This window comes from Sminthopsis crassicaudata, chromosome 6 (genome assembly GCF_048593235.1).
Source record: "Sminthopsis crassicaudata isolate SCR6 chromosome 6, ASM4859323v1, whole genome shotgun sequence".
In the NCBI taxonomy this organism is placed as follows: domain Eukaryota; kingdom Metazoa; phylum Chordata; class Mammalia; order Dasyuromorphia; family Dasyuridae; genus Sminthopsis; species Sminthopsis crassicaudata.
Genome location: NC_133622.1, coordinates 53,453,062 through 53,557,591, shown reverse-complemented (window position 1 = coordinate 53,557,591; position 104,530 = coordinate 53,453,062). Strand labels below are relative to the sequence as shown.

General features: G+C 34.9%; 1 protein-coding gene across 2 annotated transcripts; it reads left to right on the top strand.

Moving 5' to 3' along the window:
• Positions 1-17,954: 17,954 nt before the first annotated feature.
• On the top strand, positions 17,955-93,670 carry TMPRSS11A (transmembrane serine protease 11A). Of its 2 annotated transcripts, XM_074274089.1 has the most exons (10): positions 17,955-18,074; positions 36,604-36,725; positions 39,355-39,473; positions 52,332-52,399; positions 56,102-56,262; positions 64,240-64,278; positions 68,441-68,612; positions 82,804-83,063; positions 87,701-87,843; positions 90,432-93,670. In XM_074274089.1, exons 1-10 carry the CDS (start codon positions 18,067-18,069, stop codon positions 90,591-90,593), a joined length of 1,254 nt encoding a protein of 417 aa, XP_074130190.1. In that variant the 5' UTR covers positions 17,955-18,066; the 3' UTR covers positions 90,594-93,670. The 2 variants fall into 2 exon arrangements, with proteins under 2 accessions (XP_074130190.1, XP_074130191.1); XM_074274090.1 differs by lacking the exon at positions 64,240-64,278 and having other exon boundaries at positions 17,956-18,074; positions 90,432-93,669.
• The last annotated feature ends 10,860 nt before the right edge of the window (positions 93,671-104,530 follow it).

Genomic DNA, 104,530 nt, shown 5'->3' with positions numbered 1-104,530 from the left:
AAAGAAAGTATTGTCTTTGAAAAAGAAGTTTTATTTAGAATAGTAGCAGATTTCAAGGTTTTGAGGATGACTGCTTGTAATTAAGTAGAAACAATGACTAAAGATAGAAAAGACAATAACGTAGAGAAATGGCAAATTTCATGTATGGAAGGACTAGGTTTGTTCTTAATGGGGAGAAAGAACAGCTAATGGAGAAGAAAATTAATGAAGAGATAATTCATGTGATAAGATTTTGGAAGAGGTTTTAGATGGAATCAAGAGCATAGGTATAAAGAAAGGGAAAGTTATCTCTTTTTCTTATACATTGTGAAAAATAAAAGCATATGAGTTAAGCTAGAAATATTAAAATGGAAAGACTGAAAATATAGAGAGCACATCTGTCTTCTTGACTCTTAAAATCTCCTAACCTCTGGCACAATCCTGAAAGAATAGGGAAGGATTCTGTCTTGTCACCTATCTTGTGAAATAGTACTTTTATTGCACTGTTTTTAAAAAAGATGAACTAACAGTGAAAGGAAATTTAGAAACACAAACCTCAAAGTTTATATTAGCTTTGCTTTGAAAAGACTAGATACAGACTGTTTTGGAGGGTAAAAGAGGCTGCTACTCTCATTAGAGTTACTGGAAAGAATTACTGCTTTCCTATTCTGAACACCAATTGCTCAGTCTTCTCTACCTTGAATCTATTCTTCCTTCACACTCATTTTCTTTTTTCTGGGAAAAGAGATTGCTGTTTATCTTATATATAACTAAAGGAACCCAATTCCACTCATTCTTCCTTCCTATACTTCTATTAAAAGATTTTTATTGATAATGACTACACCAATTACTGTCTCTGCTCTCTTCATGCCTTCAGGGTTCTACTAATAAAGAAAAAAAGTTATCTGTATTGCCTTTTATTCCACAGGTTTCCTAAGTTTCCAAAAGTTTGGATTGAAAAATTTTGGCTTCTCAGTCTTATAAACAAGAGTGCCATGACTATCCTTTTTAGAGCCTTTGATCAATCTCTCTTCTTGATTTGGTTTTAGGTTTCATAGAATCACAGATTTTCAGAGTTGAAAGGGATTTGAGCAGTTATGACTAATCTAGCCATGAAAAAGGATCATCTCTGCAACATGCATAAGAAGTAGTTATCCATTCTGTCTTTACTTAAATATCCTGAGAGAGGTGAATATATACATCTTCCAAGGAGGACCATTCCACTAAGTACAATTCTTAATTCACACCTGGATCTATCTTGGTGCTAGAGTAACTAATCTCTTTTCCACATGGGAGTCCTAAAACAACAACAACAACTTGATAACAGCAATCCTCTCGGAGCTGTGTTGTCTTCTCCAGTTTAAATATCGCCAGTTCCTCTGACTAATTCTCAAGAAGCTTTTATGATGAGGTATGAAGTTAAGTTCACATCATTATCTGCGAGATAAGGAGAGTAGCAGTAATGATTAACAAAAATAAGGGGTTCAGGGATGAGTTGGACTTGGGAAAGAAGTTATTGAGATCTGCATGGAACAATATATTTTGATCTGCCACAGAATATACAGTACTATATAGTACAAAATGCACTAGAAGTAGAATCAGAGAACATGAGTTTGAATTCTATTTTTATTTGATTTCAAAACCAAATTTCCCTTTTTTTCAAGATTCTGATATTCTAATACCTTTATTTTGTCATCATGTGTGAGATTCTATGGCATATTTGCACATGTCATTAGATGTTTCCAATGCACTTTTACATATAACTTTAATTATTCTGAGATCTTTGTGGTCCATTATTTATAGTCATATGGTGTCACAAAGAAAATACCTGTGTTTAGAAGATGGCCTGATCTTCTGATATGTCAGTGAGATCACTGAAAGTACCATGAAGTTCCTTATTCACAGCCCTTCTCCTTTCAAATTCTTGGCTCTAATAACTATACATCTACAATAGCTGACAAAAATATAGACAATGAAAGAAGAAATCAACAATATAACAACTTTGTTCATACTCTAGATAACCAGCACTCTAAATATTTGTTTGGTTTTTTTCTCCTGTGTGGCTTATTAAGTTAATCTCTTTTGATTGATTTTTGTTCTTGCTAAGGAAGCACTATACTATTCTAAAGTTTGATAATCAGTCACTGGAACTGTGCAATCCAAATTGCAATTTATAATGCCAAGATAACATCCAAAGAGAGACATGACAGATATAAAAGGTTACATCGTTAAAAAAAATTCAATCAAGGAAGTACATATCTTTTGACTAGATGGATAGGAAAAGAATTTATGACCAAAACAAAAAATAGAAATAGTCAGCAAAGGAAAAAAAAATGACAATTTGATTTTTGATTTGATTTGATGTTTGATAAAATTGAAAACAAGTTTTGCAAAATAAAAGCAGTGCACTTAAATGTAGAAGGGAAGTAGATGATTGAGGGAGAAATCTTTGTAGCAAGTTTTTTTTTGTTTTTTTTTTTAATGGCTCATTTGCAAGACATAGAAGGAACTGAAGTGGGAAAGCACCTCAGATGGGACCATAAGAAACATAATCTTGAAACTCTGTAGTTAGAAGTTTTTTACTAGCTCTTCATGCCCTAATGTAAATGGTGTTTTTACATCCCCAAATGTTCTGCCCTAAAAAACCTAAGACCTTGACAACTTGATAAACATAAAGAAATACTGTCTCCTTGCTGTCTGAAAATGGCACCCGTAGTGTGATAACCTTTGCCTTCTGTCTAGAATAGAAAGTCTTTTTATTAAGACAAATGTATCAAGAAACATTTTGATGTCTCTCTTCTTTCTATAAATATGTGGTCCTGAGACCACTCATTTGCTGACTCCTCTGTTCTGGTGGGATTCAGTCGCTAGCTAGCAATAAACGCTCTTAAATTTTCATTATTTTGGTTGTCCTGTATTACTCTCACATGGGCACTTCAGAATTGACTTGAATTTATAAGAATAAGAGCCATTCCTCAATATATAAATAATCAAAAGACATAAATTGGCAGTTTTCAAAGAAGGATAATTAATAATTATATGAAAATCAGGTACAAATCATGAAAAATTTAATAAATATAAATTTAATAATTACATTTGTGCCATCATATTAAAAAAAGATAAAAAAGGAAAATGGCACTTGCTTAAGGAGTTCCAGAAGAAAAGGCACAATGATATGCTATTAATTGAGTGGTATATTAGTCCAGGAACTTTGGGAAATAATATAACATTTTGCACCAAAAGGCAATGCATTGTATATTCTCTTTGATCCAAAGATGTCAATATTCACGTCAGAAAGTACCCAGAAAGAGAAAAGGGATACTTATTTCCAAAAAAATATACTTGTATCAGCTCTTTTTGTTGCAGTAAAGAATGGAACTTAAGGTAAACTCATCAACTATTTGAGCAAATTATTGTAAAAAACATAATGGAATATTATTGTAAGAAATTATGAAAGTTAACCACTTAAGTGAAACCTATAAAAGCTGAAACTCTATGAAATGATACAGACTGAAGTGAGCAGAACCAAAACAAAACTCATACAAGAACTGTAACATCATAAAGACAAAGCAACTTGAAAAAAATTCAAGAATTTATATCAATACAATGTACAGCCATAATTCAAACAAACAAACAAACAAACAAAAAACAATGCTACTATCTCCTGAATGGAAGGTATACCACATTTAGTCTATTTCTAAAAATGATTAAGTAAAAATAAAAAGAACCTAATTTTTTTCTTTTATTTTTTTCTTTTTTCTTTCTTTCTTTCTTTTTTTTTTCCCCCTGAGGCTGGGGTTAAGTGACTTGCCCAGGGTCACACAGCTAGGAAGTGTTAAATGTCTGAGACCACATTTGAACTCGGGTCCTCCTGAATTCAGGGCTGCTGCTCTATCCACTGTGCCACCTAGCTGCCCCAAGAACCTAAATTTTAAAATGTCCATAGCAGCTCTGTCAGTGGTGGACTACTGTGCCATAAGAAATTATGAACTCAATGATCTTAGAAAATCATGGAAAGACTTGAACAAAATAATGAGTGAAATGAACCAAGGGAAGATTGTGTACAATAACAGTAATATTGTTCTAAGAATGACTTTGAATCAATAAATTATTTTGAGTGCTTCAAATACTCAAATTAACTGGAGAAAATGATATCTGGATCTTGAGAAAGAAGTGATAAATAGAATAAATAATTGTGTGTGTGTGTGTGTGTGTGTGCACGTGTGCATGTGTGTGTTTCTAATGGTAGCCATCTCCAGGATGGAAGGAGAAGGGAGGAAAAAATAAATTTACATGATGACTTTGTCATATGTTTAAAAGGAAATAGCAAGTATTACATGATAGAGTAACAGTTTCATTGCAATCATTTCTGACAGAAAGGTGATAAACACCTATATAAACATACATTTTTACATGAGGCTAATGGGGCATTTGTTCTTTTGTAATAGATATATCTGTTGCCAGATTTTCTTTTTTTTTTTTTTTTTTTAACCAGATGCTGAATTTGAAATAATTAAGACCTGAGTTTGAATTCTGTCTCAGAGATTTACTATCTATATAAACCTGGGTAGCTATATAAATCTTAAGCAAATTCAATTTTCTCATTGCCATGAAATGGAGATAACATCTATTTCTCAGGGTTGATATGAGAATCAAATAAAATTACATAAGTAAAATGCTTTGTAAGACTTGAGATGATATGTAAATGCTATTTGTCATTATCATCATCATTATCTTTTAGATTATGCTTGAAAGTAGGAGTGAAGATATAGAGCTGTCCCTTCCAAAAAGAAAAGAAACTAATCTAAGTATTTTTAATACATAGAAGAGAATAGAAATAAGACTAGAAAAAATTAACAGTAGGAGGACATCTTTCCAATTTGCACATATAAAGAGAAAAGCAAGTTGTACATGATAGAGATATATAGATTGCTGTACAAGCCCCTTTTCTGTTTTATAACCTATATGGAAGAGTTTGTTTAATTGGTGTTTATTCAGTGTTTTTTTTTTTTAAGATAGAGAGCAATTGGATGTTACAATTAAAAAAAAAAAAAAACCTTAAATAAAGTATCCACACCCTTTGGCCCAGAGATTCCCCTGTTTGGCTTTGACCCCAAAGAAGTCAAAAGCAGAAAGATACATGAAGGTAATGGAATATTATTGCACCATAAGAAATGATGAATATGAACACTCAGAGAAGCATGGGAAAATATGAACTGATACAGAGAACAGTAAACGGAACCAGGAAAACAATATATGCAGTGACTACAAAAAGGTAAACAAAAAGAACAAAAGAACGAAACTGAGCCCCATGTTATTATAATGACCAAGCTCTTCCTCTGGGAGAAGTTGAAAATATGCACCACCCTTCCTTTATTGAAGAGGTAGGGGACTATGCAAGTAAAACATTGCATATACAGTCAGATGTGGTCTGTGTGTGTTAGTTTAGTCATCTCCACCTCCTGCCTTCTTGGGCTTCCTCTGCAAGAGTGCCTCCCCTCCCTTTTCCTTCCTTCTCTCTGAGATGTATGGATGCAGTTATTTGCAAATTTCCCCTATGAAAATAAAAGTTCTGTGAAGATAGGAACAGTGGTTTTTTTTGTGTGTTGCTTTTATTTTGTTTTGTTTTGTTTTTATGTCTCCAATGCTTAGCACAATGACCGGTACATATTAGACACTTAATAAATGCTTGTTAATGTGACTGTAGTTTTTAAAAATATATTTTTATATGGGAAGACTTACTAGGCATGTGAGGGAAAAATCAGAAATAAATATTATGTGGGAAGGATACATTAATTAAAAAAACATTTTTAAAACAAATAGGAATTATCACTCACAAATGGACACATCTATAGAACCACATTTAATTTTCAGGTATGTGGCTGTGATTTAAAGCTCAATTTGCACTGGCCCATGAATGTAAAGGGCTGTTCCAATTGCCTCTGTCCTATAGCTAGGGAAATAATATAAGTTCAAGCAGCTGCATTGCCACTGTGGCTAAGGATGCTGGTGGAGCTCTGCAGTTACTTGTCTATGGTGATTTTATTGTTTTGTCAGAAGTCAGTCAAGTTCCTGTAGTTGCTCATTGATCCTCTTGTTATTGTCTTTGTTGTTTGTTCTTCATTTTCAAAAAGGAATAATGGTTTTATAGGGTTATTGGTGTCTTGATTCATGTGTGAATTGCAGCCATCAGCCTCGCTCTCTTCCAGAGTTATTGAAGTCCAGCCATGATAACTGGCCATAGCCCAAGCTTCAGTGGATGACCTTGCATCTTCCATGTTTGACTAACTCCTAACCACCCCCACAGAGCCTGCTTCAGCCTCCTTCCCTAATGTTGCAATAAATTGTTCTCACAACCCATTTTACTGGGGGAAAATCTCCACATGCTTTGGGCAGACACCTCCTTAACTCACCAATGAGTGTGTAGCCTGTCAGTTGCCCCAAATCCTCCTTGACCAATCTGCCAAAAAGGTTTACTGGGGTATTGCTGCTACATGTGCTACATCTTCTTGACACCCCAGGTGAAAGCTGGGTGACAAGTGGACAACAAAGGTGGATGAACAACCCTCAGAAGGGCTCAGCAAGCCCTCACATACTCCTCTAAAGTTATAAGAGAAAAAGAGGTAGTTTTTATTCTACTGAAGTGTTGATGTTGGGGTCTTATAACCTCTGACTATAAGTGTCCCATGCCCTCCCAGCACAAAAATCTTAGAGGGAATAAGAAAGATCTTTTCTTTTTTTAAAAATTTAAAAATTAATTTTATAATTATATATATTTTTGACAGTACATATGCACGGGTAATTTTTTTACAACATTATCCCTTATACACACATCTATTCCGAATTTTCCCTCCTTCCTTACACTCCTTCCCCTAGATGGCAGGCAGTCCCATACATGTTAAATGTGTTTTAGTATATCCTAGGTACAATAATTGTGTGCAGAACCGAATTTCTTATTGCACAGGAAGAATTGGATTCAGAAGATAAAAATAACCTGGTAAGAAAAACAAAAATGCAAACAGTTTACACTCATTTCCCAGTGTTCTTTCTCTGGGTGTAGCTGATTGATCAATTGGAACTGAATTAGATCTTCTCCTTGTCGAAGATATCCACTTCCATCAGAATACATCTTCATACAGTATCATTGTTGAAGTGTATAATGATCTTCTGGTTCTGCTCATTTCACTCAGCATCAGTTGATGTAAGTCTCTCCAAGCCTCTCTGTGTTCCTCCTGCTGGTCATTTCTTACAGAATAATAATATTCCATAACATTCATATACCATAATTTACCCAACCATTCTCCAATTGATGGACATCCATTCATTTTCCAGTTTCTAGCCACTAGAAAAAGAGCTGCCACAAACATTTTGGCACATATAGGTCCCTTTCCGCTCTTTAGTATTTCTTTAGGATATAAGCCCAGTAGTAGCACTATAACAGATCTTTTCAAGGTCTTGACTATTACAGAAGATCCTTGAGGATGAACATTTTTAATAAAAAAAATATGACTTAAGGCCTCCTATAACTTAGAGTTGGGGAGTTTGCTAAAGTCAGCTGGAACTAGTGTTATAGCCTAGAATGTGAGATTCTTTTTAGAGGTTTACTATATATCTATATCTACATCTATCTATCTATCTATCTATCTATCTATCTATCTATCTATCTATCTATCTATCTCCTATATAGACATATATACTATGTAAAGGTATACAAATTGAACACACAGGAAAAGACAAGAATTTCCCAACAATAATCATTCACAAATTCAGAATGAAGCAAAGTAGAATTTTTAAAAAATAGATTTCTAAGTAAAAAATAAATCCTACTAATAGAAACATTACCATAGGAATATTTGATGTTCTTGTAAGCAGTCTTCATTATTTATTCTCTTTATGTAATTTCTCTTTTTTTTTTTTTAAATTTATTTTTATTTTATTTTATAATTATAACATTTTTTGACAATACATATGCATGGGTAATTTTTTTATAACATTATCCCTTGCACTTACTTCTATTCAGATTTTTTCCCTTCCTCCCCCAAACCCCTTCCCCAGATGGCAAGCAGTCTTATATATGTTAAATATATTACAGTATAATTTAGATACAATATATGTGTGTAGAACCGATTTTTTTGTTGCACAGGAAGAATTGGATTCAGAAGGTAAAAATAACAGTTTACATTCATTTCCCATTGTTCCTTTTCTGGATGTAGCTGGTTCTTTCCATCATTAATCAATTGGAATTGGATTAGCTCTTCTCTATGTTGAAGAAATCCACTTCCATCAGCATACATCCTCGTACAGTATCATTGTTGAAGTGTATAATGATCTTCTGGTTCTGCTCGTTTCACTCAGCATCAGTTGATGTAAGTCTCTCCAAGCCTCTCTATATTTCTCCTGTTGGTCATTTCTTATAGAACAATAATATTCCATAACATTCATATACCATAGTTTACCCAACCATTCTCCAATTGATGGACATCCATTCATCTTCCAGCTTCTAGCCACTATGAAAAGGGCTGCCACAAACATTTTGGCACATACAGGACCCTTTCCCTTCTCTAGTAGTTCCTTGGGGTATAAGCCCAGTAGTAGTATGGCTGGGTCAAAGGGTATGCACATTTTGATAACTTTTTGGGCATAATTCCAGATTGCTCTCCAGAATGGTTGGATTCTTTCACAACTCCACCAACAATGCATCAGTGTCCCAGTTTTCCCACAGCCCCTCCAACATTCATCGTTATTTGTTCCTGTCATCTTAGCCAATCTGACAGGTGTGTAATGATACCTCAGAGTTGTCTTAATTTGCATTTCTCTGATCAATAGTGATTTGGAACACTCTTTCATATGAGTGGAAATAGTTTTAATTTCATCATCTGAAAATTGTCTGTTCATATCCTTTGACCATTTATCAATTGGAGAATGGCTTGATTTCTTATAGATTAAAGTCAATTCTCTGTATATTTTGGAGATGAGGCCTTTATCAGAACCTTTAACTGTAAAAATTTTTTCCCAATTTGTTACTTCCCTTCTAATCTTGTTTGCATTAGTTTTGTTTGTGCAGAAACTTTTTAATTTGGTGTAATCAAAATGTTCTATTTTGTGATCAATAATGGTCTCTAGTTCTCCCTTGGACACAAACTCCTTCCTCCTCCACAAGTCTGAGAGGTGAACCATCCCATGTTCCTCCAATTTATTTATGATTTCGTTCTTTATGCCTAAATCTTGGACCCATTTTGATCTAATCTTAGTATGTGGTGTTAAATGTGGGTCCATGCCTAGTTTCTGCCATACTAATTTCCAGTTTTCCCAGCAGTTTTTGTCAAATAATGAATTTTTATCCCAAAATTTGGGATCTTTGGGTTTGTCAAAGATTAGATTGCTATTTTTATTCACTATCTTGTCCTGTGAACCTAACCTATGCCACTGATCAACTAGTCTATTTCTTAGCCAATACCAAATGGTTTTGGTGACTGTTGCTTTATAATATAGCTTTAAATCAGGTACACTTAGACCACCTTCCTCTGACTTTTTTTTCATTAGTTCCCTTGCAATTCTCGACCTTTTATTCTTCCATATGAATTTTGTTGTTATTTTTTCTAGGTCATTAAAATAGTTTCTTGGGAGTCTGATTGGTATAGCACTAAATAAATAGATTAGTTTGGGGAGTATTGTCATCTTTATTATATTCGCTCGGCCTATCCAAGAACATTGAATGTCTTTCCAATTATTTAAATCTGACTTTATTTTTGTGGCAAGTGTTTTGTAATTTTGCTCATATAATTCCTGACTCTCCTTTGGTAGATATATTCCCAAATATTTGATACTATCGACTGTTATTTTGAATGGAATTTCTCTTTGTATCTCTTGCTGTTGGATTGTGTTGGTAATGTATAAAAATCCTGAGGATTTATGTGGATTTATTTTGTATCCTGCGACTTTGCTAAAATTCTGAATTATTTCTAATAGCTTTTTAGCAGAGTCTTTGGGGTTCTCTAAGTATACCATCATGTCATCTGCGAAAAGTGACAATTTGATTTCTTCATTTCCTACTCTAATTCCTTGGATCTCTTTCTCGGCTCTTATTGCCAAGGCTAGAGTTTCTAGTACTATATTGAATAGTAATGGTGATAGTGGGCAACCTTGTTTCACTCCTGATCTAACAGGGAAAGGTTCTAGTTTATCACCATTACATATGATGTTTACTGAAGGTTTTAAATATATGCTCCTTATTATTTTAAGGAATAGTCCATTTATTCCTATACTCTCAAGCGTTTTTAGTAGGAATGGATGTTGGATTTTATCAAATGCCTTTTCTGCATCTATTGAGATGATCATATGGTTTTTATTAATTTGATTATTAATATGGTCAATTATACTAATAGTTTTCCTAATATTAAACCAGCCCTGCATTCCTGGTATAAATCCCACTTGGTCATAGTGTATTATTCTGGGGATGATTTTCTGAAGTCTATTTGCTAATATCTTATTTAAGATTTTAGCATCAATATTCATTAAGGAAATTGGTCTATAGTTTTCTTTCTCAGTTTTCGATCTACCTGGTTTAAGTATCAGTACCATGTCTGTGTCATAGAAGGAATTTGGTAGGACTCCTTCAATCCCTATTTTTTCAAATAGTTTACATAGCATTGGAGTTAGTTGTTCTTTAAATGTTTGGTAGAATTCACCTGTAAATCCATCTGGTCCTGGGGACTTTTTCTTAGGAAGTTGGTTAATAGCTTGGTCTATTTCTTTTTCTGAGATGGGACTATTTAGACTACTTACTTCTTCCTCTGTTAATCTGGGCAAGCTATATTTTTGAAGGTATTCTTCCATTTCATTTAAGTTATCAAATTTATCGGCATAAAGTTGAGCAAAGTAGCTCCTAACTATTGTTCTAATTTCCTCTTCATTAGTGGTGAGTTCACCCTTTTCATTTTCAAGACTATCAATTTGCTTTTTCTCTTTCCTTTTTTTAATCAGGTTTACTAAGGGTTTGTCTATTTTGTTGGTTTTTTCATAAAACCAACTCTTAGTTTTATTAATTAATTCAATAGTTTTTTTACTTTCAATTTTATTAATCTCACCTTTTATTTTTTGAATTTCAAGTTTTGTGTTTGTCTGGGGGTTTTTAATTTGTTCCTTTTCTAGCAATTTTAGTTGTAAACCCAATTCGTTGGCCCTCTCTTTCTCTATTTTATGCAAGTAGGCCTGTAGAGATATAAAACTTCCCCTAATTACTGCTTTGGCTGTATCCCACACATTTTGGTATGATGTCTCATTATTGTCATTTTCTTGGGTGAAGTTATTAATTATGTCTATGATTTGCTGTTTTACCCAATCATTCTTTAGTATAAGATTATTTAGTTTCCAATTATTTTTTGGTCTGTTTTCCCCTGGCTTTTTATTAAATGTTATTTTGATTGCATTATGGTCTGAAAAGGATGCATTTACTATTTCTGCCTTACTGCATTTGATTTTGAGGTTTTTATGCCCTAGTATATGATCAATTTTTGTATAGGTTCCATGAACTGCTGAGAAGAAAGTATATTCCTTTCTGTCTCCATTTAGCTTTCGCCAAAGATCTATCATATCAAACTTTTCTAGTATTCTATTTACCTCTTTGACTTCTTTCTTATTTATTTTGTGGTTTGATTTATCTAATTCTGATAGTGCAAGGTTGAGATCTCCCGCTATTATAGTTTTGCTATCTATTTCCTCTTGCAGCTCTCTTAATTTCTCTTTTAAGAATTTAGATGCTGCACCACTTGGTGCATACATGTTTAATATTGATACGGCTTCACTATTGATGCTTCCCTTTAGCAGGATATAATGCCCTTCCTTATCTCTTTTAATTAGATCAATTTTTGTTTTTGCTTGATCTGAGATGAGGATGGCTACTCCTGCTTTTTTGGTTTTGCCTGAAGCATAATAGATTCTGCTCCACCCTTTTACTTTTAGTTTGAATGTCTCATCCTGTTTCAGGTGTGTTTCCTGTAAACAACATATAGTAGGATTCTGACTTTTAATCCAGTCTGCTAACTGCTTCCTCTTTATGAGGCAGTTTGCCCCATTCACATTTATGGTTAGAAGGACTAATTCTATATTGCTTGCCATCCTATTAACCCCTGCTTATGCTTTTCCCCTTTCCTTCCCTTTTACCCTCCTATCCAGTATTAAACTGGTAAACACCACTTGCTTTTCACAGCCCTCCCTTTTTAGGATCCCTCCCCCACCTTAAAGATCCTCCCCTTATTTTATCCCTTTTCCTCGAAATTACTGTATTCCCTTCCCCTTAGCTTACTCCTTCCCTTTCACTTTTCAATGAAGTGGAAGAAGTTTCACCATAAATCGAATATGTCTATTGATACACGCTATGTTCATCTCCCTCCTTTCTTTCTCTCAGATATAATAGGTTACCTTTGCCTCTTCATGAGATGTAGTACCACCACTTTATACTTTTTTATGATATAATCTCCTTTCCACCTCTAGTTTCTAAGACAAATTGTACATATGTTCTTTACATATTTTTTTGACAGAAGTATAGTTCTCAAGATTTCTTTTTACCTTTTTTAGAAGTCTCTTGAGTTCTGTATTTGAAGATCAAACCTTTTATGTAGGTCTGGCTTTTTCATCAAAAATAGATGGAATTCATTTATTTCGTTAAATGTCCATCTTCTTCCCTGGAAAATGATGCTCATTCTTGCTGGGTAAGTCACTCTTGGCTGCATACCAAGTTCCTTAGCCTTTCGGAATATCATGTTCCAGGCCCTGCGTTCTTTTAATGTGGACGCTGCTAGATCCTGTGTTATCCTTATTGTGGATCCTCCATATCTGAATTGTTTTTTTCTAGCAGCTTCCAATATCTTTTCCTTTGTCTGATGGTTCTTGAACTTGGCCACTATATTTCTTGGCGTTTTGATTTTAGGGTCCCTTTCAGTAGGTGATCGATGAATTTTCTCAATGTCTATTTTACCCTCTGTTTCCAAAACGTCTGGGCAGTTCTCTTTGATAATTTCCTCGAAAATGGTGTCCAAGCTCTTTTTTTCCTCCCATTTTTCAGGGAGTCCGATTATTCTCAAATTGTCTCTCCTGGATCTGTTTTCCAGGTCTGTTGTCTTTCTGGTAAGGTACTTGACAGTCTTTTCAATTGTCTCATTTCTCTGGTTTTGCTTGACTCCCTCTTGGTTTCTCCTTGAGTCATTCATTTCTACTTGTTCCAGTCTAATTTTCAATGATGTATTTTCTTCACTCACTTTTTTTATATCTCTTTGTAATTGTCCAATTGAGTTTTTATCTTCTATGGAATTTTTTTCCATTGTATTTTTTAGAGAGCTGATTTCTTTTTCCAGCTCTCTAATCCTGTTTTCCTTGGAGTTGTTTACCTTTTCCAGCTCACTAATCTTGTTTCTCAATGATTTGATTTCTTTGTCCATTCTGTCTTTGAATGCATGGGATGACTTCTCCAGGCTCTCTTGCCAAGCTTCCCTTTCCTTTTCCCATTTCTCTTCCAGCTCTCTTGTGAGAGCCTTTTTGATTTCCTCTATGAGGTTCTTTTGTATTGAGGAGCAGCTTATATCCCTCCCAGGGGATACATCTGGGGACATTCTGTTCCTAGTCTCTTCAGCATTTGAAGTCTGCTCCCTCTCCACACAGAAGCTGTCAATGGTTAGAGCCCTTTTGAATTTTTTGTTCATTTTGTCAGAGTAGGAATCAAAGAAAACAAACTGACAAGAGAAACAATTGGTCTGTTTTGCGGGGGATAGGGCTGGATGGTATTAATGGGCTTCCTCTACAGACTGGGGGTAGGGCAGCAGAGAGCCACTAACAGAACAGCAATGACTGTACTGAGTCTGCGCTCTGAGGCTCCGAGAACGCACCGAGTCAGTCCAGGTGGGGGTTGGGGGTGGCCGGGCTCTGAGAGACGCTGGCTTTCTGGGGTTTTAATCTTCACCTCCAGTGTTTACACCCTCTCCACCGCTCCTGGCTTGCTGCCAAGACGAAGCATCCACACTGGGGCAAAAGCCCTTTCACAAAAACGACAGAGATCACACCCCTCCCCCTCCGGTCTGAGCTGTGTGTGCTGCCTGTCTTGCTCTGGCTGTCTGCCCTCAGTCTGCGCCCAGTCTGATTGACCCTCCCCCGAACAAACACAGACCTTTTCTGGCGACTTTCAAGGATGTCTTCTCTTGGTGATAATTTGTGGATTTCTTTCTGGGTCAAGCATTAAGTCAGAGGCTTGTCATGAAGTAAGTTCTGAGAGAAAACGAGGAGCTCAAGCAGCTGTCTGCCTCCACGCCGCCATCTTGGCCGGAAGTCATGTAATTTCTCTTTAACAAATAAGAGTGTGATATAGCCATTAGCAAACACATTCACACACACAAAATCTCATGTAAAGCACAGATAATGTCTACCTCCCTCAGAGAAATTTGTTACTATTGCCTTCCAGGATACCCTTACACAATATAATCCTTTTTGTTGATGAGTTGTTGTTTCTGAGTTGTTTCAATCCTGTCCAGCTCTTCATGACTGCGTTTGGGAGTCTTGCCAAAGATACTTGAATAGTTTATCATTTCCTTCTCCTGTTCATTTTACAGATGAAGAATTGAGGCAAACAGGACTGTTATTTACCCAGGTTACACATCTAGTAAGTGACTGAGGCTAGATTCCTGGTTAGGTACTTTATCTTCTATGCAACCTACCTGCTCTTCCCACCCAACCCTAACCTTAAACCCCTTTAATTTTAAAAAATGAAATAATATTAAAACTGTAGGATAAGAATTTAAATTAAGCTCACAAATTGTTTATTATATTTAAGGTGTATAACAGGTTTCTAAGTTAAGGTCACAAGTTCAGACATGAGCAAAATCCAAAGTATTAATGCTAGAAAATATGCTTGGATTATGCACAAATATATACATCAGGTACTGAGGGGACAATATGATGTAGTATCAGAGTGCTTAATTTTTATTCAGGAAATCAAAGTTTGCATCTTGGCTCCATAGAGCTCTCTGAACTTTAGTCTACACACCTGTCTAATGAGAAGAGTAGTTCTTATGGTACCCACCTGACAGTTTCCCAGTGGTTTATAAATCTTAAAGTACTTGCTACAGAGGACATACATTATTTATTATTCAATTGTTTCAATTACGCTTGACTCTTCATGATACCATTTGGGGTTTGTCAGTGGTTTGCCATTTCCTTCTCCACCTCCTTTAATAGATGAAGAAATTGAGGCAAACAGGATTAAGTGACTTGGCCAGGGACATACAGCTAATAAGTATTTGAGGTCAGTTTGAACTTAGATTTTCCTGACTTCAGATCCTGACATTCTACCCACCTAGATGTTCCAGGATAAATTATTACTATGCCAGAAATGATCTGAGGGATGTCCAAAGTATAATTATTGGAAATTCAAATGGCTTTTATTCTTTTTTTAATGGATGTGTGATTTTATCAGAACGCACTGTTGTGAGTGAAGCATTGCCTCTACCAATTCAGAGCAGTATCTGTTCTATAACTTCTAGACTTAAAAATTTACCTGGGGCATGAGAAATTAAAATGAATTCTTTGAGGATCCCAGAACCAGTACAAGTCAGATATGAGATTTCAATTAGTTTATCTTGAATCTAAAGACATCTCTTTTTTTCACTGTTTCTCTTTTATTCTTTAGACCAGTAATTCTCAAAATATGGTCTATACAACCTTGGACAATCCCAAGACTCAGGTGGTCTATGAGGTCAAAACAAAACTTTTGGAGGTCTTCAATTTTTGAAATTACAAATGGATTCTAAGAACAAAAAGTGGAGAATCATTGCTTTACATCAAGAAGAATTCAGTTGTAGTATCTGTATATAAAATATGATTACTAAACACAGCAGTCTTAGTTGAATCTCCTAATGAAAGTAGCCCCTCACATTTTACTTTCTACAGATTCATAATTTCTCTGATTTGAGACAGTTCTCTTTCTCTACTGCCATTTCTAGGAACAGGGCAACTAAAAATTAGAAGATAATAGTTGCAAGAGAAGATCAAGACTTGAAGGTGGATATTAAAGGTTCTTTAAAATGCATTTGGTTGATCTTCTTGGTGGGATGGCTTCCAGTAAATTGAGTCATTTTGAAAAGGAAAGTAAAATCAAAACAGAATAAAACACAATCATATATATTGCATATTTAGTCAAGTTAAATATTTTCTTCTTTAATTCTGTTAGTCAAGTTGTAATGCATCCTGCAGATTGCCTGGAAAAGGGAAGCAGATTCTGTAAAAGTTATTCTTTTAACTTGTTACATTATTTACTATACTAACAGTTATTCAGTGTAGGCGTATACTCCAAAAGAGTCAAAGGCAGAAAGGTCCATAAACATCAAAATATGTATCAAAATGCACAGCAAATTTTGTGACAGTAATAAGGTCAGTATCCAATGACTGGAAAAAGGCGAAATGAATGATGGTTCATGAGAATAATGGAATATTTTTGCACTATAAGGTACCTAGTGCAGTGTCTAGCACACTGTAAAGTGCTTAATAAATAATTTACTGATGAAATGATTGAAAAGAAATTATAAACATGATCCAGAGAAGCATGGGAAAACTGGTGCAAAGTGAATTCAGAGAACCAGAAAAGGAAAATACATAATGTAAGTGGAAATAACAAAAAAAAAAAAAACCCCACAAAACAAAACTGATCAATCAGTAATTATAATTATAATTGAAAAAGAGATGAGAAAATAGACCTCTTTCTTTGTAGAGGTGAGGAACCATGAATGTTGAATTAAGCATATTGTTAGTATTAGCTGATTTTTCTAAACTTCTTCAAAATCTTATTTACAATGGAAGATTTATTAGGCAATAGGGTATTTATTGGGTATAGAAGATTACACTCAAAAGTTAATATGCTGAAAGAACATAATTTATCAATAACATTTTTAAATGGAAACCATTCAGATTGATATTATGGATAGTTTCAAAGTACTTTATATAGTTGTTGCTGTGAGCCCAACTCCTTGTAACTCTATTTGGGGTTCTCTTGGCAAGATACTGAAGTGTTTTGCCATTTCCTTCTCCAGATCATTTTTCTGATGAGGACTTGAAGTAAACAAGATTAAATGACTTGTCCAGGGTCATACAATTTGCAAGTCTCTAACAGGATTTGAACTCATGAAGAGTCTTTCAGACTCCGAGTGCTCTATCTACTGTGCTACTTAGTTGCCCTACTTTATTTACATGTTATATATATATATAATATATATATATACATACATACATATATATGCATATATATGTGTATATATACATATATATAAAATCTCACTTGTTCCTTACTGCAGTCTTGTGGAGAGTAAAAAATATCATTCCCATTTTACAGATGAGAAAAGCTAGACTCAGAAAGAATGACAGAATTAGGCCAAAATCCTGGTCTTTTGATTCTAAGCATAGTTAACTCTTTACACTATTGAAGACTTTCATTTAATGTAAAATTCTCACCAACTCTGGGAGCAAGGTAAGAAACTTCTACATAAAAGTCTTTAATAACAATTCAAAAATGATTATTTTTTTCAGAAATGCTAATCAGCTATCCATGCAACAAAATAGATTATTCTATTAGCAATTTTTATTCTAAGAAGTCTAAGTATATATTTATATACACACATATACATATATATTCATATATATATAGATGCATATACACGTATACATATATATGTATATATATATATACATATATATATATATAGTGCATATGTACATAGGTAAACCAGTATTTTTTTTTCAGATTCTTAATCCTAGTGCATTCCTATGACATTTCTCATAAAAAGCCTTACAACCAGGTTTTTCTCCTTTATTTAATTGGACAAAACAAAGAAATTCTTACTGGAACTCTAATAGGTCTTTTGACTTTTCTTTAAGCTATACTGGTTAAGGCTGCTCTGTCCAGACTCGTTTGACTAGTTTTATCTCAACTTACTTGTAATAAGTTTCTTCATTTCTTCCAGGACACAGATCTCTAATAGATTCCAAGATGTCACACATTTGATTGGAAATTCTTAATCGGTGTGCAGTCCTAAAGGATCTCCTCAGGGGACAATGTATCGGTAAGTTCAAGTTGTATCTTTGGTAATTGGGCTTTTAAGTAAGTGTTGGGAAGCCTAACAATGATTTCATTAATTCATTTAATTGAAGTTTGAATTGAACTATTTTTTAAAAGACACTTATCACAGGAACGCTGGATTAAGAGACAAAACTATGATTTCAAACTAAAATGATAATTTATGGTCAATGCTTTGCTCTACTACTTTCTAACTGAAGAACTAAGTAACAGGCTGAATTTGATAGGAAGTTACTAAGTGGTGCTTTTTGTCATTTCTGTTGTGGATTGATTTGTGTATGTTTTTAAGCCAAGTCCTTCAAATATCCAAATAAGTTTGGCTACCCTTTACTCTTCCATTATATCTTTCTCTTAGCTATTTCCTCTCATACACTAGAGTTGATGTAGGGAGTCAAGTGCAGAGATCAGGACAGATCTGGAGGTACCACTGTCAGGTCTCAAGACACTTGTAATCTTTCTTTGGAAGAAAAAGAGGAGGAGGAAGAAGATTGAGAACACAGAGGAAAATAAAATTATTCTGCAGCATTCTTTTTCTTTTTCTTACTTGGGAAAGAGAAAAAATATTAATTATAACTTAGTGTTCTATTTAAATGACATCACAACAGTGCATGAAAAAATTTAAATTGATCAAGATTTTGAGATATATATAGGAATAGGACTTTAGAGCCTTCAAAAGGCTCTAAATGTGTCATCATGTGTCATCTTTTGAGCTCTTTATCCCAACCCTGGAGGAAGATTGGCAACTCAGATATGATTAGGCTTCTTTTACAGGTATGGAAAAAGTTACAAAGACATCTTTTAGTGACTTATCTTTATAGTGACTTGTCCAAGACTATATATAGCTAGTCAGGAATAACAATGAAAATAGATCCTAGATGTAATTAGCTCCATTTTAGTATACTTTCTTTCATGCCCATTCGCTTTCTAAGTGGTTAGAATATCAGGTTTCAAGTGACAAGAGATTGGAATTTACTTCCAACAATACTCCTAATACACAGAATCTCTCTAAATTCTTATTTCTTTACCAGTGAAAGACAGAATAAAAAATCAGCTGCATAATCTAGGAATTTAAGAATTTTTTTTTTCAATTTTGTCTATCTCTTCATGATTCTATTTTTTTTTTTTTTTTTTGCAAAAATGTTGGAGTGATTTAGTATTTTCTTCTCTAGCTCATTTTAAAGATGGGGAAACTGGGTCAAACAAGGTTAAGTGATTTTCCTTGGGTTACAAAGCTATTAAATGTCAGAAGCCAGATTTGAAATAAAGAAGATGAGTCTTCCTGATTTCATACCCAGTACTCTATCCATTGTATCACTTCACTGCCCCAGTAATAATATGGAAATAGGGATTCTTTTTGAGATAATGACTACAATTTATAAATTTGAGTTCTCCAAAGAAAAGCGATAACTCATTTAGCTCAGTGCTTCCCATACAGAAGGTACTCAGAAATGTTTCTTAAATAAATGAACACATTAATAAATTTATTAGTTTGAATTTAATAAGTAAAACTTTTTTGAGGCGGACGGGAGGAATTCCAATTCTTTGAGTATGGGTAATGATGTTTGGGGCATTATCTTGTTATTCCTATGACTTTCATGATTTAAAAAAAATCAGCTCAAGTTACAGCCTCTTATTTCTACCACACCTAACTTTTCAATCCCTGGCTGCTTCTGGTGCAATCAATGACCTTTGTCTTTGGATAGGAGGATCTTTTTTTTAACCTGCTCTACTGATTCCCTCTTTACCTCAACAGCAACCCCTTTTAGTTGCCTTTATTGCTCATTTTCCCCTTTCTCATTTCTCTGTGGCACTGCCTTTCCCCTTTACTCTTTCCTCTAAATTTAATTCCTGGTGAGTCATCCACTTTAATATAGTAGCTAACACCCAATTGACTTCTTCACCTTAGATTTTTACCCTATTCCCAGAAATCTCACCTTTCTTTCCAGATGGCTCACTAATTTGTTTAACTTCATTTATGCAGAACTTTATCTTTCCTTTCTATTATTCCTCTTGGGAACCAGTCTACTCCAATGTTTCAGTGACTCTACTTAACATTGGTAACTTTGGTTTCTTTTAAGTCAATTAATTTATTACCAATCTCTCCAAGTTTATTCTCTCATATGTATTAAAATCATTATTTGTTCTATAATTTCAAAATAAAGCAGACTTCAGCTTAGTGAAATAAAACATTTATATTTAAGTATATATTATAAGACATATGCTAACAAATATAAACACTACTAATTGTTTTAGGCATCCTAAAATTTAACCAAGCAAATAAATATATTGACTATGAAATATGATGAGTAGATGAAAAGGAATATTAAATTAATTAATTAAACTAATTTGAGGTCACAAAATATTATTAGGTATGAAAAAGGTAGAGTACATTATTAGTTTCATCCTGAGAAGGATTATCTTGGAAGGCAAGGTAGCACAAAATACATTGTGCCCTACAGATACACAAATAAATTTAGTTGAAATAAAGATGAGTAAAATAGTTAATTCTTAGAAGTTATTTGTAAAAGAATGCATTTAATAACACTGTGTGTGATGCTTTAAACTATGTAAACATATAAATTCACAAGTAACAAAAAAAAATTTGGTCCCTTACATTTCAGAGTCTTCTAACTAAAAGGGGACTCAATGGAAAAGTGGGAGAGAGATTTGGTAGGAGGACATGGTGGAGAAGCCAAAGAAATCTATAAATAAGTGCAGCTATGGGAAATAGAGAGATATGTGTCCTGTATCCTCTTCATAAAATGAAGGTTGAGGAGTTTGAGGCTCTAAACTCCAATCCGAGGGGGAAGGGGGTGTGAAAAAAGAGGGTTAAGTGAATAACCAGATTGGATAGAATCTTGCAGGATGAGGGGGTTTTCTAATAATGAAGTTCCTAAGTCTTGTTGAAGTAAAAAAAAAAAATCCAAAATTAGTGCAGTCAAGTGGGAAAAAGCAAATAATCTTTAGCATTTATACAACTCTTTAAGATCTGCAAAGCACTTTGGAAATATCTCATTTTATCCTCACAACAATCCTAGGAAGTAGGTGCTACTATTATCCCCATTTTACAGATGAAAAAACTGAGACACATAATTATTAAATGATTTGCCCAATGTCACACAACTAATAATTATCTAAGCCAAGATTTGAATTTAGTTCTTTTTTTTTTTAACTTAATTGATGAGAACAGTTAACCCAGAAACAGGGGGAAATCACACTTAATTGATACAAGCATTTGAGAAATATGTACATGACTAAATAAGGTTAGAAATCAAGGTTTTCTATATTTCAGTAGGCATACGGGTAAATAACAACAACAACAACATCAATAATAATAATAATAATAACAATCCACATTCATTGTACATTTTATAATTTACAAAGCTTTTAGCATAACAATCCAATGAAATAAATACTACAAATTATTATTATTATCATCTCATTTCCAAGACCCTGAAAGGGATGTGATTTGCTCCTGATCACATAGCTAGTAAGTAGCTAACATTTTGTGATGACAGTATTCTACCCACTGTCACCATTCTTTCCAAGATGGAGTTTAAATTGTGACGTTATAGGTCCCTATAGAAGAAGCCAGAAGCAAATGGTTCCTAAAGCTATTTTTTTGCATGACTTTTTGCTGCAACACTCAAGGGATTAAGGTTGAAGAAGGAACATCCCCAAAATATATGTTCTAGGATTTATACCCATTCACAGCTATTCTCCTCTTCCATGTCTACTCCATAAGTTCTAGGTAGCATATCTCCTAGATATTATGTTAGGAAGATCTAAATTCAAGTGGGGGTTCAGAACAACTATGTTATTCTGTTAAAGTCATTATACCTATTTCTCAAGTTCTTCATTAGTAAAATGGGGATAATATAACACTTTTCTCTTGGAGTTGTTGTAAAGAAAAATAGAGATTATATTTATAAAAGATTTTGCATTAAATCCCTATTACTGTGGAAGGCTATAGATATTTTCACCTTAGTAGAAGAAATTTCATGGCGCAATCTATATATAGATGGGGTGAATAATTGTCTCTATAATGTCAAGCAACAAAAATTTATTAAGTGGTTATTATGTGCCAGGAACTGTGCTAAGCACTGAGGATACTAAAAAAAAAGGCCAAAAAAAGAGTACTTGTCAAGGAGCTTGCAATCTAATAGCTTTCTGTAAAAAAAAAAAAAATAGAATTTTAATTGGGAATTAAGGAAGTCAAGAAGTCATTAGTTGAAATGGAGAAGGAGAGTGTTTCAGGAATGTCTCTGTCCAAGAAGTGGGTCCTTTCTATTCATTCTTCTCAAGTTGAAATTGATCTCAACAACTCTTCTTTTAAAATACAAATAATCAATTCATGTATTTTATAAATCAAGGTTTATCACATATTAGATTTGTTTAAAGCATATTTATATGGCTTAGAATCTGAAGCAACTAGTAATTATTACTAAATGGTTTTCTCCACCTCAAAAATCAAAAGCTTGTAAGAAAAGAGGTTAGTTATTAATCAAAATTAAATGAACTTCATTTGCAAGTTTCATGAGTGATTCAGAATGTAATATCTGCTAGGGTCCCAAAGTTTACCAAATAAAAGGCTTTAAGGTTAATTATTGTAGATAAGAATACTCTATAATGAAAATGTATCAAAAATGTTTCTACATAAAAGGATGCTTCTGAAATATTTAAAGAACTTTTTTTTATCTTAGAGATTTTACTATTCCTATTTTATACAGCAGTAATTTATTGAGAGTAGTCTTTTCATAGTTCAAATATGAACAACCTTTTCCTGCCCAAATGAATCAATTTCAAATTAATGAGTAAAGTTCTAGCTATGAATATTTTGCCATAGTTTTCTAATCTGATTTCTCAATTTCAGGCTCAATTCCGGGTCTTAAATTAATTGCTACATTTTCAATTCATTTCAACCAACATTGCATAGTGTTAGGCAAATAGATAATAAATGTTGATTGAAATGAATTTTTAAAGAATGATGAAGTAAAACAAAAAGAAAATTATTAAAACTATGAAATAAAATGTGTTGCACAGCTTAAAACAAGATTGGAATAGGTTAAAAATGTTGATATAAGGTATGGGGTCCAAAATTAGCCAATCTGAAAGAAAAATCAATGGGATAGAGTTCTGAGTCATTAACCATTTATTAAAGACATTGGGTATCCTTCAGTGAATAAGATCTCAGATTTTCCTCATGACTTGACAAGTCCCCTTCCTCCAGGCTTTTAGTTTTACAGTGCTAGATCCCCAGACAATCCAGATGAAGCAAACTAAAAATACAATATCTCATTGGTTGATAGACCTTGCCTTAAACCCTCCATGAAGGCTACAGAAAATATAGATTCCCATTTATTGACAAATGAGATGATGAGCTGACCTTCACAGATCTGTATTGACCTTTCAAGAGGTCCTACCTAGCCAATGAGCAGACTTATGGGTTGGATTGATAATCAGATGTCAAAACAGCTACATAAGCCAATGGGCCATTGGAAAGACAGTCTACAGGTTGGCCAAATGCTCGTGGCCATTTTTCCCCATGTAGGGTAATAGAGAGACAAAAAGGGATGGAAGGGTAACAAAATCAGATGGGGGACTTTCAATATCATTGAGTCACCCCTGACATTCTGAGTTTACACATCATAACAAGGCAAAAACAAGGATGGAAGTCCTCGGAGAAGGTTCCTAAGATTAAGTAAATGGACTCATAATCTGCAGTTCATAGCTCTGGGGCTTAATATATAGAATTTATAATCACTATCCCCATGGAATCATATCAAACTGATTAATACCAATTATAGTAAAATAGGTTAATCATCTATCACAAAGAAAATCAATTTGTATAGTAAAAAAGTATTAAAAATGGTTCCTTCCCCTCTGCATATAAATACATTAAGATATGCCTAATCAAAATACCTTTCTCTTCCATTACTCTATCTTTCCCATCCCTTCCTCCAATTCACTTCCAAACTTCTTGGGAAAAAATAGTTCACACTTGATATCTTGCCTAGTTATGTCTCAGCCCTTACAATATAATTTAGTAGAAAGAGCACTTATTCCTAAAATTAAGAAGTGGGTCTAAGTGTTGACTACTATAGATCTGAGCATATTTATTTTAACTGTCTGTAACAATTTTCTCATGTGTAAAACATATCTATTTTTCAGGGTCACTGGGGGAAAAGTGTAACTATATAAGTATTTATAAAATGATGAGGTTGAAGTAGGTCACAGGGACAAACATTTAGAGTGGCAAGAACCTTCCAGGGCCATCTACCCTGATGGCCTTTTTCACAGCACAGCCCAAAGGCCAACTTTATCATGCATTACTTTTTCCCCACATAACTGAAGTCCCATCCGAATTAGATTTTTTGCCATTCTCAGCACAAATCCTGCTCTGTCTTATTTGTGTCTTTGCCTTTACTTGCTTTTCTCTTTTTCGAAATCCTACCAGTCTTTAAGATTTGGTTCATTTTGAAAATAAAAAGCTTTAATAAAAAAAAAAAGATTTGATTCAAAAATTCAAAGGTGAAATGACTCCCCTAAAGTCACACAGGTGATACAATAACCCAGAGGTTTTAATTTGAGCCTATCTTCTCTGACTCTAGAGCTACTTGATCTTGAGTCCCTTTCAACATTAAAGCTTATGATCCTAAAATTATTGCATGATATCTCTACTTGGATGTCTCACTAGCATTTAAATTCAATATGTTAATCTTTGTATCAGAATTTGTCTCTACACAAAAATCTGCTCTCCCTTCTGATGTTTTCTATTTCCTTCAGTGGTACCAAGATTCACTTTTTATCCATGATAAAAAAAAAAAAAAGGTTACCTTTGATTCTTTGTAGCACTTCCATCCCATATCTAATCATTTTTTTTTACAAATTCTACCTCCTCAATATTTCTGGTGACAGTTCATTCCTTTCTGTTTTCACTGTCGCCAACTTACCTTTTATATGGACTACCAAACTGCTCTTTCTATTTCTAATCTCTTCCCCTTAATACTGATACTTTATTCATTGGGTGGCTGTTGTTCTTCCTTCTCAAAGGGATCAAAACGGTATTACTATGCTATAGTGTGTCCGACTGTGGCTGATCACAGCCGTATGAGTTGGGGATGCTCTGCCACAGTACACACAGGTGGATAGTTCCTATGAATATTTGGGATGGCTTCTCTAACTTTGCACATTTCTCATTTCTTCTGAGCTAATTCAGTTCCACTTTGCTCATAGAGCCCAGCCCTACTCTGATGAGGGCACTCCATGCTGGGCAGTCCTGTGGTAGTGTCTCCCATGTCATATACTCAATTCTAAAGTTCTTGAGAAAGGCTTCAGAGTGTCCCTGTATCACTTTTTCTGACCACCTTGTGACCACCTTGCCATGTGTGAGTTCTCCATAAAATAATCTTTTTGGCAAGAGTTAAATAATGTGACAGGAGAGTTGGAATGCTTGGCAGTTTAGTTCAAAAAGGGACCTCAGGGTCTGGTATCTTATTTTGACAGGTTATCTTCAGAATCTTTCTGAGATAAATTTCGGTGAGACCTCCATCCTTCTTACGTTTTTTGGTCATTATTCCTTATACACAGATGTGATAAGGTCACATTTCTGCTCAAAAACCCTTCAGCGACTCCCTTTTGAAAACAACATAAAGTGCAAACTCTTTTTCTTGGTCAAAAAAGCCTTTTTTCCAACTTTATCATGTATTGTTTTTTTCCCCACAAAATTGAAGTCCTATCAAAAATAGATTTTTTTTTTGCCATTCTCAGCACAAATCCTGCCCTCTCTCATTTTTTGTGTCTTTGCCTTTCCTCGCTTTTCTCCCTTTTGAAATCCTATCAGTCTTTAAAATTCAGTTCAAATGTAACCTGTTCCATGAAGCCTTCTTGGTTCCTTTTAAATAGAAATAATCTCTTTTCTTGAGTGTCAGTAATACTTTGTATTCATGTACTAATGCCATTTTGTATAATAGTTACAGTTGTCTCCCTATTAAGTTGCAAATTTCATGGCATTAGAGACTTTATCTTGTTTCTATCTGTATTTTCTCCTTAGCACACACATGCCCATATGTACTATGTGCAATTGAAGTGCCCAAGAAATGTTTATTGAATCTATTAAGGAGAGATTAGATGGGGTTGATGTTTCATGTGGTTTTCAGCCCAGTCAAATTGATTCTGGCTTCTACAAGATTAAGTGCCAGTATAATAGACCGCAAATATTCAAGCACGGACACATCCCATTCCTGATTATTCATAATGAAATCCATTCTTCTGTATTTTTCAGGGTGTGTAAGTTTCTCTTTGTGATTTGTAAACTCATTGGAAAAAAAAAATAACCACTATGTTCTCCCTTAACTAGCATGACCCTAACCTGATTTTACACACCCTTCAAAATGTTAGAAAATCAAATTTAATGAAATTATGACTATTATAAATTATTTTTCAAATTGATGGTGGTCTGAACTGAGAAAATCTAGCATAATAGATAAATGACTTAACCTGAAGTCAGAAAAACCTAAGTTGAAATTCCATTTCTGTCATTTAATACCTGCATAACCATGGACAAATTATTTAACATCTCTGACTTGTAGTTTACTCATATGCAAAATGAACACATTAGGAGAGATAATCTTTAAGGTTCCTTTCAGCTCTAAGTCTTATAATTTATCAGTTTGGTTTTTACCTTTGTGTGTTTCAATATCACAACCAGGGGTTAGAATAATAATAGAATCTGACATTGGTTACTCTTTTATGTCTTTATTTTTTCCTCCTATCTATCATTCCCTCAATATTTATAGAAATCTGCTGCATGACTTTTGAAATCTCTAACTGCCTTGATTCTCAGTATTATCATTCTTTGTTGAATTTATTTCTTTTCAAAATATGTAATTTTAACACTTTTCTGACAATATTATGTAATTTTTTAGAGTGCGTAAATGGTAGTGTTGCTTGAATGCTACTGTACAGCTGACATGTATTTTTTCTATTCTTTATTATCTTAGTAGTTTCATGCTGTGTATATACCATAACCAACTTATTGCCTTTGAGAAACATGTAAGATAATGTATTTACAGCTGTTACAAGTTTATAATGTATTTTTCTATCTTGTTTTAGATATGTTATATAACATTAAAAAGAAATTTTTCCTGATTGAAAAAAGAATACAATATACAAAACCCATAATTTTGATAACTGAAAATTGCCAATTGTTTTGCAGTACTTTGTTATATTGAGAGTGTTGTCTTTCTTGGGCTTTTAGTTAGCTATTGAATAAATACGTTAGACACATTTGAATTTTAGTTAGGATTTTACCATAGCTTTCATTTTAATTCTTTGGTTCTTTGTTGTTTCTATTAATCCATAGCATTATCTTAATAAATGTTATAATACCAGCCTAAAAAAATAAATGTTCTGCTACATACAATAACAATAGCTTATTTACATTTATGTAGTTTATAATGACATCCCTTTACACACTGAAATTGTTTTTCATTTTCCCCCTTCTTCATGTTTATCAGGTAAAACGTTTTTAATATTAGATTTTTTCTGTTTCACCTCCATTATATGTAATTAAAAATAATACTATTAAGGGTTGACACTTTACCAAAACTATTCTTTTTTTCTTATCATTTGAATTAATTTTGTCTCTCTTTTGTCTTTCATTCTGCCCCTTCCCTTTTTTTTCTCGAAATAAAATTCATGAAGTTTTGCCATGATCAGTTTGATTCAGTAATACATCCTACTAACCTTACCAAGCATTATGTGAGACTGTGAAGATGCAAAGAGAAAAGACAAATAATCATTCTCTCCAGGAAGAAGCTAAAAGCAACTCTTAAGGATTATTTAGACCCATCCCTTCACTTCCCAGATAAAGAGATTGAGGTCCAGAAAGAATGAGGAAAGGAAGGGAACACCTGAACTAAGTCTTGAAAGAAGCTACAGATTCTAGGAAAGGAGAAGAAGTGAGAGTGAAATGAATTCTAAGGATTGGGCCAAAGAATATGCAACATGAAATCAAGGGTACATGACATGTCCTAGTAATTGCAGTCAAATAAGATTTATTGAAATACAATGTATGAAGGGGTCAAATGTAGATGGGAGCCAGATTGTAGAGGATTTTAGGTGCAAGGCTAAGGATTTTGCATTTTATTATGGAGATAACAGGGAGCTGGTAAAGAATTTTCATTAGAGAAGGGACATTCATATCTGTCTTTTTAAAATATCAGTCTGGAAGGCAAGGAGGAGAAGGAGAAGGAGAAGGCCTAGAAGCAGAGAAATCACGGGGGAGGCTATTGTTATAGTCCGGGGCAAATGTGAGGAGATATTGAACTAAAGTAGTATCTATGTGAAAGGAGAGAGGAGATACTATAATTAACTCCAGAGGCAGAAAGATAATGAAAGGTGGGGGAAAGGGAAGAATCAAGGCTGAGGTTGCTAAATTGACTGATAAATAGAAGGATTATTGTAATATTGTTAGAAATAGGATTATATAAAGAGAGATTGGCTTGAGTTTAAAAAAAACCCAAACCTATTTTAGACATATTTAATTTGATGTGTATACAAAATTTCCAACAGTCAATTAGTGATAAGGGGTTGGAATTAAGGAGAGAAATTAGCTCTCTCTATATAAATCAGGGTATCACTTGTGTAGAGATGTTAATTGAACCTAGCAGAGTTGATCACCAAGAAACAGGTGGTGGTTGTGCTTTGTTCTCCATCAGCCAGCATCATTCCATTCATACATGGAATCATTGCTTACAGAAAATGGAGAAATTTTGGATGTTATGGATAAGTTCACTTACCTCGGCAATACACTTTCCAGAAATAATGACATGGATAATGAGATTGACACGTGCATTGTGAGAGCTAGCTCAGTATTTGGGGAAAAAAATGTGGGAGGGAAGAGGTATCTATCAAATTAAAGGGCTACAGAGGTGTTATGTTGATTTTATGTACGCTTGTGAAACCTGGACAATCTACCAGCATCGTGTGAGGAAACTGAATTGATTTTATTTGAATGATCAGAGGAAGATTCTGAAAATTAATTATCAAGATAAAATAGGGGACATTGAGTTCCTTTTTTGAGTTAACCTGCCAAGCATCCAAACTCTACTGTAGAGAGCACATTTCTGATGGCCTGGCTTGGAGATGTTGTTCAGGACTAATTGAGTATGTTCGACTTAAATCTGTATGTAAAAGAGATTTCTGTGTGTATGTCTGCTTTGCATTCTGTGTTCCATGTTAAAGGTGTTAGCAAACTTGTGAGAAATAAGAATTCAGCCTCTTGCAGCTGGTTTGGAAAAGATCAGGCTGAATTGTTGGAATTACCAGAATTCAGAATAGTAATTCCTTAAGGATGGCTCAAGATAAGATCTTTAGAGGTTTTCAAACCATTCTGTTGCTCCATTAGGATCCTTGACTCAGGATCCTAAATTCCTCCCATCAAACTTGGTGTGTGCTGAAGGAAGTGGCTTTAGATCAGAGATTGCCCTAGGTTTGGGACATGTAGGAGAACAAGGGAACATAGAAGAATAGACTGCAATGTCAGATAACTTTGGGACCAGAAGCCTGCATTTTTAGAAATAATAACTAGCAGGGTCAGTATCTCTCTTGTTTCACTAGAGAAGAGGGGAATCTATTCCATGGGGGCAGTTTTGAGCTTTGAATGATTCATTTAAAATGGAAAATCTGATTGTAGAATATATGAAACTTAAGTCACTCTGGATGGGTGATTGTACTGGTTTTTGATCTTGGTAAAGTAATTTGGGAACTAATTCTAGGCTCTTTAGGGATTAGGATAGTGCAAAAATAGAGAATCTTTTTCTCTTTCCCTCTGAGTCTGGCTGACTGCAGCAGCTTTGCAAAAGAGAGAGAAAAGGAAAATATATTAATGAAGTGAAAATAGTAAACACAAGTAGAAGAAAGGAGATATATGTAAATAGAAAGGTGAGTGAGAAAATTTAAGTATGTATGAATGAGAAGAGAAGAGAATGAAAGAGGTTAGAGAGTTTGGGAACTTTTGGGAAAATGGAAAAGCAAGGCTACCACTTTAAAAACTCCTATAATTGAGGCGGTAACTTTGTTATCAGAACTCAGGCTTGTAAAATCCTGCCAAGAGGAATCTCCAGATGAAACCCATATGGAGCAGGAATGGGTACTTAACTTTTTCCTGGCTTGTAAAAAAAAGTAGTTTGTGGGAATCAGGAAAACAACTAAAAGGCAATTTGCTTGAATGGAACATCCGGTAGAATTTAAGGAATCTTACAAACTATAGTACTAGTTAATTTTAAAATTTAAAATAACCTTAAATCAGTATGTGTGTTAAAATTGGAAACTTAATTGGTTATTCTACCTAAATGGATTTAGTAATGGGTTCCTTCTGAGATTGTAGAACCCAGATTTGGTTTGTAAGCTAGTACCCTGAATGTCATTAGAGCATAAACTTCTAAAAAAAAATGAATGAAATGAAAAGTATTATTTCTATGGACCCAGAACTAGCCAATTTGAGTCTGCAGAAATAGTTAAATTACAGGACTGTTAAAAACATTTTAGCAGATTCTGAGGTATTTGAGAATAAGTTTTAAATTGCTTGGACACTATCAGCTAAATTGAGTTGGTCTTTTGTGTGTTGTAGACCAAATTTACTTGATTAAAAGCCTTTTGAGGGAAACTGCCAAAGAGAAAAAAACTAAAAGCACAAAAAACAAACTGCTTTCTCTCTGGGTTTTTCCAAGCTTTTTAGGTTTGTGGAATGTATCTTGGCTAGGGAGGAATCCCTGGCTGACCTGAATTTTTCTGGGGTTGCACTGGTGTCCCATATCTGACATGCTCCCCTAGCATTTCTGACATAGAGGGGAGATAGTCACTGGGCCACAAACCTATAGCTGGACACCTGGGTCCAAATTTCTCCTTCCCTCTTCCCCCAGGGTCCTAGAGTGCCAATTTCTTAAAGCCTTCTGATCAGACTTAAAAGGGTAGTTTTCTGCTACCTTAAGTTTTGGGGCTATGTATGTTTAAGTTGGAATTTTGATTCTGAAATTGTAATAGTATAATTACTGTTAACTAGTGAATGCTAAAGTTGTGAACATGTTTATTCTGGTATAAGATATTAGAAATGTGTGCATAGATATTGAAGTATTGTTAAATTAGATATTTAAATCTGTACTTGATTTGATTTTAAGTTAAAACATAACTTACCTAAAAAGGTATGTTTGTATCTCCTAATTAGATGAGATATATTTAAACTACTATATTGCTTGTTAAATTGTACATTGGGTAATATGTAAAAATTGTATGAGTTGTGCTTTAACATTTTGTCAGCCCATCTAGATGTCATAAATTTTGTGAAATTTGATCCAAATCTATTCAGAATATTAATCTTAAGGTGTGTCTTCCTTTCTCCCTTTAACAAAGAAGTAAAAGAAAGAAAATTTGTCATATAGTGAGGTGTATAATTACAAAACAAATACAGTGTATAACATGTCAAGATAAAGCCTGGTTCCAAAATATTTAGATTAGGTTTTAATGAAATGACACCAGTGGGGAAACTGAGATATAGGGGATGGATGGAAATTTTCCTCTTAACTCTGCTTCTTTAAGAGAGGTTACTGGAATAACATTGGAGCAAAATATACCTAAGTATGAATTGGTAGCAACTATTGATTCTGATAAAGGAACATATTTTATTTCTAAGGTTTTATAAGAAATAATAGGGAAGATTGCAAATTGAGTGACAATTCCATACACCTGGGGATCTCATCTGGGAAAGAGGAAAGAATGAATCAGATTCTTAAGAAACTGGATTATTAAATTGATGTTAGAAACCAAATTGCCTTGGACCAAATGTTTGCTCATTGCTTTGTTGAAGAATTAGAACTTTTCCCAGAAGTGACCTGGGACTTTCCTTCATATGAAATAGTTTTATTTTATTTGGGAGGAGAAAGGGAAAGACTCTCTTTTGAAACAAAGGATAAGTTTTTAAGGAACTATATACTGGCAGTGTCCTCATCCCTTTTTAGCTCTTAGGAAACAAGGATTGCTGACCCAGGCAACACTTTTGCAGTTTGCAGTTTGCAGGAGAGTGGGTGCTTACTAAGTCTTGGAAGAAGCAGAGTAGGAAGGATCTTATCAGACATTACAAATGACTGAGACTGTAGTCTGGAGACTGAGAACACCAGTGTTAAAGGACCTGTGGAGGACTGTTAAAGACAATTTATAACCTCTAAAATTGACTTTGTAATTAGGAATGTTTAAGTAGGAGGTGGGAATGCATGCTTAGAGAAATTTTAACAATATTAGTGTGGTATATATCATTTATACTTCCAAAAAAGTTTTTAGGAACTCCTCAATTGGAGGAAGTTGAATTAACTTTTTTTAGGATGAAGAAATTATTAATGTTAATTGTGATAAGATTCTTTTATGTGAAATTAGGATATGCTATCTCTGTGAGTTTTAATTGGTTGTGTTGAGTCATCTTAAAGTTGTACCCCTTATTTAAAAGGACTCTGAGAATAATAGTTTTTGCCTTTGTCCCTTTGAACGTGTTTCTGCTATAGACATGTGATTAAAAAATTTTTTATGTATTTAGTATTTTAAAAACAGAATGAGTTGTGTAATGTTGAACTGAAAACCATCTATTTAGATATGAAAGATAAGCTGTGAACTTTCTAGGATGACTCTCTTACTGTGATCAATGTAAGGTCATAGTCAATACCTATTTAGGGCATATGATCCTTGAGAGCTAAATTCACCTGAAGCTGTGATTTGTTATTGGAGATAAAATCTCTTGGCACTGTAGCTTCTATTATTTGGAGTTTTAAATTTAAGTATGATTGTCTGATGCATCAGCAAGCCAGTGATCCACCATCTGAAAGGAATATGTCATAAGCTATTCAGAAGAATGTGATCCTGAATTGTTACAGGTGGAAGTTCGTATCTGAGCAAGAGTTGTGAGAATAACTTTGGCTTCCGCCTAAGGCAGGATCCTTCTGACTCAGTTTCCCAATGATATTTTTTTGAATAAAAACCTACCTGATTATTCCCGAGTCTGATTTGACGTGAAATTGTTACTAGATGATTAATTGAAGATTGTGACAATTACATGAAATAAAACAGAATTAAGGATTCTTTGTCTTATATCATGTTTGTACTCACAGACCAAAGACTGAAGGGCAGGTTTTGATACTATTTAAATCACATCCCTGCATTTTTTTTCCTCTTATGGCAACTTTTTATAATCAAAACAAAGGTCAGTAGAAGCCATGAGCACAATTCAAGTAATCTGAAAAAATAAAATAAAATATGTGGTCATTATATACTAAAGTAGGTAAGTGAGTATTTGGTCTAGTCATCTATCTGTTACTAGATGCATATATTTATTTAGTTTAACATTCCTGTTGTTGCTGACTTTTGTGGTAGGCATCTTTATTGTGAAAGGTTACTTCCTCTATTATGGGGGAAATAACTGGTTGGGATGATAGATGGCGCTGCTACTTGAGCCCAAGAAGAGAGCTGGGGTTATAAAACTCCAATCAATAAGAAGATGTCAGAGGAAGGCTATCTTCATAGCACTTGGTAGGGTCCTTCTGTTCCCAATTTGTATTATCCAAGATGATTAGAATGAAGGGAGGAAACTGGGTGATTTCATAGGTAATATTTCCATGAGAAAAGACTATGTTTCCAGAAAAAAATACCAACTATTGTCTTGGTAAATGATATAACCAAAGACATCAGAAAATTAGTACATGTTATGATTCAAACTTGGATCTCCCCTTTTAACACTTCTTGGTGGTCTTGGTTTGGAGGAGCCTGTTGGAGACAGGTTTTTATGGTTTCTCCTAATAATCCCTAGGGGAGTTATGTCTCCCCTGTATGATGCAACTTATTACCAATATGGTTCATAAAACTGTGAAAAATCATTAAGATAGTAGGTACAGGCGTGGGATTTGCATGATTGATGGTGCTCAAGAAGAGACAAGGGTGGAAACAGTACCCTGAGAGGATAGGTTAGACCCTGAGGATGAAGTACACTAGGAAATTGGAAGGGACGCACCCTTTCTCTGCTAAACATCTCTGTGGATTTAGTCTACCAGTTAATGGCATACTCTACCTCATGGAATATTTCCTTTCTCCTAGATAATTATAAATTTCATTAGGGAATTTTTTTTCCTTTTTTTAAAACTAAATTATAAACTTTTATGTGAGAGGCTTTCAACTGATAAAAGAGAAGGGGAGAAATGAATGAAATGAACTATGAAAGCAATCCCATAAGATGGAGAGTTTTCTAAAAATTGAGTTTAGGTCACCTGGGTCTAAGCCTCTTTCACCAGAAATCCTGTGGTTTACAAAGAATGGGATCATATAGCCCTTTTGTGAGACTTTAGTCTCCCCTTGGCATTAAAAGTCCAATATAAGGTAATTTAGTAATTCTAAAGATGTGGTTGGGTTAGAAGTTTTTCCTCATTTATGACTAAGAGGTCATGTGTCCTGACTAACCAGGGCAAAGCCTATAGGGAGTGTTACCCCAGACCCATATATAATCATTCTTTGCTTCCTGTATCTTGCCTCTCCTTGTCTGACTGCTTGTTGGAAGGGAGACACCCTTTTTCGTAATAATCTTAATAAAATTCTCTTCTGCTTTTGAAGTACCACCCCAACATTTAAACTAACCTTTGCCTAACCCAGGAAGTTTAGATAACTTAAAGTATAGTGAAACCTCCAGGGCCTGAAAGGAAAACTGCTATTTCACCATATCTCTCATGGCTTAACTCACCTGTCCTCAAGGACAAGAGACAGCCTCTTCTACACAAAAAACCTCTGGTAGGTTTCTACCTCCCTCATGCACCCCTTGTGCACAATGGATAAGTACAAACTCGCATCCAGAGCCCATCCCCTTGTTGGCCCCATCACAGAAAGTTCACCCATCTCTTAGGCTTCAAGGGATTCTTTTTCAATCAGCCCCCTCCTTTGTTAACTCCCTGGAACATCTTGGGCAGCAGGAGGCCTAAGGGCATTCTGGTAATCTCCAGATTCTGTACAACTATTGCTTGTGGCAATAAGGACCTCTCCATCACAGTCTTGATCCTTATAAGCTAGACATTTCCATTAAGAGCTGCAAGGATCCCCCTTGCAGCCAGCTTGCATTTCCATAATAATTCAATAATAATAAATCCTCACATCAAATTCCTCTTGGGTTTTATCTTGCATCTGTTTTGGGCACAACATTTTTATATTGAGAAATCTCCTTGATGTATTTAAGCTGGTGGGTTTTGTCCCATACATCGGGAAACCTTACCTTACTGTATCCAATCAAAAGTTATGTCAAACCCCTGTGGTTAAATTTTCCTAATAAATCATGGACTATGCCATCTTTGCTGAATCCCTTTTGGGATTAACTACTCTGGCTTTCTGCCTCATGATGTCTTTCTCCTAAATCTTTTAGGGTGCTACATCCCTTTTAGGATTAGTCCACCAATCAAAGGTGTTATTCTGTTCCCTTGTTAACCGCTTTTGAGTGTACCAGTTAATGGCATACTCTACCTCATGGAATATTCCCTTTCTCTTGGATAATTGTAAATTCCATTAGGGAACTTCTTTTCCTTTTTTTTTTTCTTGTTAAACGATATGCTTTCTTTGCTAACGATATATTCAGTCAAATCTATTTCATATTTATCACTCTGATGTCTATTTTATCCCTTCATTTTGCCCATAACTGCTTTTTGTAAATAAATGAAATTTTTGGTTAAAAAAAATGCCATTGTGAATTTTTCACATGTGCAGAAAATAGGAATTGCTATCCCAATCTCATCTCTTGGGGTTCAACTTCATCAAAAAATAACAGACTATAGGCCATAATCCAACTTTATAAAATCCAGATGTGGAAGTGTGACTTGCCCTGAGACAATACAGTACTTTTTAAATGAATGGTGCCAGTGATATGGGATTTTATCATAGTTGTGTCTACTCTGCTGCTCTCTTCTATCTGTAACATGTCAGTGAAACTATTCTAAGCTGGATTGCAGCACAATGGGAAGCTGTCTTGCCTAGCACAGAGACAAGGTGCTACCAGTGTGTATCATGAGATATGAGGAAGAATGGGGGTACACAGTGCCCTGCACTGGGAGTCAGAAAGACTCCCCTGACACATTGATCATCTGTGTGGCCAGGCCACGTCCTGTAATCTCTCTTATTTTCCAGGTCTCTTTTTATAAAATAAAGATAATAAGCAACCACAATCTTCCCAGAGTAATTGTTAGGATCAAATGAGATAATATTTAACTGCGAAGGGTTTTGCAAACTCTAAAGAACCATCGAAATGCTAATTTTTATTGTTGTTGTTCTTTAAATACTGTGATCCATCAAGCAGATTCACATTCACTTACCAAATTAATTTAATGACTAATATAATATAATAATACACTTTTAAAAAAAATTTCCAGAGGTAACTAGAAAGTCTTTTGTTCTTTTATTGTGAGATTTATAATTTATTGATGGCTGTCTCTCCTTTCTCCCTTTAGGTCTGAAAGACTGGGCACAAAAACCCGAGGTTTGGAACCATGGATGATTGTCCTTATTGTTGTAATAGGATTACTGATTATAGGCCTAATTATTGGCCTCCTGGTTCATTTCTTGGTCTCTGGTAAGTATAACTTGGAAGGAAATTTCCTTAATTTTTTTCCCCCAAGATAACTTCACACACACACACACACACACACACACACACACACACACACACACACACACACCATACACACACACACACCATACACACACACAATTTTTTGGAAGTAATGAAAATGAGATCTTTTAGATGCTGTTTTTTAAATAATTGCTAGTTTAGTAGAGAGCTCATGGATTTGGAATTGGAGGATCTGGATTCAAATTCCAAGCTATTTACTAGCTGTATGACTTTGGGTGAAGCACTTAACTCTTTAATCTCATTTTCTTCATCTATAGAATCAGGAAGCTGGATTAATGAATTTCTAAGGTAATTCCCTGGTTCTGAATCCTATAAGGTAGGATTAATCAGGATAGCTATTGTTTCACAAACACAAAAAAGTTTTATAAATATATATATATATATATGTATGTATATATACATATATGTATATATGTGTATATATACAAACATGCATATGTGTGTGCATGTGTGTATGCATATATAAACATGATGTATTATGCAAAATATGTGTAATATATTACTATGATATATAACAAAAGTTATATATGTAGTTGTCTATAATTATATATGTATATATATATATACATACACATATATATATAATATTATGCATGGAGTATATGTAATTAATATTCCTTAACTAATTAAAAAATAAAATAATTTAAAAAAAACAGACATGAGGCACTTGTTATAAGTTATTCCATATTTATTCATTTCCAAGGATTACAGAACTACAGATTTAGACTGAAAGGAATCTCAAAGGCCATTTAATCCATTCCCCTCATTTTACACATGAGGAAACTGAGATACAGAGAAATGTTGTGATTTATCCAACAAGGCACTCTTGTCATATCATACTTTTCTATCTGCCAAGTTTTCTGAATATGAAGAGCTATGGCAGAAATGATATATTTTTTATGTTAATTTGTGGCCACATCCTAAATAAAATTCACTGAAATTATTGTTTTCTCTATTATTTATATCAGATGTGCATATGTAAATGGAAATAAATAACTTTTTTATATAAGAACATTCTCCTCTGAGCTTAGTGTATGGATATACATTATTTAGAAAATTAATTGCAATGTATTAGTACCTTACAGGTATAAGGCCAAAATTATCTACTTTCATCTCTACTTCTATTACTGCTGCCTAAGGATTTGTGGGTCTTTTTCTTAGAGCTCTGCTTGACCTTTGAAACACAGACATTTCCCCTGTGTCCCACAGTCTTTTTGTTCTCTTTATCAGAGGTCTAGTAGCCATATCATTGTATTCGTTACTTAGCAGTTTTGAACATATAAAAGCTATTTTGATGTATATGAAAATTAATGACAAAAGAAGAGTAAAAAATAAAGGATTTACATGAATATGACTTCAAAATACAGTTAATACTAATGGGAAAAAATATTATTTTAGCTTTATATTGCAAAAAGTACAAATACTTTATATTCAGATTTATATGCTGCATGCAGTAGATGAAATACTAGATTGGAGTCAGGAAGTTCTCAGTTCAAATCCTGCCTCCACCAGTTACTAGCAATGTGACACAAGTAAACTTCTTTGACCTTCATTTTCCTCATTTGCAAAATGGGGATAATAATAACTAGTTCCTTCTAGGGTTGTATGGGGATCAAATGAGAAAAATTTTATAAAGCATTTTTCAAAACCTAAACTGCTATAGAAAATACCATTTATCATTAATGAGATTGTATGCAATAGTATACATATCATAAATCAACAATGTCAGTGAAAAATTAAAATTTACCATAGTTATGCACAAACAATTTGAAGTATAAAGTTGTTTTTTAAAATTCAATTCTGCAACTAAATATTTATTAGCGATGTTTTTGTTCTACATGCCTTGGATCAGACTTTAGAATCTGGCCTAGATCTTTTCACCTGGAATTTATGAGCTCATTTAAAAAAATATATTTTGGCACATGTATTTTAACATACATATTTATCCTTTGTAATATTAGGGGTTTTTTGCATTTAAAAATGTTATTTTGATAAAGGATTCATATATTTCACTAAGTTATCCAAAGTTTCCATGTCATACAAAATGTTAACAATCACTGATTTTGCTCCTTCCTGGACCACATTTTGTTTCTGAATAGCCACCTAAGAATTTGTTTCTCTTTTTAGTTTTACCTTCATCAACTGGAAACTCAAAGTATATTCAAATAGGTCTTTGATCTCAAAGATTCAGGAATTCTTTCCAAGAGTACAGATCTTTGTAGCTCAAGATATAGCTCTCTATAATCTTATTCTATCTACAATTCAAGGCAAATTCTTTGGACACTGATTCTAAACTAATCCCCAATTTCTTAACTTGTCTCCATTCACTCTAACTTTTTACTTCTCCCAATGGTTAATCTGTATTTATTATTTTCCTCTCTCAGATATTTGAATTTCATACTTTCCCATCTATTATTAGGTTGCTGTGTTATGCTCATTAAAAATTCACATTTATAAGCATGTTTATGAACAAAAAAGTTGCTACTAGGTCTAAGAAATATTTTTCCCTAGAACTAGAGTCTTATGCCAAAATTTCATCCTTATTTCCCTTTTTTTCTTTTCAATGCAGATAAGAAGCTGGAGTATTACCATGGCACCTTTAAAATTTCAAATGCACAGTTGGAAGACAATACTGAACAAGGTCATGCATATCATTATAAGGACTTACGTGAGATGAGTGAACTTTTGGTAGGTCCAGATTTTTCTTTCCTTTATAGACAGTTGACTATGAAGAAATCAAAAGATAATCTAATTTAAGCCACTAATTTTTTTCTAAATGATAAAATTCACTCAGGTCAAGCAAGAACTCATTCCATTTGGGGCAGCACAGATGGTTCATATCTGTTATAGGTTTTTTGTATCATAATAGCTGTTACTCATAAAGTATTCAAGGTTTGAAAAATATTTTACATATATTGTCTCCTTAGAAATATAAGAAGATGAAATCAAATCTTGTGTGGAAGTAAGCATCTCATCACTGAAAAGTTTGGGGAGGGAATTTGGGTTAGACTATATAAGTTCTAAGGATGCTTCTATTTCTAAAACTCAAGGCTTTTACATAGTGACTCTCAAAATGAGTGAGAAGTAGAGCATATACCCAAATCTTCTAAGTCCCATCTTGATGCTTTTAATTTATACTATACTGTCTCTTACACTTTTCATAAATGTTCATTCATTCAATAAATGCTTATTAAACATTATCCATGTGATTAGATAAGGATGCTGAATTTAAAATATAATAGAGCATAAAACATATATACAAATGATTATAATAAGTAATAAATGACTAAGAGAAGTATAAAAATTAGGATGCTTATAATTCTTAGTGAGGAAATATCTTTACCAATTATTCTAAATTTGACATCAGCTTATATACATTCAAATCCTGTACTAACATACATTATCCATGTGACTCTGAGTCAGTTACTTCATATGTCTAAAGCCTCAGTTTCCTGATCTGGAAACCAGCAAGTCCCAACCTCAGAGAAGAGATAGTAGACTATGGAACCTCAGAACCAAGGTCTTCCAGCTCTAAGATTTAGTAAAATTCTGAGATAACTAATTCTAGTTTAGGCCACTGGAGAAAAGATATGATGGATAAAAAAGAAAAAGAATAGGAATTGAGAGAATCATCAGAGAAATGTTAGTTATAGGTAAAACATAAACAGAAAGTCTAACTTACACAGACTTTAATATCACAAAACTTTTAGTGAACCACAGAAAAATATCATATATAAAATATGATAATATAACATGTTATATTATATTATCATATATACAGGTGTATATATACACCTGTATATATAAATACATGTATGTATATATATATATATATATATATATATATATATATACTACTAGGGAAGCTAGCAGTAGACGCAGTAAGTAGAGTACCTGTCCTGTAAATAGGAAGCATTCAAATGTAACCTCAGACACTAACCTTGTGACCATGGGTAAGTGATTTATTTCTATTTGCCTTCATTTTCTCATCTGTAAATGAGCTGGAGAAGGATGTGGCAAATCACTCCAGTATTTCTGCCAAGAAAAACCCCAAGTGGGGTCATGAAAGTTGGACATGACTGAAATGAATGAACAAAACCAGCAAAGACCTGTTGGAACCAAAATCAAGTTAAAGTCAAAATTTATTAAGCATTTACTATGTGATAAACACTATGCTAAATGGTAGGAATACAAATACAAATAGTTTGATTATCTCATTTTACAAAGGAGGAAGCCAAGGTCCAGGGAAGTGAAATCGTTTGTGTGATCCAGGTAGCACAGCTAGCATCCAGGTGTTCTAACTTACAGTCCAGAGCTCTTTTCACTGCATTATGATACCCCTCAATGAGATGAGCTATGACAATAATAACCTGATATTTGTAGGCTCAAACACTGTATGACTACAACACAAATAGATTTTTATATTTTAAAAATAAATGAATTACACAAAGAATATATGATTTCATCATATTATTATACCATAAGAGCCAATTATACATATCACATAACAGGCTGGCTACTAAACGCATTCAAAAGGCTTGGACTCATTTAGAACTATTCAGATTAAAAGCCAAGAAGTTTACAGAAATCTAATCCCAATCATCCCATTTCATTCACTCATCATCCTTCATGAATCCATAATTAAGCATTCCCAGATTTTAAATATGTTATTTGGGATCATGACCCTTAGAATACTCCCTTGAAAAAAGAAAAGAACCAAATAATTAAATGTAATCTCCATTATAGCCCCCTGAGAAATGAAACAAAGGAGAGAATAAATATAAAAGGAAGGAATAGGAAATGTTCAGGTGATTATAACTAGCTTGTTAGAGTCAATTCCTAACTTTCAGTCTATTAGTAAGGCCCTGGAACGGGGAGACCAGAGATCTGCTCTGGGAATCACTTTGCCTTAGAGCTAGAAGTGACCTTAAGCAAGTATCTAATCAAGGAGTTGTTAGCCTCTTTTATGTCATAGACCTCTTACTCAGAATAATATTTTTGAATGCAAAAAGTACATAGAATTACAAAAAAACTATTTTCATTTGTTTACTACTATTTATTAATTTATTATCACTTTTTAAAATATTTTAAAACAAAAGTCCTCAGTCTCAGATTTGTAACCTATGATCTAATCCACACTCCTTGCCTTATTCTCATTTTATAAATGAGAAAGTTGAATCCAAAGTTACCCACAGAATTATGGTAGACTCAGAGATATAATATCATTTTCTAGATTACTAATGCTGGACTATTTTCCTTATATTATGTTACCTCTTAGTCCCAGTTTCACCATTTAACTTCAATAGATCACTAAAGATAATTTTAGTTAGGGGGCAGCTAGGTGGCACAGTGGATAGAGCACCAGCCCTGAATTCAGGAGCTCCCAAGTTCAAATTTGATCTCAGACATTTAATACTTCCTAGCTGTGTGACCCTGTGTGACCACTTAATCCCAGCCTCAGGAAAAAAAAGGAAAAAAAAAGATAATGTTAATTAAAACAAGTATTGTGATACTGACTTCACAGTTAGAATCATGAAACAGAAAAAAAAGTACTTTGAAAAGGTTTAAAAGAACATTCTATAATTGTAAAGTAATAGTTTACCAGGGAGAATCTTACTGGATATTACTAGACTTTTGCCAGAAAGTAGAAAATCTCTCCCCATTTGGCAAGATTACCACAAACCATTCAGATTCTAGAGAGCAGGGCAAGATGTTATTAATCTTTTAAAATATTATTGAATGATTTAGATAGGTACAATGAATAGAGTTAGCACTTAAGAATCAGGAAACAATGAATTTAAATCTACCTCAGATATTTACTAGCTGTGTGACCATAGACAAGTCACTTAACCCCTCTCAGCTTCAGTTTCTTTATCCATAAAATGAAGATAATAATATTATCTTATTATACACCTATGTCCAGGGTTGATATGGTGACCAAATGAGATGATGTATGTAATATGCTTTGCAAACTGTAAAGTGCCATAAATGCTAGGAACATTGATTCTACATCAGACAAGAACTCAAAAAATTGTTTGAATAATGAATATACAAGCTCCGGTCAATAGCCAATACATTGAGAAGACCTAGTCTAGGAGATGTTCTTGTAAATATTGATCAGTTGTCAAGTATTTCTTGTGTAACTTTTTTGTACTCAATATTATGGGGCAGAGAGAAGATGACATAGTAATTTTTGTCCTACAAGAGCTCAACTGAATCAAATATGATGATCTATCTGGGAAGGCAAAAAGAACACATAAAACATTAGCCAAACAATACAGGGCAGCATATAATTAACTGCTAAATTGTGTCTTACATTTGATAGGCAAGAATTAAGAGCAAAGGGAGGTCAGCACAAAATGAAAGGGTCAAGAAGGTCTTTAAACTGTTTACCTTTGTCTCTATGAGGCAAGTTTTTCTCCAGTTCAAGTTCACCTTAAGGGAAGTACAAGAAAGGCTCGTGCCTCTCCCTGGGCCACTCCTGTTCATTGTTGCTAAATCCCAAATGAATAAAGCCAGGATTTTTTTCCCTGTCCCATATGAATACTAATTAAATAGCTAAAGCAGGAAAGCTTGCAAGTCCTGTTCTTCCTCTTGACTTTGAATTTATTGATGTGAATAGAGAGAGTGAAAATAAAATTAATTTATGCCTATGGACAGTGACACGGACAGTTCTCATCAGATCCTAATATAAATTAGTTTTGCCATTTCTTTAGCTAGATAATATTACAGATGAGGAAACTGAGGCAAACAGGGATAAGGGACTTACTCAGAGTCACCCAGTTTGTAAATATCTGAGTCTGGATTTGAATTCAGGTCTTCCTGATTCTGTGACCAGTGCTTTATCAATTTTCTCCACGATAATATCAATATGGATAAAATTAATATGGATATAATTAAGATATAACAACTTCTGTTGGGCAAATGCAAATACTTCCATCTTTGAAGGTGGAAGGAAATTAAGGAAGTGGATAAAGTTTTTTTTTCCCTTAAATTAAATAATGGTCTATTCATTCTGCCCAGAATAGTTCTAAACTATAACTTCTTACTTTTTAAAAATAAGATCAGAGGTAAAGTCAGAAATGAATCTGAACACATTATATAAATTTGCTAGAAAGTTGTAGAGATTATTGACTAGGAAATAATAGGACACGAGGGAAATGCAGTAGTGCAGAACAGCTTGATGAAATAATTTGAAGCTAAGAGTAAGAAACATAGCATTCTTGCTAGGGCAAAATACCTAGTCAAGAGGACAATATAGCAGGAATATTAAGAATCAAATAGACCAGACAGTGGCTAAAGGTAATGAGACGATTGAAGAGGAGATATCATTACAGATGGAGTTTAGTTGAAATGTGACCAGAATCTGGATTAAGGTTATAGTGATGGTTTTGTGCATTGGAAAAGGGGATTCATAATGCTATGAAGGAAATAAAAGTAAAGTTGGACAACAGATGCAGAGGATAGGTTGCTGACATCTTGAAGATTTCTTGTTTTGAAGTTTGACTTTCTGCTTCTGTAGCTGGATAATAATAATAACTGGCATTTCTATACCACTTTAAGATTTGCAACGTATTTTATAAATACCTTCTCATTTTATTCTTATGACCTAGGAGTTAAGGGGCTATTACTAATCTCTATTGTATAGATGAAGAAATAGAGCAATCAGTGATTAATTGACTTGTGGAATTGAATTCAGCCCTTTCTGATTCAGGTCTACCTTTGTATCTACTATACAAGTGGGAAGACAGATAGATAACTGTGTCTTTACCATGTTTAATTTCCATTAGGAATGGTACATTCAGGACGTATAACATGGATAAAGTGGTACAAGTGATTGAGATAAAGTAGAAAGTTCAGGAGAGATGATAATTTATTATTGGAAATTCATATATCACATTCACAGGGGGTTTCAAATGCTTTGTAAATGTTTGAATTGGTACCCCTGAGAAAGTTGCAAATGGCCAATCATTGGAGGGAATACATCTTCCCATTGATATTTACAAGTTGGGTTCATCATCAAATGTAAGCTCATTGAGGACAGGTACTATATCTTTTCTAACTGTTGCGACATCCCACTCTGCCTCCCTAATAAGAGGTTCTCTACTTGGTAGATACTTAGTAATTTTTGTGACCCAGTAAATGTATAATAAACTAAACATTTTAATATACTCAGCATGTTGGGAAAGTCAGCATATTTCCCCAAAGAGTATCTTTATTGTTTCCTTGTCATCAAATTTAGAGCCATTATCTAGTTAATTCTGTACTTTAAAATTAGAAAAATGTAAAAAATCTAGATTTAGAGGCTGTGGTAGATGTAGGTAATGGAATATCATTGTTCTATATATTTAAGGCCATACAATTAGCTGTCACTGTCAGAATCTGACAGAGGAATTCATCCTAATTCTTATTCCTAATCTTTAATAAACCTAATCAGTATATTGAAGAAGATTCCAATGCTCGCTAGTCTTGCAGTGATAGCATCTCTTTGATACCTGATTGTCTATTGTCATTTTTCATTTTGTCATTTTCACATTGTGAGGTTAGGCCATATTGATCTGTTAAGTAGAAATTGGGACCCCCCTAATGTTGCATACTGGGAAATATTTATAGCAAGCATGACTGTGATATCATCTCATCAATGACTTTGATAACATTGGTACTTTCTTGTCATTTCTCCTATTTCGAGATATAAAGTATATCTCGAAGTATCACATCTGTAACAAATCAACTACTTATGGCAAATAGGAATACTGAATAACTTTATAAATGTCTTCGTTTCTCAGCCCCATTATTACAGATATCGTAAAGTATCAAAGCAAATACATACTATTAGGATGAAAAAGCTGGATTCATTGTTATAAAAATAATGAATTAAGCAAGTAATTGAATTATCTAATAAAGGAGGGAATTGTAATATTTGGAGACACACAACTTGGTATAAAAGAAAAAAAAGTCCCTGAACTAGATGAGTGAGAAGGAAGGAAATAGAATATAGGGAGATCTGGGTACTGTTCTCTGCCACTGACTGTGATATCATGGATAAGTTACAGCTTCTCTCTGAGTCTCACCTATCTTTTCTGTAAAACTAGGAATGAGGATGATTTTATCAGGGGATTCTTGGGTGGAAAAGTAAAAGGCAAAACATCAGTTTAATTTTTCAAAAATAAAAGAAATGAAAAAGTATGCCTTTGATCCAAGAGAAGTTATCTTAGTCCTTTAGAGAACGGTAGTATGCATCTTCTGAATTCAATGCTGAATTTATCATTACATTCATGTTTTTCTCTCACATATCCCTAAAGAATACAGACAATGTTCACTAAGCATTAATTGTGAGTCTCTGTATTGTTGTGAATCAGAAAGTTTGCCTTGTGACACCAGTTGTCATTTCTCTCCATCCCTTTCTTACATCTCTTGCTTTTGTGGATATCATTTGCTTCTCTCTCAATCTCCCCCTCTATAACCCAGGAGTCATAGATGGAAATAATGCTTGGCTCAGTGGTTTTTCCAAATAAACTTCCTTGATAGCTGAATTATATCATCTAGTGAGTCAAGAATTTAATTCAGTACTGTAGTCAACAAGTTGGGAATTGCCAAGTCATCAATGGTGGGAGGAATTCATTTAAGGGAAGTTTACACACTAGTCTTTAAATACACACTTGTCATGAAATTCCTTGTTCTCCCTGTTTAGATTTCTTTCATTTTTCACCTCTGTTTCTTGGGTAGTTTGGTGTTTTCCTTATATAAAGATAGATCATTGATGAAGTCATAACAATTAGCTTCTTTTCATTTGGATACTAAATCAATTTAAATTCCCTTTTTGAATGTACTTGGAAATCTTCATTTTCAATTGTTTTTCTTGGTACTATCTCCAACAATTTTAAGATTTTGTCATTAGTCAACTAGCTGGGTCTTCCATGAATTTATTATCCTTTCCTTTGAATGCTCAATGATTTACAAAATTCTCAAGATATTGTGAGAGAAATATTTCTCTGCCAAGATGGTCAGCATTTTAGGAGGAAAATGCTAATGGAGGTGCTAGTTTTGACAAGAATAGAGAAGTCTAGAACTATATCATATCATCATCAAGGGGATCCAAATACTTAATAATTGTATTAATAATTGTATTACTCCTTTCAAGTCATGTACCATGCTTGCCTTAGTTTTCTTAACTGTAAAATGGGTGTAAGGAGAGCATCTACCTCCCACAGTTCTTGTGAGGATTGAGTATTTGCACAGTATTTGGTACAATGTTGTTCAATCAGTCATGTCTGACTCTCTATGACCCTGTATGGCACTTTCTTGGCAAAGATATTGGAGTAGTTTGCCATTTCTTTCTTCAGTAAATTAAGGCAAGCAGAGGTTAAATGAACTTGCCCAAAGTCACACAGTATTAACTGTCCAAAGCAAGAGTTGAACTTCATTGTTCCTGACTCTAGCCCAGAACTCTCTCTACTTAGTCCATCCTTGTTGACTTCCTTCCTTCAGGAGACCTTAGCAAAAAGCTCTATGGAGTCAACGTGGGACATTTCTCATGCACATATAGAACGATGCTCTAGGTTCTGCTCAATATGCGTTGGAGTTTGGATAAAGGCCATTATTCTTCCCTATTTATTTGTGCTTTAGAGACTCAAAAATATAAATGAGTCTAACTGGAAGAGGAACAACTAAAGGAGATCTAATACTTATTTATGACCCTAACTCAGACAAGTCCAGAGAAAAACAAATGTTGTAAAAAGTTTGCTGGCAGCAACTCCCACAAAGGAAAAGCATTCTAAGTGTAATGGTGCACAGGGAAAATACAAAATAGCAGACTGTCAAGAAGATAAAAGGCAGTGTAGTTTGATGGCACATGAAATGTTGCCAAAGAATGGTTGGGACCCCACAAAGGCAATAAGTCACAACTACCTGTTGATTATGGTCCACTTAGCCAGCTGCCTTGTAGTGGGACAAAGATATCAGAGAGCTAGCCATATGGATTGTTGAAGGCAGATTACATTCAATGAAGAAAAGATGGATCATGATTCATGATCTGAAGAAGAAAGTTTGTATTAGTACCCTTTTGAAGTTCAGAGAAGTCAAGCAAGGTTACCCCTAACTGGAGTTTTCTAAGACTGAGAGATAAAGACCCACCCTTTTTGACTAATATTTCAGTAGTGTGGACCTCAACAGAATAGAAAACACATATGGAGTCTTGTTGGAAAGCAGTGGTGGCTATCTTGGGCTATCCATTAGAATTTTAGTGCTAAGTCGAATAGTTCTGAGAATACTAAGACTATAGGACAATGGCAGGTCACCCCAAAAGAATGACTTAAGATGCTGCAGGAGTGATGGGAGAGAAGGTTATATCGGTAACCCAAAAGTATGTCTTGATTTGTATTCTGCCTAAAGCACTGATATGTGAAGCTGTGCACTATAGGAGAATTTTCTTATCTAATGCATTATGTGAATTATGCATTATATTTCTTTCTATGACCTCCACAACTCCTACAAAGATATTATGTATTCTATATCTGCAAATGGACTGTATATTTGAGATAATTACCTATGACTATACTGTGTGCAAAATGTTAAAAATTTAGAATGGGAATGGGAAAAAAGTGCAATCTATCCAATGGGACTTGTAGTGTCTGCCTTTTTTAAAAAATTGAGGGAGATACCCAAGGGGATAGATGTGTTAATATGGTTACCATGTTCTATTTATTGTGAGGGGAGAACACATTTCCAAAGCCCTGTGCACTAAAAGAGCAGCTCTAAACACATCTAATTTAAACAGAAGGATGGCAACCGTCTCCAAGGGAGGTTTGGAGTTTTTGGTTGTTTTTGTTTTTTGGAGGAGGGGGTTTAATTTAAGTATCTTGCCCAGGGTCACATAACTAGTAACTGTAAAGTACCTGATTCTGGATTTGAACTCATATCCTTCTGAATCTAGAACCAGTGCTCATCCACTGAACTATCTAGTTGCTCCCTTCCCTTTTTAAATAAAACCAGAAGAAAATAGTTATTTTCTTTTATTAGCTACCATCCATTCAATGTTCAGTAGGAAAATCATATAGATAGCTACTATTTTATTTAGACAGAATGGCATATAGGTAGTATGATGAAAGACTGGATCAAGAGCAAAACAATGGTCACCAGAGGCTGTATGACCAGAGATTGGACCAGGAGTGTCTAAGCTGTAGAACAGGTACAGAGCAACCAAGAAAAGGGTGGGAGAATGAGAAAAAGCCAAGTACTGAGCTGGGGAATAAGGGACCAAGTCAGCAGGATCCAGAGCTTTGGGAGTCCTCTCCATATGGCATAAGTGACTGATAAATCCTGTTTTCACTATGTTGAGGAGATGAGCAATCATTCAGGAGGAAAATTAGGACTTCCACAGGAAAACCAACTCTTCTACCCATGAGCTTTACAACCACAAGCACTTAGTTGTCTTCTCTGAGACTCAATTTCATTGTCAGTAAAATGGAAACAATTCGTAGCATTACCTAATTCACAGGGCTAATGTAGGAAAGTGCTTTGTAAATTTTTCAGTGTTATATGATATTATTACTATTATAATCTGTGAAAATTTTGTGTGAAGCCATGGATGAGAATTCAAAAGAAGAAAAGGCACAGAGTTGGTATTATCTCAGGGGTGGAGTGAATATTCACACTTAAGAGAATGAGATCCATTAAGGTATAATAATATACCATGAACAAATAAATGAACATTGATGCTGAGTAAGGAAATCCTAAGGTATTTTTCCTTACCTCAGCCTTCCTTTTCTTTTTTGCCCTTTTATAAAGTGACAGTTGTTTTTTCTTGTCCCTCCCAGTATAATTCCTGCAAGTTATTTGCATGCTCAGCAAATCCTGTAGCCTAGTAGCCAATTTAAGCAACTCTACAGAATGTTCTCAAACATGCTTCCAATCAACACACATTGCTGCCATCCAGCGTTCACTGGCAAACACTGCCATTTGCAGGTGCCAGATGCAACGTGGGTACTGGGCTACTAGGTTACTGGCAACACATCATGTACAACCATAGCACAAAAACAATTGCCTTTTATTTTCCCCTCTGGTACACAGTGATATAATCAGATTAATACAGCTCAAGACTAAGAATTGCCAAGAAAATTGTATTGCTGTCCCTTGGTTTATACCCGAATGAGCAAACCAACTGAACTAATTCAAATGTGCAGTTTTCTCCTAAGGCCCTCAGGATTTCCTCCTCTGCCTCCCCATCTTTTATAGTTAATGATTTCATGATCTATAGAGAAAAATTAAGCCTATAAAAGCCTTCAAGCAAGTTTTCCCCTTTTGAATCTCTCTGTCTAGTTACTTTTTCTTCTAAACAATCATTGAATAAAATCTTGTATTTTGAAAAATCTAACTTCATAAATATATGTACATACCTAAATACATACACAACTTCATATACAATTAGGGCATCTTCATTTATCTAAAGAGGAGTCTTGCTCAGATGCTATTTCTCTTCTTCCATCTCTCCCTTTCAATAATTATATTTCTCTCTCCTGGGCCATTATTTATGAACTATCCTTTTATTGTGGTATTTTGTATTTGTATCAACTTTATTTCTGAACATATCTTCCCCTCTCCTTCTTTAATCAACAAGCCATTTCTTGTAACATAGAAAAAAAGAAAGGAAGGCAGGAAGGGAGAAAGAAAAAAGGAGAGAGGAAGGGAAAGGAAGAGGGAAAGAGATAAAGGAAGAAAAAATTCAGGGAAAATTAGCAACATATCAATTTAGTTAGTACATGTCACATTTCGTAATCAATTGTATCCGAGAGAGAGAGAGAGAGAGAGAGAGAGAGAGAGAGAGAGAGAGAGAGAGAGAGAGAGAGAGAGAAGAAATCATATTTTCATATTTTCTCACTGTCCTCCAGGGTCAAACTTGTTGGTCATTATATTCATACAAGCTTCAAAATTTTTTGTACTTTCTGTTTACATTGTTTTAATGACTGTCTATATTATTTTCCTGCTTCTGCTTAATTCACTCTGTATTGATTCATATATATCTTTCCAGGCTTCTCTAAGTTCTTTAAATTCCATTATGCCTATGTGCAACAATGTATTTATTGATCTCCAAAATTATAGACACCCTCTACCAAGTCAGTATCCCAAAGACATCATAACAGAGGGAAAAGGACCCACATGTGCAAAAATGTTTTTGAAGCTCTTTTTGTAGTGGCAAAGAACTGGAAATTGTATGGACACCCCTCAGTTGAAGAATGGCTGAATAAGTTTTAGTATAATAATGTAATAGAATATTAATGTTCTATAAGAAAGGATGAGCAGTTTGATTTCAGAAAATCCTGGAAAAACCTTTATGAACTGATGCTGAATGAAGTGAGCAGAATCAAGAGAACATAATAGATAATAACAAAAAGATTATAAGATGATCAACTGTAATGGACTTGGCACTTTTCAACAATGGGGTGATTCAAGACAATTCTTCCACATCCAGAGAAAGAACTATGGAGACTGAATATGGATCAAAGCATAATGTTTTCCCCCTTTTTTGTTGTTTTTATTTGCTTGTTTTTGTCCTTTTGTTTTTTCTTCTTTTGATCTGATTTGTGTGTGATAAATATGGAAATATATTTAAAGAATTGCACACTTTTACCTGTATTGGATTGCTTGTTGTCTTGGGGGACAGGGGAGAGAAGAGGGAGAAAAATTTGGAAGACAAATTTTGCAAAGGTGAATGTTGAAAACTATCTTTGCATATGTTTGGAAAAATAAAATACTATTTAAAAAATAAAATGATAGACTATTTTATTTCTAATAATTTGTCAAATACTCCTATGAATATATTGAGATAGAATAGGGCCATTCGGCTTTTAACCTTGCTTATTGGTGATTTTTCTGGATCTGAAAATACAGATATTTTTAGTTAATTTTTAATCAATTCAAAATTATCTTTTTGAAGAAGACTAGATCAATTAATTTACAGCTCCATGAATAGAGAATTAGTGTGATTCATGAACTATTGGAGAGGCTTTAGTCTAAGCTATTCAGCAGTATATTGAATTCGTTTCTCCAACACGTTATGAAGTTAGTTACCTGCATTTTGGCAACAGTATGGCCAGTTAGAAGGTCTTTTTAAATGCTTTAAAAAGTGGCAAGTCTTTTCTATAGAAATCCTCATTGAAATAACAATAACAGTTATGATTTACATAGAATTTTAAGGTTTAAAAAGCATTTTCCATAATTTAACTCAAAAAATCTCCAGAGTCATAGTGTACAAAAAGATATAGGAAAAAGAAACAACAGTTGCTGAGAGCAACAAACCATGCCAAGAGGAAGTAACAAGGTTAAAAAGATAGACAAAAGGAAGAATGGAAGAAAAAACAAAGTGACTTACATGATGGTGCAAGTTCATAAACTAGCAATTGTGTAATTAGGCTAGATAATGGTAATAGCCTTCAGTTGGAGTTCACTGTGAATGACTTGATTCTTAATCAAGGACTCACTCTTATTGCAAAACATCTTTGTGGTAACTCATATCCTCCCTCTCTCTCTCACTCCCTACCCCCCAATCAGGTGGATGAGACATTTATGGATTCTATCTTGAACAAACAATATATCAAGAATCAAGTAATCCAATTGACGTGAGTATATTTAGAAAATACAAACTGGGCAAAGGTAACTTAGCAAGCATAAGTACGAACCAATGAATGGCAAAACCAAATTTAGTAAACTTCTTTATTCTCACAGACTTTTGACATCAATTATTTTTTAAAAATCAGGCGCTAAATCAGCAGCTAAGAAGATTATCTTTTTTTTTTTTCTGTTGTGATTTCCAAGAACAATCGACACTACTAAAAAGAAGTACAACTTGTGGTTTGGGGTAATATCTTTTGTTTTTATTAGTTGTTTTTCATTTTGTTTTGTTTTATTTTTGGTGTTTGTAATGTACCCAAAGATTATAGTGGAATACTAACGATCTTTAGAAAATCAACTGAATGACTAAAAAACCCTAAAAAACAATAAAACCCCATATATTACAAACATATCAGAAATGATTTCACTTCTCAGACCAAGACTTCTTTTGTGGATTAAGAGAAAATTAATCCCTTTTCTCAGGGACAAAAAAAAAGCTTCTAGTTTTCCTTGGCTGATGGTGATTGGATTATTCAAAATGGTTTACAGTATTTCATAAAACAATTCATTCATGTCTCAGGATGAGATGTACAAAATTCCCATTGTGTTAAGAAGGAGAGTCTTAAACTTGAACCATTGAATTTGGAATCATAAGACCTGAATTGAAATCTCAGCTCTGTTATTTCTCATCTATGTTCCCTGGAATCATAGAATCAGTCTGATTTTCCTCATCTGATTTTTTTTTCTTCATTCTTGAAGAGGAAAAATTACATCAGTACAAGTAGGGATGGCCTTGTATTCAGGCCAGAAACCGTGAAGGTTTTCCCTTCTCAGACTGATTTTTTTTTTGAGTAAATAGAAAAGGCCTATTTTACCTTATTTCTTTCCTATCCTTAATCACTGAATGGGTATAATTTCAGACAAATCGAGACCTGGAAAGCCCTTAGTTTAAAAAGTCCAAAGTTTTCTACTGCATGTGAGATCAACTCCAGTCATCCTGTATGTCTTGCCACTGGACAGTGGCATAGAATGGATAGCTCTAGAGGGTAGATTAAGGCTGGTGACTTTGCACATCTATATCTCATTTAAATCTCATTCACTTGCAAGTCAAGACATCATCTTCCTGAGGTCATTTGTCTTCTTTTAGAACAAAGGACAAATAATAACAACAGTGATACTGAAATAGTGTGGATTGATCCATTGAGAACTTACAGGTAGTATGGTATAGTAGAAAGAATATAAGACTTGGGGATCAAAAATTCTGAATTTGCATTCTACTTAATAGCTCATACTTACGTAGCACCTTACAATTCACAAAGCAATTCATCCCACAGCAATCCTGACAAGTAGTAACATAATTATTATCATTTCTATTTTGTAGCCCAGAATCACAGATATTAGGTGACTTCCAACTCACAAAGCTAGTAAATGTCAGAAAAAAAAAGATTCAAATCAAGTTCTTAATAAATCAGTGTGCTTGTTCTATGCCATACTACATCTCACTTATTAAATATATAATCTGGGCAGGTCCTTTGATATTTCTAGCCCCAAGCTAATGAATTTAAAAGCTTTCTATCCTAATTTTGAGTGACAAGTGCTGAATCACTGCAATAAATTTATCTTAGAAGAGTTCATTCGGCATCTTGTTTGATATCTTGTTCTCATTGACTAGATGTTTTTGATCAAATCATTTAAGTCTAGAGATGTTCTAGTGGGTACAGAATGCATACACTAAAAGAGAATTGTTTGTCAAATTGATATGAAGTACAATCTAAAGTCCTAATCTTCAGATTTCATATTGTGTATGAAATAAAATACATAGTATTAACTAAGAATTTTTCCCCTGGGGCTAAAGCAGTTCTGATGGAGTAAAGAAGAAGGTGACAGGATGTGCTAGTAAATTTGTCATAACTGGCTCTCTGAAAAGCACACAACACTTCTAGGTATAACTTATTTCATTTGTATTTTCTCTACTAGTTTCTTAAGTCTAGATAATCTACAAACAACAAATTAAGCCTGATTTGTAGTATTTGCAATTTTATGAGGGATGATGTTGACAAAGAATATTTAATTATGGAGAAAGCACTAGGAAGTGAATTGAAGACATGGGGCATGAGAACATTATACAAGACAATCTGAAAAAGAGGACCACAAGATGAGTTAGGGGAATAGAAGAAAAGGAGGAAAAGGAAGAAAAAGGATTCCAAGAAGGAAGTGTTATCCACTCCAAAACAGAACCTTAAGCTCCTTGTAAACAGGACTTTTTTTTTTCATTAATTGTAGCCCCAGCACCTAACAAAATGCTTGTCATATATGTATACTATGTGTGTATATGTACATACATGTACAGTAATCAATTCACAAATCCCTATTTACCTTGTACTAGTTACCGCTCTGGTGAAATACATGAAATATTTTACAAATGATCCATAATTTCTACTCATTAGCTAATCCCTCTCTTCCCTTCCCCCCTACTCTTATTTAGCCTGAAGAATTTGGGAGATTAGTTTTTCTTTAGCTTTTTATTCGTAGAATTTAAAACACAAACCAACACACAGGAAGAGAAATAAAACTTTTTATCAGACTTCTAGGCAAATCTATACCAGAACATGAATCACATAAATAGATTTGAAAAATAGCCTGGAAATTGCTAAATTCTCTCAATTTTGAAATAATTCAGCTCTATGATATTACATTAAACCAAGATATTATAAGTACATACCACTCTTCACCACATCCTACTTTATGACATCACTGTCATACATTTATTTCCCTGTGCACCTAACCTGACATACCTTCTGACTTAGTAATTTAGTGAATAATATGGAAGGAAAAACAAAAGCAAAAACAGGACAACTGTCTTCTGTGAGATAAGAATGAGAAGAGTAAAAAATTAAGATCATGTGGATGAGTGAATCAAGCCATCACTATGTCAAAAAATTCAAAATTATTCTGCTCCACATAGGTATCAAATGAATGAATAAGTTCATAAGAATTTATTAAATATGTATTGTGTAATAGCCATCTTACTAAGCCCTCTGTTATATACAACTTACGATAGGAAAAATACATTTGTCATACAATAAAAGTAAGGAGAATGGATAATCCACATGTGACAATGATATCTTTAGGATGCCAACAGAACACAAGAAAGGCACCTAATACCTTGAATTAAACCCTGTGGTAAATGTGGTGAATGGATAGGAAGAAATGGCAAGAGTTATAAAGGAAGAGGAAGTAATGATAGGTTGAACCTGCATCACTGAAGGGAATATCTATATTGAAGAGATCATAGATCCACTGCAATATGTACAGTTTATTCTTCCACCTGCTGATGGAGCTACAATGATAAATATGACATGTTCTCCTACCTCAAGAAGTTTGCAATTTAGTAGGAAGAAAATAAGGAAATTATAGAGAGAGAAAGGCAAAATAAAAATTAACATATAACTGTATAAAATGAACATAAAGGGTTTTAAAATCAGAAAATAATCTAAGTATTTAAGAGCATAAAATTTTAGCACTAAAGATAGCCTCAAAATAGCCTCAAAATCATGCTGTTAAATATATATATATATATATTTTACAAATGAAGAAAGTGAGAATCCATGTTAGGTTCATCAAGCTGGGGCTTGAACTCAAGTTGTCTGATTCCCATTCTAGTAATTTTTCTTCCATGGTATCTCCCTCTGTCTTTTTGTGTTTTGCAGGCCAGACACAGATGGTGTGAAAGCAGATGTTGTGATGGTGTTTCAGTTTCCTTCCAATGAGAGAAGGGAAATAAGAGAGAAAAAAATTCATAACATTTTACATCAGAAAATAAGGAATACAAGAGCTCTAAGGATAAATGCTTCATCCCTTCAGCTCAGTGGTGAGTATTTATTTTTCCAATTATTATTAATTCTTGTATTAAGGCATTTACTTATAAATAATATATATATACATATATATATATGTCATTCTTCCACCAAATAAATAAATGAATAATGGATGACAATGAATAAATAAAGAAAAAGGAAGAGAAGAAATAAGAAACTAATAAATATGTGGCCAAAATGACATAGCAAGCAAAAAAACATCTTAATAAATGAGCAAATAAGTAGGTACATAAAACAATAGATAAATAAAGGCAGGCAGGCAAGAAGGAAGGAAGGAAGGAAGGAAGGAAGGAAGGAAGGAAGGAAGGAAGGAAGGAAGGAAGGAAGGAAGGAAGGAAGGAAGGAAGGAAGGAAGGAAGGAAGGAAGGAAGGAAGGGAGGGAGGGAGGGAGGGAGGGAGGGAGGGAGGGAGGGAGGGAGGGAGGGAGGGAGGAAGGAAGGAAGGAAGGAAGGAAGGAAGGAAGGAAGGAAGGAAGGAAGGAAGGAACGAAGGAAGGAAGGAAGGAAGGAAGGAAGGAAGGAAGGAAGGAAGGAAGGAAGGAAGGAAGGGAGGGAGGGAGGGAGGGAGGGAGGGAGGGAGGGAGGGAGGAGGGAGGGAGGGAAGGAGGGAGGGAGGGAAGGAAGGAAAGAAATAGGTAGGTAGAGATATAGATAGATAAACAGACAAATAGATTGATGATAGATAAGATAAATAGCATTCAATATTTTCCTTTATCTGTGTATGTTCAAGTTGTTACTTTTTAAAAAATGAAATCTTAGTAAATCTTAGTTAGGTTATGGAGTAGCTTTTATTTTCTGCTGAATGAAGCAATTAATGGTACACATTCCAAAATAGTGGAAGTAAATGTTTATCAATAAGAAGTACTAGCTAGGCTGTCCTAGCTGTTGTCTCTGTGACTAAGCAACTGAAAAAACCTATGGTGTTTTGCAACTTCTGCATTTTTAGTAGAATCTGGAACATAGTCAAAAAACTCTTTTGTTTAAAGAATTGGTAGGATGTTATATATACTATTTTCCCCAAAGGGATGAAAACATGAATAGCAAAAGCAAGTTCTAACAGATAGCTACCTCCTTGTACTTTGGGAGTTATATTAACTCTTTGGTGATCACTAGATCTTTCTAAATAGGTTTTACAGAGCACTAACCTTAAAAATTATCATGTTTAATTTTAATTTTAAAAAATTATTAAAATTATGTTGTCCTAATCAAAGAAAAAAAAAGGAAAGAATGTGAAAAGTGCATTGTAGACTTTCTGTTGCCTTAGGAAGCCAATTCCAAAAGACATTGTGAGAACTACCAGATAATGGCCACGCTGCATGGATGTCATGGGTTGTGGAATTACCAGTACCTAAAGCACCTCCAGTTTCATGAGCAATGGTGCTCTTTCCATTAATGAAGATTGCAATCCCTCTCTAACTAAATAGATGATCTACTAGAGCTGTAACATTTTTCATTATTCAAGGTGCCCTTGTGAAGAGGCACTCTGAACTTAGCTAGGAAGGCCCTCCTGAAGTAGTATATTTGTCATTATAAGAGAGGACTGGTGATTATACCTCATACTTAGGGATTCTATAGTTTGATAGCACCAGTCAGAACTTGTACTTCCCTGGAACAGTCTCAGTGAACAAGGGATAATCTCTTTTATTATTATTATTATTATTATAGCTTTTTATTTACAAGACATATGCATGGGTAATTTTTCAGCATTGACAATTGCAAAACCCTTTGTTCCAACTTTTTCCCTTCCTTCTCCCCACCCCTTCCCCCAAATGGCAAGTAGACCAATATATTAAATATGTTAAAGTCTATGTTAAAGATAATATATGTATGCATGTCCATATAGTTATTTTGCTGCACAAGAAAAATCAGACTTAGAAATAAGATAAAAATAATCTGAAAAGGAAAACAAAAATGCAGGCAGACAAAAACAGAAGGATTAGAAATGCTATGTTGTGGTCCACACTCATTTCCCAGAGTTCTTTTGCTGGGTGTTTCTGGTTCTCTTCATTATTGAACAAATGGAACTGATTTGGTTCATCTCATTGTTGAAGAGAGCTACATCCATCAGAATTGATCATCATACAGTATTGTTGTTGAAGTGTATAATGATCTCCTGGTCCTGCTCATTTCACTCATTTCACTCATGTAAATCTCTCCTGGCCTTTCTGAAATCATCCTGCTGGTCATTTCTCACAGAACAATAATATTCCATAACATTCATATACCACAATTTATCGCCATTTTCCAATTGATGGGCATCCACTCAGTTTCCAGTTTCTAACCACTACAAAGAGGGCTGAAACAAACATTTTGGCACATACAGGTTCCTTTCCCTTCTTTAAGATCTCTTTGGGATATAAGCCCAGCAGTAACACTGTTGGATCAAAAGATATGCACAGTTTTATAGCTTTTTGAGCATAGTTCCAAATTGCTCTCCAGAATGATTGGATGCATTCACAACTCTACCAACAATGTATCAGTGCCCCAATTTTCCCACATCCCCTCCAACATTCTGCATTATCTTTTCCTGTCATCTTAGACAATCTGACAGGTATGTTGTAGTATTTCAGAGTTATCTTAATTTGCATTTCTCTGATCAATAATGACTTGGAACATCTTTTTATATGGCTAGAAATAATTTCCATTTCTTCATCTAAAAATTATCTGTTCATATCCTTTGTCCATTTATCAATTGAAGAATGGCTTGATTTCTTATAAATTAGAATAAATTCTCTATATATTTTGAAAATGAGGCTTTCATCAGAACCTTTGACTGTAAAAATGTTTTCCCAGTTTTTTGCTTCTAAGGGATAATCTCTATCCCATGATGAACACTTCCTCCCCAGCACATTCTATAGTCCAGACAAATCAGCATGTTTTCATATTCCATCTCCATTCTCCTTGCCTTTGAACAACTTCTCCCCATTCCTTTTTTCTACTTTCTTTTAATTTCTGCCTTATAGAATCCTTCCTTCCCTCCAGAGTTCAGCTTAGATGGTACTTCCTATGGAAAGGCTGCCTTGTTACCTACTCAGTTTACCAATGAACTTCCCCTGGAAATTACTCTGGATCTACCTTGTCTATATTTTGTACTTACTGACTCTCATTTTGTCCTTTACTCCTTAGCCAAACAATATGTTATAAGACACTGTAAGGTAGGAGTAATTTCTTTTTTATCTTTTTAGTTCTACAACCTAGTATAATGGCTAGCACATAGTTGTTGTTTAATAAAAGTTTACTGCTAACAAGTCTCAAGGGAAAACTTTAGCTGGAGGTAGCCGATGAAGAGCATTAATTCCTTATGAATTTAAAAGACCAGGTTACTGGAAATGATATATAAAGTAAATTCAAGCACGTAGTCTGATTTCCTTCAGCCCCATTACCTGACTTGCACTTCTGTTAGGACATAGGTTGCTGAGCTAATACTTATATTCCTGTCCTAGAATATATAGTCTAACAAATGGAGAAATAACCTGAAATCTAGACGATTTTGTTCTGTCATGACTTATTGAGGGAATCACCCAATATCATTTGACCTTTCTCAACTTCTATTTTATCATCTGTAAAAGGAAGATAATTAATTAATATGAAGATTCAAAAGAATGTAGAAAATACTTTTGAGACATAGGTGCTACATAACTACAAACTATTACTATTCTGTAAATTGTTCCTTAGGATTAGAATCATTGCAGTCTAAAATTATTTATGTAAATGAAGGGCATCAATAACTGGAGACTAACTCAACAGAATTCAGTCCTTCCCCTGCCCTGATTTGTGCTTTTTAACCAAAACATAAAACAGTGTCTCCCTCTAAGAAAAAGAAAAAAAAGTTCCTTATGTGAATAATTATTATAATCACTGACATTTATGTTAACATTTTCTGGTCTGTAAAACACTTTACATATATATATATATATATGTATATGCATATATGTATATATATACAGTCTCATTTAACCTTTACAACGACCCTATGAGGTAAGTGGCATATATATATAATATACATAATATAATTATGTATATATATGTATTATTAGTTATATATATATATATATACATATATGTATGTATATATATATATAGGTTTTATTCTCCAAATGAAGAAACTGAGACTTAAAAAGAGTGAATGACTTTCTCATACTCATATAACTGAAAAGTGTTAGAGGCAAGATAACCCAGGTCTTACTTCCTTGCTAGAACATTGCTGTTCCCCATATATCAGACTGATGCTTTACATACAAAGACAAAAATCTAAGAATAAGGCAGTTTGAATGAAGAATGGATAAATATTATTTCAAAATGCCTTTTAACTGTTAAAAACCTCTTCCCTTGAGAGAAAATATCTTCCTCAACAGTCTAAGACAGCTTTTAAAATTCTTACATGGTCTAAAACTGTCAGGGAACCCAAAATAGGCTTAAAATTTCCTATAAGAACTACAAAAGTAAGGCCTGTAACAGGTTGTTCTGTGCATGATAATACCAACTCTTAGGAACTTCCATTTAAGTTAGTAAATGACTTAATCAAATAAAACCTTGAGAAAAAAGCTATTGACTTCCAAACTCAAAGGGGTAATTTTCAGTGGTGGACAGTAATGCTTTCTTTCCATTCTAATCTAGTAAATAACAATAATTGGACAGAGTGAAAAGCCAGGACAAGTGCAACATCATCCAATGTAGGTTTGACTACTAACTAGAATAATTATTATTTCTCTGAGACAATAACAAATTATGAGTGTCTACCATGTTGTTTTTGCCATTTTTCTGTTCGACAGATCTACAGTGAAACTAGCCAAGCAAAATGTTGACTTTAGAAGCACCATTAGTCCTTTGGGCTCTGGTAGAAAAGGCATTTGTTCATCCTTACCAAGTGATATTGAAAGGATTATCTAGCTAACAAGACAAATAAGTGAATTGTTATTGGAAGCCAATATACTAAAGCTATAGGCAGAACTGTGAAGTCATGAGTTCATTTTTTCATCATGTCTTTGTTTCTCTGCTCCAACCTGGTCCAAAAAGAATTCCTCTGTTAGAATGTTTTCTTGGTGTTTTTTGTTTTGTTTTGTTTTGTTTTCTCTTTCTTCTTTTTTTTCCCCTTTATTTGCTTTTCAGAACTTCTACTTTGGTGCTTAATTAGAGTTTTTATTTTGGTGGGTTTTAATTTTAAATAAATGTTATTTACCTTATTGGATAAAGGTCTATTTATTTCAAGGGTAGGTAGGTAGCATAGTAAATATAGTTCTGGGACTGGAGTCAGAAAGAATCTATGGTCTCAGACACTTAGTTGTTGTGTGACCCTGGATAAGTCACTTTACCCTGTTTGTTTCAGTTTCCTCATCTGTAAAATGAGCTGGAGAAGGAAATGGCAAAGACTTTGCCAAACCAATATCTTTGTCAAGAAAATGTCAAGTGGGGTCAAAAAGAGTAGAACATAAGTGAAAAATGATTGAATAGAAACCACAAAGACAACTACTTCCTCCTATGTTTTCTAGTGTTTTTACCAGCAGAAGTGTTGTATATTTTCAATAATTTTTCTGTCTATTAATATTGGTTTTTTCTTGTTCTTATAGTCAATATAATCTATTTGAATAGTTTCTTTAATATTGAATTAATCCTACTTTCCTGGTATAAATCCAACTTGTTGGTCATTGTATTTAATAATTGTGACACATTGCTGTAGTCTCTTCACTAATATTTTATTTAAAATTTTGTGTCAATGTATATTAGGCATATTAATCTATAGTTTTCTTTAAAATTTCATGTTGAATTTATTCATTTGTCCTTTCTTTTATGGTGATTATATAAACTTAATATAAGTACTATTTTGACTATGTTCCAAAAAGTATTGGAATGATTGTTTTTATTAGCATTAATGAAATTACCTAATTTTTTGTGATTTGTTTTTTGACTCAATGATTCTTTGGGTTTGTCATTTAATCTAGCTAGTTTTTAATCTTTTCTAATTGACTGTGATTTTATTGCATCACAGTCACTAAAGGATATGTTTAATATTTCTACTTTTTTGCATTTCTTTGTGAAGATTGTACACCTTATACATGTAGAATTCTTGTAAATGTTCCATGCAAAGGGAAAAAAAAATGTATACTCCCTTCTGTCTTCACTCAATAATCAATAGAAATCTATTATCTAGAACTTTTCTAAAATTTTATGGGTCTTTAACTTGTTTTTTGTTTAGATTTATCTGGTTCTAAAAGGGGGTGTATTGAGGACTTCATTATTATTATTATTATTAGTGTTTAGGCTTTTTGTTGTTGTCATTATGGCTTTCAGATAGTCCAATGATTCTGAAATTTTTTTCTTGCTCTATTTCCGTATTAGATGTTTTGATATGAAATATCTATGCTTTCTATTTTTTCAGTATTTTGATTTGAATACTTCTTATTGTTTCATACTCATTAATTTCTATTTAGTCTATGATAATTTTTAAGTACTTTATTTCTTCTTCCAAGTCAATCCATTGAGGCTTTCATTTCTTCTCCAATTCTTTTTGTTAGCATTTCAGTTATAGAATAATTTTAACTCTTTAAAAACTTGATTAATTTCTTCCAGGAATTCTATTTAACTTTGAGTCCAAGCTATATTTTTCCTTAAGCCTTTGTTTATGGATGTTTTGGAATGATTTTTTTCTTCTGAGTTTGACATCTTAATTATTATAATATTTTTCATGATGTGAATATCATGATGTTGTTGTTTATTAATTCTTTACTCTTAAGCAGGGGTTCTCAAACTACAGCCCCCCGGGCCAGATGCGGCCCCACTGAGGACTTTTATGAGGCCCACCAGGTTATGGCAAATGGGCTGAGGGGCAGAAACAGAGTGTGAGATTTTGTTTTTACTATAGTCCCGCCCTCCCACAGTCTGAGGGACAGTGAACTGGCCCGCTATTTAAAAAGTCTGAGGACCACTGTGGCTTGGTGTTAGGGACAGGTCTTGTGCATTTCTGTAGGGAATTCTGGGCTTAGTTTGATCCTAATTTGTTTTGTCTGGGGTCCTTCTATTGCTTTCTCCAGGAGTTGAGTACAGTATCTTACAAATGATCAAGACTAAGAACCTGCAAATTTTCTCCATACAGGAGTTTAATTTAGGATGAAATATGATCACTGCTTAGCCCTAATCTGAGTATTTGGAGCTCCCGATGCTATTTTATTTTGGAGAGTAATGAGGATACAAGTGTAGGAGCTCTGGTATATTGCTATTTGTCTTGGGCCTTAGCCCCTTTCAGCTAACTGAAGGAATCTATAGGTTCAGAGCCTTGATCCGGGCTCCTTATTCTAGTTTCTCATTTATAGGCTTTAAACCAGGTTTGGAAGAGAGAGAAAGCATCAATAAAGACTTCCAACAAAAAGTGTCAGTTCACGTGACTCATGGAACATCATGATATACATTATGATATAGAAAGAATTAAAATTATAAATAACTCAAAAGGCCATGGAGGAATGCAGTATCAATATGCTCTAGTACTTTACTGTACTTAAAATGAATTGAATTTAAGAAGTTATATAAAAGATATCACAAGAAAATGAAGACCCTGGGAAAAAGCCAGATCATATATCAAGGTTAAAAGATCCTGAAATAGATATCCATAACCCAATATATTTAGTACATTCTCTGAAGAATTTATGTGAATGCTCAGAAAACATTTGCATATTAGAAGAAGTTGTAGACAAGTTATATCTACATTAATGAAATCATAGTTCCATCAAGGTGATTGACTTCAGCAAATTAAAGCATGTCAGTCTTGTCTGACTCATTTCACAGTTTTACTGAAAATGCTGAACACATTGTTCTTTATACCATATAATCACTTTATCTGATTAGTCTCTTTTCTTTCAAACATTTAATTGAAATTATGATAGTATAACCAAAATTCATATATGGTCAGAATTCTATAATATTTGCCAGAGAGAAAGATCCAAATAATTTCAAATCTTGCTATTTCACTTTTTCTTCCAGCTATGAGTTCAACATCGGGCAAGCTAACTGTCCAATCATGTAAGTCTAAGAACTTTATTTAAATAATTAGTAGGGTTTCCATTGCATAAAAAAGGAAACTCTTTCAAAATGGAGTATCATCATTTCCCCTCTACAAATACATGTCAGGCAGTCATTAAACATTTATTATGGCACTTTATGCTAAGCACTGGGATTAAAAAAGATAAAATCATGTGTTCTCTGAAAGAAAATAAACCCTTAAATCTATCTATTACAGACATGCATTAAAGTCTTGTAAAAAGCTGAAGCTGAATAAAAAGTGAATTTTAAAGCTGATCTTTTTCAGTCACAAAATATACTCAGATCATATTAAAGAAGTATTGAAAATTTGTCTTGTCTATGGGAAATATGTGCATATGAAAACTAACAATGTATGTTTTGTGCTGAGGAATAATGTATTTAAAAGGCAGCTGAAGTGGGACTCAGAAACTAGTCATTGTACTAATAGCTGACTTCAATCCCTTAGGTAATAGGCTGCCCTTCATCCACAAATAAAATGTAACTATATATTTCTTCCACATTAAATCATCATTGCCTTTGTCTAGTCATTCTTGGACAAATGGTTCACATTGACCAGTTTACTCAAATAGCTAAGGTTACTTACTTAGATAAGTCTAACTACTCTATTCAGGATCTGCACCCAGTATATTTGCTTCATCAGTACCATGTCCTAATCAACTCAAACTCATGGCAAGAACATTAAATATTTTATTTGTCTCTAATGCACATAATAAGGATGCTTGATCAAAATTGTTTTATCACTAAAGCAGTGAAGGAATAGAGCCTCTCTCCAGAACAGTGAGATTTGCCTGAATGATTCTATGAGATATAAGTACAGGCTCTATTTTTTCCAAGGAATCTTGAATGATCTTGATATAGAAATGGGAGACATTTTTCTACAAACAAGTCTATAATTTGTTGTTTTGTTTTGTTTTGTAATCAATAAATAATAAACTCCAATGGCCTGTCATATTTTCAACAACTTTCAATTTTAAGGTTGTCAAGATATGGTCCATTGTAGAATATTGTTTGTGAAAGTCTTCTTGTTCCCTACAAAAACCCTTATTTAAAATCTCTCAATTCATATATAAATAAAACTGAAAAAAAGTTTCTCTTGCTAGAAAAGTAATTTTTTGTATTTTCATGGTTACCTTTCTTTGCCATTAATAAGATTTTTTCTTGATGTTGATTTCTTCCTCTCCCTGAGATAACTTATATATGTCTCTTAACGCCTTCTCAATTGTGTCTTCTCCAACATAGATCTCTTTTTATACACACCCAGTCCGACCTATCTACTTTTCTCCTATTTGTTCTTTTTAGCCATTTCTATTGTGATATTAAGGTCCTACCTTTGATGAAGAAAAGAGTTTATTGAAATAGTTTCTGTAAATTGTCAACATTTTTTTTTCTGTTTTCTATCCTCCTTATAGACTGTCCTTAGAAGACTTTGCTTAATCAAATATAATTTCAGGCTTACAATACACTTGTTCTATACTTGACTGCTATTTTTGCTTTATTATATGATTCTATTTGTAATTATCTATAACACTTTAGATAGTACTACTAAAAATCTGGAATGGATATTTAATTGATTTATAATATTGTTGCTGTCAATTTTTAACTAAAAAGGGGCCACTCACTGTCTCATTTCTTACCTAGCCTTAATCACTGAATGTGCAATGCCTCAGTCAAATTGAGACCTAGAAAAGAACTTAACTTAAAGAGGTTAAGGAATCCCATTGCATCTGAGGTCATTTTCATCATCCTAATCCATATCTTGCCACTGGTCTCAGATGACCCCAGAGGAAAAAGTGAGACTAGTGATCTTGCATAAGAAGGCAAGGAAGAAAGAAGGAAAGGAGGAAGGAAGGAAGGAAAGAAGGAAGGAAGGAAGGAAGGAAGGAAGGAAGGAAGGAAGGAAGGAAGGAAGGAAGGAAGGAAGGAAGGAAGGAAGGAAGGAAGGAAGGAAGGAAGGAAGGAAGGAAGGAAGGAAGGAAGGAAGGAAGGAGAGAGATGAAGGAAGGAAGGAGAGAGAGGAAGGAAGGAGGGAGGGAGGGAGAGAGAGGAAGGAAGGAGGGAGGGAGGGAGAGAGAGGAAGGAAGGAAGGGGGGAGTGAGGGAAGAAGGAAAGGAAGGAAGGAGTGGAGGAAGGAGGAGGGAGCATAGAAGAACAAAAAAGAAGGGAAGAATGGAAGAAGAAAAAAGGAACACAATTGGAAAGCAGAAGGATGAAAATAAAAAGTGACCAAAGGAAGAAGGAAGAAAATAAATGAAGGATGAAAAGAAAGAGGGAGAAAAAGGAGTAAAACTAGAGGTAGTAATAAATGGGGGGAAAGAAGGAGAAAAGGAAGGAAAGAAAGGAGCTAAGCAAAGAAAGAAAAGAAAGGAGGAAAAAAGAAATGAAGGAAGGGAAAAAAGAAAGGAGGGAGACAAGGAAGAAAGGAAAGAGAGAAGGTGGGGAGGAAGAAAGGAAAGTCAAAAAAGGGAAGGTAAGAAGGAGAAAATGAAAAAAAAAGGCAGAAGGAAAGAGGGAAGTAGGAAGAAGGGAAGAAAGAAGGAAAAGAAAGAGAAAAAAGGAAGGAGGAAAGGTAGAAGGTAAGAAAAGTAGGAGGGAGAGAAATAGGAAGAAGGGAAGATAGGGAAAGAAGGAGGAAAGAAAGAATGGAAGGAAAGAAGTATAGAGAGAAGAATGAAGGTAGTAAGAAGAAAGGAAAGAAAGTAGAAAAGAGAGAAAGTCAAAAGGAGGAAATAAATAAAAAAGGGAAGGAAATAGGAAGGAGGGAGAGAAGGAAAAAAGGAAGGTAGCAAGAAGCACAAGAAGAAAGAATGGAAAGGAGGAAGGAATGGAGGAGGGATTGAAGGTTTGGAGAAGGGAAGAAAAGAGACATGTAAGGAAGGAGGGAAGGAAGAGAATAAGCATTTATTAAGCTAAAAGTTTTACAAATATCTCCTTTAATCCTCACAACAATCCTGTAATGATATCTTTATCCCCACTTTACAACTGAGTAAACTGAGGGAGATAAAGGTTAAGTGATTTTGCTAATAAGTGTATCAGGTCAAATTTGAACTCAAGTACTCCTAATACCTACATAATAACTCTATAGTACCACCCACGGGCCTCAAGAATTCTCATTCTAGTTCAATAATTTTTAGCAGCAGAAGTTAATACCAAACCACAGTGAGAAATTTGAGTGGAACTGACTAAATTATACAATTAGATCTGTGCATGTAGGATGGACAGATATTAATGCTACAAATTAAGTAATGAAAAAGGTTTACTCATCTTTCTTCTACTTCCTTTGAAATTTTAGCAATCCTCAATTCTTCCCTTTCTCTGATTATCTAAATCCAATCATATCCATATTTCTTCTGCACTTTTCTATAAATTCACCTAGCCATCACCTTAGTTCAGGAGCTCACCATCTCCTGATGGATTATTGTAAAATAGTCTATTGGTTGATCTCCCTGCTTTGAATCTCTCCCATTTCCATTCCATGATCCACAATTGACAAAATAATCTTTTTAAAATTAAACTTCTGACTACATTCCTCTCCACCTGAAGAATCTTTAATGTTCTACTATTGTTTATAGTATTAAATACAAAGTCCTCAGTCCTTTATAACCTGATTTTAGCCAAACTTTTCAGACTTTGAACTATTCTCCTCATATTTTCTATATTCTCTCTACACTAGGACTTAGTATTACCCAAATTCAATATTCCATTTCCTATCTCTGTTCCTTTTACCAGGCTATTCCTTATAATTCAATTGCATTTCCCCCCACCTAAGTCTACAGAATTCTAAGCTCCTTTCAAGGTTTAACCAAAGAAGTCTTTCCTGATATTTACAGTTTTCAGTTTCCTCTATTTCCCTTACTTATCTTGAATTGATTTGTTTATATACTTCCAAGTAGGATGTTAATTTCTTTAAAAAGGAACTATTTTTTATTTGTTTTTTATCTTGCATCTCCAATATCGATGCTCAATAAGTGTTTCTTGAATTAGCATTGTATTATATTAGCCAATTATTTGTATACTCTAACACCACTGATGATCATGAGAAAACAAAGTATACTATATTCCAATACAATATGTCTACAAGTTCCCTTGTATAACTTGAAGGTGATTTATTCAAATTTTTAATAATACATCAAATTTCTTACAGGTTGTGGCAAACGAGTGACTCCAACAATAATCAACAGAATAGTTGGTGGAGAAATTGCACCCAAGTCTGCCTGGCCATGGCAAGCCAGTCTTCAGCATAATAATCTGCATCAATGTGGGGCCACTCTGATTAGTAACACATGGCTTGTTACTGCAGCTCACTGCTTTAAGAAGTAAGTTTTATCTAAGTCGAATGTTCCTATTTATCATAGGTTGAAACCCATGAAGTGGGAAATGGAGTTTTGCTGAATTGCTCTTCCCAAAGACATTTAAACAAATTCTATTAGCATCAGAAGGAAACAAGGTAAAGTAGAAAGAACAGTGGATGGTGAAACCTAGATTCTAAAGCTCTATAGCCTAGGGTAAACGACTTAATGTCCCCTACCATGAGGTACTTCACAAGTAAAGTCAAAGGCATCAGACTTTATAGTTTTGAGCATTTTATATTCTTGAGTATCTTCTTGTGTCTGCAACATTTATACATTCCAGCTGCCTTATATGAAATATGAAAACCATATTTTAAAATGGTAGAATTGAAGGTAATTTAAAGATTAATAAATCTAAACTTCCACAAAGTCTAGGAATGTCTTCTATGGTATTCTTAACCAATGATCATCTAGTCCATTTCAATCCCATGAATGATGGGGAAATTAGATGGTTTAACTATAGAGAGAAACTTTGATTCAGAAAGGCTTCATTTATATTCTTTCTCAGTCCCTTACTGGTTTGTGTGATCTTGAACAAGTTGCAACTTTTCTTTGCCTCAATTTCCTCAATAATAATGATGATAATTATAATAGTAATAATAATGATTATTATTACTAGTGATGTCATGCTTTACATAGTACTTTAATATTTGTAACCTTATAGTTATAGTGTTAATACAATTGTAAAAATGAGAGAGTCGGATTAAGTAATCTCTAAGAGCACTTCTAACTTTTTACTGTTTAATCTTGTGATATTTTCATGTACATTTTTATATCACTGAACTTTTAGAATTTTTTTTGTTAAGTGTATCTAAAACCTCTCTCCTTATAACTTCCATTAATCCATCCCAGTTCTGCCTTTTAAACTAATTCAGGACAATTTTACCACTCTTTTTACATTATAACCTTTCAGATTTTTGAAGAAAACTATTAAATACTTGAAGATAGAGTTGGATCGCATGACTAAAATTTTCCTACTGCAAATCATGTGTAGAAGATGGATTTAAGAAAGGAGAAATATGGAGGGAGATGATGAGTTTGGAACATGCTAAATATCCTACATTGATATGGGTGTACGGGTGTTCATGGAAGAGTAGTACCTGTGATGTGAGGGCGGCTGAGCCCTTTTCAGGGCTGCTTTTTGGTGTTCTACACTATCACCCAGTTCTCACCCATAGCTCCAAACAATTAAGGAACAGGCTAAACCAGGTTAAAGATAACCAAGGGGCTCAAGTCTATCAGTGAAAATTACCACTGGTGTAATGGGCAGATAGAACAATTTGTGCCAAGGAACGTGAAAGTAATTGAAGTAGGTTCTGTGGAGCATTTAGAGCTTGGTTAGACATTAAATGTACCAAGGTCATCCACAGCATCCCAAGCCATCACCAGCCATGTTGACTTTTGTCTTGTCACTGGATTCCTAAATCTTTGGGAGAGAGTGGGTCCAATGACTTTGCACAAACTCTGCCTTACTTAAATCTAATTTATGCATGAGTCAAAAGACATCACCTACACCATTTTACAATTTTTAAACGAGCTCAAAGCCTGGTACCAAAAGGCAAGTGTTAAACAGCAGGTGAGAATGCCCTGAGAGTTGTAGTCACCACCCTGCATACAGGCAGGTAAGGATCCCACTTTGTGGTCAAATCACACACACAAAAATACAAAAAACCTTTTATGGAGATGATTCTATTCACCATTGGTATATGGAATGTGTGCACATTTATGGACAATAAGAAATCCAGTAGACTTTAAAAGTGGACAGCTCTTGTGAGAGAACTCACAACATATCATATCTAAAAAACAGCTCTTAGTGAAACAAGGCTGACAAATGAAGGTCAGCTTACTGAATATATGTTTTTTTTTTTCCTGAGATGGAAACAATGATAGGAACCATGAAGCTGGCATAAGTTTTGCAATCAAAAGTAATCAAGTCAACAAGTTGTCATACTTATGCTTCTCAGAAGGAATGAATGGCAGGCTCATGATATTGCAACTGTCACTTGCAGGAAACTATCATTTTGTCAGTAGCAGTGCATCTCCCACTGTGGAGAACCTTGATGAGGTCAAAGAAAATTTTTTTTATAAAGCTTGAGACCCTCATCATTAATGTGCCAAAAGAATACAAGCTTGTAATTCTGGGTGACTTTAATGCCAGAGTAGGCAAAGTCTATCAGACATGGCAGGGGGTCCTTGAGAGGAATGGTGTCAGAAACAGCAATAGAAATTGCCACTAACTACTAAAGACTTTTGGATCTCATGAAATTATCACCAACATTATCTTCCATTTTATGAAACTTCATGGAAGCAAACATTGGACAAGGAAGAAACTATGTCATTGTAAAGAGAAGAGACAGGATATAAGAGTGATGAAGACAATATATGGTGCTGAGTGCTAAACTGATCATAAAAATTCTCTCCAAGCTAAACATTTGCAAGATGATTAACAAAAGACTTAATGTCAACAGATTGGAGCTCTTCTCTGATAATGAATAACTTGAGGGAAAGCTGAGCCATCAAAAGTTGGTAAGACTAGAACAGAAAAGGAGTGAGCAGTATTTAAAATTTTTGGTGCACAGTACATTTACTAATTTGAGCCAGAAAACTCACAAACATCAAAATTAGTTTAAACAAAATTATGGGGAAATTCAGAAGCTGGGAAATGAAAAACAAGAACTCTATAGGATTTCAGCAGGAAAGTTCATCTGTCTCAAAGAAGGCAACATTTAGCTGTTAGTAACAATAGAAGCACTTTATGATGTCCGGAAGGCTATTTATGGGATAAAGATGACCTTTGGTACATCTTAACTAGTCAGTGGTGACAGAGCCACACTGATTAATAAGATGATGATACTAGAGAGATGGGCTGAACACTCCAATAGTGTTCTCAATAGAACATCATCAATCAACCTTGAAGCTATTGACTATATACCTCAGGTTATAATTGAAAAACAAGTTTTAAATGTCATTAGGATCATCTTCTATGGGAAAGCACCTGGTACAGTTTGTATGACAACTGAGGCAGGGGATCCATTACTCACACAAAAAATGACTGAAATATCCTAAATAATATGGCAAGAAGGTGTTATCCCTTAGGAGTTCAAGAGTACCTCCATTGTCCATCTCTATAAAGTAAAAGGAAATAACTTGTCCTGTGACAATTATGAGTGGGGGGAGAGGGAGAGAGGGTCTCTCTCAGTTACTGCTGGTAAAATTCTTGCCAGAATTCTCCTTAAAAGACTAATCCTTTACCTAGAAGACTATAATCTACACGAGAGCCTGAGAGCCAATTTACATAGGCAGTAGAACATACACACAGATGATGAGGGTGACATATGCATTGCAAACAGTGTTTGGGAGGCTTCAAAGAAAAGCATAGAAAGTAAACATATTTGGCTGTCTAATAAAATCAAGGTTTCCAGAGACATTGTGCTGACCTCAGTGTAGTATGTCTGTGAAGTCTGTGCAGAATTCCAATGCCATGCCAGGAAATTGAATAACTTCATTTGAATTGTATTAGGAGGATTCTTGTTAGGTTCTTACTAAGTGCTAATGAGATAATGAGATATTAGGTTCTTACTAAGTGCTAAGTCAGTACCAGTACTTGACAATTCTCTAGTTCCGGCCTTTACTGGGAGTTTTACTTGTGAATTCCAGGGGAAGAGCTTGCATGCTTAGGAGGAGCAAGTTCATTGGTTGAAGTAATTCTTCCCAGAAGCCCTTGCATTATCCCACGCCCATTCTCTAGGAGGATAAAAGAGAGCAGCTCTGGAGGAAAGAGAGAGTTTTTTCTGGATGAGACTTGAGGCAGCTCTCTGCAGGAAGGGAAGTCGGCTCTCTACAGGAAGAAGAATCTGTCCAAGAGATTTGAGTTGACACAACAGATCTCCCAGAGAGCAGTCAGCAGCTTCTGGAGACAACAGCACATTACAAATTGGCTTCTACAACGTGGGGGGGGCAAAGACTTTTGCTTATCCTGACAAGGACTTATTCTGAGCCCTTCAGAGGAGCTAGACTGGACCATTGCAATTTGGCGCCCAAACAGGGACAGACATGATCCTGATTCCAGTGGAAAAGCTTCCGATCCAGATCTCAGTCTCTCTGACCCAGAACCGTGAGTAAGAAGGAAACTTTGTTAAAGATTAAGTGAGAGTTCTAATAGATAAATAAGGAACTTAACTTGTTAAGGGCTAAACCAGCAATCTCTTATAGTGAAATGGGGTAAACACCTTCTGTTCAAGGAAAATGTTTAGAGAGCACCATCAAGGTTATGAAAAGCCAAGGATTGATTATAATTTTGGAGGAGATTACTGAACTTTTAAAAACTGTGAAGGTCATATGTCCTTGTTTTTCTCTGGAAAAAGAATTGGATCTAGATGAATGGGAATTAATAGGAAAGCAATTAGGTGAACACTACAATTGCCCTTGGAACATTTTGCCCTTTGGTTCCAGACCAAACTCATTTTCCAAAGATACGCTTCATACCTACAATTTAATCCAAATGGCTTTAAAAAATGTTATTCTAAAGGAAGAGAAGAAGGAGCAAAATGGGGAAGTGTCAACTAAACTAGGTGAAAAGGATGAATCAGATAACAATGAAGTTAAGTACAATTCTGAGCAACAGGAGCATTTCCCATCTCCTCCCTCAATTAACCCTTCAGGGGTGGAGCAAGAAGGAGGAGGGGAAGAGGCAGAAACACAAACAGAATCGCCTGTGAAGCAGCCTAAGCCTATGACAAGATTTAAAAAAGCATTGGTTAAAGCTAAGAGAGAAGGACAGGATATAAGTAATTTTACACATGCATATCCTGTGATTGAAGATATTGACTCTGTAGGTCAAAAAAGGAGAAGATATGCACCTTTAGATTTGAATAAGATTAAAGATTTGAAAAAAAGTTGTACCCTTTATGGGGCTACATAAGCTTATGTTAAAATGTTACTAGATGGTTTGTCTTATGGAGTCCTAACCCCGAATGATTGGAAATCCATAGCAAGGACATGCCTACAACCTGGACAAAATTTGTTATGGCTTGTGGAGTTTCATGAATTATGTAAAATACAAGTCAGATGCAATTTGGAAATAGGAGTTAACAGACAATTCACTTTTGAGCACTTAGCTGGTGAAGGTCAGTATGGAGAGAATTCAGAACAGATTAATTATACCATGACAATATATGAGCAAATTGCTAAGGCTGCAATAAAAGCTTGGGGTGTCCTCCCTGGACAGAAAGATCAGGGAGAGGCTTTCACTAAAATAGAGCAAGGTCCCAATGAACCTTTTGCAGATTTTGTGGGACGTTTGCAAACTGCTGTCAAAAGAACTATTGGAGAAAATGCAGCTACAGAAATAATGACCAGACATCTGGCTAAGGAAAATGCCAATGAGATTTGCAAAAGAATTATATGGGGATTAGACAAAGATGCTTCGTTAGAGATCATAAGACGCTGTGCTACAGTGGGAACAAATGCTTTTTACACCCGGACAATGATGAACGTGGAAAGACAGGGTCCCTCCTGGCAAGGGACTTCTAGAGAAACTCGGCGATGTTTTCAATGTGGAAAAATTGGACATCTAAGAGCTCAGTGTAGGTATGGAGATACAGTGAGAAGACAGGGTGAGAAAAGATCTAAAACTCCATGTCCAAAATGTCACAAGGGTCTCCACTGGGCCTCCGAATGTAGATTGACCCAGGGAAATGAGAGGCGGAGCCCGGCTTCAGCCCCCCATGATGGCATGCCGAGGTTACATCCTGAGAATTTTAAGACATGATCAATCATCCAAAAGGCAATCAGATGGAAGAAAGGGATTGAAATTAGGAAAAATAGAGTTGTGTGCAGTAGAGACTACTGAGATACTCCCTGGAGAAATGAAATCTGTTCCTGTTGAGCCTATAGATCCTTTGCCTCCAGGCACAGTAGACTTGACCATTTCACCTTCTGAGAGTGCCTACAAAACAGTGTCCATCCATACACTGATGTGGGAAACTGGAGAACATGTAGCTAATATCCCAGTCACTAACACAGGTAGACAACGTGTGATTTATCAACCAGGAGAAGTAGTAGCATCAGGTTTATTGTTACATACCCCTAATAAGCAACCTGGTGATAGTCGCCTAGATTCTGACTCCAATGAACAAAATCCAGGAATATATTGGACAGCAGCTGTGACAGCTGACCGACCTATGCTTACTATTTATGTAAATGGAATACCATTTGAAGGATTGGTAGACACAGGTGCAGATTGTACAGTTATTAGAGATGCCAATTGGCCCAGTCACTGGCCAAAGATTAAGGCAGACACCTACATGTCTGGGGTAGGAGGATCAATAGAAGCAGAAGTTAGTGCTAGGCCTTTGAGATGGATATTTGAAGGTGAAACAGGAGTTTTACTCCTTTTGTGGTTGAAAAAATCCCCATCAATCTGTGGGGAAGAGACATTTTACAGCAGATAGGATTACAAATAAGCACTTCGGCTTTTTAGGCAGGGCTGCTGTTGAAGGCCTACCTGCACTTTCACCGGTTCCTATTCAGTGGAAGACTGATTCACCAGTGTGGGTAGAACAGTGGCCCTTAAGAAGTGATAAAATTCAGGCCTTATTAGACATAGTGAACGAACAATTTGACCAAGGACACTTGCGGCCTTCTCTAAGTCCTTGGAATTCCCCAGTATTTGTGGTGAAAAAGAAATCTGGAAAATGGAGGATGTTAACTGATCTAAGAAGAGTAAATGAACAGATGGAAACTATGGGAACTCTTCAGCCTGGACTTCCATCTCCTACTCAGTTGCCAAGAGAATGGCCTCTAGGGGTTATAGACATTAAGGATTGTTTCTATTCTATTCCTCTAGATAAGGAGGATATGAAAAGATTTGCTTTTTCAGTGCCTACAGTTAATTTGGCTGAGCCTTATAAAAGATATGAATGGACAGTTTTGCCACAGGGAATGAAAAACAGCCCTACTATGTGCCAAATGTATGTTGCTGCTGCTCTTGCTCCAGTAAGAAAAGCCTTTCCAAAAGTAATATTATTACATTATATGGATAATATTTTGGGATGTGCACCTGAGGAACAAATGTTAGAAGCATGTCTACAAAAGACCATGAAAACATTAAAGTACTACAAACTGCATATAGCTACAGAAAAAATTCAAAGACATGCTCCTTTTCAATATTTAGGATATGAAGTATATCCTAAGACACTCACAGTATAAAAGCTTTCTTTAAGAACATAGAAGTTGAACACCTTAAATGATTTCCAAAAATTAATAGGAGATATCCAATGGATGCGTCCAGTGTTAGGCTTAACTACCAATCAACTACAACCTCTATATGACATTTTAAGGGGAGACAGTGCTTTAAATTCACCACGCCAGCTTACAAAAGAAGCACAAGAGGTGTGGAGGAGGAAGGAATTTATGACCAGAGGAGAACTAGAGATCATTATTGATCACAAAATAGAAGATTTTGATTACATCAAACTAAAAAGTTTCTGTACAAATAATACTAATGCAAACAAGATTAGAAGGGAAGTAACAAATTGGGAAAATATTTTTAAAAACAAAGGTTCTGACAAAGGTCTCATTTCCAAAATATATAGAGAACTGACCATAATTTATAAGAAACCAAACCATTCTCCAATTGATAAATGGTCAAAGGATATGAACAGACAATTCTCAGAGGAAGAAATTGAAACTATATCCACTCACATGAAAGAGTGTTCCAAATCACTACTGATCAGAGAAATGCAAATTAAGACCACTCTGAGATACCACTACACACCTGTCAGATTGGCTAAGATGACAGGAACAAATAATGACAAATGTTGGAGGGGATGTGGGGAAATTGGGACACTAATACATTGCTGGTGGAGTTGTGAAAGAATCCAGCCATTCTGGAGAGCAATCTGGAATTATGCCCAAAAAGTTATCAAACTGTGCATACCCTTTGACCCAGCAGCGCTACTACTGGGATTATATCCCAAAGAAATACTAAAGAGCGGAAAGAGACATATATGTGCCAAAATGTTTGTGGCAGCTCTTTTTGTTGTAGCTAGAAACTGGAAGATGAATGGATGTCCATCAGTTGGAGAATGGTTGGGTAAATTGTGGTATATGAAAGTTATGGAATATTATTGCTCAGTAAGAAATGACCAGCAGGAGGAATACAGAGAGGGTTGGAGAGACTTAAATCAACTGATGCTGAGTGAAATGAGCAGAACCAGAAGATCACTGTATACTTCAACAACGATACTGTATGAGGATGTATTCTGATGGAAGTGGAAATCTTCAACATAAAGAAGATCCAACTCACTTCCAGTTGATCAATGATGGACAGAGGTAGATACACCCAGAGAAGAAACACTGGGAGGGGAATGTAAATTGTTAGCACTAATATCTGTCTGCCCAGGTTGCATGTACCTTCGGATTCTAATGTTTATTGTGCAACAAGAAAATGATATTCACACACATGTATTGTACTTAGACTATATTGTAACACATGTAAAATGTATGGTATTGCCTGTCGTCGGGGGGAGGGAATAAGGGAGGGGGGGTAATTTGGAAAAATGAATACAAGGGATAATATTATAAAATATATATATATATATATAATAAAAAAAAAAAAAAAAAAAAAAAAAAAAAAAAAAAAGAAGCACAAGAGGCTTTGAGAGAAGTTGAACTGGCTTTATCCAATGTGGTTGAAAGAGTCACTCACAAACCCTTGGAAATATCAGTTTTTGCTACAAAAGAGGCACCCACAGCAGTCCTTCATCAAGGAGACAGTGTGATTGAGTGGGTGAACCTCCCAGCACAACCAGAACAAAGCCTTATTCCTTACCCAGTGCTTGTGGCTAGGATTTTATTAAAGGCTATTAAGAGAGTAATACAATTATCTGGAATAAGTCCTGAAAAAATATACACATTCTATACTAACACACAAATTAATGTATGCTGTGAGACCATCCCAGAATGGCAAATTTTATTGGCCACCGCTCCAAATTTTGCACATGGATCTCCATTAAAGATAACCCAGCTACTACATAATTGGCGATGGATTTTTGAAGAAAAGGTTTCTAGGGTTCCTCTTAAAGGACCAACAATCTTTACAGACTCCTCCAAAGAAAATATTTGTGCTGTATACCCTCATGATTTAACCATAAAGAGAGTAGTCAGGACTCCTTTTCAGTCCACTCAACAGAATGAATTATTTGCTAACATGCTAGCTCTTACTTATTACCCAGGAGACATAAATATAATTACTGATTCAGCCTATTCAGTAGGTGTAGTAGAAAGAATTGCCACAGCCCAAATAAAATTTGCAGCCTCTAATATTTATCAGCTCTTTAAGGAACTTCAAGAGCAAGTGAGAAAACATCCAGGCAAGATTTATATCTTGCATGTCCACTCACATAGTGGACTTCCAGGTCCTATTTTTGATGGAAATTCAAAGGCAGATAGCCTTCTAACCATGTTAGCCAGTAGTCCTTTATTTCAGGAAGCACAAGAATCTCATTCTAAATATCATCAGGCTGCTCGAGCTTTATGTTTACAATTTGGAATCACAAGAGAGGAAGCTAGGAGCATAGTAAAAAGCTGTACAGCTTGTCTTCCTTTCCATGCTCCTACACTCGCTCCAGGAAGAATCCTCGTGGTTTGAGACCCAGTGAAATCTGGCAAATGGATGTGACCCATTATAAATCTTTTGGTTGTCTGTCTTTCATCTACATGGTAGTAGATACCTTTTCAGGATTCACTTTTGCAGTGCCAACAGCAAAAGAGACAGCTCGAATGGTCACTGAATTCCTTATCCAAGCATTTGCAATTATGGGTATGCCACAAGAAATAAAAACAGATAATGGACTTGCATATAGTTCTAAACATTTTGCGCACTTTTGTGCGCAGTATAAGATTTTACACACTACTGGAATACCTTTTAATCCGCAAGGTCAGGCAATAGTAGAGAGAAGAAACAGAGACATTAAGACACTCCTCCAAAAACAAAAGAAAGGGGGAGCCACAGGTAACCCTAGAGAACTTCTAAATTTAGTTCTCTATACCATTAATTTTCTAATTTTTGACAAAGATGTACTGGCTCCGGCAGACAGGTTTTATAACCCACCAGAAGGGCAGTGTCCAGTGCGAGCAGCTCCACTGTCTCTAGATAATCGCCAGGTGATGTGGAGAGACCCAGAAAGTGGTAAATGGAAGGGACTAGATAGGTTAACTGCTTGGGGGAGAGGGTTTGCTTGTATTTCTTCAGATGGAGAAGGAATCAGATGGGTGCCAATGAGTTGTATTCTCCTTGTCCATCAGAGAGAGACAGAAAAAGAGAAAGACCTCAAAACAAAGGAGGAAATCTAAGAAACATCTGACATTGAAAGAGCATAGCTAATAAGAAGACTGGTAAAGAACTTTAAAAACCAGCAGGAATCATTGGATTTCCTAACACAAGATGAGACTAATGGACAATGGACTTATGGACATTTATAAATTCTCAATTTATGATTATTTGATCATGTTATTTGTTACATACTTCTAGCATGTATTATGTTACTATGTTACTATGTGTTTATGTAATCTATGTATTTATGTGTAATGCCTCCCATATTGATGGATTTATGTTTCAAGGTCATGACCACCCTAAGTTCTAAATCAAAAGAAAGGGGGAGATGTTAGGTTCTTACTAAGTGCTAAGTCGGTACTTGAGAGTTCTCTAGTTCCGGCCTTTACTGGGAGTTTTACTTGTGATTTCCTGGGGAAGAGCTTGCATGCTTAGGAGGAGCAAGTTCATTGGTTGAAGTAATTCTTCCCAGAAGCCCTTGCATTATTCCATGTCCATTCTCTGGGAGGATAAAAGAGGGCAGCTCTGGAGGAAAGAGAGAGTTTTTTCTGGATGAGGCAGCTCTCTGCAGGAAGAGAAGTCGCTCTCTACAGGAAGAAGAATCTGTCCAAGAGATTTGAGTTCACACAACAGATCTCCTCCCAGAGAGCGATCGGCAGCTTCTGGAGACAAGTGCATGTTACAGATTCTGAAGAGCATCTGGCAAGATAAGTTACCAGACCTTGAGGTAATTTTTGAGCTAAATCGCCAAGTATTTAAATTCTACTGCAGAGAGCACAACTCCAATTTGCTGGCCATATTATCTGAATGCCAAACATATATTTCTCCTAAAAGACTATTTTATGGAGAACTCACATAAGGCAAATGCTCACATAAAGGTCAGAAGAAGTGGTAAAAGAGTACTCTCAAGAACTTTCCAAAGAACTTTGGAATTGATTGTGAAACATGGGGGACCCTAGCACAGCATATTAATATAAAAAAAGGTGCCATGCTCTATGAGCAAAGAATTGCGATAGCTCAAAGTCCATGTGAGCTGCACACCTTCAGAGATATCTCCACTCCAGATGTTCACATGAGCTATCTGTGCCAAACCTGTGATAGAGCTTTCCCAACTTACATTAGTCTGAACAGCCACCATCTGACACATTGTACCTTGACCCCAAAAATGTCATTTTGGTGCTCTTTGGGAACAAAGAGAAACAAAGAACCAATATTGTAGCTTTTCAAATATTTGAAGACAACTATTAAATATTTGAAAATAGAGAGTTGGATGGTATGACTGAAAGTTTTCTACCACAAATTCTATGTGGATTTGAGAAGGGAGTAGTAATATGTGGGGATGATGAGTTCCAGTTTGGACATGTTCATAATATTTACATTTATATAGAGTTTTAATGTTTGCAAAGTACTTCATACATGTTAATTCATTTGATTCTCAGCATAACTTTGTGAAGTAGGTACTATTTTATTCTCATTTTATGGTGGGGAAATTGAGGCTAAGAAAGGTTAAATGACATTGAAATCAGGATGTAAGGGCCAGTGTCTGGGGCCAAATATGAATTCAAATTTTTATGACTCCAAGTTCCACACTCCTATCCACTATGAAACTTAGCTGCAAGTTTGATTAACTAGTTTAATAAACCGACTTTAACAGATATAATATAGAGTAGATAGTAAAAGATGCAAAAACAGAATTCAGAAAAGCAAATTGATTTGGGAATTCATGTAATAAAGGCTTTGAGAAACAGTGTGACATGTTACATAGAGACTAGATTTTATGTCAGGAAAATTTAGTTCTAATTCTACCACTGACTTAATAACTCTACAACTAAGCAACTTACTCCCTCTGAGCTTCATTTTTCTCATCTATTATATTATACAATGTCACAAATAAAAATTGCAAGAGACAAAATCTCCAGGTATTAATAACCAATTTATTAACAAGTTTAGCCAATAATCAATAACTTGATGGTCAGTAGTGTCTCCCCATAACCAAAGACACCAAGGGAAACTCTGAAACATCTGAAATCATTTGGGTATCTTCTGATATTGAGCTAAAACTCTAAATTATCACATTGTTGAAGAAAGGGTGTCAGCTGAGGACTTAGCTCATGAGTTTTGATCTCTCTCTAGAAATCTGGGCATCCTGACCAAGTTCTCTCTAAGTTTGGTTTCTCCTTCATTAACTGAGTCACCCTGAAGTCTAATGAAGGGGATCAAGGACAGATTTTTTCCCCCAGGGAAAGAACTCACCCACACTGTATTCTTGTTTCTACCCCCAAATAGAAATCAGGTTTCCCAGGAGGGTGGAGTTCTGCTCTGGTACTTTAAGCAGAGCTGGAATGCTTCTGGCATTCTTTTGGCAGGGGAGGGGTTCCTCATTTAAGCTAGCTCTTTTTTTACAGAAAAAAGAACAAACAAATAATCAAATGAGACAGCATAAAAATTAATTTCTCTCAAAACTCAAGGAAAGAAAAGAATCAAGGATAGTTTTGAAATTAAAATCTAGACAACTGTTGTGAGGCTCAGATGAGATAGTGTACATGAAGTTCTTTTTAAAATTCAAAGCACTATATGGATAGTGATTATAATGATCATTTAAATTAGAAGAGAGACTGAAATTGAGATATGCAAAGGAAACTGAATGAGGAGAAGAGAAAAAGGAAGGAAAGAGGAGAGAAAAGGAAAAAAGGAGATAGAATCTTAGGGACGAGATACTTTTTATAGAAAAGCAAAATGAGAAGTGATCAAATGGAGAGAAGAAGGGGAAGAGTTGTGTAATGGATGTCAAAGAAGGAAAGAATGGTCAATGGTACCAAAGATAGAAACAGGTGAAAGGCCATGAGGAATGAGAAAAGTTCATTGAAATCAGGATTTAGGATTAACTTTGGAGAGAGTAGTTTTAATAGTATGGTGAGGTTAGAAACCAGGCTACAAGGAGTTTAAGAAAAGAATGAATAGTGAAGGAGTGGCGGTGATAAGGGCAAACAACTCTAAGACTTTGTCAGTAAAAGGAAGAAAGAAACAAGATGATAGATTGAGGGAATGGCAGGGTTAAGGTAAGACTTTTAAATATTAAGTAGACCGAAACATGTTTGTTGATAGCCATTTGATGGGGAGATTAAAGATGAGGAAGAAAGAGAAAGATTATAGGAGTAAGTGATGGTCAGAGGAGATAGAGACAATTCCACCAAAGGTAGATACATTAATCGGTAGAGAGGGCTTCTTTTTCTCCAGAACCTGGTGCAAATGTGGAGAAGATGGCAAACCAAATGAGGAGAGATTGAGCAAAACCATAAAGTGTGGAGTAGAGCTTGTAAGAGACATAATGACAATGAAAGACTTTGAAATTATGACATAAGAAATGTGACTTTACAGTAAAGAAACTAATTTATGTGTATGGTTTATGGAATTACTCTATTTGCTAATAAAGCAAATTATTTTGTTTTATTTGTTTATGTTTGTTTCATTTAAATTTTATTAACTGTATGGAAACTTCCTCTTTTTAGGAAGTTGCCCATGGTACCAGGTTACATGACTTGCCCAAAGACACAAAGCCAGCATGTGCCATAAGCAATATCTAAAACCATGCTATTACATTATAGTAAGAGTTTGTTCAAGATCCAGGGTGAGGCAGATAATGGTTATTTAAAAATGTGTTGCCTCCAGGAGTAAGGAATTCCTCATAACTAGAGGACATCAAATTGAGATTGGATGATCATTTGTAAGGAAGCCAGGCATAAGTTGGAGTAAATAAATTCTGAGATTTGATGAATTTAATGCTGTCCAATTCTTATAATTATTTTTCTTCATCTTTTCCAGTTATCCCAGCGTACGTGGATGGACTGTTAGTTTTGGTATAACTATTAACCCTCCCTTAATGAAAAGAAATATTAAAAAAATTATAGTCCATGAAAGGTACCATTTTCCAGCACGAGAGTATGACATTGCAGTAGTGCAGTTTTCTCCCAAAGTCACTTTTAGTGAAGATATACGCCGTATTTGTCTACCAGATGCATCTGATTATTTCCCACCGACTTCAACACTCTATATCACAGGATTTGGAGCTCTTTTATATGGTGGTAGGTATCTCAGAAAAGACTGATGATCCAAATACTTTTCATGACTTTATTCCCATCTTCACTCTAGATTCCAGCTTTTTAAACTATGTCACAACCCCAAATGAGTCTCATAATTGAATGTGGGAATCATTAAACTATGATTTATTATCAGTAGATGTTCAATTTGTATATTTACTTTACATACCTATATACCTATATACATACCTATATATACATACCTATATTAAAAATGTCTCAGGTGAAAAGGAGTAATGAGTGGAAGGTTTAGAAATTTCTCCAGTGAAAAAGTACCACTCATTCTAGAGTAAACAATGTCCAATTATCTATTATAGGATGCTTTTTAAAAAGTTTTCTGTATTATACACAGTACTGATCAAATTATAATCTGCAGTCTCCCCTGCCTGTAGCTTATTCTATATCTCTCAGTTATCAGAGAATTTAATAAATCAATTTACAAACATATCACCTTAAGATAATAGACCTCATTAATATTACATTAATATTCTACTCTGGAACAGAAAGATTAACAGAAATGCTTTAACTGTTTTTCCTTATTGTAAATGACAGTCAATATTTCAGTCATGAAACAGAGAGAGGCATTAGACAAGAAAAAATGTAATCTACCAACCAGAAGTTTTGATACATAAACTCTGGATTCGGGACAATCTAATTTGGAGTTTGGAAGCTATTTTTAAACTACATATCATTTAATATTGAGATTGATTAGGAATGAATAGCCATTAACTTTTCAATTAATTATGAAACACAACTGTTAATATTAGTCATTGCCATTAACTTCTGTAATTGATAAATCATAGGACAAGGTTGGCATAAATTAACTGGAGATCAGATATAACTGGTCTACCACACATAAGAGTTCTATAATTCAATAAGATCCAAACTGATAGCAATCCAAAGTCCACACCTAAGTTTTCAGCAGGCTTTCATTTACAATAGGAAAATTGAAGTCAATAAATAGAATTCCCACAAACAATAGGAATGGATAGCAGTTGTATGTTACTCTAGCACTTAACATAGTGCTTACATAGTAAGAGCTTAATAAATGATTTTTGATTGATCATTGACATGGAAAATATCAATATTATATAATCCTAAAACACACACAAATTTCAAACTCCATAGATAATGTCTATCATGTTTATCAACAATATGTATATTAGTAAAATTCATTTGTACTATTTGGATCTTCTTTTTATAATAAGATGCTACTTTGATTTGATACTTTTTTTATTTTGCAAAAACAACTCAAATTACTAAAATATAGCACTCCTAAAAGTGATGTTTCTTAAATCCCATTAGAACAAATACCACTTTAAAAAATTCTAAGTCCCAGTCCATGACTCATTAGAGAAAAACTTCTAGGACATGAAAATAGCAAAGTAATATGAATAATTCTCTGAATATTCTTGAAATGATAATTAATACAAAATTATATATTAAAATTGTATCTTGATCTAGTCCCCATGACTAGCTTTTACCTTTCTAATTAGTATTATAAGTACCAGTAAAAAGTAGCTATAGTAGTAAGTAAGATTGCAGACGGCATCAGAAATGACTTTGTCCCAAAGATCAAGGGACATAATTAGCCTAATTTGCAAACTGCATCATATATGAACTAAAAATCAAATCCTGAGACTGTGTGATAAAATAAGGGAAGCCATGTAGGCCTTGATATCAGGGTGTTTTGAATTCCATGATCTCAGATTAGCTCCAGTCATCCACAGTAAAACTAGCAGATTATTTAATGTTGTTGATAACTTTGAGATGATGTGGGTATATTAATGAACTAAGCTCAAGGTAGGATAGAAAATGGTTAATTTTTCCCCCTACCCAAACTTCAAATTCCTGTGTTCCTCTCCCCCCAAGTACTCTTCCATCTCCATCTGGAGCAAACTGTTAACTGCTCCCAATTCTGCATGAATTAGTCTCTGCCTCTTTCTTTCCCATTTTCTTCCCTATGTGGCTTGCCTTCCTTCATCTCATCTTCATCCCCACAGAGACTGCCTCTATAACCCCACCATACCTTTAGTGCCACTTATTTCTGTTCTTTCTGTGCCATTTGCCCTTGCATTCTCTGTGTATTTCTAAAGTGTGATTAAAGCATTACTCCCTACTACTACCACCTTAGATTTTTTCATGCTTTCAATCCTAAATGCACCCTTGATTGAACTTAGGAGGAGAGGAACATCCCAGTTGCCAAAGTCTCTAGTTTCCTGGGAGTTCTTTACATCTCCCCCTTTTTTGTTTATTGAGGTGCTCTCAAATCTTGAAGTCTGAGATCCACCTGTGGACATTCTCCACAGTGTAACTGGGATGTTCTCTACAGAAGGCAATTGAGATTGGTTGGATCCTACAGAAGATAATTTTGGAAGTTGTGAGGAGGCAATGACTGAGGTTATGAAGCTGGGTAACTTGGAAGATGGTGGTAATTTAATAAGAAAATGAGAAATATGAAGGAAAAATCATTTGAAATAGAAAGAGATACTATAACTTTAGACATGTCGTATTTGAGACTCCACATATGATTACGGAGAAAATATTCAGCATGAAGATAACATATAACTAGTAAGAAGGGAGATCAAGTCTGCCCATATATGTTTGGGAGTCAATGGAGAACCTCTATTGAGTAATAAGATCATTGAAAAAGTACACAGAAAGAAAAGAGGAATTAGAATAAAATTCTGGGGAACACCCAAGCAAAGAAGGAGATTCATGGTGATCCTGCAAAGGACATTAAGAAGCAATCAGATGAGTAGGCAGAAATCAGAAAAGTAAAATGTTACATAAAGCCAGAAAAGGACAAAATCTCTAGGAGATGTGGAGAAACAGTCTTAAAAATTGCAGAGTAGTCAAGTAAGATGAAAAGTGAGAAAAGAGCAGTGGATTTAGGTGGCTAAGAGATTACTAGTAAATGAGCAGAGCAATTTCATTTATATGATGAAATCAGGAGCTAGATTGCAAGGAATAATTCCACAGGGAATGGGAAATGAGAAAGTAGAAACAAGAAACAAGTAGTGTGGCATTGAAAGGAAGAAAAGATTGATAAGATAATGGCTTATATGGATGACTGGGTGAAGTAATATACTCAAAGATCTCAGAATTCTGCCATGTAAACAAGTCACAAAGACACTTTGGTGATGGTGATGATAGTGGTAATAATTGCTTTATTCTCAAAGAGAATCAATGACAACACAAGGGTAATGTTTTGACTTAACATGTAAACTAGATTTTGATGATGGGTTTCATCACCCCCCAACAGCTTTGTACCTGCCATATAGCTTTTAATTCAAGCACTTGTTATCTGTTTCCTAGTCTGGAGCCTGAAGCAAAAATTCATGCAATAAAAAAAATCACTTACAAGTAAATAGGATTATCCAAGCATAGATGGGGGGTCAGCTTTGAAAACAAAAATGACTTCATGTTCCAACTTGAGTTTCTGAGGTTTAAAAACACCATCAATGCTTAATAACACATATAATAGGTGGAATTCAAACTTTACTAACAAGGAAGTTTTGAAAATAAACCATTTTATCTTTATCACAAAGCTCTTCTAGTTTTCTTAAAAAGAAAATAAACTGCTTTTAAGTTTATAGAGGCAGTTATTTTCTTTTAATGGCTGGGAAATGACTACACATTTTTATATATCAAGTTTAACTTCAAGAGTCTCAGATAATTTCCTTACTAGAGATTGCTTATGAAGGGATGTTCATGAATTTATCACTACCAACAATAACAAGAGATAGAATACTGCTAGAGTTGGTCTCAGATCCAGGATGACCTGGATTTGAGTCTACCTTTCACAAATATTGGCTATGTGACAAATTAAGAAAGTTATTTAACCTCTGTTTTTTTTAAGTTGTAAGTTTCAAATAAAGTGTTGACCTTCATGTATAGAAGGAGCTTTCCCATTCATTGGTAGAGAGAGTTTTTTTCACATGCAAAGATATTGAGTCCCCTCACTTGGGGATTTTCTTTACCAAAGAAATCACAAATCCAATCCCAGTGGCACCTCATTTCTGCAGCATCCAAAGAGTTGCAAAGTGCTTTCCTCATAACTCTAGGAGGTAGGTAGGGCAGGTATTAATTATTTCTTTCAACACTTATGACCTCCTTGTGGTAGTAAACTCCCTAAGATATGTTCCCTGTCTCCTCCAGCAGGGAGGTAAACAGAAAAGTCCTCTCTTATTTTAGAGCCTTAGAGAGTACCTTAGGGCATTTAAAGGTTAAGTGATCTATTCATGGCCCTGAAGTTGTTATGTTTCAGGGGCAAGAATTAAAACTAACATGCCAGACTTCCAAAGCTGTCAGGCTAGCTACTACTTGGCACCTCCTCCAAGCATTTTGTTTATTTTTTCTCCATTTTACACTCAAAGAAACCAAAGCTGATGGATGGATGGATCTTAAATGACTTGCCTCTGATCACACAGCTAACAAACATCTGAAGGAGGATTCAAACTCAGATTGATTCATATCAAATACTTCCTCCACTGAAGTTAATCAAATTAGAAAAAGCAGGAAAATTACTCATTTCATTATAGCAATGACTTGCTTTGATATTTTATCAAAGCACGTTGATTGTAAATGCTAAAATTGCCTTTTTTTCCCTTTATCCTCAGGGGAGTCACAGAATGAACTTCGACAAGCTTCAGTGGAAATCATAAGTGATGAAATATGCAGGCAGCCACATGTATATGGCAAAGATATAACATTTGGAATGTTTTGTGCTGGTTTCTTGGAAGGAATTTATGATGCCTGCAGGGTAGGTGGGATAGTAATTCCTTTGTTATTACTATTATTACGACTATTAAAAAAATCATCCTATTCAGAAAATACTTTTCTGTTCTTTACAAAATGGAAACTAAAGGTATGGTGTTGTCAAAGTAAATATAATTCTAAATCACTCAAACTTTTACAATCAGTAAGGCATTAGCAATGTAAAATATTTACTGGATAATTCATTAGGAAGAAGAACATTAAGAAGAAGGAATAGGAAGTGACTTAGTGATATAATTTGGTGTCCCATTTAAACTTATCTCAGTTAGATGTCCTAGAATGATCGGTACTCTGATAAATGTTTAATCACCAGATCTCACTTCTCCACACACACCCTCCTCCCCAAAGTATGTACAACACTATTAACTGTAGTACTATTAACATTTCTCCATCACTTTCTTAAGTCTAAAAAGGCAATAAACAATAAATCAAGCCCTGATTTATACCACTTGCCAATTTCTAAAGTTTAAATGTTCACAATAAAAATTTTAAAATCAACTCTCCTAAGCTGGCTAGAACTAGCTCCAGCATACTTCTACCTAAGATTTTCCTATCATTTCTGCAATGGATACAAGCACAACTTCCACATGAAATGCTCAGTAAGAACAATTAAATTAACTAAATTTCTATGCTCTGTTACTTTTAAATAATAATTTGAAACGCCCTATCTTTATGTTACCTATGGAAATGAAAGTGGAAAAAGATTATATCAAGAAATTGGAACTATGCAATATCCCATTAAGCATGAATATCCTCCCCCCAAAAAGGGACATGTGATAGGTTTATTCAAATAGCAGCATGTTATCACTGATGACATGCTCCAGAGAAATGAAATTCATTACAAGGAACATGTCTATCCAAGAAAAGAGGCAGGTCAGTCATATAGCAAGGAGAGACACTCTGAGTATTTTTTATAAAACACTAAAGGAACTGGAAGAGAAAGTGATTTGGAGGATTTATTGAAATAAAATATCTGGACATGAATCATACAGACCAGAAAGATGACAGTGGTTTGAAAACAGTACCAGCTGAAAGGTTACTCACTCTGATAGCTTTCTAGTAACAAGAGCTCTGTTCAAATCTCAGTTCTATTTCTTTTATCTTTGGACAAGTCATTCACTTCTTTGAACCTAGGTTTGTGCATTGGCTTTCTGGAGTAAATTTTTTGTGATTTTTTTTTTTTTTTCAAACTCAAGGAGGATACTTCATTATCTCGTCCATGGAAAATTGTTCTGTGTTTTTAATAATCTTAAACCTTTCCCTGAAATAAAGGCATATCTTTTAAATATTTATTTATATATATTTATAATATAAATAAATTTTATATTTATTGATGCTATATGCCAATGGGTTACATAATATCCTAATGGTTAAAGAATTTAAGTTATAGGTCGCCATGAGGTAGATTGGGAATAGCTGCTACAACATATTGTTAGTGAAAAATTACATGGAGAAATAGAACAAAAGGAATCATCATTAATATTAAAACAAAAAAGATAGAGAATTCAACTGATGAATTTTGGACACAAATCCATACAGTGTCATGAAATCAAGAGGATGGCTTTTATCAGATTGGGTAGATTTCTTAATGATGATTTGTAGATGACGAAGAATTACTCAGGGCAAAAAGGATTGGATGGATATGATCTAAGATCAAATGAAATATATAAGTATTAACAAATATTTCCATGGGTCATTATAATAATTCCAATTTCCTACTTCTTTTATGTCTATTACTATAATATTGGATGATTCAACAAAGACCTTGTGCCACATAATGGTGTTAAAGAACCAAATCAATAAAGAAAAATTAAGTTATGATCACTATCATCCACTGACTTTTATTCTAATGTGTCATTTTGGCATGGAGAGGATGGGAGATTTTTGGAGATTACTATTATTGGGACCAGAAATCTTTCTTTTAACAACCAGGAAAGGTTTTGCCCACGGGTTTAGCAACAGTCTTTGTCAATGATTCAAGGATCAGATTGATGAAATGCTGAGAGGATCATTTTGAGAAGATTTGAAATGTTTGGCCATGTCAAACCATGTTTATTAAGTGTCTTCCCTCAGAGATTGTCTCAATTTATCCTATCTATATCTATATATTCAACATAATTGCTTGTATATTCTCTTCCCCATTATTAGATTGAATGTTTGAGAACCTTTCTTTGTATCTCAGGGCTTAGCAAAAAGTCTAAATTGTTACTGATAGTCTAAGAAATGCAAAAGCAGTCCCTCTTCTCAAGCTACATCATAGTTGCAGGAAGCAACATGCAACAATATATCCCTGAATGGGATGATCCTGCTCTTTATTCTAAAGAGCCCTTTTGCTGGGGCTGTGAGAAATCTCAGTAGTTAATATCCTTAGGAAACAAGTACAGAATTAGAAAAGAGACCTTTTTGCTTGTCTTACATAAGGGTTTCTAAAACATCTTGTAGAGATAATCAGCTAAGAAAATGTACAAGAAATGTATTTTTGTAAACAAAATGTACTATGCAAATGAAAGCCAATCATGATTTTTCTTTTTTTCTTTTTCTTTCTTTCTTTCTTTCTTTTTTTTTTCCCATCAGGGTGACTCTGGAGGACCCCTGGTTGTAAAAGACTATAAAGATACTTGGTATCTCCTTGGAATTGTGAGCTGGGGGTATAACTGTGGTCGTGTGAACAAGCCTGGAGTTTATACTCAAATAACTTATTACCGCAAGTGGATTAAATCAAAAACTGGCCTCTAAAGGAGCTCTTTGCATGCAGGGCATTTCCAAAACTGCCAGTCTTTAGCCACGTGTATGTCCCAGAGGTTTGGTTGAACAGATACCCATGTCAACAAAATTCAAATAGAGTATACTGCATTTAAATTTAGGAAGGTAGAGGTTCATTGAGCCAATGTGTTCACAGCCAATTTGTAATGTTTAAAAAATTAATCATCATCGTGATTTTCCTGATTTTAAATGACCATTTTCTATGTGGTTTCTGCCTCTTAGAAAAGAGTGGATATAGGAGCAAATATCAAGTGGGAAGTCCAGATGTTTTGAAATGTGCCTTTTGGGATCATCTGTTTCTAATTTTGAGCATGATTGCTGAAAAAAAAAATGTTGTTACTGTTTTTAATAGCTCTAGAATTCCATTTTTTAGTTTGCTATGGTTTTCCAGCACTTTATATGTTTGTTTTGACTTCTCCTAGTCTTAACCTCAAGGAAAGCCATAGCCATGGGGAAAAACTACCAACCCATTAGCTTGAGAGAAGTTCCTATATTATCCTAGAACTTCAGCTGCTTCTGCACTCAATGGGAGGACTTCAAAAGACAAAACTGGAATTGCAGTGAATTAGACCGATGATTTGCCATCTTTTTTTTGGAATCATGACACCTTATTGATTTTTTTTAAAAAAACTTGCTCAACTTTTTCTTCACTATCCAGAAAACACTCTGTGAAAGATCATATTTTATTGGGAAAATATTTTTTTTTATCTATTATATGTAAAAAATAACATCGCAGCTGGTCTCTGAATCAGGAAGACCTAGATTCAAGTGTCACTTCTAATGGCTGAGTGACTTTGGGCATGATACTGAACATCTCAGTACCCAAGCCAAATCTCTAAAATTGTAAGTTAGCTTAGAGGTCAAGCTGCATAGTTGGAGTAAGTGTCTAATTCTGAGCTCCACTGAAATCAGAGGTACAATTGGATGACTTATATTTTTATTGAGAACAGATGATATGAAAATCATTCAGTGTTTTAAAGTAAGTCAAATTACACAAGAATCTTTGAATCAACTTGATCATAAGATCCCTCCAGACCTAAAATTATAAAATTCTGTGATGGTATAAATTCTTAAATTGATAATTAACGACTAGAATGCACTTATTAATTTACACCACGAGGGGGCAACATAGACTATCACCTTAATAAAAGTAAATTTCCCCCTAAACAATGGGCCAGACTTAAAAAGCCCTTTCATCCTATGGGGAGCATTTTATTTCTCCAGTGTTAATATAGCCAATTACTCCCTGAGACTCTATGACAATCAGATGGCAAAATCTTTGTCCAAATGTGCCTCCCAAGTAACTTCTCCCTATAGTTAATGTGGGCCTTGGGAGAATCTGCCTCATTACCTCCAAGGACACAACTAAATGAAGACTGGGATAATGCTGCTACTTTATTTACTAAATGTGTCCTGGGTGCTATTTACTCATGAAGTTTAAACCTAAGTTGAGTCATTTGTGAAATGAAGTTATTTTAGGCCACTTTCCCCCTCGGCGCTGTTAGAACTGTACAGCAATAATTTTAATACAGATTTACAATTGGAAGAACATTCCCTCTATTTGAAAATGGCAACTTTAATGTTATTTACACGAACAGATGATCCTAAAAGTGCAATTGAGCAGTTTTATTAGCTTTGCTTTAGTTTAGGAAACACATGAGGCCAGGATTAAACATGATGTGATTTGCTTAGGCAGCTGGCTGCCTACCAACTGGTTGGAAATACTTTGAATCAAATGCTGCTTCTTTTTCAAATATATGTACTTCTCTATTGTGGTGGTAAGTTGTAATTCCTGACTTTCTTAATGTTGAGATTTGGGGATGATCAAAATGTGGCTGGCTACTTAACACTGTAACCTCCGGGAGGGTACTATTTGTCTAAATTACAATTCCAGACATACGGAGCAACTAAATAAATGATTTTTAATACTAATAATTAGAATAATGGAAACTCACTAGAAATAAGACTATTGGAGATATTCTATCTAAGTAGCAAATTGGAAAATTCTATTTCACTTGTTTTTCCAGTTATTTAGATAGATAGATAGAGATATAGATATATAGCCAAGATATATTTATATCTATATCTATCTATATATGTGCCAATATAATGCCAAGATATATAGCCTGACTTAAATTGATTTGGACTTACTTTACTATTGACACTATCAGCTAATCTTATCCTGAGGCTATTATAGCAGCCTCCTAGCTGTCTTTTCTTCAAATTTCCCTCCCTCCAGGCTCCATCATCACTATTCCTAATCCATCCTGTACCCAAATCCCAGATTAATCTTCCCAGAATATTTCTTGGATCATATTTCTTCCCTGTTTAAAAAATAAAATACCCTAAACAGTCCCCCACTGCCAACAGGATAAAGTTCAAATGCTAAAGATCCAATCCAAACCAATAAACATTTTTCAAGAATCTACTATGTACTAGGCACTATACTAAGCATTGGGGATACAATTAATAAAAATAAAGTCAGTCCCTCAAGGAATAGGGAAGACAACACACAAAAGAGACAGGAAGGATGGGACACTACAGGACACTCCACCCAGAGGCATCTTATTTTGTGGAGTTGAAAACAGAGCAATGATTCGAAGTGGAATAAGATGAGAGTTCATCCTCTGCCCTCTATAAAAAAAAAGCATTAGGTGGTCTACCTTCCAATCTCCAATTTTAGGGGAGAGGAGACTGAGGGAGATGAAATCAATCAAGATTTGAGTTAGCAGCATGATGGTGAGTTTAGAAGAGATGAGCTTATCCTAGAAGGGACATCTTGTTTCATGAAATTGAAACCATGTAGAGCAGCAGATGTGAAGTAGATATTTGCTGAGATTGTGATAAATAAGTCCCTGAAGGTAACACCTTGACTTTTGAGCCCACTTACATTTTGTCTCCAAACTTCTTTTTTTTAAACTTCATTTTACAGATGAAGAAATAGACATTTATTTGTCTTCTGTCAAGTAATTTGACAAATTCTTATAACTAGTAAATAGCAAATTCAGGACCCAGAATCACATCTCTTGATTTCACATCCAGTTTTGGTTTTTGTTTGTTTGTTTTTGTTGTGTTTTTTAAACAATTATATTATATTATATTTGTGCAATGATTATTTGTGTTTACTTCTTACCTCCTTAATTTGATCATAAGGAAGCACTTTGAGAGCACAATGTCATGATTATACTCCAACCTGACTCATTCCTCCATCATCTAGGAACTGTCTTTCTAATCCTATATAATATCTATCACAATTCGTGATAATCATCTTCATATGATGGAATCATTTTATGTTTGGACTAATTCTTACTAAATTCACTGAGTGGATGTACAGGAAGAGGCAGAGGATAATTACATACTCAATCACATGAGTGGGTTGACCTAATCTTATCCCTTCCCTTAGTTCTTTACTTTCCCCATGCTTTTACAAATCAAGGTTAGTGCTAGGGGGCAATCCTAACTCTCCAAGAATCCACATCTAGGGAACCTCACAAACTGTCAGACTCAACAAGGAGATCAAGTATGACTCAGTACCATCAAACTATTCAAATTATACAAACTAAGCTTTCCCAGCTTCTACATTATTAATCTTAACCATTCACAACTTGCTTAACTCATGCACATACTATTAACTTTCCCTCATAATATAAAGTCTTTATCTACTTTCTGTTTTTCATATATTGAATATTCTGTATCTCCAAAAACAGATTTAGCCCTTCCAATTCCACCAGTTCCCAGCATCAATAGAATGATCCAGCTACTCCTTTAGATAATCAACAACTCCTCTCAGCTTTGAGCCCTTCTTTAATTTCAATGTATAGTTGCTTCTCTTCTGTGTACATAATATATCAACTGGCCACTTTTCATATTCCACCAATTGGAGAAATAGTTGTGGCACTGATGCAAAGTAAGCACTTAATTTTTTTTTTTTTTAGGTTCAAATACATTTCAACAAACATGAATCAGTGAGTGAATATATGAGTTGTCTTTCTCCTATGAGATGAGGGGTTCCTGTCAGTGTCAGGCCCCCTTTCATTTTTTTCATCTTGCATTTATCCCTAATCAGAATAATCACTCAATTCTCTGTTTCTTGGATGTTCTTTAGTCAACAAACTATTTTCTAGAATTTACTAGTTGCCCTCAGAGAGAGATAACTAAGCTTTTAAAACAATGATTGCCACCTTTCACCAGCCTCTCTAATGCAAGGATTTATTGGCCTATTCCCAGAAAATTCTTAGAACAGGAGCACTTAGGTATCATTTGTATCTCTTGGGAAACAGGTATGGACCAAATCACGACTACACAGTTCCTAACTATTCTTTCTATACTGATTTTTAGTCCCCTTCTCTGTTCCCACTATTTTCTTCCCTTTCTCCTATGACATCAACAGAAGCTCTTTGGCAAGCTAGGATTCTCCAAACATCCTGTTTAGCCTTCCCCTCATATCTCCTGATTAAGAATCTCTTTAGATTAATGTGAGAAAAGGAAAAAAAAAAAAGATGTAATTAAAATTCAAACTTTTTTTCAATTTTTAGAAGTTCACATAATAGTATGGAATGACTTCCAATGTCAGGATTGTGCAAGAAGGAACCTTCTGAAGTTTTTCCAAATTTTCCCATCTCAGAATTTATCTAAGATCAGGGAAGCAGCTTACCAGTCAGGTAGGAAAGTTCTATCTCATTGGGGTGAGAAGGGAACAGGGATTAAGAGAAACAACAGCCAGTCTCAGCTTGCAGCAAGTCTCCAGCTCTGGGGCAATCCATCAGTGAGGGCCCACCCTCCTGCAAACCAGGATCCCCCTAGATAAGTGAGCAGTCTGTACAGTGCAGCAAGGACCCACCAAGGAGACCCCATCTTCAGAACAATCCAAAAGCAATGCCTTGAAACACTATTGCTGACCAATAGTAAAGCTCTGCCCCAGGTTGAGCCAACAGTTAGGCTCTACCCCTGGGGCTTACCAGCAGAGAGAGAAGGAATTCCATAAAGTTAAACTATTTATATTTCTATAGGGTAAAATAATATTGTTTAACTTTTAGTGTTATTACTATAAAAGCAACTAGGAGTATATATAGACAAAGAGTATGGATATAAGGTAACTTTGATGGGATGATACAACAAACAAACGAATGAATGAATAAAAGAGTAAGAAAGAAAATTGGATTGAAAGAAGAAGGAGGGGTAATAGCCTGGGGTAAATTATCACCCATAAAAGAGGCATGAAAAAACTATTATAATGGAGGGGGAAATTAGAGAAAAGGTAGACAAAAAAAAAAAAAAAAAAAAAAAAAAAAAAACCTTACTCTTATCAAAATTGGTTCAAAGAGGGAATATTATATATTATATATATTCAGTTGGATATTGAATCTTACCCTATAAGGCAGTAAAAAGGGATAGGGATAATAGAAAGTGGAGAAGGGACTAATAAAAGGGAAAGTATAATGGGGAAGGTAGTGAGCTAGAATTAAAGCACTTATGAAGAGGGAAAGGGAGGATAAAAAAGAAAAGGGGATAAAGATGTTAAAAATAGCAAGGAAGGAAATGCACAGTTGCTTATCATAATTATAAATGTCAATGGGATTAATTCACCCATAAAACAGAAACAGATAGCAGACTGGATTAAAAACCAGAATCCTACAACATGTTTATAAGAAACACATTTGAAGCAGAGAGGCACACATACAGTAAGATAAGGGTCTGAAGCAGATTATATTATTCTTCAATTGAAACAAAGAAAACAAGGGGGAGCAATCACAATCTCAGACAAAGCAAAAGCAAAAGTAGATTTAATTTAAATAGATAAAGAAAAAAACAATATCTTGCTGAAAGATACCATAGACAATGAAGTCATATCAATACTAAATATAAATGCACCAGATGGTCTAGCATCTAAATTTTTGAAGGTGTTAAATGAGTTATAAGAGGAAATAGATAATAAATTATTCTAGTGGGGAACCTCAACTTTCTTCTTTCAAAACTAGATAAATCTAACCAAAAACTAAACAATAAAGAAGTTAAGGAAGTGAATAAAATTCTGGAAATTTTATTTATTTATTTATTCATATCATATTTAGATATGAGAGATATCTGGAGAAACTTGAATGGGAGAGAGAGAAATATATCTTTTTTGTAGCAGTATATGGCACCTACACAAAATAGACCATGTATTCGGACATAAAAACCTCACCAAATGCAGAAATAGTAAATTTGTCATTTTCAGATCATAATACAACAAAAATTGCATTCAATAGTGGACAGAATAAAGAGAAATTAAAAATGAATCAGAAATTAAATAATCTAATTCTAAACACAAATGGAAGAACAAAATAGAAGAGTTACTTAGAATAAATTTTCCATCTCTAATTACTTACATCAATAAAATGAAGGGGAGGAGAAGTAAATCAGTGAATTGAACATGCAACTAAAATTTAGAAAGAGAACAAATTAAAATTCCCCAAACTAGAAATTCTGAAAAATGGAGAGATTAATAAAATTGAAAGTAAGAAAAACATACAACTAATAAATGAAATTAAAAGCTGGTTTTATGGAAACAATAAAATAGAGAAACCATTGATTAATTTGATTTAAAAAAGAGAGAAGAAACCAAATTACTAGGGTCAAAAATGAAAAAGGTAAATTCATCAACAAATGAAAAGGAAATTAAGATATTGTTAGTAATTCTTTTGCCCAATTATATGTCAATAAATTTGACAGCCTAAATGAAAGGGATTAATACCTAGAAAAATATAAATTATCCAGGTTAACAGAACAAAAAATAAACTACTTAAATAACTCAATTTTAGAAAAAATAATTTGAACAAATCATCAATGAAATTCCTAAGGAAAAAAATCCTCAAAATCAGATGGACTCACAAGTGAATAATCTGAAGATTAGAAATAAAAAATGAAGAACTTGGAAAGGCAAAAAGCAGTGCCTAAATCAGGAGTCATTTTTTATTACGTGTTTTCACTTGCAAGATCCAATGCTTTGCCAGCTCCTTTTTAAGATTACGCACCTGGATAGAGCACCACATGCCTTGCTATATGGACCCTATTAACAACTACTCTTTTTTAAAACAGTATTGGCTTTACAACTTAAAGTTCTGACAATAGAACCATTGGTGAACCTCCTGATTCCCTCTCCCTACTCTTCTGGATTCCTTAATTCTTAACCTCAGCTACCTGTGAAAAACTGGCTCAGTTACTTGGTATTAAAGCTGTAGGTTCGAGTGCCACCTTCCATAAAGCTCCTACCTGTACTCAGGCTCAACAATAAACCCCGTCAGCCAAGGAGTCACCTAGGAAAAATATATGTTGTTGGCTACAAGGAAAATGAGGCAAGTGAATATTGGTGAATCAGACAAATCTATCATCACTTTTTGGGGAATGGAGGATTGGCCAGTACTGGAGCAGAAAAACTTGGACTCCACTAATGGTAGGTTGCCTTTTTAAATGAATACAGTGCTATTAGGTCTTTTAATAGTTCCAAATAGATTCAAACTCCCTCCAAATTTTTCTTGCATTTTTTAATACCTAGGTTGATAACAGCATGGAATACTAATATTAAACCAGTCAGTGACATATGTCAGTTCTAGGACTTTCCTGTTACCCTACTACTATCAGTTCTAAATATTTATCACAGACTTGGAAGAAGATATCTGCATTCTTCCAACCCCATCATAGAACCCAGCTGTATTATTTCCTCCAATAAAACACTTTGATACTAAAATTTGTTGCATGGGAAATCGTCTGTATTTTCTAATGCGGCTCCTCACAGAATCATGCAAATAGGAAATATTCCTTTCCAAACAATGGAGAAATGACAGGGGAGTCTGATTATATGTCTCTTGATTCCTTTAAAGAATCCTTTAAAACAGCACTCACAATTTCCCTAGGGAAACTCAAGCTTACTCTAATTATCCAAATATAAATAATTCTTCTTGTTAAAGAGTCCTGGCTCCTGTATTATATATAGAAAACTATGCTGCATGTTTCATATCATTCACAAAATTACTACAAGATAACTCATACCTGAAGACTTGAGATGTTCAGGGAGAGCCTTTGTTATGAGGGCTTACCAAGCTCTTTTCAGGTCTGCTCTTCTACCTTTGGAGTCCACTTTTCACCCAAGTCTCTTGTGGTTCCAAGAAGCTGTAGCAGGTACAATGGCCACAGTAAACCATCACAAGACATGGGCTAAACCAGGTTGAGGGTAGCAGCAGGCTTCAAACCCATTGGTGAGTTAAGGGGATGACTTCTCCCAGTATTTGAAGACTTCTCCCAGCAGGATGGATAGATGAGAACAATTTGTTCCACAGTCCCCATAGAGATGACTGAAGTAAGGGCTGTGGAGCACTTTGGTCAGACATCAAAGGTACCAAGGGCATCAACTGAATCCCAAGCAGTCTTCTGTCATCCTGATTTTATGTTGCCATTGGATTCACATGACTGTAGAAAAGAGATTGAGACTGACAATTTTCTTAACTCTACCTTGCTTAAATCCAATTTATTTGCCATTATCACCCACTTATGAAGTCAGTGGTCTTCTTCAAAAATAAAGGACAGACAATAAGGTAACTGCCAGTTTGGATCTTCTCTCCAGAAATCTTTACCATCAGTGATATATTCAGTGTCATAAATCCATAAAAAGGACTCAGGAAACATTGTTGGATTTAAGATTATAGTCTTGAGTATGAGGTGGTTCTCATTAATATCTTCAATACCAGATTCTAGGCAAGCTATTTGATCTCTCAGCCTGTTTCTTTAACTGAAAAATGGGGGTGATAATAACACCTTTCTCAGAGGGTTGAAAACAGGTTCAGGAGATCCTTCTTGATTTTCTGAGATTAAATTTGGGCTTTTTTTTTTTTTTTTTTTTTTTTGAGTAATTGATTTTACACTTCTTGGCCTGACCTCCACTAGGATAACAGTTTGTATATATAGGTCATACAAGATCCACAAATCCAAAAGAAAAGTGAATTAAAGATATAAGAGCAATATAAATAATATGTTATAATTAACAATTAAATAAAATTATCCTTGACCGCTGTGTATACAAATAACACAATTTCTTCAACTTTTAAGTAGGGGATGGGAAAGAAAATTTCTTAATGAGTGAAAAGCAAGGAAAGCTTTCAAATTACTCAAGAGTGATATCTAATTAAGAAAGCTACTTAAGAAAATGGGGGAGGGGCAGCTAGGTGGTGCAGTGGATAGAGCACCAGCCCTGAAGTCAGGAGGACCTGAGTTCAAATCTGATCTCAGACACAACACTTCCTAACTGTATGACCCTAGGCAACTCACTTAACCCCAATTGCTTCAGAAAAAAAAAAAAAAAAAAAAAAAAAAAAAAAAAAAAAAAGAAAAGAAAAAAATGGTGGGGAGGAAATGATGGACAAGGAGAAAGGTGGCAATAATAGAGATAAGGGAGATAATATCCTTTAACACATTCTTCATATTGTGATTATTTTTTTTAAAAAAGCATTTGATTTGCTGTCTTAAATATAGTCATATAAAAGTGAGACATGAGGTATATATATCTCAGGATGAACAGAAGATGCAGGACACATTCCATGAGACTGGCAAAGTCTAAGTAAAAGGATTTTGTATTTATGATAATAGAAATACAAATACTTTGTAGTTACAGATGACTTTGTATCAACTTGAATTAATGCTTGGTACACTATAAATCCTCTTCCCATCACAGCAATGAAAAAATGATCAAACTGTCCACAAGTAAAAACAAAACAGATAAAATATATTTTATTCATAGTATGATGTAAAGCTTTACAGACTATTGAATGTGTGTGTGTGTGTGTGTGTGTGTGTGTGTGTGTGTGTGTGTGTTGGTGTCTTGGTATATCAGAATCTGAGCAATATATATTCTCACAGTAATGAGAGTGAGAGTAAAGAGTTGGGAAAGGGAAGTGAAAATGGTGGAAGTAAGAGAGGAAGAGAGTATGGACCAAAACTGTGATGGGTATGTATGCTGGGAATAAAAATACAAGCACACCATGTAATTCCTATCTGTAAAGAGTTTATATTCTGTTGATGGAAGACAATCTGTGGGAAGCAGGTGAGGAACTTGACTGAAAGGAGAGAAGGACATAAAGTCCTGAGAGGATTGGAAGTGATACAGGTATGGCTAGGGCTAGTTCAAGAATGTTGACATGGGCTTTGGAGACAGCAGTCAGGAGGGAGGGAGATTTCTCTAGAATAGGGAAGCAACTGGTAAGGAGATGAGAAGTCCTGAGAACATGTGAGCTGCAAGAGAAATGAGCATAGATAGAGCCTTTCAGAAAATGTATGCATAAAGATAACTAGTTATGGACAGGAAATGCAAAATGAATAAGCTGGGACTATAATTTCAGTTGTAGGGAGAAGACTGGTTAGATCACATTATGTTCATAATAATTCCAAACTGTTTACTACTTTAAGAGTATCTCTTCAATACAAATATTTTTCCTAGGGTTTCACATGGTTGTGAATCATGAAACACCACAATCAAGGGATAGTCAAAAATTTTAAATAACCCAAAAGGCAAATGGAAACATGATGGGTGTAAATAAGATGTAGCATATTACCAACATTTAAAAGAGAGCATAAAAGATTGCACCACTAATTCTTAAATGCCATCCATCATCATCAAGGACATATTTAACTAGAAAGGAAGCTTGGTGATTCATGTAGGGAGGAGAGACAATAGATGCATAGACTACTCTACTCATAACCTTGAATTAGCATAAATCCAGGTTCATTGGATGGTATTTTATAGAAGACTTGTGGAAAGACAGGAGCAAGATTCACATAGAATGAGAAGGTGTGGAGGGGTTCCAAACTGAATTAGAAGAGGGAGAATGCAGACCCAGCTAAAATCTCACTTTCTAAAAGAAGCCTTTCCCAATCTCTCTTAAATCTAATGCCTTCCCTTGGTTGATTATTTCCTATTTAACCTGTATATAGTTGGTTTATATGTAGTTTGGGAGGTTTTTTGTTATTTTTCTCCATCATCCCCCATTAGATCCTCAGGGGCAGATTATGTCTTTTGTCTTTCTTGCTATCCCCAGTGCTTAGTGTAGTGTAATCACTTAATAAAATATGCTTATTAATTGACAAATCAAGAATCCATCATAGTCTCAAGTTATCACCCATTGTTGAACAGTTAACTACAATATCAACTGCATGGCTTAGTGAGCTTTTTGGTACCTTTGTCACTAATTTTTACAATTTGTTGAGTGAAGACTAATTTAACCCTGTTTTTATCCCTTAACCTAAACAGAATGTTCTTTTTCTCACTCACTCTAATATCTTATTAGAGTCAGAAACACTTCCTTATGATTAGTCTATAGCTTTCAAACTTTTACATCAAGGTTGTTAATGGTTCTTTTTCTTCTTGGCCACAGGTAGGGGTGACAGTCTATTTAGGTTATTAGAATCAGCCAAAAAAAGAGAGTTTTCATCTACTTTCCTAGAAGTTAATTATCAAGTCTACTCTCTTCTCTCTTATTCCTCAGCATCCTTTTCTTTCAAGCAGTCAAATAAGAAAGAAATGATATTCAGAAATACCAACATGTCTGGTTAATGAATTCCTTTTTTTTTTTTTTTACAACTCATTTATAGCCTAAAAGCTTTCTCTTTTGAAACACAAATACTCCTTCAAGTATCTATCTTAGGCCTCAATGGCTAAAACACCAATTATTAGTTATACCCTCAAGTAGGATTAGCTGCCATCAAACTGAGAACAAGGACAGGATTTAGGATTTATATGTGGCAGGATCAGAGAATTTCCAGAGTAAAGGAAATGGATACCAGCACGGTAAAAAGGTAAAAACTTCAAAGACAAATCACCCATTTCCCAATGTATTCCCAGAATATCATTTAAAATCATACTATGTGCTCTGGTGGACATCCATCTCATAAGTTACTGAGTCCTGGTGTACGGACTATGAAGAAAAAAAGACATACTAATTGTCCTGAATAAACTGACTTACTGTTAAAAGAACAGAATTTTTTTAAATTTAAAATGTATTTTATCATAAACACCAAATATAATTTTAATATCTTAAAATTCTACTAAATCTCCTGTAACATAATAAATATTGCTCTGCTGAGGAGAAACTAACAAATCCAAATTGTTTAATTTACAGATCACAGGACTTTGTTCCTGTCACCTGGCAGTTATAGGAATAAAATGTCCCCCTGCTCCTTTAATGTTTTGTCTTGAGAACTGGAACTGGATGTTACTGATCATTTCGATGCAATTGCACTGCAGAGAATTTCCTGCTTCTGATCATCCCGACTTGACTTTCATTGCAAAACTCCTAAACACTTGTCCTCTGGGGGTCCGTGGTAGAACAAGGAATTTTAAAACTTGACAGGATTTTTAAACATATAATTCATAGTGATTTCAAGATGGATCTTCCTGTCTGTAGCCCTCCCTCCTCCCCAGACTTCAAGCGTGGTGTTTGTCCCTAGGCATTATTTGTAGAAGTCCGGCAGCGTCATCTGTGTAAATATCACAAACGCTGGGGCTCAGTTCTCCATTCCCTTTCAGGCTTCTGGCAAAGTGAGATTAGATGAGGGCAAGCTAGCTCAGCAAGTGCAGGGAAGCAGCGACTGCCGGATTAGCCGGAACACTAAGCTGTTTTCCCTGCCTTGACAGAAGGAACTGACAAGTGGAGCTTCTTTGCGGAGTCCACGCTCGCCAGACACAAAGTCAGCTCTGGGCAGGGGCCGAGACTGACAGCTAGGGATGGGGCAGGTGGTGAATCAGACACCGCGCGCTAGGGAGTCAGAGCCGGGAAGAAGGCGCCTGCCACTCACCGCCTCCGTCCGGAGTGACAGCTCGGAAAAATGCCCCGAGCAGGGAGAGCAGCAGCCGGCAGCGAGCCGAGCAGGGAACTCTCCGCTGCTGAGGGTGATACGGCCGGCTCCCCTCAGCACTTCCCCCATGGTTTTCTATCAGCGCTCTAAATCCCACACATCCAGATCGGACTCATTCTCTCCCTCCCCAGACACCGCCCCTCTTTTTCTAATTTCCCTGTTTCTCTCAGGGGCAGCTAGAGGCCGCGCGGGAAAGAGGTTCTGGGTCTGGAGTCCGGAAAATCTCAGTGCAAATAAATACTGGCTTCGGACACTAGCCTCTCAGTCTTTGTCTCCTCAATGGAATACGGGGAAGTAACCGCACCTACTTTCCAGGGCTATTGTGAGGCTCAAATAGATAACATCTGTAAGGCACTTAGCACAGGGCCTAGCACATAGTAGTAGGTATTCAATGAATATTTTCTTCCTTCTTTCCTCCCTCTCTCCCTTCTTTCCTTCTGTCAATCTCCCTTTTCGTCCTTCCTGCTTTCCTATCTTCTTCCATTCCTTTCTTTCTTCCTTCCTTCCTGCTTTCCCTTCCTCCCTTCTATTCTTGTCATTCTCCCTTTTCTTCCTTCTTTCTTTTCTATCTTCTTCCATTACTTTCTTCCTTCCTTCCCCCTTCTATCCCTCCTTCTGTCATTTGTCCTTCCTCCCTTCCTTCTTTTGTTCTTCTTTTTCTCTCTCCCTTCCTTCTTCCCTTCTTTCTTTCCTCTCTGCTATCCTTCCTTCTGTCATTTTTCCTTTTCTTCCTTCCTTCCTTCTTTTGTCCTTCTTTTTCTCCCTCCCTTCTTCCCTTCTTCCCTTCCTTCCTTCCCTCCTCTCTGCTATCTTTAAGCTGTCATTTTTTCCTTTTCTTCCTTCCTTCCTTCATTTATCCTTCCTTTTCTCCCTTCCTTCCTTCCTTCCTTCATTTATCCTTCCTTTTCTCCCTTCCTTCCTTCCTTCCTTCATTTATCCTTCTTTTTCTCCCTTCCTTCCTTCCTTCCTTCATTTATCCTTCCTTTTCTCCTTCCTTCCTTCCTTCCTTCATTTATCCTTCCTTTTCTCCT

What these genes read in the sequence shown, in the direction of transcription:
- TMPRSS11A (XM_074274089.1), top strand. An exon ending in GGTTCATTTCTTGGTCTCTG is followed by an intron (nt 36,726 to 39,354) that starts GTAAGTATAACT and finishes TTTTCAATGCAG; the next exon opens with ATAAGAAGCTGGAGTATTAC. An exon ending in CAAGCTAACTGTCCAATCAT is followed by an intron (nt 64,279 to 68,440) that starts GTAAGTCTAAGA and finishes AATTTCTTACAG; the next exon opens with GTTGTGGCAAACGAGTGACT.